The 134066-nt window shown below is 44.3% G+C and overlaps 3 protein-coding genes across 4 annotated transcripts; 1 reads left to right on the top strand and 2 right to left on the bottom strand.

The window, feature by feature from the left end:
* Positions 1-17289: 17289 nt before the first annotated feature.
* On the bottom strand, positions 17290-50351 carry LOC140206844 (NACHT, LRR and PYD domains-containing protein 3-like). 2 transcript variants are annotated; one of them, XM_072275093.1, is made up of 10 exons: positions 50201-50351; positions 46432-46598; positions 42238-42334; positions 39932-40291; positions 39196-39362; positions 36008-36179; positions 35843-35908; positions 18443-20180; positions 17765-17851; positions 17290-17609 (listed from the first exon to the last, which is right to left on the bottom strand). In XM_072275093.1, exons 3-10 carry the CDS (start codon positions 42245-42247, stop codon positions 17390-17392), a joined length of 2820 nt encoding a protein of 939 aa, XP_072131194.1. In that variant the 5' UTR covers positions 42248-42334; positions 46432-46598; positions 50201-50351; the 3' UTR covers positions 17290-17389. The 2 variants fall into 2 exon arrangements, with proteins under 2 accessions (XP_072131194.1, XP_072131195.1); XM_072275094.1 differs by having other exon boundaries at positions 46432-46594.
* Positions 50352-57226: 6875 nt separating this feature from the next.
* LOC140206847 (uncharacterized) lies at positions 57227-126308 on the bottom strand. The gene is made up of 5 exons (XM_072275096.1): positions 126226-126308; positions 119465-119629; positions 112368-112570; positions 110122-111194; positions 57227-59660 (listed from the first exon to the last, which is right to left on the bottom strand). Exons 4-5 carry the CDS (start codon positions 110784-110786, stop codon positions 57836-57838), a joined length of 2490 nt encoding a protein of 829 aa, XP_072131197.1. The 5' UTR covers positions 110787-111194; positions 112368-112570; positions 119465-119629; positions 126226-126308; the 3' UTR covers positions 57227-57835.
* LOC140206848 (uncharacterized) lies at positions 64323-91784 on the top strand. Its single transcript, XM_072275097.1, is given in 3 exon segments — positions 64323-64446; positions 72027-73540; positions 90073-91784. Coding segments are annotated over 2 exon segments (2148 nt in total). The 5' UTR covers positions 64323-64446; positions 72027-72433; the 3' UTR covers positions 91114-91784.
* Positions 126309-134066: the final 7758 nt, after the last annotated feature.

The following is a 134066-nucleotide window of genomic DNA, read 5'->3' as shown; positions in this document are numbered from 1 at the left end:
GTACCAGGTTGTGATGCAAAAGGTCAGCACACTCTCAACCACGCCTCTGTAGAATGTAGTTAAGATGTTAGTGGGGAGTGATGCTTGTTTAAGCTTCCTCAGAAACTGCAATCTCTGCTGGGCCCGTTTCACAATCCCAGTGGTGTTTCTGGACCAGGTGAGATTGTCCGAGATCTGCACCCCAAGGAACTTGATGTTTTCCAGTCTCTCCACTGTAGAGCCGCTGATGCTGAGGGGTGTGTGCTCAGACTGAGACCGTCTGAAATCGACGATTATCTCCTTGGTTTTGGTGACATTAAGCATCAAGTTGTTATCCCTACACCAGCTCTCTAGGTGTTTGACCTCCTCCGTGTACATAGATTCATCATTTTTTCTGATGAACCTCACCACTGTGGTATTATCTGCAAATTTAATGATCAGGTTCTCCTTGTATCTGACTGCACAGTCATGTGTTAGCAGTGTAAATAGCAATGGGCTAAGCACACAGCCTTGTGGGGATCCAGTGCTCAGTGTCATGGAGTCAGAGATGTTCCTGCCAACACGGACTGACTGTGGTCTTCCTGTCAAGAAATCGAGAATCCAGCGACACATGGCAGTGCATTTCAAAAGGACAAGAATATAAAAATAGTGATGTGGTGCTGAGGTTTTATTGCCTTATCTTGAGTATTGTGAGCAGTTTCGGGATCCTTATCTAAGAAAATGCGCGATGGCATTGTAGTAGGTTCAGCGGAGGTTAACCAGGCTGAATCCAGGAATAAAATGGATATCATACGAACAATGTTTAATAGCTCTGCGTTTGTACTCGCTCGCATTAAGAAAGATGAGGGGGTATCTCACTGAAGCCTTTTCGATGTTGAAAGGCCTAGACAGAGTAGATGGAACCTAAGGCAAGACGGCAGAACCTCAGGATAGAGGACCGTCCAGTTAAAGCCGAGATGCAGATACGTTTCTGCTGAACTTGTGGAATTTGTTATCACGGGCAGGTGTAGAGGCCAGGTCGTTGGGTGCATTTAAGGCAGAGCTTGTTAGGTTCTTGATTGGACACGATATCAAAGGATATGGGGAGAAGCCGAGGAGTGGGGCTGAGTTGGGAAAGAAAGGATAATCCTTGAGTGAATGACCGAGCAGACTCGAAGGGCCAATGGGCCTAACTCTGCTCCACTCCTATGTCTTATGGTTATGGTCTCTGAATCAGATACAGTATGTCTAACATTGAGGAACACGTGTGGAGGCAGATTAAGGGAAGGTGTACAATTACAGGGTTGTCATCAGAGTCCTTAACTTACTTCATATGAAGGGAAACCTCCTTAGTGCAAGTAGTTTATTTCAGGCAGAATTTGTTACGGCAGAATATGACTATATAGAGGAGGAGTTGGACTCCACTGGTGCAGGTGACTGAATATTCAATGAGTGAACAGTTAGGGAAGAGTGAACTCAACTCCTTCAGTATAACGTTAGATACGGATAAGGATGGACATTGCAGGGGAGCTTAAAGAGGAACAGGGCAAATTACCAGAAGCAGGCAGCAGTAACTCGGGAGAATCAACTGTGGAGGGTGTGAAAGGACCAACAGCGCAGCCTACAGCACAGTTATGTTCCAGTCTGATGGAAGGACAAGAATAACAAGAGAACCGCGAAAATCAAAAAGTCATGAATCCAGTGAAAGAGTAAAAGAAAAATATATGTAAAGTTTAGGAAGGTAGATTCAGACGGAGCTCTGGATGAGTAAAAAGAAGCCAAAGAAGAACTTAAAAAGGGAATTAGGAAAGTCAGGAATGTCTATGAAAAGTCCCTGGCCAGTAGAATTAAAGAGAATTCCAAGGCCTTCTGTAAATAAACAGGATCAAGAAAATAACTAGGTAGAGTGTGGGATACTCAAGGATAAAGGGCCGAACATTTGTTTGGATGCAAAGGATACCGGTGAGGTCCTGAGTGACTACCGTACATCAGCATTTGCCAAGGGGAAGGACGTGGAGAATGGGGAGATGAGTGCCGAATGTGTTAATTTACAAGGGCATTTCTAAGTAAAGGAAGAGGTAATGGTGGGTCTCTTAAAGGTTATTGAGGTGGATAGGCCCACAGAGCCTGATGTGGTATATTCTGCGTTACTGAGAGAGGCAAGGGAAGAGATGGCTGGGACTTTGACCAATAATCTTGCGTCCTCCCTATCCACAGGTAAGGTCATGGGGGACTGGTGAGCAGCCAATGTTGATCCGTTATCCAAGAAGAAAACCAGGGGTAATCTTGGAGACTATTAATTGATGACTCTCATATCAGTGACAGGGAAGTTCAACAGAGAAACATAGAAAACCTACAGCACAATACAGGCCTTTCGGCCCACAGTGTTATGCCGAACATGTCCTTACTTTAGAAATCACTGCCATTACCCAAAACCCTCTATTGTTCTAAGCTCCATGTACCTATCCAGGAGTCTCTTAAAAACCCTATCGTATCCGCCTCCACCACCATTGGCGGCAGCCCATTCCATGCACTCACCGCTCTTTGCCTAAGAAAAAAGAATTACACCAAGTCATCTCCTCTGTACCTATGTCCAAGCTCCTTAAAACTATGCCCTCTCGAGCTAGCCATTTCAACCCTGGGAGAAAGCCTCTGGCTATCCACACGATCAAGGCCTCTCATCATCTTGTACACCTGTATCAGCTTATCTCTCATCCTCCATCGCTCCAAGGAGAAAAAGTCAAGTTCTCTCCATCTATTCTCATATTCCCCAACCTAGGCAAAGTTCTTGTAAATCTCCTCTACAGCCTTTCTCTAGTTTCCACGTCTTTCTTGCAGTAGGGTGACCACAACTGATCACAGTAAATGGGCTTGAGCAGGGTCCTATATAGCTGTAACATTAAATCCCTGCTCCTGAACGCAATCCCACTGTTGATGAAGGCCAAAGCACTGTATGCCTTCTTAACCACATAGTCATTCTGTGCAGCAGCTTTGAGTGTCCTATGGACTCGGACCCCAAGATCCCTCTGATCCTCCACACTACCAAGAGTCTTACCATTAATACTATATTCCGTCGTCATATTTGATCTACCAAATTGAATCACCTCTCACTTATTTGGGTTGAACTCCATCTGCCACTTCTCAGCCCAGTCTTGCATCCTATCTATGTCCCGTTGTAACTTCTGACAGTCCTCTCCACTATCCTCAACACACCCAACCTTTGTGTCATCAGCAAACTTACTAAACCATACTTCTACTTCCTCATCCAGGTCGTTTATAAAAATCACGAAGAGTAAGAGTCCCAGAACAGATCCCAGATGCATACCACTGGTCAACGAACTCCATGCAGAATATGACCTGTCGAGAACCACTCCTTGCCTTCTGTGGGCAAGCCAATCCTGGATCCACAAAGCAAGGTCCCCTTGGATCGCTATAAGCCTTGCATCGTGTACCTTATCAAATGCCTTGCAGAAATCCATATACACTACATCTACTGCTCTACCTTCATCAATGTGTCTGTGTGTTTAGTTTCATCCTCAAAAAATTCAGTCGGGCTCATAAGGCTCGACCTTCCTTTGACAAAGCCATGCTGACTGTTTCTAATCGTATTATGCATCTCCAAATGTTCATAAACCCTGCCTCTCAGGATTTTCTCCATCAACTTACGAACCACTGAAGTAAGACTCGCTGATATATAATTTCCAGGGCTATCTCTACTCCTTTTCTTGCATAAGGAAACAACATCTGGTACCCTCCAATCATCCGGAACCTCTCCCATCCCCATTGATGATGCAAATATCATTCCAGAGGCTCAGAAATCTCCTCCGTTGCCTCCCATAGTAACCTGGGGTGTATCCCGTCCGTCCACGTGACTTATCTATCTTGATGTTTTCCAAAAGCTCCAGCACATCCTCTTTCTTAATGTCTATATGCTCAAGCTTTTCAGTCCGCTGTAAGTCACTCAAACAATTGCTAAGGTCCTTTTCCGAAGTGAATACTGAAGCAAAGGATTCATTAAGTGAACACACACAGATCCGTAAAACAGCACAATCTCAAAGACAATATTGAACTGGTAGAAACTCTGGAAATACTGCTGTGACAAGTGTACGTATGCAAACACCATAGCGCTCCCAGGTTCTGTCCTTAATTCATGATGAGCTCCCGATTCTGTTCCTAGCGAATCGGAGCGCCTGAATTTTTTGGGTCCAAACGGATCATTGCACCCTGAGCAAAGTGCAGTTGATAACCCGCTCGTAAACCTGGACTTCGCCTTAATCAGCAGGCAACTCCACACCCTGCTCCCCGGCGCTTGCATTGAACCACACAAATACCAATTCAATCAAATAGTGCCTAAAGCCTTGCTGATCTTTATTGTTCAGTGTGTCCTACCTGTTAGAGCGGCTACGGATTCTGTTACCACCCCGAACAATGTGACACTGCTCCATGGGCTTTGCAGGCAAGTAAACACTCTCTCTGGTTAAAAATCAGCTCTTGGTGACAATCATTAACTAAATACACAGATTTATCAGCGCGTCTCTCCGTGGTAAGCCACACGTGTCGTGCTTTGTAAACAGAACAGTTGGGACAGGTTACCTCTGTTCATTCTGTGCCAGTGTAAACGAAAATTCTACCATTAACCCTGGGAGCTGCACTTCAGAACAATCACTGTGATTTACCGCTAGTTGCATGATCAAGACGTCGGTTCAGTTACACGTGCCATTACACTTGTCAGAATAGACAATGTTGGTCTGCCCGGTGATTGATTGGGAATCTGCCCAGCAATAGACTGGCTGTCTATGCAGTGATCGACAGACAGTCCGCTCAATGTCTGTCAGAGGTACTTCCTATGAATGACAGATAATCCGCACGGTGATTGACAGGCTGCCCGCCCAGTGATTGACAGGGAATCTGCCCAGTGATTGACAGGGAATGTGAACAACGATTCACAGAGATTCCGCTCAATGATAGACACGATGGCTGCACAGTCATTAAATGAAGACTTGCATAGTGACTGCTAGCAAGTAACACACACAATGCAAACGGACCCCCCCCCCCCCCCCGCGGATCAGGAAATATCTTTACAGGCTGACAAAAGTGATATGTTGGCGATAGTTTTTCAGGGACTTCATCAAGCCTGCCAAGGTAACCTCACCACAGTGACAGGGACGGCATCAATCTGGTTAGCAGCTCCGGTGCCTGCCTAACGCTCACCCGAATTCGACTGTATACCAGTACTAGCCTGATAGAGGGAAACTCCCTAGACTGATAAAACTCACTGCATTTCACCACTGGATGCTCTGCGTCAGGTGAACAGGACAGAGACACCACCGATACGTCTGTGCACAACAGTCATAAGGGTATTCCACCGCCTTTGTCTTTAAAAGACTAAACTGCCCTGTCTTTGCAGATTAAGGTCTAGCCATCAAGCTGTAGTGCTGCGTCCAAAATAGCGGAGGTGAGCCAAGTTATCATGAAGTACACAGCGGTCTCTGATGTCCGTCCAAAACGACCATCTTGTTCTATAGTCTTCAGATATATTTTCTAGAGACCGTACACCCGAAAGCAGAAGATTGAGAGTGGGTCCAGGCCTCTGAGCTTCAATCATATCCGCAGACCAGGTCCGCACCCGCGCTTCCAGTTGTTTACAGCGAATCTGCAGTCGCAACAATGTCTGCAGTGTGGGATTCGCCGATATCGCTATGTTTTATTATCGATAGATTATTTTAAAGTTATACAATGATGTCCTTGCAGCACCTGATTACCTTGTGATCTCTGTCTCGGAACTAAACGTCAGAACATCTTCAAGAGGGTCAGACCCTGATGGCTTACCTGTTTGGGTATTTGAAAGCAGTGCCAACCAACGGGCGGAAGTGCTCAGGGACATTTTCCATCTCTCACTGCTGTAGTCGGAGGCTCTCAGCTGCTTCAATCGAGCGACATCATGCCAATGTCCAAGAAGAGCATGGTGAGCTGCCTTAACAACTGTCATTCAGTTCAACTCAGATACTATGATGGAATGCTTTGAGAAGTCGGTCATGGCGAAAATCAACTCCTGCCTGAGCAAGGACATGGTCCCGCTGTGATCTGCCTACTGCCCTGACAGGTCGGCAGAGGATGCAGTCTTAATGGCTATTCTCTCTCCCTAGAATCACATGGACAAGATCAATACCTACATCATGTTGTTTTTTTATTAATTTCTTTTTATGAACGTTGGATATAATCATACCATCGAGTCAAATAACAAAGTCCAAAACCTGGCTTTCTGTACCTCGCTCAGCAAATGAATCCTTGAGTTACTCACCGGGAGACCACAGACAGTCCGGATCGGAAATAACAAATTCTTTTCGCTGACGATCAACACTGGTGCAGCTCAGGGATGCATCCATAGTCCACGGATCTACTCTCTCTACACCCATGAGCACCAAATATACATTTGCCGATGACACAAATATACTTGACAGATTTTCAGGTGGTGACGAGCAGGTCAGCGAGATAGGTTTAGCTGGCTGAATGATATCGTGACCTTGCGGGCAACGTCAGTAAGACCCAGGGATTCGTAGTGGACTTCACGAAGAAGAAGTCGAGGAAACGTACATCAGTACTTATCTAGGGGTCAGCAATGGAATGGGTGAGCAGTTTCAAGTTCCCGGGTATCAACACCTCTGAAGATCTCTCCTGGCCCCAACATATTCGTGCAATTACAAAGAAGTTTGTGGAAACTTGGTAAGTCACTAAAGACACTCGCTGTTTTCTACAGATGTCCGGTGGAGAGCAATCTAACTGGTTGCATCCACATCTGCTACGGAGGCGAAACTCTACAGGATCGGAACGGTTGCAGACACAGCCACATCGATCATGGGCACTGGCCTTCCCGGCATCGATGGCACTTTCAGAAGGCGATGTCTCCAAAAGCAGATGTCGAGCATTAAGGAACCCTACCTTTCACTCATTGCTCCCATTAGAAGGAGGGACAGGAGGCTGAAGACAAACACACAACTTTTCAGGAACATATTCTTCCCCTCCTCCATCAAATTTCCGAATGAACATTGAACCTACGAATACTATCTTTTTTTTTTGTTTTCTTTTTGCTTTCTTTTTGTACGATGTAGTTAGTTTTATATACATTTCCTACTGTAAGTTATGGTTTATTTTTCAATACTATGCATTGCAATGTACTGCTGCCGCAAGGTCACACATTTAACGACATACGCCAGTGATATTGAACTGGATTCTGATTCTGTCAGGCACGTTCGTGTCTATCACCCTGTGACCGCACCACCGCCAACCCCCATACAGTTCAGCAAGTGCGTCTCCCCCACCACAACTCCACAGAGGTTCGGTTCCCACGCCTGATTGAGAAATATTTCACACCATATGGAAATATCAATATTTTTCCAATAATGTAGCATTATTCATTTTCTGCTCAATTATTTAAAACTTCATTATAAACAAATGTGAAGGCAAATAATAACTAAATTCAATTGTCAGTACCAATGGAAATCCTTAGAGCACAGAAAAGTACACCACACGAAAATACCTTTCGTCCTACCCTGTCTGTGCTGAACGATGCCAATCCAAGTATTTCATGTGAACATACGAATATAGATATAGGAACACGCAGCAGCATCTATTCAATCAGGACATGGTTGATTTGACCATTACCTCCATTCCCCATTCCCCCACCTCACCATCACCGGCGCCATAGCTCTTCACTCCATATCAAATCAAGAATTCGCAAGCTCCGACATAGCCAGAACTCCACTGGCCTTTGAGGAAGAGAGTTCCAGTTCGAGTTCCGTCTATTGTCATTCAACTGTTCTCATGTATACTAGCAACGGAATCAACACTCCTCCAGAGCAATACAGTCCCAAAAACTCACACACATATCCCATCAAGTAATATTACAACAGATAAGTTAACAGATATTAATATATGCAATGCAAGTTAAAAAGAGAAAAGTATAACACTACTGGCGATTCATATGTGACGAGAACTGCGTGGTGATAGGTGTTTCAATAATTCTACTGTCTGGGGAAGAAGCTGTTGCCTATCCTAACAATCTTGCCTTAATGACACAGTTTCTCCTTCCTGATGGTAGGAGGCCAAGGAATTTGTGGGATAGATGGGAAGGATCATTGTGAATGCTGATGGACCCGCGGACGCAGCGCTCCTGATAAATATCTCTGATGGGTAGAAGAGAGAATCCGATGATTCTCCCAGCAGTCAGCACGATCTTTTGCAGGGACTTGTGGCCAGAAGCCTTTCAATTCCCGTACCAGAAGGCGACGCAGCTGGTCAGGGCGCTCTCGATGTTGCTGTTTTGAACCCTCTACAGTTTCAGCACATCTTTTCTAAGATGAGGGGCCCAACATCGCTCACAACCCTCCAAGTGAGGCCTCGGCAGTGCTTTATAAAGTTTTAACAGAGCATCCTTGTTTTTCTTTTTATTCTACTCATCTAACATTGCACTTGCTTCCTCACCACACACTCAACCTGCAAATCAACATGTAAGAAATTCTGCACAAAGACTCCCAAGGTCCTTTGCACCTCAGATTTTTACCATTCTTCTAATCTGTCTATGTCCCTCTGTAGCCTCTCCTTTCCACCTATGTTCATATTGTCTGCAAAATTAGTTACAAAGCCATCCAAATCATTGACAAAACTCTAAAAGGAATCAGCATCAACACAGACCCTTGTGGAACACCACTAGTCGCCGGCAACCAACCAGAAAAGGCTCCTTTTATTCCCACTCTCATGCCAATGCATGCTAGAATGTTTCCTATAATGCTCGGAGCTTGTTAAGCAGCCTCTGTGGCCTTCTGAAAATCCAAGTACATAACATCATCCGATTCTCCTTTGTCTCTCCTGCCGACTATGTATTTAAAGAATTCCAACAGATTTGTCAGGTAAGATTTTCCTTTGAGGAAACCATGCTGAATACGGCCTATTTTATCACGTGTCTTAAGTACCCTGAGAACTCATTCTTGATAATCGACTCCGACATCTTCCCGACCACTGAGGTCAAATTAACTGGACGGTAGTTTTCTTTCTTCTACCTCTCTCCCTTGTTGAAGAGTAGAGTGACATTTGCAGTTTCCCAGTCTTCTGAAACCATTCCAGAATCTAGTGATCCTTCAAAGATTATTACGAATGCCTCATGATCTCTTCAGCCAACCTTTTTAGAACGCTGGGTTGTCCACGTTACTAACCTACCTTCAGACCTTTCTGTTTCCCAAGAAATGTCATTTCACATTTCATGGCCCCAGAAACTTGGAACTTCCACAATACTGCCAGTGGCTTCCACAGTGAAGACTGATTGAAAATACTTAATGAGTTTGTCCGCTATTTGGATGATGTCCACTTTCGCCTCTCTTTTACGCTTTCTGCATTTGAAGAAACTTTTGGTATCATCTTTAATATTATTGTCTAGGCTTAGTTACTTATTCCATCTTCACCTTCTTAATGACTTTATTGACATGAACAGACTGTGGCCTTTGCATTATGAAGCCCGGGGTATAGTTACGGTGAATGAACGAGAACAGTTTACCCACCAGCTTCTGTGAGATAAAAGCCAAGGTGGAGATGATGAGCAGTGTCCTGGCGTATGTGTTACTAATTCCTGGTGGGACGTGAAGGAGTGGAGGTGCAGAAGCATCAACACCATCGATTTGAGTGATAGGTGACCTAGAAATGTTTCAATAAAGATCGGATTGAATGCCATCCATAATGGGCAGCTAAAAGCAATTCATTTCTTTTTTTCAGAGGTCAGCATCTCTGGACTGCAGTCATTGAGACGTCTTTCCATCGACCTTTTTGGAACCGCAATGATGGTGGCCGCCTAGAAGCCCGAGGGGACAGTGAACTGTTCCAGAGAGATGATGAAGATAGCTCTTAGAACCTGCCAACCGGGCTGCACAGTCCCACAGAATCCTTCCACGTAAGTTATCAGGATCCGCAGCTATACATGGGTTGACCTTGGCTTGGGGGTCTTCCTCACATCAGCTGCGGCCAGACAGAGTGTCTGTTCCTTGTGGGTTTTGGGGTGGGGAGGGGTGAGTCATCGTTCCCGACATGTCGTTCCGTGTATCAAACTGAGCATAAAAGACCTGAGAACTGTCTTATTCCGCCAATATGACGGCAGAATCCCAATCTCTCACCGTCAGCCATGATTTGTCTTCACGTTGATATGTTTAATAACGGTGACTTCGTCAATGCCCTTCAGAGATCTGGCATATTCATCGATGTTAATGTGACGGTCGTAGGTAGCCGCCTCTCTGAACGTGATCCAGCCCGTGTTTTCAAAACAGCTCCACAATGCTGAGGTTTCTCCCTCTGGTCAGGTCTGTATCTCCCTCTGAACTCGTTTGACTAGTTTTGTCAGTGGCTGATATGCAGGAATCTCCACAACAGCTAAGATGTCAGAGAGGCAGACTCAGTGCAGAGACCCTCCTCATCTCCAACCTAAATCTTCTCCCCGAATCTTGAGGCAATGTCCCCTAGTTCAAGGGTCCCCACCCTTTTTCGCACTGCGGACCGGTTTCATATTGACAATATTCTTGTGGACCGGCCGACCGGTGGGGCGGGGGGGTCGGGGGTGGTAGGGTTGCCAACGGACTAGAGCAGCAGTGCAGTCAAATACGCTGGGTTTACCCCGAGAAAGACTACAATTACCATGAAGCCGTGCGTGGGCACCAGTGTGCATGCGTGTACGATTTCCACCCCCCCCCCATCGTTTTTGGCGATTTTCTTCGGAGGAGGGGGGTGGGGGGTGTTAATCACTACCAGAATATTGGTGATAAGTGGCTAATGCACTCAATTTCCTTTCTAAAAGGGTTTATCTAACGAATTTAATATTAAGCACACAGCGCTTATTTTCCTCGCATGAAAATAGTGATAAGTCAATTATCAGGGGAGCTTGAAGTAAGTGTTGAATGAACTTCCGGTAGAAGTGATAGAGGCAGGTTCGATACTATCATTTAAAGAAAAATTGGATAGGTATATGGACAGGAAAGGAATGGAGGGTTATGGGCTGAGTGCAGGTCGGTGGGACTAGGTGAGAGTAGCGTTTGGCACGGACTAGAAGGGGTGAGATCGCCTGTTTCCGTGCTGTAATTGTTATATGGTTATATAAGTCAATAGCATCATAACATTTTAAGTAACGTTTGGATATTAAACACACAGCACATATTTTCCCCGTATGAACATATAAAATCATTGCAACACACCAATATCACTGAATCAGTGGGAGCCCTGGGCTTGTTTTCCTGCAACAAGACGGTCCTATCGAGGGGTGACGGGAGACAGCGATACTCGAAGGAGGTTCCTTATGTCCAGTCTGTTCCGCAATTTAGTTTTTGTTGCATTCATTGCAGAGATTTGATGGAAATGGAAGCAACGTTTTCAGTGCTTCCGTGACTATCTCAGGATTTTTAGCCTTGACTTTGATCCAGAATGCCGGCAGAGATGTTATATCAAGCATACTTTTCAGCCCGTCGTCATTTGCAAGCTGGAGGAGTTGATCTCCTTCCCGCGCTGACATGGATGACGCGCTGTTAATGACCTCGCGTGCGTAATGGCTCCACAGTGGGCGTGACGGGGAATGAGGAAAGGTGCAGCTGACTCATATCGCCAAATCATATCGTTTCCTCGCGGCCCGATGGCTGGGGACGGCTGCCCCAGTTCTATCTCACCTACCAATGGAAACAAATTTCCTACTTCTATCTTATGTCAGAGAGACAGACTCAGTGCCAGAGACCCGGCCACTGTGACTTTTCTCTATTAGGTCACCGCCTCACAACAGTATCCAAAGTGGTGAGGAGGCTGGCCACAGGGATACTCTGCACTGGCTCCCGAAACCCCTTTTTCTCTTCCTGGTTGTCACCCAGTTTCCCGTGCCCTGTACCTTGGGTGTAACTACCTCTCTATTTGTCTAATCCGCCACCCCTCAGCGTCTCGAATGATCCGGAGTTCACCCAGTTCCAGCCCCAACTCGTTTAACACGGCTTGTAAGAAGCTGCAGCCTCTCGCAGTTGTAGTTGTCAGGGACACTGGAGGTCCCGCTGCCTATCCACATCCCTGAAGAGGAGCATTCAACGATCCTGCCTGGAATCTCTGCTGTCCTAACTGAGCAGATGTAGTTTACCAGGAGATGTTACTTTATTTCTTTTTCTTTCTCTGACTGAAGTCTCTCTTGCTGAAGCCTCGAAGAGCCTCAAGATCACCACTCTCACTCCGTCCACTTAGACTATGGCCACTGCGACAATACACAGTTACTGAATTGATTGTACACACTACTATAGAGTTTTATCAGGTAGCAACGTAGCTTCCTGGCTTTTTCACTCAGTGCCTTGACTAATAAAGGCAACCATGCCATTTGCCTTCTTAAACACCCTTTCAATCTCTGCAGCCACAGTCAGGGAGCTGTGGACTTGGATTCCAATATCCCTCTGTTCATCAACACCATTCAGGGTCTTGCATTTAACAGTGTACTGCCTTTTTACATTTGACCCAGTGAGGTGCCAAGGAGAGGGTCTGATTCCAGGAATGAAAGGGTTATCATACGATGAACGTTTGATGGTTTTGGGTTTGTACTCGCTGCAATTCAGAAGGCTGAGGAGGATCTCACTAAAACCATTCAAATGCTGAAAGGCCTGGACAGAGTAGATGTGGAAAGGACGTTTCCCATGGTGGGAGAGACTAGGATAAAAGTGCACAGACTCAGGATAGAGGGCTGCCCTTTCAAAACAGGGATGCGGATAAATTTCTTCAGCCAAAGGGTGGTGCATTTGTGGAATTTCTTCCACGTGCAGCTGTGGAGGCCATGTCACTGGTGTATTTAAGGCAGAGATTGATAGGTTCTTGCTTGGACATGACAACAAACGTTATGGGGAAAATGCTGGGAACTGGGGGTGAGGAGGAGATAAAAAGGGTTAGCCATAATTGAACGGTGGAGCAGACTCAACCGGCCTCGTGGCCTAATTCTGCTCCGAAGTCTTATAGTCATATGGTCTTATGATCATCACTGCTCAAATCTCATTGTTTTCTCTCAGGTCCTGTTGAATTTATTGCCAAGTGCACAAATATGGGAAGGTACAGGTACAGAGAAACACTGACTTGTAGAAGCGTTATTGGCAAGTACATTCAGATAACACACGGAAAATCAATTATACAAAACTCTGCCAGTAACAATACAGAAATATACATTTTGTGTCATTATCAAGGTATAAATTTTGTGTCACGATCAATATATAACTGTACATTTTGTGTCATTAACAAGGTATAAATATAAATTTTGTGTCATGACCAATATATAATTATACATTTTATATTATTGAGAACATATAAATATTCATTTTGAATCAATAACAGACTCGGAAATGTTGAATTTGGTCCCTCAACCAAATTGTTGACACAGTTTGGGAACAACTGGGCTCCAACAACTGGTCCCTACAACACCGACTGGATCAGCCTGCAGGCCCAACAAGGGTCTGATTATTCCATTTCTTTAAACACACAGACAACAGGAACAGGAGCAGGCCACAGGAGATGGGATGGTGTGGTGGGAGGTTATCTCAATGACTGACCCTGTGTGTGTGTGTGATGTGACGCTGTGGAGGGATCTTCACTATGCCTGACACAAGAAATTTGTAATCGGATAGCCCAAAGTGAGACTTTCTCAAGGTCTGACCATGGAGATGTATCGTGGGATGGTGTGGAGGGAATTCACTGTCTCTCACCCTGTGACTATGTGATGTAACGGTGTGGAGGGAGCATCACTCTGTGTCTGACACAGGACTTTTGTCATGGTATGGCCCGGTGTAAGCTTTTCCCAATGTCTGACCCTGGGAGTGTATCATGGAATGACGTGGAGGGAATTCTCTGTGTCTGATCCTGTAAGTGTGATGATACTATGTGGAAGGAGATTCATTTTGTGCCTAATCCAGGGATTCTGAGCTGGGATGGTGTGGAGGGAGCATCACTCTGTGTCTGATCCAGGGAGTGTTAACTAATATGTTGTGGTGGGAGATTCACTCAATGTCTGAGCATGTGAGTGGTGATGTAACAATGTGGAGGGAGCTTCACTCTGCGTCTGACACAGGGATATTGTAATTCAACGTCCTGGAGTGAGACTGATGGGACGATACAGACGGAGCTTCACTCTGTCCGACACCCCATGCTGTTTGCTTCTGTTCCATTCTCTTGTTCGCGACCTTTGTGGACGCAGGTCAGATATGACACAGTATATGACCTTCCTATCTCTTTTGTCGTTTTTGTCTGTGAGAGTAAGAGAGCATGGGGGTCAGAATAGTGCTCATATCTGGGGGTGCGAGGAAGCGGTAATCAGCCTGGATGGGGATGAGGAGTGAAGAGATCCTGGGGACCAGACACTATCAGACTGACATCCCTCAGCCTGGAGCTGAGAAGCTGCTGTACCAGTGTGAGGAGCTCAGACCCATTATTGCAGTTCACTGGGTGTGTGGGGGCAGCAGTATCCTCAGGTCACTGTTTCTCCTCGAATGAGACTCGAGTCTGACTCCAAGACAGGAAGTTACAGCGGTTTATTGATTTCATCAGGACAAATGTAAATTAAACAATGTGTGAGCTGCTGACGTGCAGGAATAAATAAGCTGTTCCCGACTCACTGACAGTCACACTGACCCGGGTGACAGATTGAATAATCAGCTACGTTTCTCACTGTCACTCTGCATCGGGGAACTGATGATTATAAAATCACACTTCAGGGCCGTGTCCGGGATCGCTGCAGATCCAGGGTCACTGCCGAGGTATTGGTCAATTTAACATCATTATATTGGCCAGACTGCCGAATGCACCGTCCTCAGCAAAGGGAGCAAAAGGATTCTGTCAAACATGAGGAAATCTGCAGATGCTGGAATTTCAAGCAACACACATCAAAGTTGCTGCTGAACGCAGCAGGCCAGGCAGCATCTCTAGGAAGAGGTACAGTCGACGTTTCAGGCCGAGACCCTTCGTCAGGACTAACTGAAGGAAGAGTGAGTAAGAGATTTGAAAGTTGGAGGGGGAGGGGGAGATCCGAAATGATAGGAGAAGACAGGAGGAGCAGGGATGGAGCCAAGAGCTGGACAGGTGATTGGCAAAGGGGATATGAGAGGATCATGGGACAGGAGGTCCGGGAAGAAAGAAAAGGGGGGAAGGGAACCTAGAGGATGGGCAAGGGGTATAGTCAGAAGGACAGAGAGAGAAAAAGGAGAGAGAGAAAAAGAATGTATGTATATAAATAAATAAATAAATAAATAAATAACTAGATAAATAACAGATGGGGTACGAGGGGGAGGTGGGGCCTTAGCAGAAGTTAGAGAAGTCGATGTTCATGCCATCAGGTTGGAGGCTACCCAGACGGAATATAAGGTGTTGTTCCTCCAACCTGAGTGTGGTTTCTCTTTACAGTAGAGGAGGCCGTGGATTGACATATCAGAATGGGAATGGGATGTGGAATTAAAATGTGTGGCCACTGGGAGATCCTGCTTTCTCTGGCGGACAGAGCGTAGGTGTTCAGCAAAACGATCTCCCAGTCTGCGTCGGGTGTCGCCAATATATAGAAGGCCACATCCGGAGCACCGGACGCAGTATATCACCCCAGCCGACTCACAGGTGAAGAAGTGTTGCCTCACCTGGAAGGACTGTCTGGGGCCCTGAATGGTGGTAAGGGAGGAAGTGTAAGGGCATGTGTAGCACTTGTTCCGCTTACAAGGATAAGTGCCGAGGGGGATTGGTGGGGACGAATGGACAAGGGAGTCGCATAGGGAGCGATCCCTGCGGAAAGCTGGGGGCAGGGAAAGGTGTGCTTAGTGGTGGGATCTCATTGGAGGTTTTGGAAGTTATGGAGAGTTATAAGTTGGACCCGGAGGCTGGTGGGGTGGTAGGTGAGGGCCAGGTTAACTCTAACTGGTGGGGTGGTGGGAGGATGGAGTGAGAGCAGATGTACGTGAAATGGGGGAGATGTGTTTGAGAGCAGAGTTGATAGTGGAGGAAGGGAAGCCTTTTCCTTTAAAAAAGGAGGACATCTCCCTCCTCCTGGAATGAAAAGCCTCATCCTGAGAGCAGATGTGGCGGAGACGGAGGAATTGCGAGAAGGGGATGGCATTTTTGCAAGAGATGGTGAGAAGAGGAATAGTCCAGATAGCTGTGAGAGTCAGTAGGCTTATAGTAGACATCAGTGGACAAGCTGGCTCCAGAGACAGAGACAGAAAGATCTAGAAAGGAGAGGGATGTGTCGGAAATGGACCAGGTAAACTTGAGGGCAGGATGAAAGTTGGAGGCAAAGTTAATAAAGTCAACGAGTTCTGCATGCGTGCAGGAAGCAGCGCCAATGCAGTCATCAATGTAGCGAAGGAAAAGTGGGGGACAGATACCAGAATAGGTTTGAAACATAAATTGTTCCACAAAGCCAACAAAAAGGCAGGCATAGCTAGGACCCATACGGGTGCCGATAGCTACACCTCTAGTTTGGAGGAAGTGGGAGGTGCCAAAGGAGAAATTATTAAGAGTAAGGACTAATTCTGCTAGATGGAGCAATGTGGTGGTAGAGGGGAACTGGTTAGGTCTGTCCCGGGATAATCCCACCCCGGGACACTGGTGTCCCAGACTGAAACCCGCCATCCTCAGGATCTTCCTGTCTGAGTTATTCCCCGGGGTTTCACGTGGGGGAATCTCGAACCTGCACATCTGGCGGAAGCTGCATCAGCGGACAACAGGTGGAAATAAGACACTGCAGGATCGCTTCCGGTGTCACAGAGCACGAGGCTGGTGTCAGTTCCATTAGACCCGTTGGGAATTACATCAGGCGCGTGGCCATTAAAGGGGAGGGCAGGGAATCGGCCAAAATATCCCCATCCCGCGGGCGGGGAGGTTCACACATTCAGATGTTCACAGGATCACTGTCAGTCCGGGTCTGGGTTCTTGCAGAGATCTCAGCTCCTTCTTCCCGGTCTCACTGAACTGATTCTTCACAAGCCTGAAACAGATCGAAGAATAAAGATGAAATAAACAGATTACACAACAGTGTCAGAAACAGGGGACTGGGGTTAATGTTTCAACAACAATCACAGACAAATATCACTAGAAAACCCGAGGATCCGCTGATATTTTATCACATTGAACATTAACACAAACACTCACTGAATCCGCTTCAGACTCGGTTGGTTCAGTATGAGGCAGCGGAGATCGGGGACAGATCGGTCTGTCAGCAAGTTCCATCCCAGCCTCAACTCCGTCAGCGACAGGTTTGTTCTGAGAGTAGAGACGAGATCCTCAGCACCAGAATCTGTGAGACTGACACTGTCCAACCTGGAGATAAGAGAGAGTGAGGGCGAAGGACACAGAGAGACAGGAGACGGTACAAATCCCCAGTGTTTATCAGTAACACACTTACTGATCACATTTATGTTCAATGTCAGACACCCAGTGACTGTAAACACAAACTCCCACAGTCTGGTACTTGCCACAGTTTCTGTATTTTACACTCCGAGTTCCTCAGAGCCGCAGACAAAAGTTTCACTCCTGAATCTCCCAGTTCATTATCACTCAGGTTCAGCTCCGTCAGTGATGGGTTTGTACTGATAGAGAAGACGAGATCCTCGGCACCAGAATCTGTGAGACCGACTCTCTCCAGCCTGGAAATGAGAGAGAGTGAGGGTGAAGGACACAGAGAGACAGGATTCAGTACAAATCCCCAGTGTTTGTCAGTAACACAATTACTGATCATATTAACGTTCAGTGTCAGACACCCAGTGACTGTAAACACAATCTCCCACAGTCTGGTACTTACCGCAGTTTCTCTATTTTACACACCGGGTTCCTCAGAGCCGCAGAGACCAGTTTCACTCCTGAATCTCTCAGGTCATTCTCCCCAAGTCTAAACACAAACAGACAAATTGATGAACAAAGTAATTCAACCAGAGAGTCTGAGGGAATTTCTCTCACATGGATATTTCAGGAAACATTAAGCTCTTCAGTAAGTCACTGATCGGAGTTCCCATCAGTGTCAATGTCCCTCACTGCCCAGCTCCAGGATGTTCACTGAATGTCAGTAATTTAGTCTGTTGGTGTGACCCTGTAAACTCCACATATTCTGTCTCATTCCCTGATGGTTAGAAAAGTGTTCCTGACTTGAGAGCATCGGAAGGGGCAGGGCCACAGTGAGGAAGATTTATTTATGGGAGATAGTGGACAAGACCCCACCTGAGGAAAGGGATAGGAAGAATGGGGAAGAGAGATCACACAGGAGGACGGGGGATGAGGGAGAGGTCCCAAAGGAGGATACCAATGGGAAAAGATAATCCAATAAGATGAACCCTCCCGTCCTTGGGAATTACTGACCGATCCTCTGGTCATTTGTCCCAATTCTTCACAATCTGATTTACTACAGTTTCACCCAAATTCTTTTACGTTGAAACAACACAATGGAACGGTTTCAGAGTTCAGAGTGAGAGATAAATAAAGTTACCTCAACTCCTGGCACTTGTGCAGCCCAGGTCCCAGCCGCTGAATTCCTTCACATTGAATGTGGCAGTTGTTCAGTTCAAGTTGTTTTATTGTGTCACAGAGTCCGATGGCATGAGACAGAACCGCGCAGTCAATCGGGGTCAGTGTCATTCCATCGAATGAAAGTGTTTCCACAGATCCCAGTGCGGCCTGAGCCAGCCCACGATTCTGAGACTCAAACAGGTAGTGCAATGTGTTCAGGAGGCTCCTTTTACCGGCTTCACTCCACGTGTTTCCACTCTGGCGTTTAACCTCCTCCTTCACCCAGTCAATCACCCGGCAGGTTGTTTGATGAGGAAATGGACCCAGAAACTCCACAAGGCCCCGAGCTGTCATTGGGGAGGAGAGGCCAGCAACAAAACGGAGAAATATCTCAAATCGCCCATCTGTCGTGTTGTGGGCTTTAGTGAGGAATTTGAGGATATTCCCAGGATGTGGATTCAGGAATTGTGCGACTGCAGCTACAAACTCTTGGATGGTGAGGTGTGGGAATGTGTACACCACACACCGGGCAGAATCCTCTCTCTCCAAAAGCTCCATCAGGAACCCGGACAGGAACTGGGAAGGCTGCAGACTGTAGTTGATCAAATCGCCATCTGTAAACACAACCTTCCTCTCGGACACTCCTCTGTAGGCCATCTCACCAACCCTGAGTAACACATCACGGGGGTTCTCAATCTCACGGCCATGGTTTTTCAGGATGTTGTAAATATAGTAGGAATAGAGTTGGGTTATGGTCTTGGGAACTCGCTGCGGGTCCCTGACTCTTTGTGTGAAGAAGGGGCCCAGTGCCAGAGCGAGGATCCAGCAGTAGGAGGGGTTGTAGCTCATGGTGTACAGGATCTCGTTCTCCTCCACGTGTTTGAAAACAGCTACTGCCACCGTCTGATCTTCAAAATGCCTGATGAAATATTCCTTCCGTTCCTCACCAACAAATCCCAGGATTTCAGCCCAGACACTGATCTCAGCCTTTTCCAGTAAATGTAACGCAGTGGGGCGGGTGGTCACCAGCACCGAACACCCTGGGAGCAGCTTGTGCTGGATTAAACTGTACACAATGTCGGACACCTTGCACTTGAATTCAGGATCTGAGCACTGGTGCTTGGGTTCTGTATCTCTCCGACCGTCAGCAAAATTGATTCTGTGCTTGAATTCATCCAAACCATCGAATATAAACAGCAATCCCTCTGGGTTCTTCCAGACCTCTCTCAGGAAATTCCCAAAGTAAGGATATTCATCCACAATCAGTTTCCTCAGATTTATTCTACAATTAATGGTGTTTAAATCTCGGAATTTGAAACTGAAGACAAACTGGAATTGTTGGTATATTGTCCCTGTGGCCCAGTCATAAACAATCTTTTGTACCATTGTTGTTTTCCCGATCCCCGCGACTCCGGCCACTGCCGCCGAACTCCCAGATTTGGATTTACTCCGGGAAAAGCTGCTCTGGAATAACTGATCAGTCCGGATTTTTTCCAGCTCTCCGCGGAGATGTTTCTCTCTCCACTCCTCGTGGTCTCTGCCTCTTGCCAGCAGCTCATGTTCCACCAGTGTCCGATCTCGAACAGTAGAAATGACCGTGAGCTCAGCGTATCGATCAACCAGCTGGAAAACCTTCACCTTCTCCGTCATCAGGATAGTGTTCACTCTCAGTGTCTCAGTTTGTGCCCGCAGAGTCTCCTTGTGTTTCTGTTGAACATCTTCCATGGGAACAAAGAACATTGTCAAAGTGTTAAATGGCTCATCTGACAAAGAATTTTATAAATTCAACATTCAGTGCTTGAGATTACATGAAGTAATTGAATGCTTCCATGGATATTGGGATAGAAAGTAAAACTCTGTTCACGGACACTGGAACTTACAGCGATGGATATCCCAGAAAATGCCCAACCCTCATATTCTGGTACTACTGACTTGTGAAGCTGAGCATCCCCCTGATATCCTATTGCACTTCTATTACAACAACATTTCACTACATTTAAAGCGTTGTTTGTAACATTAACAGACGATGTTAATGTTGATCTGGTGTGGAAATATGGAGAGCAGGACACTGTGCGTTTTGGCAAATCTGTACACTGGGGAGTCACAGGTGTCCACTGCTCTTGTATCTAAACAGGAGCAGAATATGCGGGAAATACTCAAGTCGGGCAGCATCTGTGGAGAGAATGACAGTGAGGTTTCGGATCGACAGCTCATCGGAAAGACAAGAAAGAAAATTGTTTGCTTTCGATTTCAAAGATGGAGGAGCGGTGGACAGATGGAGTCTCTGTGAATGGAAGAGACAACAAATGTGTCAGTGATGTACGTCGTGTTTCTGGGAGAGGGCGGTGAAGTCTTGGCAACTGCTACTGATCAGTCTGGCAGTGGGGTGTGTGGAACTGTCTTATGAGGTCTCCGCCTGTCAGGGTCGACCATGGATGTTACCTCCCAGCTGACTCGATACGGGAGCCAGGACACTGCGATATGGAGAGCCAGCTGTTGCCCATGTAGCGTTCTCCCCTCTTCCATGCATCTGATGAAGACAAAGGAACGGCAGAGACTGATACAGCTTGGGACCAGAAGCATCGCAGGAGTAGCCAGTTTGCGCTGATCACAACATAAGTCTGCCTTAGGAGCTCCAGCTCTAGGTTTTTGCCTGTGGGTTTACTCCCATGAGGGATAGAGTTGCAAGGCAGTGGAGGATTGAGATCAGAGTTTTCCTTCCCCTGGATGAGATGCCAATCGTGTCTGACGAAACCCAGCTGCCCGAAGCGACTAGTTGTAAGGCCCAGTAACCCGCCTTTGCCCTGTCTGCTCTCGGATGAAATGCTTCCACCGGGCTTAGTAGCTAAGCCACACATGAAGGCCAGGAGCTGGACTTGGTTGACAGAGGGTATTTGATTCGGACGCTATTGGGAGAATTTAATAGGTCATGGGGGCTTATCCCCATCACCACCCCACGGTATAACAATCTGAAGCAATCAAGGGTCACTGCATAATTGACAACAATAAATCGGTAAATTGATTTATTATTGTCAAATGTACCAAGGTACAATGGTAACTTTTCTGCATGCGATCCAAATAGATCATTTCATCACATCAGTGCATAGAGGTTGCACAAGGCAAAACAGAACAGGATAGTTCAGGGAAACAGTATTGCAGTTGCCGAGGAAATGCAGTGCAGGCAGACAATAAGGCCAAAGGATCTTCAGGGAAGGGTTCAAGAGCCTAATCCGGAAGTGTATCGAGGGTGTTGTTCCCCAGATATCAGTCACGGTCCACCCAAACCAGAAACCCTGGATTAACAGTTCCGTGCGAACAGCACTTAACACGCGGCAGACAGCTTACATTGCCGGTAATTAGAAGGAGCTCAAGAAATGCAGCAAAATCATCAAAATGCAGCAGGGAGCCCTTGGAGTGAGCTGTACTTTGGCATTGCTCCATACCCTTTACTTTTTTACATGTAACCACTTCAACTATTCCCACACTAGACGATTTATGTCACATTTATGTCATTGAACTGTGACTTTCACTTACTGAAAATGAATACCAGAGCACGAGAAGTTAAAGAAGGGAAAGGTCCCGGCAGGAACGGGAAGAAAAATGGTGATCCTGGAACATCGAAGGAAGTTCCGATAACTACGGAAGTAATGAAGAAACTTCCAGATGAAACAGCTAATCAAAGACTCACCGTAATTGAAGGAGTGTTGAAGTTGATGCAGGAAGATTCCAGATTACTCAGACGTGAAATCGATCAACAACAAGTTAGAATCTCGGAACTAGATGAAGATGGCTGCAAAAGGGATCGAAAAATTGAAGCTCTTGAAAAATGGTTAACTTCGGTAACTCAGCAGCTGGAACGTTATCAAGCTAAGACTATTGATCTTGAAAATTGCTCCCGACGACAGAGTTTGCGAATAATCGGTTTTCCTGAAGATTTTGAGTCGGGAGATCCTACCAAAGATTTTTCTAAGTTGCTAATGGAAGTGTTCGGTTCCGATATATTGGAGGAGCCCCCACTACTAGATCGCGTGCATCGTACTTTTCATTTTAATCCGGAGAATTTGGCCAGACCGAGACCAATCATCATTCGGTTTCAATATGTTCATGACAAGGAATGAATTATTCGAGCTGCTCGAAAGAAAGGTATGATCCAATTTCAAGAATTCAAGTTCAGGATTGTCGATTACAGCCAAGATGTACTGAAAAAACGGATGGCTTTTAAACCACAGATGGCAGAACTTTATCGTCGGGTCTATAAAATAGCGCTACTGTTTCCAGCCCGTTTGAGAGTGGTTATGCTAGAGAACTCGCACCGCCTGTTTAAAAATCCGATGGAAGCCCAAAGTTTTCTCAACAATCTGCCGCCCTCTGCGGAGGATTAATTAATGTATCATTTTTTTTCTCTCTCGTCTTTGATTTGTATAGTTCGAGGGTTTTCCCCCTTGATCTTGCAGTGTAGGTACACTTTATACTGTTAAATGATATTATGCTTTTCTGTTAGTAATCTTGTATATCTTACTCTATAATTTTTTGAAAGTTATTTAATTACAATTTTAATGCTTGTTTTCTTTCTGAAATGTTACTGGAGTATTATATTTTAAGATGGTGGATTGTTTTCTTCTTCTTCCCAGAATTCTTTCTGTTTCTAACGTCACTTCCAATCATTTATATATGAAAAATTAATATAGTAATATGATCTGACATTTGATGTTCTTTGAAATATGGGTAAGAAGGAACTATTCGATGCTTCTAATCGCTGTAAGCTTTTTCTTACCGTTATGGCTATTTTTTTTTAACTTTTTTTGAATATGGGTGGTATTTCTTTTGATAAACATATTTCTCTTGGGTTGCCTTCTGGAAAGATGGGGTTAGGATTAGCTTTAGATTTAGCACTGGCCACTGTCTGGCTTTTTTCTGAGTTTTTGTGGGAGGAGGGTGGTATTCCTGTTTTTATTTTTAATTCATTTTTGCTTTTTAAACAGGCTGACCTGAAACTACTAAAATGTCCAAAACGCCGTAACTTCCGGTTCCTCTTTGGACCTTTTTCCCTCTTCCGGGGTCATGAGTCTGTACTCTGGTCAACCCTTTACATACCTTGTGCTCGAGCTCGTTACGATGGATAAGATTATTAATTTGGTTTCTTGGAACACAAGTGGTTTAAACCACCCGATTAAACGGAAGAAAATGTTTTAAGTATTCCATAGGATGAATGCTCATATTATTTTTGTACAAGAAACTCATGTCCGGAAAGAGGATAATCAGCGTTTTTTCAGATTCTGGAAGGACCAACAGTATTAATCGAATTCACAGGCTAAAGTAAAAGGCATTTCTATTTTTATAGATCCGTCAATTTCATTTCTGCACTATGAGACGATTTCAGATCCGAATGGCAGATTTTTGTTAATTACTGGTTTGTTATTTAACAAAACAGTTGTTATGCTTAATGTTTATGCCCCAAATGTTGACTTTCCTGATTTTTTAAGAATCTCTTCACATCTCTTCCTAATTTAAATGACAATATGCTGATTATGGGTGGAGATTTCAATTGTTGTTTAAATCCTTTGATGGATAGATCCAAGTCCAATCAAGTACTTCCGAACAAATCGGCTACCCTTATTAACTCTTTTATGACCGACTCTGGTATCTCAGAAATTTGGAGATTCTTACATCCAAATGAGAAAGAGTTCTCATATTTTTTCACATGTATATCAGCATTATTCAAGAATTGACTATTTTTTTTAAAATCGACTCTCGACTAATTCCTCGTTACTGGTTGCGAATATGATTCTATTGCTGTTTCTGACCATGCACCGTTGAAATTATTTATTAACTTAAGGGATACATTTACTAATTCTAGATAATTGCGATTTAATACCACTTTACTTCAAGACTCGGATTTTGTCAAGTTTATTGAGGAACAGATTATTTTTTTCTTTACAATGAATTCTACGGAGGATATTTCCAGTGGGACATTATGGGATACTTTTAAAGCATATATTTGTGGACAAATCATTTCATATACTGCTGGATTAAAAAGGTGAACTAATAATGAAATACTTAAACTGGTTGACAAGATTAAAGAAATTGACAAGAAATATTCTATAGCCCCTAATCAGGAACTTTATAAACAGAGAGCTGAACTTCAAATGGAACATAATCTCTTATCATCATCTTTAATTAAAAGTCAATTAATCAAAACTAAGAGTCAATTCTATATACATGGTGATAAAACTGGGAAACTATTGGCTAATCAATTGAAATCAGTCTCGGTTAAATGACAGATTCTTAAGATTTATAAACAAGATGGCACTTTGACAATTGACCATGACTAGATTAATAAATCCTTTCAAGAATTTTATACCTCCTTATATCAATCAGAATTTCCTGATGACTCTACTATAATGCATGGATTTTTTAAGAAATTGAATATTCCAAAATTATCATCTAATGAACGGTCAAAACTAGATGTACCTATTACAGTAGAGGAAATAAAGAACACTATTTTTTTGATGAACTCAGGTAAAGCACCTGACCCAGATGGATATACAGTAGAATTTTAAAAAAATTTCTCTACTATACTGACTCCTTGTCTATGTAGAGTTTTTAGGGATGCATTATCTATAGGTAAATTACCACAATCTTTTTATCGAGCTTCTATTTCCCTAATTCTTAAAAAAGATAAGGATCCTACTGAATGTGCATCTTATAGGCCTATATCCTTGCTGAATGTGGATTCTAAGATTTTTTCCTAAAATATTGGCAATGAGATTGGAGAATGTATTACCTCAAATTATTTCTGCTGATCAGACTGCATTTATTTAAAATCCTTACTCTTCTTTTAATATTAGGAGATTAATGAATATTGTTTATACGCCTTCACCCAGAATTCCAGAATGTGTTATCTGATTGGATGCTGAGAAAGCTTTTGACAGAGTTGAATGGAGATATTTATTTAACACCCTTGAGAATTTTAATATTAGTTCTATATTTATATCTTGAATTAAACTGATATATTTCACCCCTTTGGCTTCAGTATTTACTAATAATCAAAGATTCACTCTTTTTCATCTATTCCATGGTACTAGGCAGGGTTGCCCTCTTAGTCCACTACTATTTGATATCGCTTTGGAACCGCTAGCTATTGCTATTCGTGACTCCCCTAATATATTTGGCATTACCCGTGGAAATGAGACTCATAAATTATCACTATATGCAGATGATCTACCGTAATATATTTCTAACCCAGGAAAATCTATTCCGGCAGTATTAACTTTACTTGCTCAGTTTAGTAGTTTTTCTGGTTAGAAACTGAACCTGGGTGAGAGTGAACTTTTCCATTAAACATGCAGGTTCCCATTTACAGAAATTCTCCATTTAGAGTGACTACTGACTATTTTACTTATCCAGGAGTTAAAATTACTAAGAGACATAAGGATCTATTCCATTTCAACCTTTCACCGTTAATTAATCAGGTTAAACAACTGATCACTAAGTGGTCCCCATTGTCTCTATCATTGATTGGCTGAATCAATGCTATTAAAATGATTATTTTACCTAAGTTTTTATATTTATTTCAAACGATACCAATTTTTATTCCTAAATCCTTTTTTGATACTATTGATTCTAAAATTTCCTCTTACATATGGCAAAACAAAAGTCCCAGATTACGTAAAAAATACTTCCAGAAATCCAAGAAAGAGGGTGGTTTGGCATTGTCCAACCTAAGATTTTATTATTGGGCAATTAATATTCGATATTTAATATTTTGGACGCAAGATTGGAATACAACTCCAAGCCCACATTGGGTAAACCTTGAAGGCCACTCTGTACAAGGGTTCTCTTTAGCTTCCATTTTAGGAACTTCACTTCCTTTTCTACCATCTAAATTGAATAAACAAATGTTTAACCCTATAATTAAACATACATTGAGAATATGGTTTCAATTTCATAAATTTTTTGGCCTGAATGAATTTATGTTATCAAGTCCTATTGTATCTAATTTCTTTTTTCAACCCTCAGTTTTGGACCAAGCCTTTTTGATATGGAAAACGAAAGGTATAATATGCTTTTGTGACTTATTTCTGGATAGCTGTTTTATATCTTTTGAGCAGTTATCTAAGAAATTTGATTTGCTTAGATTCCATTTTCTTAGATACTTACAAATAAGAAATGTTTTAAATACTACGTTGCCTACCTTTCCGACTTCAAATCCTACTGATATTATTGATAAAATTTTAGGTTTAAATCCTTTTCAGAAGGGATTAGTAGCTATTATCTATGATATAGTTATGAAATTACAGCCAGGTATATCTGATAAAATTAAAAATGAATGGGAAAGAGAACTTCAACTTTGTCTACCTATAGAGAAAAGGGATAAAATTTTTCAATTAGTTAGCACTTCTTCTATACATAATACATAAACATACATTAACACAATTTAAAGTAGTACATAGAGCCCATATGTCCAAAGATAAATTAGCCCATTTTCATTCCCATATAAACCCTACTTGTGATAGATGTCACTCTGAGATGGCTTCTTTAATTCATATGTTTTGGTCCTGTCGTCTTTTGGAAAAATATTGGAAAGATATTTTTGATATTATTTCTACAGTTCTATGTTTTGATTTAAAACCCCACCCTATTACGGCAATTTTTGGATTGCCAATGTTAGAACATAGATGTTTGTCTTCTTCAGCCTGTCGGGTGATAGCATTTGTTACGTTAATGGCCAGATGGTCTATTTTGTTGAACTGGAAGGAAACCAATGCTCCTACTACATTCCAATGGTTCACTCAAACTATATTAAGTTTAAATTTAGAAAAAATTAGAAGTGATATTTTTGATCCTTCGGTTAAATTTGAAGAAACTTGGAAACCTTATATGCAACATTTTCATATGATGTAATTTGACCTTTCCGAATTTTTTTTTATTAACTTAAATTATATGAATAGAGGAGCGGAGTTGATGATATTACTGAACGTGTCTGATTTAAGATACAGGTGTCCCCCGCTTTTCGAACGTCCGCTTTACGAAACCTCACTGTTACGAAAGACCTACATTAGTACCCTATTTTTGCTTTCAGAAGGTGTTTTCACTGTTACGAAAAAAAATTCAGCGCGCCAAAAAAATCAGTGCGCGATAAAAGGCAGCGCGCCCCGAGCAGCTGCTCTCCCCTGGATTCTCGCCGGCATTGCTTAAACACGAGCCTGTGAGCAGCTGTTTGCAAGATGAGTTCTATGGTATCGGAAAAGCCTGAAAGAACTCGTAAGGGTGTTACACTTACGGTAAAACTAGACATAATTAAGCGTTTTGATCGTGGTGAATGAAATAAGGACAACGTGAGTTTGGCTTGTGGAAGTTGACAAAGATGATGTTGAAGACGTTTTGGCATCCCATCACCAAGAACTGACAAATGAAGAGCTGATACAATTGGAAGAAAAAAGGATAACAGTTGAAACCGAATGAGTAATGATAAAGTACGACTTTAATTTTGAAAGGGTACGTCGGTTTAGGGGATATTTGCAGGATGGTTTGAGTCCTTATTAAAGAACTGTGTGATAGAAAAATACGCAAGGCTCAGCAGTCAAGCAAGCCTCCACATCAGCCACAGCAGACGACGAACCTTGATCTTCGACATCGAGGCAGGCAGTCATAGGAGAAGATGTGCTGCCTGCTCTAATGGAAACAGGCAACGAGATGACACCCCAGTGTCCCACCACCCCAACCCCCAGGCCACCGACAGATACCGACTCATGGAAAATGCAACGGTAGCCGGGAGGCACACAGCACATCTTTAAGAAAAAAGCCGAAATAAACATGCTAATTAATTAGGTGCCAACGACACGTAATTGTCGGCCCAGATCAGAGACGACGCAATCGGAAATCGGCACTGATCTGGGCCGACAATTACGGATGGCACCTAATTAATTAGCAAGTTTGTTTTGGCTTTTTTCTTAAAGATATGCTGTGTACCTCCTGGCTACCGCTGGACCCCTGCGTTCTTCGCGGCAATGTATCGCTCAGCGGCCTGGAGGGTGGGGGGGGGGGGCCACTGCACCACCCAAACTCCAACGACTCAGTCTAACACCATCATCAGTCTGCTCGGCGCTGAACCAATTCTGGTAAGTGATACTACACTGTACATACATTATTTCTACTTTATATAGGCTGTGTATTTATCATATCATTCCTGCTTTTACTATATGTTACTATTATTTTAGGTTTTATGTGTTATATGGCATGATTTGGTAGGTTATTTTTGGGTCTGCGAACGCTCACAAAATTTTCCCATATAAATAAACGGTAATTGCTTCTTCGCTTTACAACATTTCGGCTTGTGAACCATTTCATAGGAACGCTCTACCTTCGGATGGTGGGGCAAACCTGTACTGGTCTAGCTCTGTTCCTTTTTGTTTTTTTTCTTTTCCTTTTGGGTTTTTTTTCTTTGTTTTTTTTCTTTTTTTTCTTTATGACTAATTTCATTATGAGTTTGGAAGTCTATTATACCTATGTTACTTAAATCCTTTTTGTATATGCTTATTAAGATTATTCCAATCTCTTTGTATCAACTTTGTTGCTGTGTTTATAATTTTGAAAATTAATAAAAAGATTTAAAAAGAAAAGAAAATCATCGAGGCAGCGAAACGACAATACAGGCACAACTCTCCAGCAAGAACACACGCCGGAAGGTCTGTACACCACTGCAGACTTAAAAGCTAAGCGCAGTGGTGTTGCCAACATTGCTGCATCTCTCCCAGAGCAGCTAAATCTTTTTTACGCTCGGTTTGATATCGCCAACACTGAACCTCCGAGGAGAGCCTCCAAAGCGACCTGCACCTTGGTTATCTCTGAGGCTGAAGTTCACAGGTGTTTCCAATGAGTGGACAGTTGCAAGACTGCGGGACCAGACGGCATCCCGGGGCAGGTACTCAGGATGTGCACGGCAGAACTGGCAGGTGTGTTTACAGATATTTTTTATCTCTCCCTCTCCCAGTGTAGAATGTCCTCCTGCTTCAAATCATCCCCCATTGTCCCTACCTAAAAGACCAAGGTAACATGTCTACTGACGTCCGGTGGCACTCACCTCAATAATAAGCAAATGCTTTGAGAGCCCGGTCAAGGACTACATCTGAAGCTTGCTACTACCCACACTGGACCCTCCACAATTCATCTACCGACACAACCGATCAAAAGATGATGCAATAACCACAGCTCTACACACCGTCCTTACACATCTGGAGAAGAATGATGCTTATGTCCTTGAACCTCAGTTCAGCATTCAACACCATCATTCCCTCCAGGCTTGACAAGAAGCTCAGAGTCCTTACCTTGTGCAGCTGGATCGTGAACTTCCCGTCAGATTGCCGGCAGGTGGTAAGAGTGGGCTCCCTCACCTCTGCTGCTCTGACCCTAAACACAGATGCCCCTCAGGGCTGTGTCCTAATCCCCCTCCTTTACTGTCTGTATACCCATGACTGTGCTGCCACCCACAGCTGCAATCTTTTGGTGACACTACATTGATTAGTCTAAACTCAAATAATAAAAAGGCAGCCTATAGAGAAGTCATCACCCTGACCTGGTTGTGGACGACAGGAGGAATGGAGACAGGCTGACTCTTATTGACATCAATGGATCTGGGGTTGAGAGAGTGAACAGATTTAAGTTCCTCAGCGTACACATCACCGAGAATCTCACGTGGTCTGTACTTACCGGCTGTGTGGTGAAAAAGGCACAACAGAACCCCTTTCACCTCAGATGATTGAGGAAGTTCGGGAGGGGTCTCCAAATCCTAAGGACTTTCTGCAGGGGCACAATTGAGAGTATTCTGACTGTCTGCATCACTGCCTGGTATGGGAACTGTACTTCCCTCAATTGTAGGACCCTGCAGAGAGTGGTGTGGACCGCCCAGTGGATTTGAAGTTGTGAACTTCCCAGTATTCAGGTCATTTACAGAGACAGGAGTGTAAAAAGGGCCCAAAGGATCATTGGGGACACAAGTCACTCCAACCACAAACTGTTCCAGGTGCAACCATCCGGGAAGCGGTACCGCAGCATAAAAGTCAGGACCAACAGGCTCCGTGACAGCTTCTTCCACCAGGCCATCAGACTGATTAATTCTCTTTCTACAATTGTATACATATATACACGCTCACCACACACACCATACTGTAATTGTGCAGACAATTTTCCCAATATTTGTCAGTGATATTAAAACCTGATTCTGAGAACTTTTATCTGACTGTTCTGTAATTTTTTTTTAGATCTCTTATTCTTCTTCCTCATAGTGTCCTAGTTTGGGTTAATCTAAGTGCACTCGAGTGCACATGGTATTTTCTAAAAATTGCTATTTAAGTTCTTATTTTTTTTTCCCCATATTTTCCAGATCTGTTTCAGACCAGGATATTATACCAAAAGACTTATCAATATGGGCATAGGGAGTGTTTAGTACCTTTGTTATAGTTTTACTGTTCAGCTCTGTTTGGCAGATTTTCTTGAGCCTTGAAGTAAATTGTGTTGAAAGATTTTCTTTTATCACACGATGATCTCTTTTCTTTGCTTGTAGATATCCTAAATATATGTTTCACATTCATCCTTCGGTTGTATTGCATCCTGATGCTCTGTTTTATATTCTACTGGTTCTATTGCATATTCCTTTATGTTATTTTTCTGTACTTTTCAAGTCTACAGTTCATGTTTTTTTCTTGGGAAGTTAGTGCCATTATTTGAATTGATTGTTTTAGCTTTACTGATGCAAGAGTAACTAATTTCAAATCATTCCTGTATAGCTGTGACAAGGTACAATTAGTTTTTTTTGTTCTGATTTGATACCCGATTGTTGTCCACTTCACTAAATTACAGTGGGTTTAAAGCCAGACTCTGGAAAATGGCTCCATTTATTTTGATAATGGTGTTTGCTCCTTTGTGGTTGTTAATGGGGAGATTATTGTACGTCACTGTCTCATTAGATGTTGCAGAGATTGCATGCATCTTGTATGTATTAGGAACTTCTCTTAACCTTGCAAGAGATAGAATGAAATGGTTTTTGATAGGCAATATAACATTGAAAGAATTCTGCTTTCCCCAGGGCTTGCTATAGAATTACGTAATCTATTATCAGTTGTTCCTTAAATCCGTTCATACCCTAACGGTATCTTTCCACTCTTCTGTCAGCATATTGTGGTTATCTAAGTGAGTGGTCATTAGCTATGAGATGCACGATGCTACAATTTTATATATAAGGTTGCAGAGTGGTGGTGGGGGAAGGGGAGACGGGAGTCGACTCCAGCCCTGAACTCCAGGCCAGGTCTTTATGTGCTGCTGTTGTGACTCCCGTCTCCCCTTCTCCCACCACCACTCCGCAGCCCCGTCTTCCTCAGATCCCACCGTCAACTCCTGGGCCCTCGGAGGCTCCATCTTCCTCTCACCCCAACCCTCCCCTCTCCATTGACACCCCCAGCCTCCCCCCTCCCCCCTCTGATCCCAGCTCTCATCCGTGCCGGGTCTTTACCATCCCCTCCGACCTTCAACTGTCGGAGGCAGAACGCTCTGTTCTCAGTAAGGGCCTCACCTTTGTCCCCCTTCGCCCACACCTCAGCGAGTTCCGTGTTCGCCACGATGCGGAACTTTTCTTCCGCCGTCTCCATCTCCGAGCCTACTTCTTCGGCAACGACTCTTCCACCCCCACCGATGACCTTTCTCCCGTCTTCAACCCTCCTCTTCTTCATGGACACCCCGCTCTGGTCTTCTGCCTGCTCTGGATCTCTTTATTGCTAACTGCCGATGGGACATCAACCATCTCGACTTCACCGCACCTTGTCCCCATTCCAACCTCACTCCTTCCGAACGCTCTGCTGTCCACTCCCTCCGCACTAATCCTAACCTTATTATTAAACCCGCCGATAAGGGGGGTGCTGTTGTAGTCTGGCGTACTGACCTCTACCTTGCCGAGGCACAGCGACAACTCGCAGATACCTCCTCTTATTTACCCCTCAATCATGACCCCACTAAGGAGCACCAGGCCATTGTCTCCCATACCATCACCGACTTTATCCGCTCAGGGGATCTCCCATCCACTGCTCCCAACCTTATAGTTCCCACACCCCGCACTTCCCGTTTCTACCTCCTACCCAAGATCCACAAACCTGCCTGTCCTGGCCGACCTATTGTCTCAGCTTGCTCCTGCCCCACCGAACTCATTTCTGCATACCTCGACACTGTTTTATCACCCCTTGTTCAATCCCTTCCTACCTATGTTCGTGACACTTCTCACGCTCTTAAACTTTTCGATGATTTTAAGTTCCCTGGCCCCCACCACTTCATTTTCACCATGGATGTCCAGTCTCTATATACTTCCATCCCCCATCAGGCAGGTCTCAATGCTCTCCGCTTCTTCTTGGATTCCAGACCTAATCAGTTCCCCTCTACCACCACTCTGCTCCGTCTAGCGGAATTAGTCCTTACTCTTAATAATTTCTCCTTTGGCTCCTCCCACTTCCTCCAAACTAAAGGTGTAGCTATGGGCACTCGTATGGGTCCTAGCTATGCCTGCCTTTTTGTTGGGTTTGTGGAACAATCTATGTTCCGTGACTATTCTGGTATCTGTCCTCCACTTTTCCTTCGCTACATCGACGACTGCATTGGCGCTGCTTCCTGCACGCATGCTGAGCTCGTTGACTTCATTAACTTTGCCTCCAACTTTCACCCTGCCCTCAAGTTTACCTGGTCCATTTCCGACACCTCCCTCCCCTTTCTAGATCTCTCTGTCTCTACCTCTGGAGACAGCTTATCCACTGATGTCTGCTATAAGCCTACTGACTCTCACAGCTATCTGGACTATTCCTCTTCTCACCCTGTCTCTTGCAAAAATGCCATCCCCTTTTCGCAATTCCTCCGTCTCCGCTGCATCTCCTGTCAGGATGAGGCTTTTCATTCTGAGACGAGGGAGATGTCCTCCTTTTTTAAAGAAAGGGGCTTCCCTTCCTCCACCATCAACTCTGCTCTCAAACGCATCTCCCCTATTTCACGCACATCTGCTCTCACTCCATCCTTCTGCCACCCCACTAGGAATAGGGTTCCCCTGGTCCTCACCTACCACCCCACCAGCCTCTGGGCCCAACATATTATTCTCCGTAACTTCCGCCACCTCCAACGGGATCCCACCACTAAGCACATCTTTCCCTCCCCGCCCTCTCTGCTTTCCGCAGGGATCACTCCCTACGCAACTCCCTTGTCCATTCGTCCCCCCCATCCCTCCCCACTGATCTCCCTACTGGCACTTATCCTTCTAAGTGGAACAAGTGCTACACATGCCCTTACACTTCCTCCCTCTCTACCATTCAGGGCCCCAGACAGTCCTTCCAGGTGAGGCGACACTTCACCTGTGAGTCGGCTGGGGTGATATACTGCGTCCGGTGCTCCCGATGTGGCCTTCTATATATTGGCGAGACCCGACACAGACTAGGAGACCGCTTTGCTGAACACCTACGCTCTGTTCGCCAGAGAAAGCAGGATCTCCCAGTGGCCACACATTTTAATTCTACATCCCATTCCCATTCTGACATGTCTATCCACGGCCTCCTCTACTGTAAAGATGAAGCCACACTCAGGTTGGAGGAACAACACCTTATATTCCGTCTGGGTAGCCTCCAACCTGATGGCATGAACATTGATTTCTCAAACTTCTGCTAATGCCCCACCTCCCCCTCGTACCCCATCCATTATTTATTTATATACACACATTCTTTCTCTCACTCTCCTTTTTCTCCCTCTGTCCCTCTGAATATACCCCTTGCCCATCCTCTGGGTTTTCCCCCCTCCCCCTTTTCCTTCTCCCTGGGCCTCCTGTCCCATGATTCTCTCATATCCCTTTTGCCAATCACCTGTCCAGCTCTTCGCTCCATCCCTCCCGCTCCTGTCTTCTCCTATCATTTTGGATCTCCCCCTGCCCCTCCCACTTCCAAATCTCTTACTAACTTTTCCTTCAGTTCATCCTGACGAAGGGTCTCGGCTCGAAACATCGACTGTACCTCTTCCTAGAGATGCTGCCTGGCCTGCTGCGTTCGCCAGCAACTTTGATGTGTGTTTCTTGCTAACTTGATTGAGTTCTTCCAGGTGTGATAGATGAAATTACACATTGATATTGTCTACTTGGATATTAGTCAGGTGTTGACAACGTCCCACATGGGAGGCTTATACAGAAAATTAACATGCTTGGGAACTGTGGTGAATTGTCCTGGCTGGCGGGGACTCACACTGGGAGAAATTTCTTCCACTGGCGGGTGGTGAATCTGTGAAATTATTGTCATAGACAGCTGATGAAGACAAGTCATTGGGTATATTTAAAATGTTCCTGATTAGGAAAATGGTCAACGTTTACTGGGAGAAGGCTGCATAATGGGGTTGAGAGGAATTGTGGAGCAAATTCACTGAGTCGAATGGTTTAATTCTGTTCCTAAGTCTTAGGGTGCATCAGGAGTATTGTATTCACTTCTGATTGTCCAGCTCTAGCAATGATTGGAGAGGGTGCAGAACAGTTTCATCAAGACGTTGCCTGGATTCGGTGGCATGTGAGACAAGTGAAGTTTGATAGACTTAGTTTCTTTACTCTGGGGTTAGAATAGAGATCTGACAGAGGTGTACAAGTTTGAGAGATAAGAGTTTGGGTAGATGGCCTGTATTTTGTTTTTTTTCCCACATATGACTGGTGTCTAATACCAGAGGGCATTTGGTTAAGGTGAGATGGGGTAAATTTACAGCACTTGTGGGTAGCTTTTCACAGAGTGGTGCGTGCCTGGAATTCACTGCCTGGGTCGTGTCGGAGGCAACTATGATATATATTGTCCTGGATATAAATGAATGTCCAAGAAATGGAAGGATATGGTCAATAATACAGGAGAGGATAACAATTTTTTTTTTCCCCAGATATATAAAGAGTAAGGAAAATGGAAAGTGTTGATATCGGACCACTGAAAAATGATGTCTATGCAGTAATGGGTGAAACGGAAATGCCAGGCAATCTCTATGGAAGTCACTAGCGGAATTACAAAATGAAAAGAGCATCCGTGAACAGAATTGAATGGACTGCAAGTACGAAGGAGGTGCTTCAGGATCTGAAAGGTCTGAAGATAGAAAAGTCACCTGGACTGAATGATACAGTGTATCAGGAGCCTGCCTGGGGTGTGTGGGGATTCCCAGAGCAGCAGGGCCTGGAGTGAAGGCTTCAGCAAAATCAACAGCTGGATTAGTGGGAAAAATTTATTCTCTGAATTGTAACCTAAATCCATAGACCAGCAAGTGATTTATGGTAAATGTTCATTACCAGGTTCTGCCAAGTCAGTGTAACATTTGAGATGTGGTTTGAACTTAGCATTTCATCACTCACCTATCAGATGAGTGGGTAACTCAGATAAGCCTTGGGCGATGTTCATGTATTCCCATGGACCAGGACCTGTTTAAATCAAAAATACGTCAATGAAAACAGAGCTAAAGTAATTTAAACTGTTTATTTCAATATGGCTTTGTGTTCACTGCGTGTTTTTTAACGTACCGAGCTCCTGTATTTCCTTCAATATTCTGTCCAACTTTGGTAACTCAGTCCTCCACGTCACAAAGGATTCCCACATCGCCCTCCGGGCCCTGGAGCCTTTGCCCATCACCAAACGGAGGAAGAGTGTGGAACTCTCTGTCCGGTTTCCCTTCTCTGTCAGTTCAGTGACTTTCTATAAAAGGAAACAATGAATTTATTGTGGAGCAGACAGACAGACATGGAGAATGTGGAGGAAAATATCTGTTCATGGCCCCAGTAGCTTCAGAACTGATGCAGTCACTGGGCTGCTGCCTCATCCTCCCTGTGTTCAGTCATTAACAGAGAAACAGTAACTGAAGGAAATTTTAAATGAATAGTGTGAAAGAATAAAGATTTACTGACACCCTGCAGTCGATGCAACGTGCTTAATTTCCTCAATCCGTCAATGTGCAACATTACATCAAAAAGATGTAACAAAAAGAATGGAAAGATTGAGATTGAGAGAGTGAAAAATGGATGGTGGGCATCACTGAATCGTGACTGAAAGAAGATCCTAGTTGGGTGTTTACATCCAAGGATAAATATTTAATCGAAAGGATAGGCAGGTAGGTGAAGGATTGCATTGACTCTGTTGTCATAAAAGGAAAAGTACTTAGAAAGAGGTAATATCGGATTGGATGATGTAGATGTTAAGAAAACGCATAGGTAAAATGAACCTGATGGAAATTATGTACAGGCCTCTTAACAGTAGCTAGGATGTGGGCTACTAATTCCAATGGGAGAGAGAAGAGGCATGTAAAAAGGTCAATGTTAAAACAGTCATGGGGAATCTCAATATGCAGGTAGATTTTGGAAAATCAGGTCAGTGCTGAATCCCAAGTGAAGGAATGTATAGAATGCCTATGAGATGGCTTTTTGAGAGAAGGTTATGGTTGAGCCCACTATAGGAAAGGTGGATCTGGATTCTGTGTTGTGTATTAAACCAGATTTGATTAGGGAACTTAAGATAAATAAACCCTTAAGAGGCAGTGATCATAAAATAATAGAACTCACGCTACGGTTTGAAAGGGAGAAGGGAAAGTTAGATGTGTCAATGTTACAATGGAATAAAGGAATTACAGAGGCATGAGAGATGAGCTGGGCAAAAATAAACTTGAAAATGGCACTAGCAAGGACAATGGCAGAGTAGGAATGGCTGCAGTTTCTGGAGAAATTTGGAAGGCACCGGATAGATAATCCCAAAGATGAAAAATTATTCCAAAGGATGGTGGACAGTGTCTGACGAGGAAGTCATTGCAGCACAAAAGCAAAGGAGAGGGCATAGAGTATAGCAAAATATCATGGAAAGCTGGAGGACTGGGAAGCTTTTACTAACCAACAGAAGGCAACTAAAAAAACCACAAGTAGAGAAGATATGAAATATGAAGGTAATCTAGCTAATAATGTAAAAGAGCTCACCAAAAGGTTCGCCTGATATATATGCTCTTTTAGGACAACCTATTGATTTTTGGGGTCATGAGATAACAGCTTTGTGCGTGGTAGTTCATGTCTAACCAATCTTAAAGCTTTTCCAGGAAGATACCAGGGAACTTGATGAATGGATGGAAGTGGGTGTTGTCTACATGAACCTCAGCACGGCATTTGACAAGGCACCACAAAGGAGGCTGGGCAAGAAAGTTCAGCTGCTCAGCAGTCAAGGTAAACTGGTAAATTGGAAAATTGGATTGGACAATGGCTTTCTGGAAGACGACAGAGAGTGGTTATAGACCATTACATCTCTGACTGGGAGTTTATAACTCGTGCGGTGCCACAGGGATCGGTGCTGGGTCCATTGTTGATTGTCATCTATATCGATGATCTGGATGAAAATGTGGTTATCTCGATCAGCAAATTTGCGGATGACGTCAAGAGTGAGGACGTGTAGCGGACAGTGAGGAAGACTACCAAAGCTTGCAGTGGTGTCTAAAGCAGCTGAGAAATGCGCTGAAAAATGGCAGATGCAATTTAATGCAGGCAAGTGCAACGTGTTGCACTTTGGAAGGGTCAATCTTATACAGTGACCGATAGGGCACTGAGGAGTGTGGTAGAACAAAGTGATCTGGGAATACAGATCCATAATCCATTAAAAGTGGCAGCAAAGGTAGACAGATCAGAAAGAAAGTATTTGTCACACAAGCCATAAATGAAAATATTGAGTACAGGAGGTGAGTTATGATGTTGAACGTGTATAAGACGTTGGTGAGGCTTAATTTTGAGTACTGTGTGCAGTTCCAGTCACCTACTAATAGTACAGATGTAAAGAAGGTTGAAAAAATACAGAGAAAATTTACAAGGATTTTTCCAGCACTGGAAGATCTGAGTTAGAAGAAAGAATTGAACAGGTTAGGTCTTCATGCCTTCAAACAGGGAAGACTGAGGGGATTTGATAGAGATATACAAATTACGAGAGGGAAAGATAGGGTAAATGCAGGCAGGCATTTTGCACTGAGGTTCAGGGGTACAACAACAAGAGGTCAGTAAAGGATGCAAGGTGAAAAGTTCAAGGGGCACGTGAGGGGAAACTTCACTCAGAGGGTGGTGAGTGTGTGGAACAAGCAAGTGGTACAAGCGGTTAACAGAAGTCTGGATAGATACATGAATGATAAGGGTATAGAGCACCATGACCCAGTGCAGGTCAATGGGAATAGACGTTTTAAATAATCCGGCATGGAATAGATGGGCCAGAGGGCCTGTTTCTGTGCTGTACTTTTCTATGACTCTGACAAGTCAGCTACTCATTGTTCAGGAACTCAGATGGAGACCAGACCAGCTGTGGTTGGCAGGTTTCCCTCCTGCAAGTACCGCAGTGAAGCCAGATGGCCCAATTTTAATATTCATCCTGGATTAGTGAGCTGAGGTGAATTTGACCGACGATCCCGATAAGATGTGAAATTAGTTTTAGACTGAATGTCTGTTCAACGGTCCAGATATGCAGCCACTGCTCGTATATCACACTGATAAATACAGCAGGCGTGAGAGGAAAAGGTGACACTGAACCTGTCGTTCCCAGTGCTCCCCACCTTAACAGCTGAAACCAGATCTGCGAGAGACAAGCTTGAGCTAAAAGTCTCCACTGTCATGTACAACTCCTAGAACGTGCAGCAGATTAATATTGATCACTATTCCCTCTGATACCAGCAGTTTGGTGACAATACACTAAATACACTCACCTCATTTTCTTCTCTACTGAAGTGTCCCTCCTTTGTCAACATCCAACCGAGTCTTTCAACCTTTTCTTCAATCGCTTGTTCCAGTCTGTCCCTGTAGAACTTTGTCAGCTGGTACAGTCGATATTCACCCCCCTGCGCCAGGAGGTCAGAGATCGTAAACGCTGGCGCTGTGAATATAAAAAGAGAATGTAGACACAAACTCAAATATCGCTTGTCTCCACCGCTCTCACCCAACTTAAACCAATCATGTCTTGAACCTCAGTATTCACCTGCCTTCAGCTGGAAACAGAGATTTTATCCTAATCTCTGACACTGGCCTTGAAACCGACCCAACACCGCTCTGGGCATTATGTTACCAGAAGGACCACATTTACGAGAAACCTGTCTCTCCCACCATCCCACCCACTCACCTATTTCAGTTTAAGATGGGCAATAAATGTTCGGACTGTCAATAATTGTCACTTCCCAGAGATACTCCCTACATCCTGGTGAATACATTTCCCGTCATTCACCTCCTGGAAATATTCCCTTATCTGGAACACTGCATTTCCTCCAATACACAGCCTGGAAAACAGAGCAGGTAGTACATGCCTAGTAGTGGGTTAACAGGTGCCTCAGTAAGCCAGTTGTACCACACCCATACATTTCCCCTCTCTAGTAACCCTCCAACAAGGCCTCACATTTACCCTCCTCCCTGCCGCATTCTGTGAACACATCATGCTCATATTTCACTCACCTGCTCCTGGTTGGGGACTTGACAATTCCGTGTTTAATGAGTCTCCGAGCTGACAGACAGTCGCCTCACTTGTACCGGTTCCAGGGTCCCGATCAGTGTTCCTGACGTCACTGTCTCTGGGCTGATAGACAGTCGCCTCACTTGTACCGGTTCCAGGGTCCGGATCGGTGTCTCTGACGTCACTGTCTCTGGGCTGACTTTGCTCTCCCTCCTCTGCGGCCGGACCACATTCTATTGGGACATTGCTCTCAATCTGACCCTGCTTTGGTACCTTGCTCCCCGTGTCCCGATCATCTTTCCTTGGTGAGCTGCCTGGTAAAAACCTCTTGAGTACTTTCCGTACATGATTTAATTTCCCACCTGAAATATGTGATGAATTGCAGGTTATACTAGAGTGATTTAGAACTGAGAAGAACTGATTGACAATGGGTGTCTGCAATGGAGCCGAGACTCTGGCTGACCTGATTTGGACTGGGACTGTGCTGGTGAATGTGAACCACACTTCTTGCTAGCTGACCCTCCCGATAAGCTGCTGACCAGACACATCCACTCCCAGAAAACAAACGGGGTAGACACAGTAATACTGATCTCCAATACACAGTAGTTGAACGCACTGATGACCAGGACATCTTAGTGGAACCAGGAGATATCACTGCAATTATCTTCCACAAGCTAAAATCTCCTAGGGCCACTTACTGTCCAGACATCTGTGTCACACACAGACCAGCAACGGGATTACACATGGTCCGATCTGCTGGATCACACTTTCTCCAATCGCCTTGTCACATGATGTCCAGTCCCCTTGGTCACTGACTGACCATTGGCTTAAGATGCACATTGTCAGGTCTCCTGGGTCACAGACTGACCATTACCTTGAGATCTATGCTGTCCAATGCCCTGGTTCCCTTTCTATCCTCTGCAGGATGATCGTCATGTAACAATTTTGCAGGTCATTGGCAAAGTCTCCCTTAGAGAGCTCTGTGTGTAGTATCAGTTGCTAATCTATAGGATGGAAATGATTATGCTGGAAAGAGTGTAGTGGAGAATGACCAGTATGGTACTGGACTAGGGTGTTGGGTTTTCTGTTATGTGGATCGGCTGGGACAGTTTGCCCTGGAGCACAGGAGCTTGAAGGGTGACTTCACTCAATTACATAAAATAATCAAGGGTGCAGATACAGTTGATGGTCACAGTCTATTTCCCAGGGTAGGGGAGTCTCGGACTCGAGGGAAGAGATTTGAAAGGGACCAAAGGGGCATTTCTGTATGTGCAGGGTGATGGGTATAAACTACGTGCAGCCAGATGAGCCTGCTAACACTAATAAAATTACATTTTTAAGAAGATGTTGCTGGAAAAAGGATAGAAGTCAACTCCGAGGATAATTTGAGGAAAAACTGCATGAAATGGGGCAAGCTCGAACATTTAGATCAGCATGAATTAGTTGGGCCAAAGGACCCGTTTCCAGGCTATAATCTCTGTTTTATTCCAGCTGGAATCACAGAGTTGAGCACAATCACAATGCCTACGGGAGACAAAGACAGTTGGTTATTGGTTATACTGGGTTTCCCATCAGAGATCCTGGGAATTTAAATCCAGGTAGCAGATCATCTCCATAGGGAAATATTCAGAAATCATGTTCGCTATTTGTCCACAGCCCAGGCATTCATTGGGGTATTAAAAATCTGAAGCAGACCACATGTTTATCGACAGTGAGCTGAGCATCTGAAGCTCAGCTTTTCCCAACACCGACAATGTTCTCGGCTCAGCTACAGAAAACAGATTTTGGAAACTCCCCTCCTCACCATTGCGCAGCAGACAAGGAAACCAGGGGATTGATACCTGTTCTTCCAAAATCTGAAATGTTGTGTTATCACACAATCTCTCATATCCTGGAAATGCTCCAATCATCAGGCATTGAGCTTTTAGAATAAAAGCTGGAGATGTCTTACACATCAGGGCCTGTCTGGATGTGAAACAGACCCTGATCCTGGACATTTACATAACCCACAAGACTGCTGTGACATTCCTGTCTGTGTTTCACTCACAACCAGCTGATTCAGGACCTCCTGGTCCTTTCACTTAACTTAAGCTTTGCAAGGTGAGTGGAGTGATTTGACCATTATCGGTGTCAGGTCCCTGCACTGGAACTGTTAGATTATCAATTACTCAAGGCCGCTTTACCAGTGGGATCAATGACCCTGACGAAACTTCTCTGTGCCCTGTTAGCACCTGTGTAAGTTTCTTCATCTGATCTACTGTGGACAAACACAACAGAAGTTTAATTATAAATATCCCAGTGAACATACCTGTAGCCATTCTGATTCTGACTAACAATTGTTGATTGTCGTCTTCTTGCTTACATTTTGGTCCCGGTGCAGAAAAGCTCCGCCTGCTGGTGATGCCCTGAATTACACACAACAAGCAGACAGTGAGTCAGGGAGAGTAAAATTACCTTGCAAATGTGACAGTATCGCCATCTGCTGTATCAGAGCAACATTCCAAACATTCCTCGTTGCCATCAACTTAAACACTATGTCTGTATGTCTATCCAGTGATACCTAACACATCCTACTGATAGAGACACAGAGCAATACAGCAGATACAGACGCTCAGTCCGACAAGAAAATGCTGACGATATTGCCCACAGAGATGGTCCTAATTTCCTGTGTTCCATTTCCTTCTTGGCATTTTCATTCCATCTACACATCACAACTGCTTCTGGAATTATACAATTGTGCCTGCCTCGTCCACTTCCTCTGGCAGTTGTATCAACATCATCACCAACCTCTGCATGAAACCATTGCTGATTGTGTCGGTTTTGCAATCTATTTACTACTCCTCTGCACATTTAGATCCCCTATAAGCTATGATAATCTTCATCATTAGCACCATCTACTAATTTTGTGTCATCTGCAAGCTTACTAGTCAAGTCTTGTGCATTCGCATCCAGATCATTGCTATCAAATAGGAAGAAACCTTCAGCCACCACTCTTCGCTTGCTGCTTTCAAGGTAATGTTTGAATCCATCTAACTTTCTCTCTCTGTACCGCATGGGGCCTTATCTTCCAGACCAAGCTGTCATGTGGCATCTTGTCAAAGGCTTTACTGTAGTCCAATGTACAACATCCACTCACCCACCCTCATTGACAACCATCTTCAAACATCTTAAAAATGTATTGTTGAACACAACTTTCCATGCACAATGCCATGGTCACTCCTGATCAGACTCAGCAGATCCAAATGTTGGTAGATATTCTGTGTGTGACTGGTCCACATTGTGGAAAATTTTCTCTGTCATCTCCCCTTCCATTCTCTCTACTCATCAACAAATAGCCAAAGTGGCAACCTATAGTAAGATATTGTTTCTCCAAATGCTCAAAATTTCCTTTCCAAGCGTTTTCCGATGACTGATGTAACACTCACTGGATTTTCCCTTTTCCCTTTATAGAATGATGGAACAAAAGATGCCATCCTCCAATCCTGTGTTACTGCTTCTCTGGCCGGAGAGGACACAAAGATCATTGTCAATACCTCTGAAAACTCCTTACTTCCTGTCGTAATGTGCTGTACATTGGGAGCTTCATCAACACCTCTTTCTTAACATTGCTGTGCTCCTATGCTAACGTCACAATCACAGTCTATCTCATTGGTAACTTTGAAGCAAAGCATTCATTAAGCACCTCACCTATCACCTCATTCCATCTTTGCTCATGAGCAGTCCTACCCTCAATCCTTCTGTACTTCACCCATGTGGTGAAACGCCATGGGGCCTTCCTTAATCCTACTCACCAAGAATGTCAAGTCCCCTTTGAACTCTCAATCCCTTCTTAATCTCCTTGCTGGCTACATTATAATTCTCCAGAGCCTTGCTTGAATGTTGCTTCCTAAAACTGAATAATACTTCATTTTTCCTAAAGGTCCGCATCTCTTGTGAACCATGGTTCGTTTATATGAACATTCTTTCCCTGTCTGTGGGACGAATCTATCCAGAACCCCATATCAGTGTTCCAGAAACAACTTCCCAGTTCCATTGTGCAATGCCCTGACAAAATGTTTTTTCCAGTTTATCCTCCCAAGTTGCTATGACTACCATTGTAATTATCCATCATTAAATACTGTCCCATATCATCTGCTACCATCCTTGTCCATGATCATTATAAAAGTTGGGGTGTTGTGGTCACCCATCTGACCAGCATCATTGCCTAGTACTAAACACAGTATGGCATCTTCTCCAGTTGGCCCATCCACAGACTATGACAGGAATCATTCCTGGACACACAACACAATCTGCCCCATTGACACACTTTGAAATGACAATTCTGTTGGAATACTTTATCCTGCTTGGTTATTTCTTCAAAGGAGAATTGGTTGATATTGTGCACCCGGATTTTCAGAAGGTGTTTGACAAGGTGCCACACATGAGGCTCCTTAACAAGCTATGAGCCCATGGTGTTGCAGGAAAGATCCAAATATGGATAAGGCAGTGGCTGATTGGCAGGAGGAAAAAAAGGAGATACGGGCAGCCTTCACTGACTGACCCCCGGTTGCTAGTGGTGCTGGGACCGATTTGTATATGCCAATGATTTGGATGATGGAAATGAAGGCTTTGAATGAAGAAAGGCCTTGATCGAGTGGATGTGGAAAGGATGTTTCCTATATTGGATGAGTTTATAGACTGGCCTCAGAAGAGGGGCATCCTCTTAGAAAGGAGATGAGGGGTTTTTTTTTGGCCGGAGAGTGGTGAATCTGAGGAATTCTTTGCCACAGGCAGCCGTGGATATTTAAGGCAGAGGTTGCTAGATCCTTGACTGGTCAGGGCATGAAGGGATACAGGGAGAAGGAAGGAGACTGGGACTGAGAAAATTGGAACAGCCATGATAAAATTGAAGAGCAGATGTGTTGGGCCCAATGCTGCTCCAATAACTTATGGATTTAGGTGGGGCGCCAGAGTGATGTCACATGTGGGTGAGAGCTGTTTAATGGATGTTTTAAATTTCAGCAGGACAACGAAGGAAACAACGGGTTTCATCACTGAATCCAATGTTTTGTGATTTAAAGTCCCCTGCCAGGTGCCCTGCTCTACCATGTTGTCCGTAGAGTGGGCAGTGTGACCTATCTCTCGAGCTGGGTCACAAAGCCCCAATGTTTCTGAGGAGGACTTTCCAGAGTGATCTGGTCTGGGGTGGTTCAGTCAGTGCAGTGTCTCGTTGTTTAGTATTTTCAGAAACAACAGTTTTACTAATATACACCGGAATTGCCAGCAGGGTAAAGACATGTTCATATCAGTTAACTGAAGACCTCTCGTCCCTGTGGTCCTTGTCTCCCGGCAATCTAAACACCCCAACAGTGTAGGTACCCCTTCATCTAAAAATGAGTGAATCATTCAGTTAGCTGATCCCTGAGAGGAATTATATTTGTTGGTGGTTAAAGTTGGTCCAGATTTGGCTGGATGGAGTTAATGCAGAGTTCGGGGGTGTCACAGTGAAAGAACCGAACAGCCAGATCCTCTACGTTGTCCCTCCAACCTCCGGCCACTGGTGGCGCCGTGGGGACCTCCTGCAAATCACAGCACAGGGCCAACCCCAGCTGTTGCTGGCGGATCTCCTGGTTGGGCAGCGATGAGGAAGGGAATGATCTCGGGTTTGTGTAAATCGAGGGGCGGATGCAGTGGGAAAGGGCCAGGACGGAGCCAGCCAGCTGGACAGTCTGGGCCGGGGATGTAGGATCAGTTCGTTCTGGCTCCCCAAGCTGTAAGAGTGGATTTGTTTATGTGTATGGGTGTGGGATAAATGGTGGGAAAGTTGTGGGGCTACTGGCAAGGTGGAGGGAGGTTGGGGATGTGGGTTATCGGACACAGTGTGACCCGGGAGGATGGGTCCTTGGCCAGATTAAGTTGTAAACAAGGGAGGATCTGGTCCATTGTGTCAGGCAGCTTTCTGGAAGCAACAAATCTCCCTTTATATCACTGTCTAATCTTGCTGCTAACATTGTGTTTGTCACAGAGCCCAGAGTCTGGGAACAGCAAGATGGTAGGAAGCAGATGGTGATGATGGGAGGCTGTTTATTGGAGTCAAGGCCCGTGCCTCGTGGAGTTCCCCAGGGTTACACCCATTGCTACTTGTCATCTATGTCAATAATCTGGTTGATAATGTACAGGGTATGGATCGTGAGTGTGCAACAAGTAATTTCAAACAATTACTTCTTTTTGAAAGATGGTAAATATAAACAGCCCTCTTTCCCTCTCCACACTCAGAACCGACCAAAAGCTACTTCAGAAGATGCAAGTTCTTCAAATGAGCAAACACTGAGGGAACGTGTGTGAGTTTAAAGAGCTGGGATACTGACAGTACATTACCAGACCTGGAGTGATTGCAACTGGGTCTGACAGATGCATAACTTGTATTTCTGGGCACATTCAGTCTCACCACAACTATTCCCTGCCTTACTCTGTACAGTTATGTAATGTCTAAAGGACCAGTGTTTGAGTAAATGAGACTCACCAAACTTTCTCCTGATGAATCACTGGATTCTCCGAGTCAGATGGGTTCTCTCCAGTTGATGCTCTCAATCCTCAGGCTGGTTCACTTGTTGCTGTTCCCTCGTCTTCAGTCGTGGTTTGCTTCCAGTTGGGGTTTTTCTTCCAATAAATCTCTCAACGCAGGTCTAACTTTAACATGAAAGATAATGAAGTACGTTAACAATACAAAGGAGAACAAATATTTCTGCTCACTGAAATCTAAACATTGAAGACAAATATAATGATCTCAGTGAACAAATCTGTAATTGTCCCTGACACCTCACAAAACCTGATAAGGAATAGGAAGGAGTCATCATTCAGTCATGGTAAGACATGAGATGTAGGAACAGAATAAGGTGATTCGATCCATCGAGTCTGCTCCACCACTCAACCATGGCGGAGATTTATTCCAACACCGTATTCTTGCCTTCCTCCTGTAACCCTGAAGCTACTTAGCAATCACAAATATATTAATCTCTGTCATAAATATACCCAACTAACAGTCTCAACCAACCTCTGTGGCAACAAATTCCACAGATCAGCCATCTTTTGGCTGAAGAAATTTTTCTCATCTCAGTTTTAAAGGGAAGCATCTTTATTCTGAGTGTGTTGTCAGATCACAGACTCTCCGTCGAATGGAAACATCTTCTCCATGTCCACTGTATCCAGGCTTTTCAGCATTCAGTAGGTTTACTTAACCACCTCCCCTTTCACCACCCCGCCTGACCTCCATTGAGCACAGCCCCATAACCATCAAATGCTCCTCATTCATAAAGCCGATCATTCCTGAGATTATTCATGTGAATCTTGTTAGCAACAACTACACTGAACACATTCCCAAGTATAACAGACAATCAGGAAATGTAAACCATTCCAGTGTGAATGTAATAAAAATAAACTGGAATCACCAGAATCACTCAACAGGTAAGGAACTGCTGTGGGCAGAGCATCAAATTTAACGATTCAGGTTCACAATCTTTTGTCAGAATGGGTTCACAATTTCCCATTTTTAGTGCAGATCTCCAGCAACTTGAATTTCTGTTTGATTTCCACTGCCTGACAGACAGGTAACAGCAAGGAGGAATTTCCAAACACAGTTCAAACACTGAACCCCCAGGTCTATTTTGACTGGTGCTGTGACGCCAAACCAAGTTATCAGATGATTGAAGCTAATGAGAGAGATAAGGGAGACAATGGAGAAACGTTCAAAATGTTAATGAGAGAGGAGAGAGACATTAACAGAAAAGAGACACAATTCAGAATATTGACAGACCGGTTGCTATGAACCTGAACTGTTTGAAGTTTGATGGACAGGCGATACCTCTGCAGGGGTATAAAAAGAACAGGTTCGCTAAGGCACAGGACACACCACGAGATCATGAGATAACGAGACCCTGGAAGAGCGGTGTGCCCCCATAAGTTGGTGGGAGATTTGGAGGTCGGTTCGCGGGAACCGACCATAGACTCACAGGGTGTAAATGTACGATCGGTGGGAGCCTGGTGTGAATGTCCGCACTTGCCTGGGTGCCGGGATCACCACGGAAGAACGGTCGTATCCGGAACGGAGCGGTCACAGTCGGTGACCACAGCGGGATAGAAGACATAAAAGGGTCTGCTCGAAACCAACTGCGAAGAACATCAAAGGTCTGCCTGAATCAAATTTGCATCCCCCCCCTTCTCTCTCTCTCTCCAACGGCACAACAGCGATTACTGCGAACTGCACTAAGCTCAACTGAACTCTGCGTCACTTAAGACTGATCATTTTACCCCTAGACTGCGATAGAGCTTGGTTTGATTCCTATTACCCTAATTCTGTGTACATGTGTGTATTATCATTGCTAACCTGTTGCATTTATGTCCTTACGATTAGAGTACTGTGTTACTTATTTCTTTAAAACTTTATTAGTTCCTAGTAACCCAGACTCCAATGAGTGGTCCAATTCTGCTGGTTTGGCAACCCAGTTACAGGGTACGTAACGGTACAAACACAGAACAGCCCATTTAATCACAGCCTCTCCTCGTGAGGGATGGAATACAAACTCATTCTCTCCTCAGATTAACAGCCATTGCTTCCAAAGGAACTCCAGAGACAAACATCTGATCCCAGGCCAGGAATATTCACTCAACACCTCATAAACCCTGGCAGCTTGATCCCCAGGTCCATTTTACTTTGATCTAAAACTGTGATATCCCAGGACCCAACCTCACAGAGTCACACAGCTGAATCTGCCACTTACCCACCCTGAGAGTCTCACACATCGTTCCCGCATCTCACACTGGGTGGTGCAATCCGGGATTTCCCCACAACCAATATCCAGCTGCTCGAAATTTCTGCTTCATTGCAGCAGGATGAACATCCAGCCCCACCTGTAGAAGCACTAACCAAAGTCAAAGCCAAAACACCAACAGTTCCATATCACAGGATTATTGTCCAAGCACCAACTCTCCCAGTGCTGTTTGCTGCCAGTAAAAATGCTGCAGTGTGTCAGCCAGTCACAATTCAATAACTAGCATCTCCACACCAATACACAACAGAACTGGTACCTGATGACCCTCTGGCATTCCAGCTAACAAAAACTGATTCTGGAAATAACTCAGCGAGGCCAAAGGTGTAAATGAACACTTCACAATGAAGACAAGGTTAGAAGAAAGATTGCTGATATATAATACTGAGGTGGTAGGATACAGGGTGGACTGAGGTTAACCCAGATGGCTGATGTATATTGCTGAACCAGGGGAGGTGGGGTTAGGAGACTGGACAGAGGTTGAACAAGATGGGCAGGGATGAGCAGATGGAATCAGGTGGGAGAAGGGATCAAGGACAATCACTGATGGTCCTCCAGCAATACACAGATACTGAATGAATAGTACACACTACTGTATAAAAGATAGCAAAATAACAAAGTTAGAACAAACAACAAGAACTTAGTCATATATACTTTGACCCTCACCAAATTTTTATCAACACACCATAGAAAATTTCCCATCCGGACACTTATCATTTTTGCATGGTAACTACTCTGCCCGTGTCTGCGAGGAACTGCAGAGACCTTTGGATACAGATCTTGTCTTGTGCATACTGCACCAACCACCGTCGCTGGGCTCCTAACGTGCAGGAGCAATGTGTGGTTAAGTGCCTTGCTCACGGACACAACACTCTGCTTGGACTGAGGCTCGAACTCACGACCTTCAGATTGCTAGTTCAACAGGTTAACCACTTGGCCGTGTGCACATCACAGAAACCATTCTCCCCTCTAGAGTTCCCAGTCTGTCAGTGAAATCAAAGATCCCCACAATTTGGGATGTTCTCCTTTTTCACCCACCCCAAACAGGTAGAAGACACGACAGCCATGAAGCTCAATGACAAATGCGAGGAGCCTCAGGAAGCGAGGCGAGTTGGGGGAAGTTAATGGGACTCAGTGGCCAACATCAGATTTTACAACACAACATGGAGAAATATCATCACCCATCCGGGGATTCGGAGCACACACCACGTGATCTTGCGTCACAAAGCGGAAGGCGGGCAGAACTGCGGCACACAGCCTCACGTGACCTGTTGGCGGGAATTCCATTCAATTCTGCGGAAATAGACAGCCTGGGATCCTGGTTTGGATCGTTCAATGCAGATTAAGTGAAGTCTGCACATTTCTGACGAGCCCATCTAACTGGAAAATAAATGAGTAATTGGCCCTCAGTTTGGGACTCATGGCCAACATCGGATCTCCCCGCTCGGGATCGGTCTCAATACTCACCGTTGGGAAAGTGATATCTTCGGCCCGCAGACAGTGATCCCGACCCAAGAGGCGAGGAGCCTTTGCCGATCGCGTAGACGATTCGTTTCAGCACTGAGCAGAAAAAAAAACCGACCACCCGGACACAGTGAGCATGCGCGAAGTGATTGTTGCATCATCCAGAGGGCGGGGCCTCGGCTGCCCATCTGCGGTTAAACAGGTGGGACAAACGGGATCACGTGACTGGTGGGTGTCTCCCACCCCAGGCAGAGACTCCAGCTACCCACCACTCCGTAGAAAGAAACAAACTTGCCGCTCACATCTCCTCTCACCTTAAATGTATTAGACATTTCAACCCCCAGGAAAAATATATCTTCTGTCCACTCTGTCTCTACCTCTCATCATCTTACAAACGTCTATCCAGTCTCACACCAGCCTGCGCCACTCTGGAGAAAATAACCCCCGGTTTGTGAAACCTCTCGTTATAACTCATGCCCTCTAAAACAGGCAGTATCCTGGTAAACTCTTCTGCGCCCTCTCCAAAGCCCCGACATCCTTCCGAGAATGGGGACGACAAGAACTGTATGAGACACTCCAGATGTGGTCTAACTAGTTTTATAAAGCTGTGTTACGAACTGTAACGTTTTAGAAACGATCCAGCAGCAACAGAGTTCACACTGGAATCTGGTTTTGATGTTAAAACCACTATCTTTATTAGTATCTACTAAAAATATAGTAACAACGAAATAAAGAAAAGTTAACAGTATTGTGTAAATATTGCTCCCAAACTATCGAGCCCGAGGGAGCAAAGTTTAGAGTCTTGAGAAGGTAAAGTAGGAAAATTCAGTAATCCATGGAATAAATGATGGGAGAGAGATATTTGTAATCCAGGGTGAAACGTAGAGAAAAGGCCGTTACATCAAAATAACCGTCGTCGAAGTTCTTATCCGTTGAATCCGTCCACATACGAGTTATCAGCGAAAGTGACCTGTCACAGGAATACCGTCTTCCAGGGGTTACCACACAAGCGGTCCCCCAAGATATTCCAAAATCCACTCCTATGGATTATACGAAGTGATAGCCACACACATTCGTTGTGGTTCCCTGTACCGATGATCAAGAGCATAGGAGATTTCCGAGCCTCAGCTGCGACAAACTGAAGCTATCAGCTTTTCCAGTCTCTCTCTCTCTCTCTCTCTTTAGACTGGCCGACTGCCTGTCTGCAGATCGCTCTCTCTCTCTTATGGTTAAATCCACAGTTAGCGCCGTCAGCCTGTGACTGACGTCATAGCCCCGCCTCCTCACTCCGGCGCTCTTAAAGACACAGTCACAGTCCGACCGCAGGCTCGCAACAGCCGCAACACAACTTCCCGACTTTTCAACTCAGTGCTTCAACTAATAAAGACAACCACGCCATTTGCCTTCTTAACCACCGGATCAATCTGTGCAGTCTCTTTCAGGGAGCGATGAACTTGGAGTCTAAGATCCCTCTGTTCAGGGTTTTGCATTTAACAGTGTACCGTCTCATACATTCGACCAACCGAGCTGCCAAGATGATCATCACTAATCAAATCTCACTGAGATATCTCAGGTCCCATTGAATTTATTGCCAAGTGTACAAGTACGGGAAGGTACAGGTACAGAGAAACACTGACTTGTGGCAGCATCACAGGCGAGTACATTCAGATAACACACGGAACACAAATTATACGATCTCTGTCAGTAACAATCTATAAATATGTTTTATGTCATTAACAATGTATAAAATACATTGTGTCGTGATCAATATTAAAATGTGCATTTCGTGTCAATAACAGACTTGGAAATGTTGAATTTTGGTCCCTGTCTCCATTCCTCCTGCAGTCCACAACCAGCTCCTTTGTTTTTGTCACCATGAGGGAGAAGTTGTTTTCTTAACGCCACTGTGTCGGGGTGATGACTTCTTCTCTGTAGGCTGCCTCGTTATTATTTGAGATTAGGCCAGTCAATGTAGTGTCGTCAGTGAATTTCTTTCGCAGATTGGCACTGTGGGTGGCAACAAAAGTCATGGGTGCACAGAGAGTAAAGTAGGGGGCCAAGGAGACAACCCTGTGGGGTATGTGTGCTGAGAGTCAGAGAGACAGAGGTGAGGGAGCCCACTCTTACCACCTGCCGGCGATCTGACATGAAGTCCAGGATCCAGCTACACAAGGCAGGGTGAAGGCCGAGGTCTCTGAGCTTCTTGTCGATACTTCACGCCTTCGTATGGCTACTGCTCTGCCCATGACTGCAAGGAACTGCAGAGAACTTTGGAGAGCAGAGAACATCAGAGAAACAAACCTCCCCTCCATGGACTCTTCCTGCACTTCCCCTGTCTCGGAAAAGCAGGCCATGTACTCAAAGATCCTCACAACCTGGACATTCTTGCTGCAAACCCACTCCCCTATCGGGGAAGAGATACAAAAGCCTTAAAGCGCGTACCACCAGGCTCAAGGACGGCTTCCTGTCTGCGGTTATAAGCCAAATGAATGATAAAATGGACTCGACCCTACAATGTAAATCAACGTGACCCTGTACCATATGTCTATCTGCACTGCACTTTCTCTGCAGTCATAATGCTTTGTTACAGTTATTGTTTTGTCGCTATTCAGGTCACTGTACTGTTGCAATGTATAGATCTGGTGACTGAAGGCAGATGCAGGTTCATGAGGGACTGTTACTGTCAGATTCTGCAGTTCTTGCAGTTGCTCATCGCACCCAGGACTGACCCCTGGTCACTGAGCATTGGAGGAGTCTGTTCTGCTGATGTTAGCCTTAAACTAGACTGGTGTTTAATATTGTGGATCTGTGAAAGATAAATCAGTTCTGTATCAAATCCCGTGTCTCAGGTACATACTGTCTTTACTACACTCACAATGTACACTAGAGAGGCCACTCGGCCCATCTGGTCCTCGCCCATATTTCCGTTCCATATCAGTATATCAAAATCTATCCCTGCTGCTCCGCTGTCACTGTCCCTGTGATGACAGGTTGCAACTCCGTGGGATAGGAGATTTCCCTTGAATTTCATAGAATCATAGAAATCTACAGCACATTACAGACCCTTTGGCCCACAATGTTGTGACAACCATGTAACTTACTCTTGAAACTGCCTAGAATTACCCTACCTATTTTCCTAATCTCCATGTATCTATCTAAGAGTCTCTTAAAAGACCCGATTGCATCCGCCTCTATCACCGTTGCTGGCAGTGCATTCCACACACACACCACTCTTTGTGTAAAAACTTAGCTCTGACATCTCCTCTGTACCGACTACCAAGGAGCTTCAATCTATGCACCCTCGTGTTAGGCATTTCAGCCCTGGGAAAAAGCCTCTCCACACGACCAATGCCTCTCATCATCCTGTACACCTGCATGAATTTCCTGCAGGCGAGGACCGCCCCGTCTGCAAATGAAGCAGCAGTAATTTTGTGCTGCTCTTAGTTTTCTTTCTCTTCGCCTAGTTTAAACTTTGAATTTAAAATTTTTATTTGCTGATTCTTGAGGGGGAAACAATATGTCTATGTCTACAAAAAGTGGGAAGAATTTACCTGAACCTAGTGATAAAGGTAATGGGAAAGGAAAGGTGCAAAAGCAAAGATCTGATGAAATGCCATCGTGGGCTGAAGATATCGTTCGGACACTGAATTCAATTAAGAATCAGAATGGATGATTTAAAGATCCACTGGAAAAGAATAGTAATGAAATGAAGTCATTTCTGGGAAAACATAAAGACCTGGAAACTCAAGTTATTACACATGAAGAGGAATTGAAGATAACTAAGCAGAAGTTGCCTGAAGCTACAACTCATTTGCAAAGATAACAAAATAAGATTATAGACCTGGAAACTAGGGCTCGCCGAAAGAATATACGAACTGTTGGGCTGCAGGAAGGAGCTGAAGATGGAGATTTAACTGCTTACTTTGGTAAGCTTTTCCACACTTTATTTCCTACCATTCTATCAAAGCCGCCTGCTATAGAAAGGGCACACAAGGCATTTACTTCGAAATTGAAGGATTCTCATAAACCAAGATCTGTTCTGGTTTGCTTTCATCACTTTAAAATTAAAGATCAAATAATGCGACAAGCAAGAAAACAGAGAGTTTTTAGATTTATGGAAACTGATCTCCGCTTTTACGAAGATTACCCAAGAGAGATAATGGAGCAAAGATCAAAATCTCACCTGGAAGGATGTTTGGACAACGGGGGGAGTTCGGCCGTCCGGCCCTTTCACTGTGACCCCCGAACTCCACATCAAATCCGTCCAAACGAATCTGGGTGAACTTTAATGACCAATAAATATAATTCCTCTCTTTGATCAGCTGTCAGAATGATTCCCTGACTCTGAGAGGAAGGGGTATCTATGATCCACATTGTCAGGGTGTTGAGTTTACCAGGAGACAAAGACTGCAGGGACGGGAGGTTTTCTGGTCACTAATACACTGTGTGTGGACCCCGCTGGCAATTCTGGTGTTGTGACCCGAATCGAGACAAACACCACGCTGCCCACTCCACCAACAACACGGCACAGCCGGACACATAACAGGGGACTTTACATCTCACAACACTGGATTCAGTGATGAAACCCGAGATTAATGTTGTTGTCCCACTGAAATCATAAGAAATGTCCATTGAGGTGTTTTTAAATACCAGCGCTCCACCACCCGCCTGACGTCACACATGGTTCCCCTCGCGCGTATCGACGTCACACATGAGCTGCTGCGCTCTCGCTGAGGCAGTTTAACGGCTGAGCTACCGACCACGAGACCCCTCCACCCCTCACCTCCGCTGCGCTGTAGTCATTGGCCCGAGGCGATGTCAATCACTGGTTACACCCAATAGCGGAGGCGGACCAGCCGAGAGGGCGTTACCCCGCTGGCATCTCTTCTCAAAGAGGAACAAACCCCAAAGTAAATGCCCGCTTTCTGATTTATTTCCATTTCCCTCCGAGGGAAGTTGGGGCGTTTGTGAAGCGTCTCCTGCGGCCGGAGTCTGATGTATCGCTGAGAGGTAGGAGGAGACCGCTCGGCCCGTCGGTTTGATGCCGGTTCCCCGGGGAGGGAGAGGATGAAGACGGTGAGAGAGGGGGCGGACAGGATGTTTGTCCCGGTGGGGACAGGAGGGGCTCATCTGTGGAAATGTCTGAGCCCACGGTGGTGGCGATTCACCACATTGGGGGGCAAACACCGGCAGACTGTTGCCCTGCAAGCGGGGACAGGACTGGAGTTGGGAGGGTGGGTGAGGAGAGGAGATTTCGGATAGTGGGGGTAAGATCTCGAAAGATGATTGCTAATGCCTCCACATCCCTTCAGCCACCTCTTTCAGATCTCTGCCGTGTTCACCATCTGGTCCAGGTGATCTATTTACCTTCAGACCATCTCTGTTTCCCAAGAAACTTCTCCCGAGTAACGTAACTTTACACATTCTGACCACTGACATCTGGGACTTTCATATTCCTGCCAGTGTCTCCGACAGATAAGAGTGATGTACAATACTTATTCAGTTCATCTGCCATCACCTTGCACCCCCACCCCATTACTACCTCTCCAGCATCATTTCCCAGTGGTTTCCACCTCTCTTTTACACCATATGTACCTGAAGAAAAATTTGGCATCCTCTTTAATATTACTGGCTCGCTCACCTATGTATTTCATCTTTTCCTTCTTAATTACTTCAGTTGCATTCTGTTGGTTTTTAAAAGCTTCCCAATCCTCTAACTTCCCAGTAATTTTTGCTCCATGCCCTCTCTTTGGTTTTTATGTTGTTTTTTGGTTTCTCATATCAGTCACAGTTTTGTTACCTTACCTTCAGAATATTACTTCCTCTCTGTGATTTGTATATCCTGTGCTTTCCGAATTGCTTCCAGAAATTCCAGCCATTGCTGCTCTGTTTCATCCCTGCCCGTATTCTTCTCAAACCAGTTTGACCAATTCTGCTGTCATGCCTCTCTAGTTCACTTTATTCCACACCTGACTTTACCTTCTCCTTCTCTAATGTCAGGGTGAATTTGATCATATTAAGATCACTTGCCCCTAAGGGTTCTTTGAACTTAAGAGACCTAATTAATTCCGCTTCATTACAACACCCAATCCAGAATAGCTGATCACCAAGTGGGCTCAACCATGAGCTGCTCTAAAAAAGCATCTTGCAGGCATTCTAGGAATTCCTCCTCTTGAGACCAACATCATCCTAATTTTCCTAATCACCCGCATGACAATCCGCCATGACTATTGTAACATTGCCCTTTTGGCACGCATTTTCTATCTCCCATTTTATTTTGTGGACCACATACTCACTGCTGTTTGTAGGTCTCTATACAATTCCCATCAGGGATTTTTTTTTTTTTTACATTTGCTACTCCTTAAATCTACCCACAGATTCTACACCTTCCGACCCTATGCCACTTCTTTCTAATGATTTTGTTTAATATTTTACCAACAGATCCACACAACCCCACTACCAGCTTGTTCTTTTAAGAAACATGTAAGTATCTGGGAAACAAGAGGACCTGCAGATGCTAGAAATCTAGTGAACTACACACAAAGTGCTGGAGGAGCTCAGCATGTCAGGCAGCATCTATGGATGGGAATCAACATTTCGGGCCAAGACCCTTCATTGGGACTCTTGACACCCACATATCTGGAATATCAACAAGCAAAGAAAATAGAAAGTAGTGCAAAATAGGGAAAACCTTTAACAAAATTTAGTTCAAAATTTTTTTAAAAACTGCCAAACAGAGCTCAATAGTTAACAAATTCAACAAAGGCAATAAACATCTTCATCAATTGACTTTTTTTTGAAATAAAAAAAATATCTTGGTCCCATTTCAATCAGTCAAATTTACAAAGATAAATAAGAACTTTAGAAAAGTTTAGAATAGACTATTTACACTCAAACCCACTTAGATTAACATTACCTTGGACAGGAGGAAGAGAAGTAACACACACGAAAAAAAAAAAAATCACACAACAGTCAGATAAAACTTCTAAGTATCTACTTTCATCAAAAATGAACAGGATTCAGCACTCCAGGTGTGTGTATGCCATCGTGATAAGAAATACAGACCAGAAAACTTAAATGAGAGGCCAACTCAGAAAAAGGAATCATCACAATGGAAAAAAACATTAACCAGTCGAATGAGTATGACCCTCCATGGGAGACATCCCAACGATCTGAGCAGACAAGATAGTGACAAGGAAATGTGGAGCACCTGACTGAGAGTTGGAGAACTCTTCCCAGTGTCACGTACACACAACCCAGTAAAAGTATCAGCAGCAGTAGAACACACGTTACGTGGTATCTTATGGTGTTGTTTCACTAAGTACCGGAGACAGAGTTTAAAACAGAACTGATTTATTTGTCACAGATCCAGAATATTAAACTCCAGTCCCATTAAAGGTGAATATGCAGTAGAAGAAACTTCTCCCATGCCCAGTGACCAGGGTGCAGAACTGGGTGTGGTGAGCAGCAGCAATAATTGCAGAATTCATAAACTTAAAACTTTTCTGACTACAGTAGTGTGTCATAAAGTTACATACATGACTGAACACCTTCCACAGTCACAGCAGGTGAACAGCATCTCCGCTGTGTGAACTTACTGGTGTCCCTTAGACCAAATAGATGGGTGAAACCCTTCCTTCAGTCTGAGCAGGTGAATGGCCTCTTTCCAATGTGTACTGCCTGGTGTGCCAATAGGTCGGATGACCGAGTGAATCCCTTCCCACACACTGAGCAGATGAATGGCCTCTCCCCAGTGTGAACTCGCTGATGCAGCTTCAGGTGGCATGATTGAGTGAATCCTTTCCCACAGTCTAAGCAGGTAAATGGCTTCTCCCCAGTGTGAACTGACTGGTGTGCTTGTAGGCTAGCTAACTGTGTGAATCCCTTCCCACACAACGAACAGGTGAATGGCCTCTCCCCAGTGTGAACTCTCTGATGTACCTTCAGTTGAAATGACCGGGTGAATCCCTTCCCACAGTCTGAGCATGTGAACGGCCATACTCCAGTGTGGACTGACTGGTGTCTCTGGAGGGTGGATGAGTGATTGAATCCTTTCCCGCAGTCTGGGCAGTTGAACAGCCATTTCCCTGTGTGGGATGCCAGGTGTGTCTGCAGGCTGGATAACTGAGTGAATCTCTTCCCACAATCTGAGCAGGTGAACAGCCTCTCCCCAGTGTGAACTGACTGATGTGTCAGCAGGTGAGATGACAAAGTGAATCCCTTCCCACAGTCTGAGCAGGTGAACAGCCTCTCCCCAGTGTGAACTTGCTGATGTGCCTTCAGTTGAGATGACTGAGTGAATCTCTTCCCACAATCCGAGCAGGTAAATGGCTTCTCCCCAGAGTGAACTGACTGATGTGCTTGTAGGCTAGCTAACTGTGTGAATCCCTTCCCACAGTCTGAGCAGGTGAATGGCCTCTCCCCAGTGTGAACTCTTCGATGAACCTTCAGTTGAAATCTCCCAATGAATCCCTTCCCACAGTCTGAGCAGGTGAATGGCCACTCCCCTGTGTGAACTGACTGGTGTCTCCGTAGGGTGGATGAGTGAGTGAATCCTCTTCCACAGTCTGAGCAGGTGAATGGCTTCTTTCCAGTGTGGGCTGTCTGGTGTGTCTGTAGGCTGGATAACTGAGTGAATGTCTTCCCACAATCCGAGCAGGTGAACGGCCTCTCCCCAGTGTGAACTGACTGGTGTCTCAGTAGGTTAGATGATGAAGTGAATCCCATCCCACAGTCTGAGCAGGTAAATGGCCTCTCCCTGGTGTGAACTGACTGGTGAGCCAGAAGGTTGGATGATTGAGAGAATCCCTTCCCACATTCTGAGCAGGTGAATGGCCACACTCCAGTGTGAACTGATTGGTGTGTCTTTAGGCCAGATGACCTAGTGAATCCTTTCCCACAGTCTGAGCAGGTGTACGGCCATTTCCCAGTGTGAACTGACTGGTGTGCCTGTAGGTGGGATGACTGAGTGAATCCTTTCCCACACTCTGAGCAGGTGAAAGGCTTCTCCCCAGTGTGAATGCGCTGATGTACCTTCAGTTGACATGACCGAGTGAATCCCTTCCCACAGTCTGAGCAGGTGAACAGTCTGTCCGCAGTGTGAATTTGCCGATGCACCTTCAGTTGAGATGACAGAATGAATCCCTTCCCACAGTCTGAGCAGGTGAATGGCCTCTCCCCAGTGTGAATTCGCTGATGTACCTTCAGTTGAGATGACAGAATAAATCCTTTCCCACAGTCTGAGCAGGTAAACGGCCTCTCCGCTGTGTGAACTGCCTGGTGTGCCTGCAGGTTGGATGAGCGAGCGAATCCCTTCCCACATTCTGAGCAGGTGAACGGCCTCTCCCCAGTGTGAACTGTTTGGTGAGCTAGTAGGTTTGATGAGCGAGTGAATCCCTTCCCACAGTCCGAGCAGGTGAATGGCCGTTCCCCGGTGTGAATTCGCTGATGAGCCATTAGGTCAGATGATCGAGTGAATCCTTCCCCACAAATTCAGCAGGTGGCCAGCCTCTGCCCAGTGTGAACTGACTGATGTGTCCGCAGGTGGGATGACTGACTAATTCCCTTCCCACATACAGAACAGTGAGTGGCCGTGTCCCAGTGTGGAATTGCTGATGGACTTTCAGTTCAGATGACTGAGTGAATCCCTCGATCCACTTCTTAATGGACAAGAAGGGCAACACTGGCGTGTTGTCTCTGAGATTCTGGGAGACAAATTCCTTGCCGTGCTTAACCTGTGAAAAGATTTACAAAATACATCAGTGGGTGAAGGCAACATTTCAGATGAGATCACTTTAGTCACCAAGATGTGATCTGACATCACACTGTGCTTGGGCCCTGACGATTTCTGCACTTGTCTTCCGCAGGGTCCCAGGGAACAACTTGTCAGGGCCTGGGGATTTATTCACGGTAATTTGCCTTAAGACAGGAAACACCTCCACCTGTGTAATCTGTACAGGGTCCATGAAGTTGATGCTGCTTTGCCTCACTTCTATAGACTCTGTGTCCAACTCCTGAAAAATAGAGATGCAAAAAAAAAATTTTAAATCTCCCCCATCTATTTTGTCTCCTCATATAGATTACCGTTCTGATCGTCCAGAGTGGGCATGGTTCTGTATTGACATTCTCCATGTTTCTGTGGCAGAGAAGCTGGCCAAACTTGTTTGGAAGGGATACGGTAGGAATGACAATGGAGCAGCAATGGCTGGAGTTTCTGCGAGCAATTCAGGAGCTGAGTGATTGATACATCCCAAAGAAGTGGAAGCATTGTAAAGGCAGGAGGACACAACGGAGGCTAAAGTGAGAAGCCTAAGCCAACATAAGAACCAAAGAGAGGCCAAACAAAAGAGCAAAAACTGCTAGGAAGCTTTTAGAAAGCAACAGAAGCTGACTAAAAAAAAATGTCAGATGATCTCAGGGCGTGGAATTATGATTATTGTAGTCATTAATGAGTCTTTGTAGCACCCAACAGTCTGAGGCATTTAGAGGAACAAAATATCTGGGGCCTCGATATCTCTTGAAAACCAAGGTTCCCTGCACCAGCTACCTTTCAACTTTTACTTTGACAGGCACATACAAACCCTAACCCTCAAAACTTCACTTCTGAAGGCCTCCCACTTACCAAGTACTCCTTTGTCAGAAAACAGCCTGTGCCAATCCACACTTGTCAGATCCTTTCTGATACCATCAAAATTGACCTTTCTCCAATTGAGAATTGAACCCATGGTTCAGTCCTCATTTTTTCTATATTAACTTGGAATCTCATGACATTATGATCACTACATACAAAGTGTTCCGATACACTAATTTCTGTTACTAGCCCTGGATTATTTTCTAATAGCTTATTGCACACTTCTATGTCGGGAGTTCTACGTGCTGACTTCAGGCACATTTGACAAACTCTACCTATCCAGTCCTTTTATATACGGGAGCCCCAGTAATCTTTGGGAATTTAAAATCGCTCACTATATGAAGCATTCTTTCTTGGCATAGTCTGTGATCTCTCCACAAATTTATTTCTCTGAATTCCTCAGATTGTTGGGTGCAAACAAGTCCCAGCAATAGCTACAATATCACATTCCATGCCCTGAGGTGTCTGGTGTCAAGAAAACAACCTCTCTCTCATTGTCACAAAAACAAAGGAGCTGATTGTGGACTACAGGAAGAATGGAGACAGGCTAACCCATATTTGCACCAATGGATCTGGGGTTGAGAGGGTGAACAGCTTTAAGTTCCTCGTCAGACACATCGCAGAGGATCTCATGTGGTCTGTACAACAGTGCCTCTTTCACCTCAGACGGTTGTAAGAAGTTTGAAATGCAGCCCACAATCTGAAGAACTTTCTGCAGGGACACAATTGAGAGCATCCTGACTGGCTGCATCACTGCCTGGCATGGGAACTGTACTTCCCTCAATCACAGACTTTGTAGAGTGGTGTGTACAGCCCAGCACATCTGCAGTTGTGAACTTCCCATGATTCAGGACATTTACAAAGACAGGAGTGTAAAAAGGGCCCGAAGGATCATTGGGGACCCGAGTCACCCCAACCACAAACTGTTCCAGCTGCTACCATTTGGGAAACAGTACCGCAGCATTAAAGCCAGAACCAACAGGATCCGGGACAGCTTCTTCCACCAGGCCATCAGACTGCTTAATTCATGCTGATACAATTGCATTTCTAAGTTATAGTGACTGTCGTGTTCTATTATAACTTACTAAAAATTGCACGTTGCACATTCAGACGGAGATGTGACATAAAGATTTTTACTCCTCATGTATGTGAAGGATGTAAGTAATAAAGTCAATTCAATTCAATTCACCCTCTCCACTATCTGTTCTGTCATTCTGGCTCCCATTCCCACTACAACTTCAGTTTAACCCAGCCTGTCTCCACCACACTAGCACCAGCAAGCCTTACCACTACGACATTAGTCCCCTTCTAGTTCTGGTACCCTAACTACTGAACCCACATCACCCCTTTGACTTTCCTCTGCCAGGTAACCCCCCCCCCCACCTCCAACAGTTTCTAAAGTGGTAGAATATATAGACCACAGAAAACCTACAGCACAATACAGGCCCCTCTGCCCACAAAGCTGTGCCGATCATGACCCTGGCTTAGGACTACCTGGGCTTACCCATAGCCCTCTATTTTTCTAAGCTCCATGTAGCCATCCAGGAGTCTCTTAAAAGACCCTATTGTTTCTGCCTCCACCACCACCGCCAGCAGCCCATCCCATGCACTCACCACTCTCTGCATAAAAAAAAACTTACCCCTGATGTCTCCTCTGTACCCACTTCCAAGCACCTTAGAACTATGCCCTCTCGTGCTTGCCATTTCAGCACTGGGAAAAAGCATCTGACTATCCACATGATCAATGCCTCTCATTATCTCGTACACCTCCATCAGGTCACCTCTCATCCTCCATCGCTCCAAGGATAAAAGGCTGAGATCACTCAACTTATTCTCATAAACCATGCTCCCTAATTGACACAAAGTCCTTGTAAATTTCCTCTGCACCCTTTCTATGGTCTACCTGTTGTTGTGGGGGATGGCCACAAGAGTACTGTACTCTGCGATGGCTACTTAACCTCATTCCCCTTCCTGACTCTCACCCAGTTTCATGTGTCCTACACCTTGGGTGTAACTCACCTCTGTTCAATGTCATATCAATCACCCCTCCGACTCCTGATTAATCCAGAATTCATTCATTCCCAGCTCCAACTCCAATATCACTGTCAATAATAATTTTTATCTGCTCTGGGTTTGATTGACTTCATCTGCACTCTCACACAACCTATGTAGCAGGCCTGTAGTGGATAATGAAGGATTTTCTCGACAGAGCATTTGAACACCGTCCATACGTGACTTGCTTGCTAACTGATGCTATGAAAAGTCATTTTTTCAAATATCGCTCCACTTCTTCCCACTTGCAAATTCTCCAGCAACTTTTGCGTCACCACAATACACACAGGTAACACCAGTTTCTGTTTTGTACATAAATATTTCCCCTGAACCCTCCCCCAGGTGACTGACAGTGGTAAACTCATTGATGGCAATGTCAATGAATATGAAAGGAAGGGCAGTAGTCTGTCCCATTGGAGTCTGGCACATTTGTGATGTGAAAGCTACTTGTTGCCCAGTGCAAAGGTGTTTGATATCATTATGTACCCAGACAGAGTGGGTCAAAACATGTTCTCACGGGTGGAAAAGTCCAGAACAAGAGGAGGTAGAACAAGCAAAACACACAAAATGCTGGAGGAACTCAGCAGGGCAGGCAGCATCTATGGAAAAGAGTACTAATGCTGAGTTCCTCCAACAATTTGTGTGCGTTGCTTGCATTTCCAGCATCTGCAGATTTTCTCTTGTTTGTGATTGGAAGTAGAACACACCTGGTGATGTAAAAGATTATGTTCCCTTTCCCAGAGTTCCCAATCCTTGCATTTAGATAGCTGGAGCTCAGCTCTGTCTGAGAGATCCAGCGGTTCCCATTCCCTCATCAGCCGGAAGCTCCCTGGGGCCCGTGTGCAGATCGTGGGGCTGAGAGAGAGGGTCGAGAGCAGGACTGTCCCGGGATTGCGGGTCACGGTATCCGCATCTCACATCAATTGTCCTGAAGTCGGTATTAAAATCCCGCCCGGAGATTCTCTCTTACCTCTTGCCGATCCTCCCGAGGCCTTTGTGTATTGCGCGCATGAGTGATATTCGGGAAAATGCGCAATCCTGACGGCTGCGAATGTGATCGGTGCTTCAGCGACGGCTAAATTTCCAACTCCCGGCTTTATGGGTAACCAGGGCACCATTAAAAGTTTCCGCAAGCACCGCTTCCATGTCCATACCTCAGTTTTTTTTGTGTGTATAGAAAACTCAGCAGCTATTTTAACACAGAAAGCGGCTCCCATAAACAACATACTCTATAGCAACTGGTATTCCGTGTATCTAATACCAAAGTACAACCCTCTTACAAAGGCAGAGGGGCGGGCAACTGGAGTCTCTCCCTGCGGTGGGAAACCCCACCAGTCACGTGATCTCATTTGCCCCTCCCATTTGACCGCGGATGGGCAGCATCTGCGCGTATGTTTCCGAGGCCCCGCCCGCTAGATGATGTAACACTGACGCCGCGCATGCTCACTGCATCCAGATGGGTGGTGTTTTCCTTTCCGCTCAGTGCTGAAGCCGATTCATTTGCGGCAGCAGGATCGGGAAAGGTCGGGATCACTGTCCGCGGGCCGAAGTTTTCACTTTCCCATCGGTGAGTATTGAGACCGATCCCGAGCGGGGAGATCTGATGTGGGCCGTAATCCCCGAACTGAGGGCCAGTTACTCATTCAGTACCCAGTTATCTGGGCTCGTCAGAAATGTGTTGACTTCACTGAATCTGCATTGAACGATCCAAACCAGGAGCCCAGGCTGTCTGTTTCCACAGAATTGAAATGGGAGTCCCGTCAGCCGGTCACGTGAGGCTGTTTACCGCCAATCTGCCCCGCCCTCCGCTTTGTGACGTAGGATCACGTGGTGTGCCAGCCGTGGGGCTGGTGTGTGAGTGGCAGATTCAGCTGTTGACTCTGTGAGGCTGGGTCCTGGTGTATCACAGTTTTTGATCCAAGTAAAATGGACCGGGGCTTCGAGCTGCCCGGGTTTATGAGGCGCTGAGTTCTCGGATCAGATCTTTGTTTCTGGAGTTCCTTTGGAAACAATGACTGCTGATCTGAGGAGAGACTCGAGGAAACCTGCAGATGCTGGAATTTCAAGCAACACACATAAAAGTTGCTGGTGAACACAGCAGGTCAGGCAGCATCTCTGGAAAGAGGTACAGTTAGGACAAGGGTCTCGGCCCGAAACGTCGACTGTACCTCTTCCTAGAGATGCTGCCTGACCTGTTGCGTTCACCAGCAACTTTTATGTGTGTTGCTTGTAACCTGAGGAGAGGATGCGTTCCCATTCCATCCTCACAGGTAGTGGCTGCTCTGTGTTTGCATCAGTAGAAATAAAATAGACCAGTGTTCAAACTGTGTTTGGAAATTCCCCCTCACTGTCACCTGTCTATCAGGCAGTGGAAATAAAACATAAACCCAAGATGCAGGAGATCGGCACTAAAAACTGAAAATATGTGAGGCCATTCTGATAAAACGTTATTAACCTGAATCGTTAAGTTTGTTCCTCTCCCCACAGCTGTTCCTTACCTGCTGAGTGTTTCTGGTAATTCCAGTTTTTTTTAATGTCACTCACCCTGGTCTGGTTTATATTTCCTGAAATGAACCTGTTTTAACCTGGGAATGCAATTGGCTCAGTCTGTGATAGTAGAACATGAAAGAAAGCACAACTTTTCCCTGGTACTGATATGTCTGTTATTCCTGGAAATGTGTTCTGTACATTGGTTGCTGACAAGGTTTACAAGAATAATCTCAGGAATGATCGGCTTTATGTATTGTCACGTACTCCGTGACGGGCTAAAGAACCAGCAGAATGGAAAACACTTTGAAGTCCAGTATTGTTATTAACTAATATTATTTATTAGTAACTATGCAATACAGTAATATAAATGCAGATATGTCAAACAGGTTAGCAATGAATATATATATATAGGAATATATAAAAACCAAGCTTCTTCAAGTCTAGGGGTAAATAGATCGTCTTACAATGATGAGTAAAGTTCAGTTCAGTTCGTGGTATTGAGTTGAGTAGTGATAGAGAGAGAGAGGGAGAGATTTGAGTCTTCAGGTGAGCTGATGCTGTCGATCTTCCTGTTGTCCTCTGAAATCCTTTTGAAGTCACTGACTGTGACCACAACAAAGGGGGCCGTTCTTCTGTGGTGGAATTATCAACCCACGCGAGGGTTGGACACACAAATAGCTCCCCACCGGTCACACCCTTTTCACACTGCAAGAGCCGCTGATCGATTCTCCAAAACCCACCTTTTCTATGGGCACAACAAAGCTCATTCAGTGTCCAAAACCATTGTGTCTGTAGGTCTATCATCTGACCTTCTATTTATCTCAGCGCACTGAATACCAACTGCCTATCAAGTAGCTCCTCCCTTCTCTCTGTAAGAATACAGAAGCTGAGAGTGTCCCTGCAAAAGTGTAAACATGCTGCTGAAAAACCATAACATCATCTCAAAGCAGTCTTCGTCTCTCTCTCCTTCTTTCTCTCTCTTTTAACAAGGTGTCTGGTGTTGAATACCCCTCTATCTCTCTTTTCAAAAGCACAGTTCATAGGGGTAATTCAGGACCCCCGTCACAGTATGAAGAGCATTTGATGGTTCTGGGCCTGTGCTCAATGGAGTTCAGAGGGACTGTGGGGGTGCTGGGGAGATGTACGGTTAAGTAAACCTACCGAATGCTGAAAAGCCTGGATACAGTGGACATGGAGAGGATGTTTCCATTAGATATTAATCTGACAGCACAGTCTCAGAATAAAGATGTTTCCCTTTAAAACTGAGGTGAGAGATTTTTTTTGGCAAAAAGCTGTCTGATGTGTGTGCGGGTTTCAGGTTACCAACCATTCCCTCCTTTCCCAGGTGTGTACAATTATGTTTCCATCATTAAAGGCTTGGTCTCCTGCGAAAGTGCTGTAGCAGGCCACAAATTGCTCCCAATAGTCTGGTCCCGATTCCCCAGGCTTAGGTTTTTATTAAAGTACCTTAGTGATATCTACAGGTTGGTGGAGAGCCCTTTCCAATGCTTGAATTATCTGGTCTGTCCGTTCATTCTCATTATGGTTTCCCGCTTGTAACTCCTGATAGGTTTGGTATCTCAATTCTGCCTTCTATTTCCGCCCCTCATCAGCTGAGAGAATCGTGCAGCAGAGACCGAATAAATCTTGCGGGGTCACTTTAAGCATTTGTAGAGTACTGCAGACATACTGAGCAAACTGTGCTGGTCTTTCTTTTCTATGTGGGGCCTGATTCATGATCATTATCATTTCTTAAGGCTTCCAGGGTGCATACACAGGAATCACTGAGGGCTGTCCCTCCTCCTGCTCGTGGACTGGGCATCATTCGGGTCGGCAATTATCTTTGTGGAGCCATTAACTCTGGGGTTTTATTGGATTCTTCCCTCCCTGTTTTGGAATAATCCTCGGTATTCCCTTTCTGGATCTCAGGGTATAGGGACCTCCCCTCCCCTGATGCTGCTGTTTTACCTGAGCCGCCACCGTATCTGAGTACTGGGAGAATTGGGGTTCGGGAGCACGGGTGCACGGGTCGGTATGCCAGACATGTGTTCGGGATCCCTTGTTTCCCTATCAGTTAGAACTTTAGACTGACGTTCCTGCCCTTCCCTCCTATGTAAGCCAGCCTTGGTTTGCTCACGTTGTTTTTCCTGCTCTCGTTTTCAGCGCCCATCCACCATTCACACTCCGGTTTTAGCGTCTTCCAACCTTTGGCATTCCTTTTGCAGTACATACCTCTGTCCCTTTGTCACATGCATTATTCCTCCAACTTGCTAATAATATACTGTTCCTCTTTACATCTGCCTTTTCCTTCCATTCCCTTTTCAACAACTTCCACTTCTTTCCACAGTTCTTTTTCCATATCAAATTTACTGCTTTTTCTCGTGAGGTAATATCCCACCACAGTCTGCTTGGCACTTCCAATATTGGGATCCTGTTTGTGACGCCGAATGTTGAAGTTAAATCTGAATAAAACTTGAGAGACCAGCTTCTTATCATCACCACAGTTTATTGCGTATTCTGCTGCAGGAGTTTGAGACCCAGTTGTCAAAGGGAAGGCATGTAAGCACTGCCACCAACTGACAAGTGGAATGAGTTAGTCAGGTTACAGCCGTATATTTATACATAGTAAGCCCCATACCTTACTGTTGGTAGATGTTATTTGAACTGGTACAGCCATCATGTCTGTTGGTGTAAAACTTAATTAATTAGATAAGAGAGCTCATAAGGATTTAGTTACAGAAGGATGTACCATCCAGTCCTTATCCATTGTTCCCTTTGTAAGGTCCTGACTTAATTACAGACAGATGTTCATTCCTGTCCTTATCAGTGAGTCCTCCTCTCTTTACTCAAACGAGGGTACAATGTATAATGTTATCAACTAACGAAGGTACAATGTACAATGTTATCAGCTCTCAGTCTGTCTCTCTGCAAGCTGCAGAGAACTGATAATGAGCCTGTCTCAGCTAACTGCTGATGACAGAGTTTACTTCAGTTCAACATTCCTGTTCAGTCCCAATTATTCTTTTAGCCAGAGGTTACATAGGTTCGAAATGATTTTTTAATATATCCTCAATTCCTCAGGAGGATTCAGGGAAAATATTTATGTCCAATACAGAAACTGGTGTTACCTGTGTGTATTGTGGTGATACAAAAGTTGCTGGAGAATTCGCAAGTGGAACGAAGTGGAGTGATATTTGGACACCTGACTTTTTAAAGTGTAATTTAGCAAGCAAACCACAGATGGACAATGTGCAAAAGCTCTGGTGAGAAAATACTTATTACCCGTTACAGGCCTGCTGCATAGTTTGTGTGAGAGTGCAGGTGAACTTGATCGAACACAGAGGAGATCAAAGTTCCTATCGACAGTGATTTGCTAGCTGTTAAAATGAATACCTCTCTCTATATAAAATTCACTGTGCACATGTTGTCACTGGGTAAAAAAATGCACGGTACAAGATTTATGTATACGCTGGTCATTACAAATTAGAGGGCACATTGGTGGGAAGGTGGGGAGATCTCCAGCGTCCCTGATGCCCTCAGCTACAAGATGTGCATCCAGCTGCAGCTTGTAACCCTGCACTTTAAGGAGCTGGAACTTGAAATGAGTGAATTCCAGGTCATCCAGGAGATGGAGGGAGTGATAGATATGACATGAGGAGAGGTGAGTTGCACCCAAGGTGCAGGACACAGGAAACTGGGTGAGAGTCAGGAAGGGGAATGAGGTTAAATATTCATTGCAGTGTACTCTTGTTGCTATCCCACACAACAACAGGTGGACCACTTTAGAAACTGTTGGGGAGATTACCTAGCAGAAAAAATTCAAAGGGATGACAGGGGATTCATTACTTAGGGGAATAGAATGAGAGGGAACTAATATCCTAGTGGTAAGGCTTGCTAGTGCTCATGTGGGGGAGGGGGTGATGTGGTTAAAATAGTTGTAGGGGGGAATGGGAGCCAGAATGACAGAACAGATAGTGGAGAGGGTGAATTCAATTGACTTTATTACATACATCCTTCATATACATGAGGAGTAGAAATCTTTACGTCTCCATCTAAATGTGTAACTTAGAGTCATTTATAATAAATAGTTTGTACATAAGACATAGAAGTCAATTGTATCAGCATGAATTAATCAGACTGATGGCCTGGTAGAAGATGATGTCCCAGAGCCTGTTGGTCCTTTTGCTGGGGTACCGTTTCCTGGATGGTAGCAGCAGGAACAGGTTGTAGTGGTGGTGAATTGGGTCCCCAATATCCTTTTTACACACCTGTCTCTGTAAATGTCCTGAATAGTGGAAAGTTCACACCTACAGATTCGCTGGGCTATCTGCACCACTCTCTGCAGGGTCCTACGATTTAGGGAAGTACAGTTCCCATACCAGGCAGTGATGCAGCCAGACAGGATACTCTCAGCTGTATCCCTTTGGAAGGTTCTTAGGATTTGGGGCCCCATCCCAGACTTCTTCAACCATCTGATGTGAAGGAGGTGCTGCTGTGCTCTTATCAAAACACAACCATGTGAGATCCTCGGTGATGTTTATGCCGAGGAACTTAAAGTTGTTCACCCTCTCAACCCCAGATCCATTGATGTCAATAGGGGTTAGCCTGTCTCCATTCCTCCTGTCGTCCACAATCACCTCCTTTGTTTTTGTGACAATCAGGGAGAGGTTGTTTTCTTGACATCTGTCAGAAGTTGTTCAGACCTCAGATAGAGCGAGCAATGAAATGGTTGAGCATGGTGTGATGAATGTGCTGAGCTGAGGATATCACAATGCAAGAAGCATCGTAGGAAAGCCAGATGAGCTCAGGACAGGGAATTATGATATTGTCGCCATTATTGGGATTTGGTTGCACCCAACAGTCTGAGGGATTGAGAGGAACAAATTTGTAGAGAGATCGCAGACCATGCCAAGAAACAAAGGTTGATTCAGTAACTGATTTTAACTTGCTATATTTTGACTGGGACTCCCATACTGTAAAAGGACTAGATGGGTTTGAGTTTGTCAAATGTGCCCTTAATCAGTACGTAGAATACCCGACATAGAAGTGTGTGATAAGCTGTTAGGAAATGATCCAGGGCTGGTGGCAGAAATCAGTGATCATAATGCCATGAAATTCAAAGCAAATATGGAAACAGATAGGTCTGGACCATGGGTTGAGATTCTAAATTGGAGAAAGGTCAATTTTGATGGTATCAAAGGATCTGACAAGTGTGGTTTGGGACAGGCTGTTTTTTGGCAAAGGAGTACTTGGTATGTGGGAGGCCTTCGAAGTGAAATTTTGAGGGTGTCTAATTTGTATGTGCCTGCCAAAATAAAAGTTGAAAGGTAACTGGTGCAGGGAACCTTGGTTTTCAAGAGATATTGAGGCCCCGGATATTTTGTTCCTCTAAATGCCTCAGACTGTTGGGAGCTACCAAGACTCATTAATGACTGCAATATCATAAATCAATACCCTGAGCTCATCTGACTTTTATTTTAGTTGTCTTCTGTTTTTTTTCTAAAAGCTTCCAAATAGTATTTGCTCTTTTTTTTGCCCTCTCTTTGGCTTTTATGTTGGCTTTGGCTTCTCATTTCAGCCACGGTTGTGTCCTCCTGCCTTTCCAATGCTTCTGCTTCGTTGGGATGTATCGATCACTCAGCTCCTGAATTGCTACCAGAAACTCCAGCCATTGCTGCTCCATTGTCACTCCTACCTTTTCCCTTCCAAACAAGTTTGGCCAGCTTCTCTGTCATAGAAACATGGAGAATTTCAGTATGGAAACAGGCCATTTGGCCCATCTAATCAATGCTGAAAAAACATTTAAGCTGTCTAATCCACCGGGACCATCGCCCTCCATACCCCTACCATCCAGGTACCTATCAAACTTCTTCGAAATGGTGAAACTGAGCTCATATTCACCACTTGTGCTGGCATCTCATTCCACACTCTCACAACCATTTCAATAAAGAGCTTTTCCACACGTTCCCATTAAATTTTCACCTTTCCCATTTACCCATGACTTCTGGTTGGCATCCCACCCAACCTCAATGGAAAAAGCCTGCTTGCATTTACCTTATCTATATTCTCATAATTTTGTATACTTCTAACAAATCCTCAAAGCAATGTATAATTTCCTTGTTTATGTTTACAGCCTTTTTCAGGTGTATAAGATGATGAGGGGCATTGATCGTGTGGCTAGTCAGAGGTTTTTTCCCAGGGCTGAGATGGCTAACACGAGGGGGCATAATTGTAAGCTGCTTGGAAATAGATACCGAGTGGATGTCAGGGGTAAGTTTTTTTACACAGAGAGTGGTGGGTGCGTGGGATGCACTGCCGGCTATTTGCGTGAGAATGTTTCAGTTACTGTGGGGCCAGGAACCCATGCAGCTCAGTGGGAACAGGGAATAATACCAATGGAGAGAGTCAAACTGAGCCAGGTCACAGATTGGAGATGACAGAAATGGCCCATTCTTATAGAGACAGAAAGAGCATCAGAGAGTTTGATTGTCATTCCAGATACCAGCACTGTGCCCAGTTAGAAGATGATTTCTCTCTCCAACTTGAGTTGAACTTCACTGTAACAGTGTGATGTCAGATCACACCTTGACAACTCAAGTGATCTCATCTGAAATCTTGTGCTTCACCCATTGATGGATTTTGTAAATCTTTTTACAGGTTAAGAATGACAAGGAATTTGTCTATGGGAATCTCGAACACAACACATCAGGTTTTCTGTCTCTGTCCAGATATTTAAGAAGTGGAGCAAGGGATTCACTCGATCATCCTTCCTGCTCAGATGTGGGGAGGGATTCACTCGATCATCTGACCGACTGACATGCCTGTCATTTTACACGGGGGGGAACCCGTTCATCTGCTCAGACAGTGGGAATGGATTCAGTCGGTCATTTCAACTGAAGGTACATCAGCAAGTTCACACTGGGACAAGGCCATTCACCTCTTCTGTGTGTGAGAACAGATTCAGTCGGTCTTCTCGCCTGTGGACACACCAGTCAGTTCACACTGGGCAGTGGCTGGTCATCTGCTGAATTTGTGGGGAAGAATTCACTCAGTCATCTGACCTAATGGCTCACCAGCGAGTTCACACCAGGGAGCGACCATTCACGTGCTCGGACTGTGGGAAAGGATTCACTCACTCATCTAGACTGAAATTACATCAGCAAGTTCACACTGGAGAGAGGCCGTTCACCTGCTCAGACTGCGGGAGGGGATTCACTCGGTCATCCGCCCTACTGGTACACAAGTCAGTTCACACTGGGGAGTGGCCATTCACCTGCTCAGACTGTGGGAAGGGATTCACTCGCTCATCTGAACTGAAGATACATCAGCGAGTTCACACTGGAGAGAGGCCATTCACCTGCTCAGACTGTGGGAAGAGATTCACTCAGTCATCTCAACTTAAGGTACATCAGCGAGTTCACACTGGGGAGAGGCCGTTCACCTGCTCAGACTGTGGGAAGAGATTCACTCATTCATCTCAACTTAAGGTACATCAGCGAGTTCACACTGGGGAGAGGCCGTTCACCTGCTCAGACTGTGGGAAGAGATTCACTCATTCATCCACCCTACAGAATCATCAGCGAGTTCACACTGGGGAGAAGCCGTTCACCTGCTTAGAATGTGGGAAGGGATTCACTCAGTCATCCCACCTGCTGGTACATCAGTCAATTCACACTGGGGAGAAGCCGTTCACCTGCTCAGTTTGTGGGAATAAATTCACTCTGTCATCCCACCTACAGAATCATCAGCGAGTTCACACTGAGGAGAAGCCGTTCACCTGCTCAGTCTGTGGGAAGAGATTCACTCATTCATCCAGCCTACGGAGTCACCAGCGAGTTCACACTGGGGAGAAGCCGTTCACCTGCTCAGAATGTGGGAAGAAATTCACTGATTCATCCACCCTACGGAGTCACCAGCGAGTTCACACTGGGGAGAAGCCGTTCACCTGCTCAGAATGTGGGAAAGGATTTACTCAGTCATCCCACCGACTGGCACACCAGTCAGTTCACACACAGGGGAAGCCGTTCACCTGCTCAGTTTGTGGGAAGGGATACACTCGGTCATCCTACCTACAGAGACATCAGCGAGTTCACACTGGGGAGAAGCCGTTCATCTGCTAAGAATGTGGGAAGGGATTCACTCAGTCATCTCAACTACGGGCACACCAGTCAGTTCACAGTGGGGAGTGGCCGTTGTTAATGAATCCCTTGGTTTCGTTTGCTGTGGACTGTCATTTTAAGAGAGAGAGAGAGAGAGAGAGATTAAGAAGGCTAATCAGTCTGATTTGCAGCTTGTTTATATCGCTCACAGCTTGTTCAGTTTTAACCAAGGGCACAAACACTAAGAGTCAAAGGAAGAAAAATGGAAGGATCAAAACCAGGGAACTAGTGGCAAGGGTCACTGTTTAGAACTATACTTTGCCCAGAAGGGTGGGTTAATTATCGAAACAGCGTACATTGCATGTGTGGTTGTCACCTCGTTTGATCCATTGGAGTGGATCGGATTTGGGGTATCCTGTGAAGACCACTTATGTCTTATGTGCCTGGGTGTGGTGTGGTAATTCACTTGAAGATGATACCCCTTGTGAAAAGTCACTTTCGGTGATAATTCGTATGTGGATTTGGAACGACGACGAATAAAATCTACAGTGACTATTCTCTTGTTTTACCAACATGGGACCTGTGGAACTCGACATAATTGCCTTCTCTTGACATTTACCCTGGATTACAAATATCTCTCTCTCATCACCTGTTCCATGGATGAACTGAACTTTCATACTTTACTCAAGACTCTAAGCCTGGTTTCCCCAGAGCTCAATATTTTGGGAGTTGTATTTAAACACATATATACACATAATACTGTTCACTTTTGTTTATCTTGCTTAAGTTACTATATTATAAGTAGATACTCGTAATGACAGTGGTTTTAACATCAAAACCAGACTCCAGGTGTAGTCTACTGCTGCTGGTTTGTTTCTAAAGCGCAACAAAATTGAGACCTGCGTTCGGGATATGAACAAATTCGGGGGCATATTTATTGATTAATTATCAATTTCATTGGGGAAATCCCTTTTGATTTATTTGCGTGTGAAAAATCAGCAGCAATGGATGTTGATAGATTTCTGGAAGCGCCAGTCTCTGAGGCATGAGAGGATGCCAGAAGGATTGGGTTGTTGAGTATTGCTAAAAGGTTAAAATTTGCTAAGGTGAAATTGACAATGAGGAGGGCACAGAGAAGCAGAAAAACAGAGAAGAGGCAGAAAAACAGAGGGAGGAAGCACAAAGACGGGCTGATTGAGCTGGAAAAGATGGAGAGATTGCAGCAAAGGCGTCTGGCATTAGACTCTGGTGATAAGTTTGAGGCCAGTCAGGAAGTTAAATTGGTACCTCCATTTGAAGAGGCGGATGTTGATAAATACTTCCAGCATTTTGAGAAGTTTGCTCAGAGTTTAAAGTGGCCAAAAGAGGGTTGGCCTATCCTCTTACAAAGTGTAATTAAGGGGAAGGCTCAGCAAGACTATTCTACTTTGACAGTTGATGAAGCAGCTGTTTTGGACATAGTGAAACAGGCTGTGCTCAAAGCTTACGGGTTGGTCCCAGAAGCAAAAGTTTAGAAATTTGAGGAAATCTGTTATATGGAATTTGCTTATGAGAAATTTGTGTGTTTTGACCGCTGGTACACATATAAAAATGTAAATGATGATTTTACCAGCTTGAAAGAGTTGGTTTTAATTGAAGAATTCAAAAGGTGCATCCCTGATGACATAAACATGTATTTAGATGAAAAGGATGCTGCCACTTTGCAGGTGTCTGCTAGATTAGCAGATGAGTTTGTTTTAACTCATAAGATTAAGTTTACGCCGAATAAGAGTTTCCAGAAGAGTAGCAGGGATAACCAGTGTAAACCAGAAATTAAAGCTGGGATTACTAACAAGTGCAAGGATGAAGGGCAGCAGTTGAAGGAGAAATATTCTTGTCTTACTTGTTACTATTGTAAGAAAGCTGGTCATATGATGGCTAATTGTTCCGTCCTGAAGAAGAAAAAGGAAAAGGAAGCAGTCCCAAATGCCTGTGAATCAGTATGTTGAAGCACCTATAAACCCACAGGGTTCTGAACATTCTGTTGAGGCTCAGTTAAGGACTGAGGGGTCTGACCGAGTTAAGAAGGTATTTGATTATTTTAAGCCAGATGGGTTTGTATTAGTAAAGGAAGGGTCAACCCCAGTACCAGTGACAATTCTTCGAGATACTGGGGATTCTCAGTCACTTATATTAGTGTTCTAAAGTTTGGTGATGAGATGGACATAGATGAGGTAAATCTTATTAAAGGCATTGGGGGTGGCATGGTTTCTGTGCCATTGCACAGGGTAACTTTATATTCGGTGTTGGTTTCGGGACCTGTTAAGATCAGATTATGCTCCGGTTTACAGGTGGAAGTTGTTACTTTGCTGTTAGGGAATGACCGGGCAGATGGTAAAGTTGTTCCTGCTGTGCAGTTGACAACTAAGCCAACCACTGACGACCCACAGATGGATTTTAACATTTATCCTTCCTGTGCAGTAACTCGAAGTATGGCTAAAAAGTCTGCCAATGCAGACGATTCTGGGCAGCATGATTCTGATAACCATGATAGCCAAAATCGGGATTCAGGTTATGATAACTTGTCAGGGACTTTTCTGCCTTCATTGTTTCAACAAGATTCAGGTAGTAAGTCTGATGGAATAGATTTATCCCTGCCTAGGAAGAAGTTTATAGCAGAACAGAACCGAGACCCTGAGATTGAAGCTTTAAAAGAAACAGCTCTCTCAGATAATGAGATTAAGAAAGTGCCAGTAGGGTATTATCTCAAGGATGGAGTGTTAATGAGGAAGTGGAGGCCATCTGCTATACCTGTGAGTGAGGAATGGGCAATTGTTCACCAAGTTGTAGTCCCTAAAGTTTATAGGACTAAAATTTTAGCTTTGGCCCACAGTATGCCCTGAGGTGGCCATTTCAGAGTGAATAAAACTGTAAACAGGATTATGAAACAATTTTACTGGCCTAATTTGAGGAAAGAGGTTGTGACCTTTTGCAGAACCTGTCACACTTATCAATTTGTGGGTAAACCTAATGAGGTCACCCCAGTGGCCCCACTCCGGCCTATACCTGTATTTGGTATACCCTTTTCTAAAGTTATAGTGGATTGTGTTGGCCCATTGCTAAAGACTGAATCCGGCCATCAGTATTTGCTAACTATTATGTGTACTGTATCCAGATTCCCAGAGGCAATACCTCTCAGAAATATTAAAGCTAAAACTGTAGCGAAGGCTCTTACCAAGTTTTTTACTTTATTTGGTTTACCTAAAGAAATCCAGTCTGATCAAGGAAGTAATTTTACATCTGGATTGTTCCAGCAGGTATTTTATGAACTGGGAGCTAAACAAATTACATTTTCTGAGTACCATCCGGAATCACAAGGGGCTTTAGAAAGATTTCCTTCTACCCTCTAAACAATGATTAAGACATACCGTGTTGAAAATGGAAAAGACTGGGATGAAGGAATACATTTGCTTTAGTTTGCAGTAAGAGAGTCAGCACAGGAGTTACAGGGCTTTAGTCCTTTTGAACTTGTATTTGGTCATAGAGTGAGGGGAACTTTGGCCTTGTTAAAGGAACAGTGGATTGATGGGGATGTACATGTTAACTTGTTAGACTATGTTTTGAAGTTCAAAAATAAACTACACCAAACTTGTAGTCTAGCAAGACAAAAATTAAAGATTTCTCAAAACAAAATGAAGTGTTGGTTTGATGAGTGGGCTTGTGAAAGAAAATACCAGGTGGAGGATAAGGTGCTTGCCTTATTTCGAAGGTTGACGAATCCACTTCAGGGGAAATTCAGTGGACCGTCTGAAATAGTCTCTCAAAGTAATGATGCGAATTATGTTACTAAAACACCCGACCGACGTCAACTAACACAGGTGGTACACATAAATATGATAAAGCCTTATTTTGACAAGCAGGCACCATCTGTGAGTGTTGTCAAAATATATGAATCTAGCAACCCTGAGAATGAAACAATTGACTCATCTAAGGCTACGTCCACACTAGACCGGATAAATCTGTAACCGAAGCTTTTGCTCTTCGTTTTGTCCTTCTGTCCACACTGAAATGGCGTTTTCCTCCCCCAAAAATGGAGATTTTGTTCAACATCCTCCAGAGTGTGTAAATTTGAAAACGCCGATTGTGCACAGCAGTGTGGACGGGGTAAACGGATATTTTTAAAAACGCTGTCATGACGTGCTGGTACAGATGGCGGCAGCGCGACATTTCATTGTTTTCTTGACGCAACCTCCCACACAACCTAACAATTTCAGAATAGACGGCAACAATACTGAAGCCTGAGGAGTTAAAAATGTACTTACCAAATACTTTGACCCATAGCTTACTGAATAAATAAGTATACTTACTTTGCCCTATTTTCTGTCCTTGCTTGTGTGAAGGTAGTTTACCTATTTATGCAAGTACTTCTTTCACAATAGATGTGTAACAGCCTAATGTAACATTGTATGGAAATACAAGCTAACACTGATGCAGACATGTTTTATACATTTAACAAGATGCTTTATTTGTCACGGACCCTTCTGGCAATCCCCCACCTTACTATTTACCTCAGGAATTGGGCTTCGATCCCCTCGTTTAATTTCCAATCATTCCCAGGTTCCACCAACTACACACACCTGCTTTCCATCAGAAAATGCAGGATAAAGACCCTGTGATCACAACAAGGAGCTGTCAGTTCATTGGTCAACTCGGGTGTGAGTAACCTTGTTTCATGGTTCTTAGGGACATTAGTTCCAAGTCTAGCATCGCTCCTGGAATCTCTCCAAACCCAAGGCTTCAGGTATATACCCTTCTGGAAACCGATTCCATGCTTGCTATGGTGATAACGCCTCCCGATTCTGTCCCCGCGCCCGTGTTCTGCACTTGCGTTGGTCCACCGCCACGCTTGTGCAAGTAATGTATTAATGTATTGCTTGTGCAAACATTCAATAGATGCAATTGTCACCTTTGCCCAGTAACTCATTTTATTGCACATGTTAAATACAGCAAAATAATACACAAAGACATGGCAAAAGTAAAGGTAAACAAATGAGGTAACAGCAAATTTCACTTTTGCCCAGTAATAAGCCTTATTGCATTTAGTTGTAGCTGTCGTCCCTTTCATCGATGAAGAGACTATGGCTGTAGAAAACATTTCTGGACAAACGCGCACCAAGTCTTTCATTTGACAATTTTCTTTTAAGTTTCTCTAGTCTAACTGGACAAACGCGCACCAAGTACACCGTTTCCTCTCCACTTGTTTTCCGTGTGTCTTGCGCATGCCCAGTAGGAGGAGATTCACCCAAATATCCATTCTAATGTGAACAGAGGTATTTTGAAAAACACCTGGTGTGAACGCCTATCGTTTTTAGGCCAAACCGGCATTTTCAAAATTATCCGGTCTAGTGTGGATGTAGCCTGAAACTTTTTACAAGCCAAACATGGTTCCAGTTAGGCTAATGAACTTGGTTGTTCTGGAAAACATTGATAACAAGTTGGCTCATCTGCAGCCAAAGCAACAACAACAGCTGAGGAATTAATTCTGAAGTTTAAAGATTTATTTCCCGAAGTTCCCAAGCAAACCACGGTCACAGTACATGACGTAGATATTGGTCAAGCCAAACCGATTAAACAGCAGTCATATCGCATGAATGTAGAAAAGCGTAAATTGGCTGAGCAAGAAATTGGGCTATTATTAGGCCTTCAAAATCAGATTGGAGCTCACCCTGTGTTATTGTGCCCAAATCTGATGGTAGTGTTAGACTTTCCACTGATTATAGGAAGGTAAATGCGGTAACATAAACAGATGCCTATTCTTTCTCTAGGGTGGATGATTGCATCGATAAGGTTGGAAAAGGTAAATTTCTTACAAAGATTGATCTGTTGAAAGGGTATTGGTATGTTCCATTGACGGACAGAGGTAGAGAAATTTCTGCATTTGTGACACCTACTGGGTTGTATGAATACAATGTTTTGCTGTTTGGAATGAAAAATGCTCCAGGAATATTCCAGAGAATGATTGATTCTGTAATTTGAGGGTTAGAACACACAGTTGCCTATATTGATGAGTTAGTCACAGGGAGTGACACTTGGGAAGAGCATATCTCTGCAGTAGAAAAGCTGTTTGACAGGCTTTCCCAGTCCAGCCTTACAGTTAAGAGTGAATTTGGCCGTCCCACTGTGACCTATCTTGGCTATGTAGTAGGTCAAGACAAGTTGGCTCCTGTTCAGGCAATTTCTGAAGTTCCTATTCCAACTGGTAAGAAGGCTCTTGAAAGGTTTCCAGAAATGGTTGGATATTATCGTAAGTTTTGGAAGAATGCTGATATCGCTCTTCCTCTGACTAATCTCCTGAAGAAGGGTGAAAAGTTTGTTTGGACCGAGCCTTGTTTGGAGGCATTTGATCGATTGAAAGTTATTATTTGAGATTAGGCCAATCAGTGTAGTGTCGTCAGCAAATTTAATTAGTAGATTGGAGCTGTGGGTGGCAACACAAGTCATGGGAATACAGAGAGTAAAGGAGGGGGCCAAGGAGACAACCCTGTGGGGTATGTGTGCTGAGGGTCAGAGAGACAGAGGTGAGGGAGCCCACTCTTACCACCTGCCGGCGATCTGACAGGAAGTTCAGGATCCAGCTACACAAGGCAGGGTGAAGGCCGTGGTCTCTGAGCTTCTTGTCGATACTTCACGCCTTCATATGGCTACCGCTCTGCCCATGACTGCAAGGAACTGCAGAGAACTTTGGAGAGTAGAGAACATCAGAGAAACAAGCCTCCCCTCCATGGACTCTTCCTACACTTCCCCTGTGTCGGAAAAGCAGGCCGTGTTCTCAAAGATCCTCACAACACACACATTCTTGCTGCAAACCCTCTCCCCCATCGGGGAAGGGATACAAAAGCCTTAAAGCATGTACCACCAGGCTTAAGGATGGTTTCCTGTCTGTGGCTATAAGCCAAATGAATGGTCTCCAGTATGATAAAATAGACTCGACCTCACAATGTAACTCGACAAGACCATGCACCATATGTCTATCTGCACTGCACTTTCTCTGCAGCCATAATGCTTTGTTACAGTTATTGTTTTGTCGTATATCAGCTTAATGTACTGTTGTAATGTATTGATCTGTGTGGCTGGTACGTCAGGCAAGATTTTCACTGTAGCTCGGTACGTGATAAAGATAAACAAATTCCCCATTTTAATGGTGTGGAAATATTAGACAGACTGAGATTCTGCTGTGTGACCTCAGAAGGAAACTTAACTGAACTGTTGTCATTTCTGAGGAATGCAGATAAATAGAAAAGGCTTCAATCTCGCATTATGATCTGCGGTATCTGGGATCAGGTGACCGGTTGTGGGTCTCCCATACCATTTATCAGAATCAGGTTTAATAGCACCAGCATATGTCATGAAATTTGTTGTTTCTGCGGCAGCAGTAGAACTTAATTCATAACAATAGATTTTAACTATGAATTATAATAATATTTATTAAATAGTTAAATTACTTCAGTGGTCCAAAACTAAAAATAAAAAAAAATGTAATAAACTCTTTTAATTGTGTGGAAATTCTGGAGCAAAGCTTAACTAAACTGTACAAGTTTATGAGAAGCTCAGAAAAATAGGAAAGGCTAAATTCTCACATGAATGCTCTGTGTTAAATGTTTAACCATCACGGTGACTGAAGGCAGCTGCAGGTTCATGAGGGACTGTTTTACTGTCAGATTCTGCAGTTCTTGTGGCTGCTCATCGCACCCAGGACTGAACCCTGGTCACTTGAGCATTGGAGGAGTCTGTTCGGCTGATGTTAGCCTTAAACTGGACTGGTGTTTAATATTGTGGATCTGTGAAAGATCAATCAGTTCTGTATCAAATCTCGTGTCTCAGGTACTTCCTGTCTCTACCACACTCACAATGTACACTAGAGAGGCCATTCGGCCCATCTGGTCCCTGCCCAGGTTTCTGTTCCATATCATTATATGAAAATCTATCCCTGCCGTTCCCCTCTCACTCTCCCTGTGATGACAAGTTGCAACTAGTCACCACTCCGTGGGATAGGAGATTTCCCTTGAATTTCAGAGAATCATAGAAATCTACAGCACATTACAGACCCTTTGGCCCACAATGTTATGACGACCATGTAACTTACTCTAGAAACTGCCTAGAATTACACTACCGCATAGGCCTCTATTTTCCTAATCTCCGTGTACCTATCTAAGAGTCTCTTAAAAGACCCTATTGTATCCGCTTCTACCACCGTTGCTGGCAGTGCATTCCACACACACACCACACTTTGTTCAAAAAACTTAGCTCTGACATCTCCTCTGTACCGACTACCAAGCAGCTTAAACCTATGCCCCCTCGTGTTAACCGTTTCAGCCCTGGGAAAAAGCCTCTGGCGATCCACACGACCAATGCCTCTCATCATCCTACACATCTGCATGAATTTCCTGCATGCTTCTCTCCAGGCTGAATAAGACGATGAGCACACTGTGGTTTTAATGTTCTTCAGGGCTCTGGTCTAAGGTGTTTAAGCTCCTTCTTCCCTGATCTTTTCAACGTTTTGTGTCACTCTCACTCATTTCAAAGGACTGTGCCTCTGACAGCTGGGTTGTTGCAATGCACCTCTAAAGTCTGACAGCAGACCAGCGAGTGAATGTTCGATGGAACAGAGTCAGAAACCAAATAATTACCAGCCTGAGTCAGGGCTTTTGGGCTCCGAGAAGAGATGGCCCATAGAGATTACAAGGAGGAGGAGAAAGAGAAATTAGACCAGCAGGATGTGGCTACAAGTGAAAGATCAGAAACATTTTGAAAATGTTTGATTGAAAAAAAAGGTGGTTAATTTCTGCAAATTACTGGAGGAAATCAACATATCAGGCAGCAAATGTGGAGAGGAATAAATGGAGAACGTTTAGGCCGAGTCCCTTCAGCATGCCTAGACTGTGTACTCCTCTGCTTAGTTGCTGCCAGCATTTTGTGTGTGGGCGTCTCTGTATTTCCAGCAACTTTTGTATTTCATATCTGCATTTGTAAGAGGATTATACCTTGGCATTAAATACATGGAATACCTGTTGATATTGAGTCCAGAACAAGGGGCCACAGTTTGAGGATAGAGGGGAAGCCTTTTAGGACAGAGATTAGGAAAAACTTCTTTACACAGAGAGTGGTGAATCTGTGGAATTCTCTGCCACAGGAAACAGTTGAGGCCAGTTCATTGACTATATTTAAGAGGGAGTTAGATATGGCCCTTGTGGCTATGGGGGTCAGGGGGTATGGAGGGAAGGCTGGGGCGGGGTTCTGAGTTGGATGATCAGCCATGATCATAATAAATGGTGGTGCAGGCTCGAAGGGCCGAACGGCCTACTCCTGCACCTATTTTCTATGTATGTTTCTATGTATATTGTTTGTGGGAGCCGCCAACACAAAAAAAAACTGAGCTGTGGATATCGAACTAGTGCTTGCAGAAACTTTTAATGGCATCGTGATTACGCATAAATCCTTGCGATAAAAATGTCGCCGTCGCCGAAGCACCGATCAAATGCGCAGGCGTCAGGGTTGTTAGCGAATATCACGCTTGCGCAAAGTATACAAAAGGCCTCTGATTATTCGGTGAAGGTTAGAGCGGGTTTGCGGGAGGGACAGTCGCTGTGACCCACAATCCTGGGACAGTCCAGCTCTCTCGTCCCTCTCTCTCTGCCCCACGATCCGTACACGGGTCCCGGGGAGCTTCCGGCTGATGAGGGAATGGGAACCGATGGATCTCTCAGACAGAGCTGAGCTCCAGCTATCTAAATGCAAGGATTAGGAACTCGGAGAAACGGAACAAAATCTTTTACATCACCGGTTGAGAAAATCACCTTTGTTCTACCTCCAATCACAAACCAGAGAAAAATTGTAGATGTTGGAAATCCATGCAACAGACACAAAACGCTGGAGGAATTCAACATTAGTACTCTTTTCCATAGATGCTGCCTGGCCTGCTGATTTCCTCCAGCATTTTTTGTGTGCTCCTTGTTCTACCTCCTCTGGTGAGAAAATCCTTCATTACCCATTACAGGCCTGCTACATAGGTTGTGTGAGAGTGCAGATGAACTCGATCAAACCCAGATGAGATCAAAGTTCTTATCGCCAGTGATTTGGTTGCTGTTGAAATGAATACCTCTGTATATAAAGTTCAGTTTTCACATGTTGTCACTGGGCAAGAATTGTACAGCACAAGATTTTTGCAGACACTGGTCATTACAAATTAGAGGGGACATTAGTGGGAAGGTGGGGAGACCTCCAGTGTCCCTGATACCCTCACATACCTGACTCCCTGTAACCCTGCACGTTAGGGAGTTGGAGCTGGAAATGGATGAATTCCGGATCATTCAGAAATCAGAGGGGATGATAGATATGATACGAAGAGAGGTGAGTTACACCCAAGGTGCAGGACACAGGAAACTGGATGAGAGTCAGGAAGGAGAATGAGGTTAAATAGCCATCACAGAGTACTCTTGTGGCCATCCCCCAGGACAACAGGTAGACCACATTAGAAACTGTTCGCAGGGAATTAGCTAGCACAGGAAAGTCAAAGGGGATTTGTTAGTTAGGGGAACAGAACTAGAAGGGGACTAATATCCTAGTGGTCATGCTTGCTAGTGCTAGTGGATGTTAAACTGAAGTTGCAGGGTGGATGGGAGCCTGAATACCAGAACAGATAGTGGAGTCATTGAAGTGAATTGACTTTATTACTTACATCCTTCATATACATGTGGAGTAGAAATCTTTATGTTCCGTCTCCATCTAAATGTGCAATTTGTAGTAATTTGTAATAAACAGTATGTACATCAGAATGGTCAATATAATATAGAAATACAATTGTATCAGCATAAATATATGAGTCTGATGACCTGGTGGAAGGAGCTGTCCCAGAGCCTGTTGGTTCTGGCTTTCATGCTGTGGTACCATTTCCCGGATGGTAGCAGCTGGAATAGTTTGTGGTTGGGGGTGAATCAGGTCTCCAGTGATCCATCAGGCCCTTTTTTACACATCTGTCAGTGTAAGTGTCATGAATAGTGGAAAGTTCACATCTACAAATGCACTGGGCTGTCCGCACCACTCTCTGCAGAGTCCAGCGATTGAGGGAGGTACAGATCCCATACCAGGCAGTAATGCAGCCAGCCAGGATGCTCTCTATTCTGCCCCTGTAGAAAGTTCTTTACATTTGGGGGCACATTCCAAACTTCTTCAGCTTCTGAGGTGAAACTGGCATGCTTGTGCCTTTTTCACCACACAGCCGGGATGTACAGACCACATGAGATCCTCGACGATGTTTGTGCCGAGGAACTTAAATCTGTTTACCCTCTCAACTCCAGATCCATTGATGTCAATACGGGTTAGCCTGTCTCCATTCCTTCTGTAATCCACAACCAGCGCCTTTGTTTCTGTGACATCGAGGAAGTGTTTGTTTTCTTGACACCAGTCAGATGTTGTTCAAACTTCAGACAAAGTCAGCAATCAAAAAGTTGAGCATGGTGCTTCGAATGTACTGAGCTGTGTAAATCAAATGCAAGAAACATCATGGAAAAGCCAGATGAGCTCAGTGCATTGAATTCTGATATTGTTACCATTACTGGGACTTGGTTGAAGCCAAAAGTCTGAGGGATTGAGAGGAACAAATTTACAGAGAGATCACAGACTATGCCAGAAACAAAGACTGATACAGTAAGTGATTTTAACTTTCCATATATTGACTGGGCGTCCCATACTGTAAAAGGACTAGATGGGGCAGAGTTTGTCAAATGTGCTCTCAACCAGTAGAATTCTCAAAGTAGAAGTGTGCAATAAGCTATTAGGAAATGATCCAGGGCTAGTGACAGAAATTAGTGTATGGGAAGACTTTGTACCTAGTGATCATAATACCATGAGATTCCAAGTAAATATGGAAAGAGAGAGGTCTAGACCACAGGTTGAGATTCTAACTTGGGAAAGGTCAATTTTGGTGGTATCAGAAAGGATCTGACAAGTGCGAATTGGGACAGGATGTTTCTGGCAAAGGAGCACTTGGTAAGTGGGAGTTCTTCAGAAGTGAAGTTTCGAGGGTTGTATGTGCCTGTCAAAATAAAAGTTTGGTAACTGGTGCAGGGAACCTTGGTCTTCCAGAGATATTGAGGCCCCAGATATTTTGTTTCTCTAAATGCCTCAGGCTGTTGGGTGCTACCAAGACTCATTAGTGACTACAATATTATAATTCCACGCCCTGAGCTCAGCTGACTTTTTTTGAAGTCATCTTCTGTTGGTTTCTAAAAGCTTCCCAATAGTTTTTGCTCTTTTGTTTGCCCTCTCTTTGTTTTTTACATTGGCTTTGGCTTCTCATTTCAGCCATGGTTCTGCCCTCCAGACTTTACGATGCTTCCAGTTCTTTGGGATGTATCTATCACTCACCTCCCGAATTGCTCCCAGAAACTCCAGCCATTGCTGCTCTGTTGTCAGTTTCTACCAGTTTCCCCTTCCAATCAAGTTTGGCCAGCTTCTCTGTCATAGAAACATGGAGAAGGTCAGTGCAGAAACGTGCCCACTCTGGACGATCACTGAATGGTAATCTATACTGTGAATGGTATCTATAATGTGAAAAAGACTAAGGAGCTGGTGGTAGACCTGAGGAGAGCTAAGGTACTGGTGACCCCTGTGTCCATCCAGGGGGTCAGTGTGGACATGTGGTGGCCAGTGCTATCATGTTTGCTGTTGTGTGCTGGGGCAGCAGGCTGAGGGTAGCAGACACCAACAGAATCAACAACTCATTCGTAAGGCCAGTGATGTTGTGGGGATGGAACTGGACTGTCTCACGGTGGTGTCTGAAAACAGGATGCTGCCTAAGTTGCATGCCATCTTGGTCAATGTCTCCCATCCTCTACATAATGTACTGGGTGGGCACAGGAGTACATTCAGCCAGAGACTCATTCCACCGAGATGCAGCACTGAGCGTCATAGGAAGTCATTCATTCCTGCCTGTGGCCATCAAACTTTACAACTCCTCCCTTGGAGGGTCAGACACTCTGAGCCAATAGGCTGGTCCTGGACTTATTTCATAATTTACTGGCATAATTTACATATTACTATTTAACTATTTATAGTTCTATTACTAGTAATTATTTATGGTGCAACTGTAACAAAAACCAATTTCCCCCAGGATCAATAAAGCATGACTATGACTATACGAGGAGGCAAAATAGATAGGGTAGATTTTACATAGCATTCTTGCATCGGTATTTACTCAGGAGACAGATACCCATTCAAACTTCTCATCAAATGGTGGAATCGAGCTCACATGCATCACTTGTGCTGGCATCTCATTCCACACTCTCAACCATTTCACTGAGAGGTTTTCCACATGTTCCCCTTAAATTTTCACCTTCCCCACTTACCCATGACCTCTGGTTGTCGTTCCACCCAAACTCAGTGGTAAAAGCCTGATTGCATTAACCCTCATAATTTTGTATACTTCTAACAAATCCTCAAATCATGTATAATTTCCTTGTTTATGTTTAAAGCCTTTTTTAGGGGTCTAAGATGATGAGGGGCATTGATCATGTGGATAGTCAGAGGCTTTTCCCAGGGCTGAAATGGCTAACATGAGGAGCCTGAATAACAGAACATATAGTGCAGAGTTGTGGAGACAGATGTTGTTCAGACTTCAGATAAAGTCAGGAATGAAAAGTTTCAGCAACTTTAGTTTAATCCCACACACACACACACACACACACACACACAAACCCACCTTCCACCATGCAGCTCTATCACCCCTTTGGCTTTCATCTCCCAGATCAATAAAAAGGAGGTACATACCAGTTACAAGTAAATAGGAACAAATGGGGTACTTATGAAGTACAGGATATTCAAGTGAACACTTACGAAAGAAATAAAAGAAGGCATGAGGTTGCCCAGCAGACAAGGTGAAGGAGAATGTTCAGGGACTCTGCAGATATGTTCAGAGTGAAAAGATTGCAAGGGAGAAAATTAATCCTCTGAAAGATCAGAATGGTAATCCATATGAGGAGACAAAATAGATGGGGGAGATTTTTTTGCCATCTGTATTTACTCAGGAGATGGTCACAGGGTCTATAGAAGTGAGGCAAAGCAGCATCAACTTCATGGACCCTGTACAGATTACAGAGGTGGAGGTGTTTGCTGTCTTAAGGCAGATTACCATGGAAAAATCACCAGGGCCTGACAAGTTGTTCCCTATGACCCTGTGGAAGACAAGTGCAGAAATTGGTGGGGCCCAAGCACAGGTATTTAAATCACAGGTGAGGTACTGGAGGTTTGGAGCCAATGTTATTCCGCTGTTCAAGAAAGGCTCCAAATATAAACTAGGAAATTATACGTTGGTGAGCTTGACATCAGTAGTGGAAAAGTTATTGGAACGTATGTGCAGGAACTGGATATATAATTATTTGGATAGATGTGGACTGATTAAGGATAGACAGCATTGCTTTGTGCACGGTAGGTCATGTCTAACCAATCTTATAGAGTCTCTCGAGGAAGTTATCAGGAAAGTGGATGAAGGCAAGGCAGTGGATGTTGTCTACATGGACTTTAGCAAGGCACTTGACAGAGTCTCATATGGGGGGTTGGTCAAGAAGGTTCAGTCACTCAGCATTCAAGATGAGATAGTAAATTGGATGAGACACTGTCTTTGGGAGAAGCCAGACTGTGGTAGCAGATGGTTGCCTCTCTGACTGGAGGCCTGAGACTAGTGGTGTGCCACAGGGATCAGTGCTGGATCTGTTGCTGTTTGTCATCTATGTCAGATATCTGGATGATAACATGGTTAGATGTATCAGCAAATTTGTGGCTGACACCAAGGCTGGGGGTGTAGTGGACAGTGAGGAAGACTATCATGGCTTGCAGAGCAATCTGGACACACTGGAAAAAATGCGTTGAGAAACAGAAAATGGAATTTAATGCAGACAGGTGTGAAGTGTTGCACGTTGGTAGGAACAAGGTCTTACACAGTGACTGGTAGGGCTCTGAGGAGTGATGCAGAAGGAAGGGATCTGGGAACGCAGGTCCATAGTTCACTAAAAGTGGTGCCCCAGTTAGGTAGGGACGGAAAGAAAGATTGTGGCACATTGGCCTTCATAAACCAAAGTACTGAGTACAGGAGATAGATGTTATGTTGACATTGTATAAGAAATTGGTGAAACCTAATTTGCACTGTTGTGTGCAGTTTTGGTCACCTACCTACAGGAAAGATGTTAAAGAGGTTGAAAGAGTTCAGAGAAAATTTGCAAGGATGTTGCCACGTCTGGAGAATTTGATTATAAGGAAAGATTGAACAGATCAGGCCTTTATTTGTTGGAACGTAGAAGATTGAGGGGAGATTTGATGGAGGAGTACCAAAATTATGAGGGGTATAGATAGGGTAAATGCAAGCTGGCTTTTACCACTGAGATTGGGTGGGAATACAACCAGAGGCCATGGGTTAAGAGTGAAAGGTGAAACGTTAAGGGGAAAATGAGGGGAAACTTCTTCACACAGATGGTCATTCGGGTGTGAAATGAGCAGTTAGCGCAAATGGTGAATGTGAGCTCAATCTCGACACTTAAGAGGTATGAGTAGGTACCTGGATGGTAGAGATATGGGAGTAGAAAGTTTAGTTCAGCACAAACTAGATAGGCCGAAGGGTCTGTTTCTGTGTTGTACTTTTCTATGACTGTGACAAGAACCTTAAATAATACTAATATTCACTTTAATTCCTTTTAACAGACCAACCATTCATCTCAGCAGCAAATTTTTATACGGTGTTTAAACTGTGGCACTTTAAATTAACAGTGCATAAAAGAAAATCCCAGCTGCAGGTCAACAAAGGCTATTTGTGTGAGAGTGTTTCAGTTACTGTGGAGCCAGAGACCTATGTAGCTCAGTGGGAACAGGGAATAATACCAGTGGAGAGAGTCAAACTGATCCAAGTCACAGATTTGAGACGGCAGAAATGCACCATTCGTATATAGACAGGAAGAGCATCAGACAGTTTAATTCCAGGTACCAGATACCATTTAATTCCATATACCAGCACTCTGCACAGTTAGAAGATGATTTCTCCTTCCAACTTGGGTTGACTGTCACTGTAACAGTGTGATGTCAGATCGCGCCTTAGTGACTAAAGTGATCTCATCTGAAATGTTGTCCTTCACCCATTGATGGATTTTGTAAATCTTTTTACAGGTTAAAAACTACAAGGAATTTGTCTATGGGAATCTTGAACACAACACACCAGTTTTGCTGTCTCTGTCCAGATATTTAAGAAGTGGAGCAAGGGAACCACTCGATCATCCTTCCTCCTCAGACTGTGGGGAGGGATTTACTCGATCATCTGACTGACTGGCACGCCCATCATTTTACACATGGGGAGAGGCCATTCACTTGCTCAGACTGTTGGAATGGATTCCCTCAGTCATCTCAGCTGAAGGTACATCAGTAAGTTCACACTGGTCAAGACCATTCACCTGTTCTGTGGGTGAGAAGGGATTCAGTCAGTCTTCCCACCTGTGGACACACCAGACAGTTCACACTGGGCAGAGGCTAGTCATCTGCTGAATTTGTGGGAAGGATTCTCTCGGTCATCTGACCTCATGGCTCACCAGCGAGTCCACACTGGGGAGAAGCCATTCACCTGCTCAGAATGTGGGAAGAGATTCACTCGTTCATCCACCCTACAGAGTCACCAGCGAGTTCACACAGGGGACAGGCCATTCACCTGCTCAGACTGTGGGAAGGGATTCACTTTGTCATCTCAGCTACTGAGCCACCAGTCAGTTCACACCGGGGAGTGGCCATTCAACTGTTCAGACTGTGGGAAGGGTTTCACTTGGTCACCCGACCTACTGGTGCACCAGCGAGTTCACACCGGAGAGAGGCCGTTTACCTGTTCAGTCTGTGGGAAGAGATTCACTCGGTCATCCGACCTACAGAGTCATCAGCGAGTTCACACTGGGGAGAAGCCGTTCACCTGCTCAGAATGTGGAAAGGGATTCACTCAGTCATCCAACCTACAGAGTCATAAGCGAGTTCACACTGGGGAGAAGCCCTTTACCTGCTCAGACTGTGGGAAGAGATTCTCTCATTCATTTCACGTACTGACCCACCAGCGAGTTCACACTGGGGAGAAGCCGTTCACCTGCTCAGAATGTGGGAAGGGATTCAATCAGTCATCCACCCTACTGAGTCACCAGCGACTTCACACTGGGGAGAGGCCGTTCACCTGCTCAGAATGTGGGAAGAGATTCACTCGATCATCCGACCTACTGAGTCACCAACGAGTTCACACTGGAGAGAAGCCTTTCACCTGTTCAGAATGTGCAAAGAGAGTCAGTCGATCATCTGACTTACAGAGTCATCAGCGAGTTCACACTGGAGAGAAGCCGTTTACCTGCTCAGAATGTGGGAAGAGATTCACTCGATCATCCACCCTACAGCGTCACCTGCGAGTTCACACTGGGGAGAAGCCGTTCATCTGCTCAGTCTGTGGGAAGAGATTCACTCGATCATCCACCCTACAGAGTCATCAGCGAGTTCACACTGGGGAGGGGCCGTTCACCTGCTCAGACTGTGGGAAAGGATTCACTCAGTCATCCCAACTACTGGCACACCAGTCAGTTCACATTGGGGAGCGGGCATTGATATGAATCTCGAGGTTTCATTTCCTGTGGACTGTCATTTTAGGGGAGAGAGAGAGAGAGAGATTGAGAAGGTGAATCAGTCTGACTTGTAGCTTGTTTACATCACTCGCAGCTTGTTTAGTTTTAACCGACAGACACTCAGAGTCAGACAGAGACAAAGGAGGTAAAATGGAAGGATCAAAAGAAGGGAACTAGTGGCCAAGGGTCACTGTTTAGAACTTTCCTATGCCCACAAGGGTGGGTTAATTATTGATTCAGTGAACATCGAATGTGTGGTTATCACCTCATTTGATCCATTGGAGTGGATCGGATTTGTGAAGACCACTTATGTCTTATGTGCCTGGGTATGGTCTGGTAATTCACTTGAAGATGATACCCCTTGTGACAAGTCCCTTTCGGTGATAATTCGTACGTGGATTTAGAACGACAACGGATAAAATCTACAGTGACTGTTCTCTTGTTTTACCACCGTGGAACCTGTGGAATTTGACATAATTGCCTTGTCTCGACATTTACCCTGGATTACAAATATCTCTCTCTCATCAACGATTCCATGGATGAACTGAACTTTCATACTTTACCATCTCAAGACTCTAAGCTCAATAGTTTGGGAGTTATATTTAAATATATACATATATATATATATATATATATATATATATACACACACACACACACATGTCACACTGTTCAATTTTGTTTACCTTGTTTTAGTTACTATCTTATAAGTAGATACTAATAAAGGTAGTGATTTTAACATCAAAACCAGACTCCAGGTGTAGTCTATTGCTACTGGTTCGTTTCTAAAGCATTACGGTTCGTAACAAAATTGGGGCCTGCGTCCGGGATATGAACAAATTTGGGGGCATATTGATTATCAGTTTCATTGGGGAAATCCCTTTTGATTTATTTGTGTGTGAAAAATCAGCAGCAATGGATGTTGATAGATTTCTGCAAGCGCCAACCTCTGAAGCATTAGAGGATGCCAGAAGGATTGAGTTGTTGAGTCTTGCTAAAAAGTTAAAACTTGGAAAGGTGAAATTGACAATGAGGAGGTCACAGATGCAGAGGATAATAACTGAGCATTGTTTATCCAAGGGTGTGTTTAAAGTGGAGGAGTTGGAGGTGTTTCCTGAAAGTAAACCCACTGAGTTTGCGCTCCTGTACAAGTTAGAAAAATTAAAGATGGAGGCTGCAGAATGGCAGAGGCAGCTTGAGGCTAGAGAGGCAGAAAAACAGAGGGAGGAAGCAAAACGACAGAGGCTGTATGAGCTGGAAAAGATAGATTGCTGCAAAGGGGTCTAATGTTACACTCTGGTGATAAGTTTGAGTCCAGTCAGGAAGTTAAATTAGTACCTCCATTTGATGAGGCAGAGGTTGATAAATACTTCCAGCATTTTGAGAAGTTTGCTCAGAGTTTAAAGTGACCAAAAGCGGGTTGGCCAATTCTCTGACAAAGTGTAATTAAGGGGAAGGTTCAGCGAGCCTATTCTGCCTTGACAGTTGATGAAGCAGCTGATTATGACATTGTGAAACAGGCTGTGCTGAAAGCTTACAAGTTGGTCCCAGAAGCATACAGGCAAAGGTTTAGAAATTTAAGAAAATTGTTGTATGAAATTTGCTTATGAGAAGTTTGTGTGTTTTGAATGCCGGCGCACATATGAAAATGTAAATGATGATTTTAACAGCTTGAAAGAGTTGGTTTTAATTGAAGAATTCAAAAGGTGCATCCCTGATGACATAAAGACATGCTTAGATGAAAAGGATGCTGCCACTTTGCAATAGTCTGCTAGATTAGCAGATGAGTTTGCTTTAACTCATAAGGTTCAGTTTACCCGGAATAAGAGCTTCCAAAAGAGTAGCAGGAATAACCAGGGTAAACCAGAAGTTAAAGCTGGGATTAGTAACAAGAGTAAGGATGAAGGGAAGCAGTTGAAGGAGAAATATTCTGATCTTTCTTGTTACTATTGTAAGAAAGCTGGTCATATGATAGCTAATTATTCTATCCCGAAGAAGAAAAAGGAAAAGGAGGCCGTCCGAAATGCCTGTGATCTGTATGTTGAAGCACCTATAAACCCACAGGGTTCTGAACATTCTGTTGAGGCTTAGTTAAGGACTGAGAGGTCTGACTGAGTTAAGAAGGGATTCGATCATTTTATGTCAGATGGGTTTGTATTAGTAAAGGAAGGGTCAACCCCGATACCAATGAAAATTCTTCGAGATACTGGGCTTCTCAGTCAGTTACGTTAGACAGTGTTCTAAAGTTTGGTGATGAGACTAACATTGGTGAGGTAAATCTTATTAAAGGCATTGGGGGTGGCATGGTTTCTGTGCCATTGCACAGGGTAACTTTATAGTCAGGGTTGGTTTTTGGACCTGTTAAAATCAGATTATGCTCCAGTTTACCGGTGGAAGATGTTACTTTGCTGTGAGGGAATGACCTGGCAGATGGTAAAGTTGTTCCTGCAGTGTAGTTGACAACTAAGCCAACCACTGACGACCCACAGATGGATTTTAATATTTATCCTTCCTGCGCAGTAACTCAAAGTATGGCTAAAAAGTCTGCCAATGGAGACGGTTCTGTGCAGCATGATTCTGGTACCTATGACAGCCAAAATCGGGATCAGGTTATGATGACTTGTAAGGGTCTTTTCTGCCTTCATTGTTTCAACAGGATTCAGGTACTAAGTCTGATGAGAAAGATTTATCCGTGTCTAGGAAGGAGTTTATAGCAGAACAGAATTGAGACCCTGAGACTGAACCTTTAAAAAAAAACAGCTGTCTCAGATGATGCGGATAAGAAAGTGCCAGTAGGGTATTATCTCAAGGATGGAGTGTTAATGAGGAAGTGGAGGCCACCTGCTATACCTGCGAGTGAGGAATGGGCAATTGTTCACCAAGTTGTAGTCCCTAAAGTTTATAGGACTGAAATTTTAACTTTCCCCCACAGTATGCCCTTAGGTGGCCATTGAGAACCTAGAACAGTTCAGGCCCTATGGCACACAATGTTGTGCCGACCCTTAAACCCTGCCTTCCATATAACCCCCCACCTTAAATTCCTCCATGTACCTGTCTAGTAGTCCCTTAAACATCACTAGTGTATCTGCCTCCACCACTGACTCAGGCAGTGCATTCCACACACCAACCACTCTCTGAGTAAAAAACCTTCCTCTAATATCCCCCTTGAACTTCCCACCCCTTACCTTAAAGCCATGCCCTCTTGTATTGAGCGGTGGTGCCCTGGGGAAGAGGCGCTGGCTATCCACTCTATCTACTCCTCTTAATATCTTGTATATTTTGGAGTGAATAAAACTGTAAGCAGGATTATGAAATAATTTTACTGGCCTAATTTGAGGAAAGATGTTGTGACCTATTGCAGAACCTGTCGCACTTGTCAAGCTGTGGGTAAACCCAATCAGTTCACCCCAGTGGCCCCACTCCGGCCTATACTTGCTTTCAGTGAACCCTTTTCCAAAGCTATAGTAGATTGTGTTGGCCCATTGCCAAAGACTAAAGCTGGCCATCAGTATTTGCTAACTATTATGTGCACTGCATCCAGAGTCTCAGAAGCAATACCTCTCAGAAATATTAAAGCTAAAACTGTGGGGAGGGCTCTTATCAGTTTTTTTTACTTTATTTGGTTTGCCTAGAGAAATCCAGTCTGATCAATGAAGTAATTTTACATCTGGATTGTTCCAGCAGGTAGTTTATGAACTGGGAACTAAAAAAATTACATCGTCTGCATACCATCCAGAATTACAAAGGGCTTTAGAAAGATTTCATTCTACCCTCAAAACAAAGATTAAGACATACTGTGTAGAAAATGGAAAAGACTTGGATGAAGGCAAACTGTCTTTTTTGCTTTTGTTCGCAGTAAGTGTCTCGGTACAGGAAAGACTGGGCTTTAGTCCATTTGAACTTATATTTGGTCATAGAGTGAGGGGAACTTTGACCTTGTTAAAGGAACAATGGACTGATGGGGATGTACATGTTAACCTGTTAGACTATGTTTTGAAGTTCAAAAATAAACTACACCAAGCCTGTAGTCCAGCGAGACAAAACTTAAAGATTTCTCAAAACAAAATGAAGTGTTAATTTGATGAGTGGGCTTGCAAAAGAAAATGTCAGGTGGGGGATAAGGTGCTTGCCTTATTTCCAATGTTGACGAATCCACTTCAGGCGAAATTCAATGGACCGTATGAAATAGTCTCTCCAAGTAATGATGTGAATTATGTTATTAAAACACCTGACCGACGTAAACTAACACAGGTGGTACACATAAATATGATAAAGCCTTATTTTGACAAGCAAACCACGTTCACAGTACATGACGTAGATATTGGTCAAGCCAAACCAATTAAGCAACAGCCGTATTGCATGAACGTAGAAAAGCATAAATTGGCTGAGCAAGAAATTGAATATATGCTGAAAATGGTATTATTAGGCCTTCAACATCAGATTGGAGCTCACCCTGCGTTATTGTGCCCAAACCTGATGGTAGTGTTAGATTTTCCACTGATTATAGGAAGGTAAATGCAGTAACATAAACAGATGCCTATTCTATCTCTAGGGTGGATGATTGCATGGATAAGGTTGGAAGAGGTAAATTTCTTACAAAGATTGATCTGTTGAAAGGGTATTGGTGTGTTCCATTGATGGACAGAGGTAGAGAAATTTCTGCGTTTGTGACACCTTCTGGGTGGTATGAATACAATGTTTTGCCATTTGGAATGAAAAATGCTCCAGGAACATTCCAGAGAATGATTGATTCTGTAATTTGAGGGTTAGAACACGCAGTTGCCTATATTGATGACTTAGTCACAGGGAGTGACACTTGGGAAGAGCATATCTCTGCAGTAGAAAAGCTGTTTGACAGGCTTTCCCAGGCCAACCTTACAGTTAACTTAGCTGAGAGTGAATTTGGCCATGCCACTGTGACCTATCTTGGCTATGTAGTAGGTCGAGGCAAGTTGTCACCTGTTCAGGCAATTTCTGAAGTTCCTATTCCAACTGGTAAGAAGCCTCTTAGAAGGTTTCTAGGAATGGTTGGATATTATCATAAGTTCTGTAAGAACTTTGCAGATATCGCTCTTCCTCTGACTAATCTCCTGAAGAAGGGTGAAAAGTTTGTTTGGACCGAGCCCTGTCAGGAGGCATTTGATCAATTGAAAGTTATTATTTGACATTAGGCCAATCAATGTAGTGTCATCAGCAAATGTATTTAGCAGATTGGAGCTGTGGGTGGCCACACAAGTCATGGGTGCACAGAGAGTAAAGGAGAGGGCCAAGGAGACAGCCCTGTGGGGTATGTATGCTGAGGGTCAGAGAGACAGAGGTGAGGGAGCCCACTCTTACCACCTGCCGGCGATCTGACAGGAAGTCCAGGATCCAGCTACACAAGGCAGGGTGAAGGCCGAGGTCTCTGAGCTTCTTGTCGATACTTCACGCCTTCGTATGGCTACTGCTCTGCCCATGACTGCAAGGAACTGCAGAGAACTTTGGAGAGCAGAGAACATCAGAGAAACAAGCCTCCCCTCCATGGACTCTTCCTACACTTCCCCTGCCTTGGAAAAGCAGACCATGTACTCAAAGATCCTCACAACCCGGACATTCTTGCTGCAAACCCGCTCCCCCATCGGGGAAGAGATACAAAAGCCTTAAAGCGCATACCACCAGGCTTAAGGACGGCTTCCTGACTGCGGTTATAAGCCAAATGAGTGGTCTCCAGTCCGATAAAATGGACTCGACCTCACAATGTAACTGGACGTGACCCTGCACCATATCTCTATCTGCACCGCACTTTCTCTGCAGCCATAATACTTGGTTACAGTTATTGTTTTGTCGTATATCAGCTCAATGTACTGTCGTAATGTATCGATCTGCGTGGATGGTATGTCAGGCAAGATTTACACTGCAGCTCAGTACGTGATGATAACAAACAAATTCCCCATTTTAATTGTGTGGAAATATTAGACAGACTGAGCTGCTTTGGAACCACAGAAGGAAATTTAATTGTTGTCATTTCTGAAGAATGCAAACAAATGGAAAAGGCTTCAATCTCGCATTACGATCTGCGGTAACTGGGATCAGGTGACCGGTGGGGGGTCTCCCATATCAATATCAGAATCAGGTTTAATAGCACCGGCATATGTCATGAAATTTGTTGTCTCTGCGGCAGTAATAGAACCGAATTTATAGCAATAGATTTTAACAATTGTGATTTAAAATAAATATATATTTATATAAAATATTTAAATTATGTAAGTAGTACAACATAAAAAAATGTAATAAACTATTTTAAATGTGTGGAGCTATTTGACTCCAGCATTGGAAATTCTGGAGTGAAGCTTAACTAAACTGTACACATTTATGAGAAGCTCAGATAAAAAGAAAAGGCTAAATTCTCACATAAATTGATCATACACCCAGAAACATTGGCTGCACTTCAGCAGGTATAAACAGTGGAATGAAACATGCTGAAAATATTGCAGATAAAAACATATTGTCCACCCACAACAAAAGGACGTGACAGATCCGGATCTCACTGCCTTGTCTGAACGGGCGAAAGCTGAAGCTACACGGACACGTAGAGCAGTGACCGGAAGATGCTGCAGATCTGCGGGAAAACGTGAACAGGAAACGGGATCAGGTGATGGGTGGATGGTCTCCCACCTGAACCGGTGACTCTGCTCCTCACCCCTCACACGCTGCCCGACCCGTCCGCTGCATTTCCCACATTATTTCATATTTACAACAAATACATAGTTACCTTTTCTCTCCATATCTTCTCTGTCCCTTTCCTTCCAGGTCACAGAGTCACGGGCTCGATTCCCATCCCAATCCAACACACAATTCAGACCTAAACAGGAAATGTGCAGGTTTCATTTAAATCAGTCTGTGTTTAAAAACACTCATTTCTATTCACATTCCTCTGGCCTCACTGGACAGCAACACTGAGAAACAGCAGGAGGTGGCCATTCAGTCCCTCGAACCATCAACAAGATGGCGGCTGCTCTCCCATCTCAGCCACATGTTTCTGTCTGATCCTCATTTCCTCGATCCCTTCGGTCTCCACTCATCTGCCGGCCTCTGTTTTATGTGAGGACAATCACTGAGTCTTCACCGCCCTCTGTGGTGGGGATTTACAGACATTCACCACCCTCGGAGTGGAGACACTTCCCCTCATCTCAGTCCCGGACAGTCCACCCCCTTTTTCAGAGACTGGGATCCCTGGTTCAACTGGTAATGATGTTGTGCATTTCAATGTGTTCACCCCTCGGTCCTCGATTCTCGAAATGAAAGGGTTATCACATTTGATCTTTCTTCATATGATGATTCCAACACCCCAGGGATCAGTCTGGCGAATCTTCATTGCACTCTCTATAACAAATACTCTCTAACCTCTTTGTTAATCCTCTATGGAATTAATTTCCATCTTCTGCAGCCCCGTGTTGCCCCAACCACTCACCTCCCACCCCTGTCACTATTTCCACCTTCCCACCTCCTCCTCACCTGGATCCACCTCTCACTCCCCAGCTCTTGCCCCATCCCCACCCCTCACCTCTTTTCTCTGACTATTTCCCGTCCACTCTCAGTCCAGAGGGAGGGTCTCGGCCCGAAATGTTGACGGTCCATTTCCCTCCACAGATGCTGCCCGACCCACTGAGTTCCTCCGGCAGTTTGTTCTTTGGTCTGTATAACCCATGTTAGTGTGGGGAGCGGGATTTTACACCATATTCCAGGTACAATCTCAACAAAACACAAATAATTGTCACTTTGCCCGGACCATTGGTCCCGCTTGCAGGACAACAGTCTGCCGGTGTTTGCCCCCCAATGTGGTGAATCCCTCTGCTCGCCACCACCGTGGGCTCAGACATTTCCACAGATGAGCCTCCCCTGTCCCCACTGGGACAAACATCCTGTCTGCCCCCTCTCTCACCATCTTCATCCTTTCAATAAAATCCCCCTCTCCCTCCCTGGGGAACCAGCATCAAACCGACGGGAGGAGTGGTCTCCTCCTACCTCTCAGCAATACATCAGACTCCGGCCGCAGGAGACACTTCACAAACGCCCCAACTTCCCTCGGAGGGAAATGGAAATAAATCAGAAAGCGGACATTTACTTTGGGGTTATGAGTGGGTGTGGGTGTGGGTCCCGGGACAAATTAACTTGTAAACACGGGACCATCTGGTGAATTGGATCAGACAGCTTCGCTCGCCTGTCCTTTCAGGAAACAACAATTCTCTCTTCATATTAATGACTGTCTAAACTTGCTGTGAACAAGATTATGTGTTACAAGATTGTGAGTTACAGAGTCTAGGACAGCTGTCACCGTCATGGGCTGCCAGTGCAGACAGGGATTGGGGTCACTGAGCTGTGCATCAGAGAAGGACACGAGTTTGTACAGCCTCCTGTGGGGTAGAAATGTCCACACGGTGAATTCGGATCTGCTGGTACATCGGGAGTCTGAAAGGGAAAGGGAATAGGGAAGGGGCTGAGCAGAGAGTTTTAACAGGGGAACCTGTTCAGGGGTGGAGGGGTACAGGAGCTGTCTGATAGATTGTTTTAATTGTTTTTTTATAATCTGACAGATGGTGACTGAGGAAGAAGCTTGTTGAGGGAGGATACCCGGAGGCAAGCAGCTCAGACACAGAATCAGGAATTGAATTGAATTGACTTTATTTCTTACATCCATGAGGAGTAAAAATCTTTACGTTACGTCTCCATCTAAATGTGCAATGTGCAATCATAGTAATTTATAATAATTTATAATAAATAAAAAAGACAATGTAATATAGAGTACACTCAGATCAGCGTGAGTTAATCAGTCTGACGGCCTGGTGGAAGAAGCTGTCCCGGAGCCTGTTGGTCCTGGCTTTTATGTTGCGGTACCGCTTCCCGGATGGTATCAGGAGAGTGACAGTGATGTGATTTCCTGTGTCACAGGTACAGACAGTCGTCTCAAGTGAGGAGTTTGTGTGGAGATGCAGCTTCCCTGGAGGTGGAGGAAAGAGGACACACCAACAGGTGGAACCAGCTGTGGGAAGACATGGTTTGTCAGGTCTGACGATGAGCTGAATGTACCATAACCTTCAGACTGAATCAGAAAACCATTCTGAGGGTATTTGAAATGTTAGAATCAGGGGAGATGTGACCACATGTGTAGAGGGCAGGGGTTGTGTCTCCATCAGACCCTCAGTGAGATGGTTCAAGTTACAATGTGCAGGGATGAAAGCAGAATGTTTGGGGCTGGATTTAATCACTGATTCTGACAGTGAGAGGGTTAGTTTTGCTGTAAGGAAGCAACATTAATGGAAGACGACACAGGAACTTCATCAATTGCCAGTTGTTTGGCAGAAGTGACCAATTTGTATGTTACCTCGACAGAAACAGATTTTCCCAGTGGTGACAAAGGGGTTCAGTCTCGTTTATTTCAAGTTGGAGAGGGGTGTGGAGTTTTGAAATCAATGCCTTGTGGTGCCACCATCATTAATTTGTCATGTCCGGAGTGGTGGATTACACAGCACGGAAACAGGTCTTTGGCTGGCCATACCTGTTCTGACCATCCACTCACTGTCTACACTGGTCCCATTTATCAGCACTCGGTTCATAGCTGATGGAGACACAACCCCTGCCCTCTACACATGTGGTCACATCTCCCCTGATTCTAACATTTCAAATATCTTGACAGTTTCAATGCTCACCCACTTCGTAAATGTTGTGAAGGGACCTGTCTCCACCACCACCTCGGGCAGCGTGTTCCAGATTTCAGCTACCCTCTGAGTGAAAAATCTCTTCCTCAGATCCCTCTAAACCTCTTCATCCTCTGTTTAAATCTGTGCCCTCTGATCAGTGACACCTCTGTCCCAGGATTGTGTGCGATATGGACTACAGTGAGGCCTTTGAGAAGGTTCAGCATGGTAAGTTGCTGTGGAAAGTTAGATCACATGGGATCCAGGGAGAGCTGGCTAACTGGATGCAGTTGTCTTGATGGTAGGAAGCAGAGAGTAATGGTGGGAGGCCGTTTATTGGACTCAAGGCCCGGCCTAGGTGGGTTCCCCAGCGTTACACCCCATTGCTATCATTATTCATTGATATGTAATTATATTTGCATTTACACAGTTTGATGAATTCTCTGCTCTACTTGATCTTTCATTGATCCTGTTTCTATTCTATAGATTTGCTAAGTGTTCCTGTAGGAAAAAGTATCTCAGGGTTGTATGTGGTGACATATGTACTCTGATAATAAAATTTACTTTGAGCTTTGAACATTGCTACTTGTCATCTCGATCAATAATTTGGTTGAGAATGTACAGGGTATGGATAGTAGGTTTGCAGCAAGTAAGTTTAAACAAGTACTTTTTCTGAAAGATATTAAGTATAAACTCTCCGCTCTGTTTCCCTCTCCACACTTGACCACCCCTCCCCTTACTGTCCTCCCTCTCACCTCCATATTGGACATAAGTTCAGGGTGAAAGTGAATACTTTTAGCGGAGTCTGAAGGGGAATTCTTCACTCAGAGGTTGGTGGGAGTGTGGAATGAGCTGCCAGTGGAAGAGGTGGATGTGGGTCTAATTGAGACACTAAAGAGAAATTTGAGTGATGACATGGATGGGAGGTGTATGGAGGCTATGGTGCAGGTAGTTGGAACTAGGCAGTAAAAACAAAAGGTCAGCATTGACTAGAAGGGCTGAAGGGCCTGTTTCAGTGCTGCTGGGCTCTGTGACTCTAATAATATTCTGATTTGTAATTTCCACAGTCAGTGCTTTGCTGCTAATGACTGAACCCAGAAATTTACCCAAGCAAGAATTGAAAGACTCTTAGCTGACTACAAACAGCATTTACAAGCTGTGATACTTGCCAAAGGGGGTGTTACTAAGTACTGACCATGCAGGGGGCCTTTTTCCTTTTTCATTATTTTGAAACTGTAAAAGATGGAAATAAAAATGTAACCTTGCTTAAAATATTAAAGAAATGTGCCATGTTTAACTTTATGCCTTTTGGAAATCAGGTCATCTTTTACTCACTTAGCTATTCACAGTAACAGAAATTTAACCAGGGGTGCCCACACATTTGCATGCCACTGTATATATCCTGTGCCTTCTAAATTGCTTCCAGAAATTCCTGCCATTGCTGCTCTGTTTTCATCCCTGCCCGTGTTCTTTTCAAATCAATTTTGACCAATTTTTCTCTCATACCGCTCTAATTCTCTTTATTCCACATCTGACTTTAGTTTCTCCTTCTGCAATGTCAGGGTGAATTTGATCATATTAATATCACTTGCCTCTAAGGGTTCTTTGAATTTAAGTGACACAATTAATTCTGGTTCATTACAAGACCCAAATAATTCTGGTTCATTACAACACCCAATCCGGAATAACTGATCCCCAAGTGGTCTCAACCCTGAACTGCTCTAAAAAAGCATCTTGTAGGCATTCTAGGAATTCCTCCTCTTGAGACCAACACCATCCTAATTTTCCTAATCACCCGCATGACAATCCCCCATGACTATTGTAACATTGCCCTTTCGGCACGCACTTTCTATCTCCCATTGTAATTTGTGGATCACATACTCACTACTGTTTGGAGGTCTCTATACAATTCCCATCAAGGATTTTTTTTTACATTTGCCATTCCTTAATTCTACCCACAGATTCTACAGTTTCCAACCCTATGCCACCTCTTTCTAATGATTTTATTTAATATTTTACCAACAGATCCACACAACCCCACTACCAGCTTGTTCTTTCAAGAAGCATGAAAGTATCTGATAAGCAGTCGTGATAAGAAAGTTAGGCCAGAAAACTTAAATGAGAGGCCAACTCAGAAAAATGAATCTTCACTATGGAAGAAAACATTAACCAGTGGAATGAGTACGACCCTCCATGGGAGACATCCCAATGATCTGAGCAGATGAGATGGTGACAAGGAAGCATCGAGCACCTGACTGAGTGTTGGAGACCTCTTCCCAGAAACAGAGGGTTTCCTAGCAGAAATATAGGTTTCCCCCGCCATCCGAAGGTACAGCGTTCCTATGAAATGGTTCGTAAGCCGAAAGTCGTAAAGCGAAGAAGCCATTACCATTTATTTATATGGGAAAATTTTGTGAGCGTTTGCAGACCCAAAAACAACCTACCAAATCATGCCAAATAACACATAAAACCTAAAATAACAGTAACATATAGTAAAAGCAGGAATGATATGATAAATACACAGCCTATATAAAGTAGAAATACTTTTCCACTATCATTGCCGGCACTGTTCTCCGTAGCGAAAATCTCACACAAGCGCTCTCGGCAGAAAATCTCATGCAAGCGCTGTTGGCAAGAACACTCTCTCTGGTAACCTGTAAGCTACGAAGCTGCCAAATCATACCAAATAACACGTAAAAATACACAGCCCATATAAAGTAGAAATAATGTCTGTACAGTTTGGTATCACTTACCAGAATCGGGACAGCGCCGAGCACACTGATGGTGTTGTGTTAGGCTGAGTCGTCGCAGGTTGGGATGGTGCAGTGGCCCCCACACTCTGGGCCGCCGACCGATATATTGCCGCGAAGAATGCAGCAGTAGCCGGGAGGCATCTAGCACATCTTTAAGAAAAAAAGCCGAAATAAACATGCAAATTAATTAGGTGCCGCCCGACACATAATTAATTAGCATGTTTATTTTGGCTTTTTTCTTAAAGGTGTGTTGTGTGCCTCCCGGCTACCGCTGCATTCTCCGCGAATCACTATCTATACGCGGTCTGGGGGTTGGGGTGATGGGACATTGGGGTGTCGTCTGTTTCCATCAGGCAGGCAGCTCATCTTCTCCTATGTCTGCCCGCCTCGATGTCGAAGGTCAAGGTTTGTCGTCTGCTGTGGCTGATGTGGAAGGCTTGCTTGGCTGCTGAGCCTCGCACCTTTTTAGATCATACAGTTCTTTGTAAGCACTCAAATCATCCTGCAAATATCCCCTGAACCAACGTACCCTTTCAAAATTAAAGTCCCTAGGGTTACAACCATTGCTCTCATTATTTATTGACATTTAATTATTTAGTGGTCTCAACCACGAGCTGCTCTAAAAAACCATCTTGTAGGCATTCTAGGAATTCCTCCTCTTGAGACCAACACCATCCTAATTTTCCTAATCACCTGCATGACAATCCCCCATGACTATTGTAACATTGCCCTTTTGTCACGCACTTTCTATCTCCCATTGTAATTTGTGGACCACATACTCACTACTGTTTGGGGGTCTCTATAGAAATCCCATCAGGGATTTTTTTTTTGACATTTGCTGTTCCTTAATTCTACCCACAGATTCTACACCTTCCAACCCTACGCCACTTCTTTATAATGATTTTATTTAATATTTTACTAATAGATCCACACAACCCCACTACCAGCTTGTTCTTTCAAGAAGCATATAAGTATCTGGGAAACAAGAGGACCTGCAGATGTTAGAAATCTATAGAACTACACACAAAGTGCTGGAGGAGTTCAGCATGTCAGGCAGCATCTATGGATGGGAATCAACATTTCAGGCCAAGACCCTTCATCGGGACTCTTGATATCCATGTATCTGGAATATCAACAAGCAAAGAAAATAGAAAGTAGTGCGAAATAGGGAAAACCTTTGACAAAATTTAGCTGAAGGCTTAAAAAAATCTGCCAAACAGCTCAATAGTTAACAAATACAACAAAGACAATAAACACTTTCATCAATACCAACACTGACTTTTTTTAATGAAAATATCTTGGTCCCATTTCAATCAGTAAAATTTAAAGATAAATAAGAACTGAAACGATATTTACGCTCAAACCCACTTAGATTAACACTACCTTGGACAGGAGCTAGAGAAGTAACACACATGAAAAAAAATCACACAAAGGTCAGATAAAACTTCTAAGTATATATTTTCATCAAAAATGAACAGAATTCAGCACTCCAGGTGTGTGTATGCAATCGTGATAAGAAATACAGACCAGAAAACTTCAATGAGAGGTCAACTCAGAGAAATGAATCATCACTATGGAAGAAAACATTAACCAGTGGAATGAGTACGACCCTCCATGGGAGACATCCCAATGATCTGAGCAGACGGGATGTTGACAAGGAAGCATCGAGCACCTGACTGAGAGTTGGAGACCTCTTCCCAGAAACAGAGGGGTTCTTTGCAGAAATATAGGACAAGCTGGTTAACAATATGAAAAAAAAATCGAAAATACATGAAATACACACAAACACGGTGGGAGGAGAAGATGGCGGCACGCCGGCGTGTGCACAGCCCTCCGGTGAAAAATGATATTGTATCTGTTAAATAGGGGCCGTGGACAACTCTGATTTGATGGAGAGGAACGTGAAAGCACAGAGGAACATCTGGAGAAATTTATGAAATGCCCATTTGCTGCTGTCATTACTGTGTGGTCGGGAATCTTTCGGAGGGTAGGCCTCAAAATCCCCGGCGTTGCCTGCTTTTGCCGACCGAGAAGGAGGTCGAATCGTTCGGACAGAGATGGCGCTCAGTACTCGGTGTCAGAGAGCTGATCAGAGCTCGAAGTTTTCGGTTGACTCAGAGTCAGATTGTGGTCGACATAGCAGGGAGAGTTTTTCTTCCTTCTCTCATCTGCGTGAGATGTGGGACATTTGAGAAACTTTGAACTTTACTGTGCTCACTGATTTCTTCATCAAGTTATGGTATTGTTACACTCTTTGTAACTATATGTTATAATTATGTGGTTTTGTCAGTTTTTTCAGTCTTGGTTTGTCCTGTGTTTTGTGATATCACACCGGAGGAAATAATGTATCATTTCTTAATGCATGCATTACTAAATGACAATAAAAGAGGACTTCGTGTCTTCATAATCATATAATAACAAGGCAGTAAGTGCAGAAAATGCCAAGAGAAACCAGACACAATCCAACACATTCCAGGAACCTGCAGCAGTTTAACTCAATCTGATTACTTGCAAAGGTACAATCAAATGGCAAATAATATTCACAAAAATCTTGCTTGAAAATACAAACTCATGAAGGCCCTCCATCACTTCATAAAGGCATCACATTTCAAGCCTGATCCAGTTCAGAGTCAAAATATTACAAATTATATGATAATCAATACATTATTTCAGATAGGACAATCCATAATAACCATCCGGATATAATATTACAGGATAAACAAGCAGGAACAACTCCCTCAACAGATAAAACCATTCTCCACACACACGTTCCTCAACCAGTGGAGCACCTCACCACAGGCATTGTTTGTGTGATCAGTCAGACAACTGAAAGATTTTCGCTCTCAGTCAGCTTCCAAATGTTGTTACTCTGTCATGCGTTGCCACGCCCCGCTGCTGATTCCCTTCTCCTCATCACACGTTCTTAACCCGACCGTCGTCAAGATCCCCAAACTCTGCCCTGTGCAGACCTGCCTCTGGTTTCTGACCCTGTTTCATTGAACATCCAACGGATGGTTTCCCATTCTGCTTTCAGTCTTTAGAGGACAGTGGTGTTTTCTAACAACCCTTTAGAAGCAGGAAAAATGACCCACAATGTGGAAATGAGTCGTCATTACGGAGGTTAACGACCAATGTCATTCTTCCTCAGCCCAGAGATTTCAGGGCGAAGAACATCTCAGACAGAACTGCAGTCAGCTCGGCTTCTTCAGTCTGCAGAAAATTCAAGGGAAACCTCTTCACCCACAGAGTGGTGACTGTTCGGAACCCATAAGCACAGGGAGAGCGAAAGATGAACAACAGGGCAGGATTTAAATTGACCGTCATGGAACTGAATCACTGGCAGGGTCCAGCTGGCCTGAGTTGATTCTCTACTGTACACTAGGTGTGTTATAAATTCACCAAGTACCAGAGACAGAGTTTAAAATAAACTGATTTATTTGTCTCAGATCCAGAATATTAAACTCCAGTTCCACTAAAGGTGAATATGCAGCAGAAGAAACTCCTCCCATGCCCAGTGACCAGGGTGCAGAACTGGGTGTGGTGAGCATCAGCAATAATTGCAGAGTTCAGCACCGACAGTCACTCTCGAAATTGCATTCAGCAACTGTGATGGACAAATATCCAGCATGCAGCTTATTGAAACTTTCTCCCCAGTGTGAACCCGGCAGTGTGTCACAAGTGTAACATACTGTAAGGTTCCACTGCTAATGTAATGGCCTCTGTGCAGTGTTTCACTGCTGAGGTAAAGGTTTCTCTGTAGCAGCAATGTTTAGGTTATGACTGGAGATAACAGGGTTTTGGAGTGCGGGGCTATCCAATGAGAGAAATGTTCTTTCTTGTGAGTCTGGAAGAGGGATTTTCGTGGTCTTTTGTTGTGGAGAGATGAGAAGATGCAAATGGAGAGAGTGGGCCCTTTTTTTTTGTTTACTTCACTAACCATATAGAACCATAAAACACTACCACACAGAATCAGGCCTTTTGGCCCTTCTTGGCTCTGCCGAACCATTTTTCTGCCTAGTCCCACTGACCTGCACCTGGACCAATTTACCACATTATCATCCAGATCATTGATATAGATGACAAATAACAATGGACCCAGCACTGATCCCTGTGGCACACCACAAGTCACAGGCCTCCACTCAGAGAAGCAATCCTCTCCTACCACTCTCTGGCTTCTTCCATTGAGCCAATGTCTAATCCAATTTACCACCTCTCCATGTATACCGAGCAACTGAATTTTCCTAACTAACCTCCCATGTGGGATCTTGTCAAAGGCCTTACTGGAGTCCATGTACACAATATCCACTGCCTTCCCTTCATCCACTTTCCTGGTAACCTCCTCGAAAAACTCTAACAGATTGGTTAAACATGACCTACCACGCACAAAGCCATGTTGACTCTCCCTAATAAGTCCCTGTCTATCCAAATACTTGTAGATCCTATCTTTTAGTACTCCTTCCAATAACTTACCTACTACCGTCGTCAAACTTACCGGCCTATAATTTTCCAGATTACTTTTAGATCCTTTTTTAAACAACGGAACAACATGAGCCATCCTCCAATCCTCCGGCACCTCACCCGTAGATGCCGACATTTTAAATACATCTGCCAGGGCCCCTGCAATTTCAACACCAGTCTCCTTCAAGATCAGAGGGAACACCCTGTCAGGTTCTGGGGATTTATCCACTCTAATTTGCCTCAAGATAGCAAGCACCTCCTCCTTTTCAATCTGTACAGTTTCCATGATCTCACTACTTGTTTCCCTTAATTCGATAGACTTCATGCCAGTTTTCTTAGTAAATACAGACGCAAAAAACCCATTTAAGATCTCCCCCATTTCTTTTGGCTTCACACATAGCCGACTACTCTGATCTTCAAGAGGACCAATTTTATCCCTTTCAATCCTTTCACTCTTAATATACCTGTAAAAGCTCTTTGGATTATCCTTCAGCTTGACTGCCAAGGCAACCTCATGTCTTCTTTTAGCCCTCCTGATTTCTTTCTTAGTTTTTTTTGCACTTTTTATACTCCTCTAGCACCTTATTTGCTCCCTGTTTCCTATATGTGTCATACAACTCTCTCTTCTTCTTTATCAGAGCTCCAATATCCCTTGAGAACCAAGGTTCCTTATTCCTATTCACTTTGCCTTTAATCCTGACAGGAACATATAAACTCTGCACTCTCAAAAATTTCTCCTTTGAAGGCTTCCCACTTACCAATCACATCCTTGCCAGAGAACAAACTGTCCCAATCCATGCTTTTTGGATCCTTTCTCATTTCTTCAAATTTCGCCTTTTTCCAGTTTAGAACCTCAAACCGAGTACCAGATCTATCTTTATCAATGATCAAGTTGAAACTACTGGCGTTATGATCACTGGAACCAAAGTGCTCCCCTACACACTTCCGTCGCCAGTCCTAACTCATTTCCGAATGGGAGATCTAATATTGCATCCTCTCTAGTTGGTACCTCCATATATTGATTTAGAAAACTTTCCAGAACACATATTACAAGCTCTAACCTGTCTAGACCTTTAACAGTATGGGAGACCCAATCAGTATGTGGAAAATTAAAATCCCCTACTATCACTAACTTTTGCTTCCTGCAGTTGTCTATCTCTCTGCAGATATGCTCCTCCAATTCTCGTTGACTACTGGGTGGTCTGTAATACAATCCCACTAATGTGGCCATACCTTTCCTGTTTTTCAGTTCCACCCATATGGACTCAGGAGACAAGCCCTCTAATCTGTCCTGTCTGAGCACTGCTGTAACATTTTCCTGACTAGCAATGCTACCACCTGCACCCCCCACCACCTTTCATTCCTCTGCCTCTATCATGTCTGAAACATCAGAACCCTGGAACATTAAGCTGCCAGTCCTATCCCTCCTGCAGCCAAGTTTCACTAATTGCTATAATGTCGTCATTCCATGTGTCAATCCATGCCCTCAGCTCGTCTGCCTTCCACACAATACTCCTTGCATTGAAATAGACACACCTCAGAAGATTGTTTCCACCATTCACAACCATTCTATTTGTGGCTTTGCATGAGCTTTTAACATCATTTATTTTCACCCCCGCTCCACTATCTGCTCTGGCACTCTGGTTCCCATCCCCCTGCAAACCTAGCTTAAACCCTCCCCAATAGCACTAACAAACCTCCCCGCAAGGATACCGGTCCCCTTGTAGTTCAGGTGTAACCCGTCTCTCTTGTACAGGTCCCACCTGCCCCAGAAGAGATCCCAATGATCCTGAAATCTGAAACCCTGCCCCCTACACCAGTTCCTCAGCCTCAGTCAAAGTAAGAATTATAAAGCTCAATCGTTTAATCAGATATTGTCTACTGTTTATTATTTCCGGGTACTGATTTGTAACAGGGGACACATCACGCAGCATCCACCCAAACGAGATTTCTTAAGTTTGGCCGGGCAGGGGGGCTATCACCCCCTATATTAATCTGCTAGCTGAAGCGAGAGTTACATAAGGTTAGATGACTGAGTGAATCGCTTCCCACATTCACAGCAGGGGAACGGCCTCTCCCCAGTGTGAACTCAGTGATGCACATTTGGTTGATTTGGTTGAGAGAATCTCTTCCCAATGTCTGAACAGGTGAATGGCCTCTCCCCAGTGTGAAGTCGCTGGTGTCTCAGTAGGTGGGATGACCGACTGAATCCCTTCCCACAGTCTGAGCAGGTGAATGGCCTCTCCTCAGTGTGAACTGACGTGTGTACCAGTAGGTCGGATGACCGAGTGAATCCCTTCCCACAGTCTGAGCATTTGAACGGCCTCTCCCCAGTATGAACTGACGTGTGTACCAGTAGGTCGGATGACCGAGTGAATCCCTTCCCACAGTCTGAGCAGGTGAACGGCTTCTCACCGGTGTGAAATCGCTGATGTCCCTTCAGTTCAGATGACGAAGTGAATCCCTTCCCACAGTCCGAGCAGGTGAACGGCCGCTCCCCAGTGTGAAATCGCTGATGTATCTTCAGTTGAGATGACGAACTGAATCCCTTCCCACAGTCTGAGCAAGTGAATGGCCTCTCTCCAGTGTGAACTCTCTGATGTAGCTTCAGTTTAGATGAGCAAGTAAATCCCTTCCCACAGTCCGGGCAGGTGAACGGCCGCTCCCCGGTGTGAACTGACTGGTGTCTCAGTAGGGCGGATGACCGAGTGAATCCCTTCCCACAGTCTGAGCAGGTGAACAGCTGCTCTCCAGTGTGAACTCGCTGGTGAGCCATTAGGTCAGATGACCTAGTGAATCCTTCCCCACAAATTCAGCAGATTACCAACATCTGCCCAGTGTGAACTGACTGGTGTGTCCACAGGTGGGAAGACCGACTGAATCCCTTCTCACACACAGAACAAGTGAAGGGCCTCGTCCCAGTGTGAACTTGCTAATGTACCTTCAGTTGAGATGACCGACTGAATCCATTCCCACAGTCTGAGCAGATGAATGGCCTCTCCCCTGTGTAAAATGACAGGCGTGCCAGTCAGTCAGATGATCGAGTGAATCCCTCCCCACAGTCTGAGCAGGAAGGATGATAGAGTGAATTCCTTGCTCCTCTTCTTAAGTATCTGGACAGAGACAGCAAAACTGGCGTGTTGTGCTCAAGATTGCTGCAGACAAATTCCTTGTCGTGTTTAACCTGTAAAAATATTTACAAAATCCATCAATGGGTGTACGACAACGTTTCAGAAGAGATGAATTGAGTTGTCAAGGTGTGATCTGGCATCACACTGTTACTGTGAAGTTCAACCCAAGCTGGAGAGAGAAATCATCTTCTCACTGGTCACAGTGCTGGTATCTGGAATGACCATCAAACTCTCTGATGCTCTTCCTGTCTCAATAAGAATGGGGAATTTCTGCCATCTCCAATCTGTGACCTGCTCAGTCTGACTCTCTCCATTGGTATTATTCCCTCTTCCCACTGAGCTGCATGGGTGCCTGGCCCCACAGTAACTGAAACACTCTCACACAAATAGCTGGCAGTGCATTCCACGCACCCACCACTCGCTGTGTAAAAAACTTACCCCTGACATCCCCTCGGTATCTATTTCCAATTACCTTAAAACTCTGCCCCCTTGTGTTAGCCATTTCAGCCCTGGCAGAAAACCTCTGGCTATCCACACAATCAATGCCCCTCATCATCCTATACCCCTAAAAAAGGCTCTAAACATAAACAAGGAAATTATATATTGAAGATTTGTTCGAAGTATACAAAATTATAAGGGTATAGATAGGGTAAATGCAAGCAGCTCTTTCCACTGAGGTTGGGTGGGATGACAACTGGAGGCCATGGGTGAAAATTTAACGGGAACATTTGGAAAATCTCTTTACTGAAATGGTCGTGAGCGTGTGGAATGAAATGCCAGCACAAGTGGTGAATATGAGCTCGGTTTCACCATTTCGAAGAGGTTTGGATGGAAGCCTGGATGGTAGGGGTACGGAGGGCAATGGTCCCAGAGCAGGTGGTTGCATTGGACAGCTTAAATGTTTTTTTGGCATTGAATAGATGGGCCAAATAGCCTGTTTCAGAACTGAACTTCTCCATGTTTCCATGACGGAGAAGCTGGCCAAACTTGTTTGGAAAGGAAAAGGTCGGAGTGACAACTGAGCAGCAATGGCTGGAGTTTCTGGGAGCAATTCAGGAGCTGAGTGATTGATACATCCCAAAGAAATGGAAGCATTGGAAAGGCAGGAGGACACAACCGTGTCTGAAATGAGAAGCCAAAGCCAACATAAAAGCCAAAGAGAGGGCAAACAAAAGAGCAAACACTAACAGGGAATGGAGTTGCACAGTGTGAACTTGCTGATGTACCTTCAGTTGAGATTACTGACTGAATCCATTCCCACTGTCTGAGCAGGTGAATGGGTTCACCCCTGTGTAAAATGACGAGCGTGCCAGTCAGTCAGATGATCGAGTGAATCCCTTGCTCCACTTCTTAAATATCTGGACAGAGACAGCAAAACTAGCGTGTTGTGTTCAAGATTCCCGTAGACAAATTCCCTGTCATTTTTAACCTGTAAAAAGATTTACAAAATCCATCAATGGGTGCAGGACAACATTTCAGATGAGATCACTTGAGCTGTCAAGGTGTGATCTGGCATCACGCTGTTACAGTGAAGTTCAACCCAAGTTAGAGCAAGAAATCATCTTCTAACTGCGCACAGTGATGGTATCTGGAATGACCATCAAATTCTCTGATGTTCTTCCTGTCTCTATGAGAATGGGTTCAGAGGAGATGTGAGGGGTAAGTTTTGTTACGCAGAGAGTGCTGAGTGTGTGGAATGGGCTGCTGGCAACGGTGGCAGAGGTGGATACAATAGGGCCTTTTAAGAGACCCCTGGACAGGTATATGGAGCTCAGAAAATTAGAGGTAATTTCTCAGGTATGGACATATTCGGCACAGCTTTGTGGGCCAGAGAGCCCGTGTTATGGGGTAGTTTTTTTTTCTATGTTTCTACCATCCCCAATCTGTGACCTGGCTCAGTTTGACTCTCTCCATTGGTATTATTCCCTGTTCCCACTGAGCTGCATGGGTGCCTGGCCCCACAGTAACTGAAACACTCTCACACAAATAGCCTTTGTTAAAGTGCAGCTGGAATTTTCTTTTATGTATTATTAACTTTTCTTTTATGTATTATTAACTGCCACAGTTTTAACACCATATAAACAATTCCTGCTGAGATGAATGGTTGGTCCGCACAGCTAGTAAAAGGACTTAAAGTGAGTTTTTGTATTATTTCAGGTTCTTGTCACAGTCATAGAATAATACAATACAGAAACAGGCCCTTTGGCCCACCTGGTTGGTGCCGAGCTACTTAAACTTTCTACTGCCATACCCCTACCATCCAGGTACCTGTACAAACCTCTGAAATGTTCAACTTGAGCTTGCAGGCACCAGGTGTGCTGGCTGCTCATTCCACACCTGGATGACAGTCAGTGTGAAGACGTTTCCCCTCATGTTCCCCTACCCTTTCACCTTTCACCCTTGACCCATGGCCTCTGGTTGTAGCCCACCCAATCCCAGTGGAGAAAGCCAGCTTGCATTTACCCTATCTATGCACCTCTGTCACAATCAAATCTCCCCTCAATCTTCCACATTCCAAGCAATAAAGTCCTGATCTGTTCAATCTTTCCCAATAATCCAAGTCCTCCAGACCTGGCAACATCCTTGTGAATTTTTTCTGAACTCTTTCAACCTCTTTTACATCTTTCCTGTAGGTAGGTGACCACAACTGCAAACAAGACTCCAAATTAGGCCTCACCAATGTCTTCTACAAGTCAACATAACATCCATAAGACCGGAAGAAGCTGCAGAAGATCGTGAACACGGCGCAGCGCATCACACAAACCAATCTTCCGTCCTTGGACTCACTTTACACCGCACACTGTCGGAGCAGTGCTGCCAGGATAATCAAGGACACGACCCACCCAGCCAACACACTTTTCGTCCCTCTTCCCTCCAGGAGAAGGTTCAGGAGCTTGAAGACTCGTACGGCCAGATTTGGGAACAGTTTCTTTCCAACTGTGTTTAACCAACACCCCCGACTCCCCACACTCGCACAAGCCAAACTTACCACTAGAATATTAGACCTCTGCTAGTTTAAATTCCTGAACTAACAAATCCCTTGTCACCGCTTTGACTTTCCTCTGCCAGGTAATTTCCCGACCCCGAGCAGTTTCTAAAGTGGCCCACCTGTTGTTATGCAGGATAGCATCAAGAGTACTCTGCGATGGCTATTTAACCTCATTCCCCTTCCTGACTCTCACCCAGTTTCCTGTGTCCTGCACCTTGGGTGTAACTCACCTCTCTTCATGTTATATCTATCAACCCCTCCAACTCCTGGATGATCCGGAATTCATCCATCTCAAGTTCCAACTCCTTAAAGTGCAGGGTTACAAGCTGCAGCTGGATGCACATCTTGTAGGTCAGTGGTCCCCAGCCACCGGGCCATGGACCGGTACCGGGCCGCGAGGCAACAATATGATTTGGCAATATGAGTCAGCTGCACCCTTCCTCATTCTCTATCATGCCCACTGCTCTGCTGAACTTGAACGCATGAGAGGTCAAACCGCACACGTCATCCATGTCAGCACGGGAAGAAGATCGACTCCTCGAGCTTGCAAATGATGGTGGGCTGAAAAGTACGTTTGACATAACATCTCTGCCGGCATTCCGGATCAAAGTCAAGGCTGAATATCTTGGGATAGCCACGAAAGCACGAAAAACGTTGATTCCATTTCCAACATATCTCTGCAAAGCGGGGTTTTCTGCAATGAAAACTAAATTGTGGAATAGACTGGACATAAGGAACTCCCTTCGAGTATCACTGTCTCCCATCACCCCTCAATGGCACCGTCTTGTTGCAGGGAAACAAGCCCAGGGCTCCCATTGATTCAGCGATATTGGTGTGTTGCAATGATTTTATATGTTCATACGGGGAAAATATGTGCTGTGTGTTTAATATCCAAACGTTACTTAAAATGTTATGATGACTTACAAGTGACTTATAATTGACTTATCACTATATAACAGTAATATAAAGTAAAAGCTGGAATGATACGATAAATACCCAGCCTATGTAAAGTAGAAATAATGTATGTACAGCGTAGTTTCACTGAACAGAATCGCCAAAAACGATTTGTAGAAAAAAAATCGGTACGTACACGCATGCACACACAAGTGCCCGTGCAAGGCTTCATGGTCATTGTAGTCTTTCTCAGAGTAAACACAACTTATTTGACTGCTATCCTTGTCCCTTTGTAACTCTACCCCGCCCCACCCCAGTCGGCCGGTCCACAAGAGTATTGTCAATAATAAACCAGTCTGCGGTGCAAAAAAGGTTGGGAACCCCTGTTGCAGGTGAGGGCATCAGGGACACTGGAGGTCTCCCCACCTTCCCACCAATGTCCCTTCTAATTGGTAATGACCAGTGTGCACAAAAATCTTGTACTGTGCATTTTTTCCACCCAGTGACAAAATGTGCACAGTGAATTTTATATAGAGAGGTATTCATTCTTACAGCTAGCAAATCACTGGCACTAAGAACTTTGATCTCCTTTGGGTTCGATTGGGTTCATCTGCACTCTCACACAACCTATCTCGTAGGCCTGTTAACGGGTAATGAAGGATTTTCTCACAAGAGCCTTTGCACACTGTCCAAGTGCACCCAGTGCTCCTGAACCCCAATCCTCCCAGTGCTCAGATACGGCGGCTGCTCGGGTAAAAGAGATCCACACAGGGAATACTGAGGATTATTCCGAGACAGGGAGGGAAGAATCCAATAAAACCCCAGAGTTAATGGCTCCACAAAGACAATTGCCCACCCAAATGCTGCCCAATCCACAAGCAGGACTGCCCTCAGTGATTCCTCTGTATGCACCCTGGAAGCCTTAAGAAATGATAATGATCATGAATCAGGCCCCAGATAGAAAAGAAAAACCAGTGCAGTTTGCTCAGTATGTCTGCAGTACTCTACAAATGCTTAAAGTGACCCCGCAAGATTTATTCTGTCTCTGCTGCACGATTCTCTGAGCTGAGGAGGGGGAAATGAAAGGCAGAATTGAGATACCAAACCTATCAGGAGTTACCAGTGGGAAACCATAATGAGAATGAACAGACAGACCGGATTATTCAAGCCTTGGAAAGGGCTCTCCGGCAACCTGTAAACATCACTAAAGTACTTGAATGCAAACCTAAGCCTGGGGAATCGGGACCAGACTATTGGGAGCGATTTGTGGCCTGCTACGGCACTTTCACAGGAGACCAAGCCTTTAATGATGGGAATCCGTCTGCCCAGTTTGATGTCTTACTGTTCCAATGCTTACCAACTAAGTTAGCCAACATGATTAAAACAAATAATATGGATTGGCCTGACAGTGAACAAAATCGAATGCGACGAGCTTTGACATACTATTGCGAGCCGACTTTCGAATCCTGATCAACCCCGAAGGGCACTAATATTAAAGGTGAATATGTTCAGCAGGGTGAAGGACGCGAGCAAGCTATATCTGGGGATCAGAAATGGGAACAAAAACCTACCAAGGGACAGGTGGGGACAACAATCCATAAAATTGACAAGCAAGGATGCTTCCTACCATGAGTACCACTCCTCGGGAAAAGCCCAATGTAATATTGCAAGTTGCTGGAATTCCAATTCTGTTTATGATTGATATGGGGACAACCACAACCACTCTCAACCAGGTATCGGAAAATAGTACTGGAAAAGGGATTCCAGCTATCAGATTCTACAATCACTCTGTCTGGGTTTGAAGGCACAGAACGTACGTATTCACGTACCCAGCCACTGAAGGTGGAATTCCAGGGGGACCCAGTGTGTGGTTTCATTTACAGTCACCACCAGTCTGAGGTGTAATCTAGCAGGGAGAGACTTGCTCTAACCATTGTAAGTCAAGATTCTCTGCACAGACAGGATAGCACTCTGGGACCTCTCCGAGGGAAGAAACTGGAGTTCCTTGCCTACACCCTGACGAAACAAGTCCCCAGCACCAAGGGAGACTGGCAAGACTCTGCCGCGGGCCAACTCCGATACTGGAAGGAGTCTGAGGTGAAGACGGGACATCTGGTAAGGCACACTTTTAATATTGACTGAACCCAAGATGTTATACCCCATCTCTGGGCAATTTCAGGCCATGAAGTCGGCCACACCAACTGCTCCCTATCCGGATCACCGTGAGAGAAGGACAGACTCTCCCACCCATTTCGCAACATCCCCTCAATCCCGAGGCAATATTTTATGAGGATGGAAGCTCTTTGTGAATCCAGCACGATATTCTGGCTATGCGATAGTGACGGACAGTGAAATAGTTGAGCAAGCCTCTTTTGAGGCAGCTGCCTCCACCCAGAAGGCTGAGCTGCTTGCTCCGACTCATGCCTGTATCCTTGCAACAGACAAAAGTGCGAACGTTTACACAGATTCCCGTTATGCATTTGGAGTTGTACATAAATAATCTTCCGGAAATTGTACATGACTACGGGCCAACTAACCAAAATTCTCCAAGCATTACATTCGCAGGTATGGCAGGCTTACAAGGAAGAGAACTACCCCACAGAGAGGAGTGACTATCCCACCACAGAACTTGGGAATTTTGTCCTGATCAAGAACTGGGATCGAGGGAAACTCGGACCTCGGTGGAGAGGACCACATCAGGAGTTACTGACCACTCCCACAGCTGTGAAACTGAAGGGGCAATCTCGGTGGATACATCGAACAGACAACAAACGTGTTACTGAAGGAACTGAGTAGAAGGACTCTCTTGGACTAAAGGAAAATGTATTGGTTGATAGTGGTGTTCGTGTTTACATCTTTGAGAGGGCTCACCCCAGAATCCGGGGGCCCCCATGTTAACACCTTTCTGTCACACCTATGCCAAACAGGTAGAAGTAGGGGCCTGCTGGGTTTGTGGTGAAATTCCCCAGCATGGTAAAACTATGATTCCAATGTCAGTAATCCCGCTCAACCAGACTGAGGAACTCTCAGACTGGGCTTTCTCAAATATCACCCGGGGAAGTGAGGTGAGGAACTGTGGTTCAGTCAGAGATGACTGTGGCTGTCAGTGTCTTGAGGGATGGTATCTCGGGCCCCCACCAAACAGAACTTCCTATACTGGGAAACATGCATCCTGGCCATACTTGCAGGTGCCCAACAGCGGAGAGGAATAACTGAGACTGAGCGATTTTGGATGATCGCTTTTCTCTCCTATGGAGTAGCCAGGAATTCATGAGAGAGAATCAATTTGGCTACAGCACTTGAGGAGCTGGCCACAATACTGCAGGGGCCCTGACAGAAACACAGGCCCAAGTAACAGAAATATCCACTGAAATGACTGCAATCTGGCAAACAGTCCTACAGAATCGTATGGCTTTAGGTTTTATCCTGGCTGAGAAAGGGGGAACCTGTGCTATTATTTACACAGAATGCTGCACCTATATCCCTCATGAATCTACTAACATTACATCCCTCTCCGAGCACACTGCCAAGGAGATTGACAGCATCAAGGAAGTAGGGCAGGATTTACACGGGTTCACCGAAGGGTCGAAATGGTGGTCTTCGAAGGTCTGTTCGGTAATATGTGGGGCGAGATATTGCATTATGGCCGAATAGTTGTACATATGATTGTTATCATTACTGATGTCTGCTGTTTTTACCCACTGATAAGTCAATGCTGTACTCGGTTACTTTCTCTGTAAAAAAAATACTGCTTTGTTGATGATGTAATGATGAAAAGGAGGGAATGATAAAGTATGTAAAAGGGTTAACACTTCGTTAAACAATAGCAGCTTGTTTTCTGAAAGAAACTGCTGATGATCAACAGATGTGCTGAGCCATGCTGAGCCATATTTCTTCTTGAGGGTAGCTAGCTGGGGTTTCAGGATGCTTATCTCCCTGTGCACTCATGTGTAGATATAGGACAGCTTCAGTCTGTTCTGTGTGTGTAAGCCATTATGACTATTTTGTAATTTGTCTTTAGGGGCTGTCATGTAGTAAATAACTTTGGCTCCAGCCTATCTTGTGTGGGGGGTATCTGGACAGATATACCTGTGGTGTAAGGGGAATTGTTAGTCAGTTACTGGATAGGGCAGGTACAGTCATAGACTGTTCCTGTTTGAGCGACGAACTGAGTAAGCCCCAGGTGCTTGGAAAAATGAGTTTGTACTTATACAGTCTCTGAGTGACTTTATCCGGATTCAACTTCCACAGAATGTGAGTGGTTTTAAAGGGCTGGGCTGCTGGAAACACATTACCAGACCTGGAGTGATTGTAACTGGGTCTGACAGAGGCATAACTGGTACTTCTGGGCACATTCAGTCTCACTCCAACTATTTCCTACCTTCCTTTGTACAGGTATGTAATGCCTAAAGGACCAGTGTTTGAGTAAATGAGACTCACCAAACTTTCTCCTGATGAATCACTGGATCCTCCAAATCAGATGGGTTCTCTCCAGTTAATGCTCAAAATCCTCGGGCTGGTTCAGATGTTGTTGTTCCCTCATTTGAGTCGTGGTTTGCTTCCAGTTGGGGTTTTCTTCCAATGAATCTCTCACCGCAGGTCTAACTGTAACACGAAAGGTAATGAAGCACATTAACAATAAAAAGGAGAACCAAACATTTCTGCTTAATGTTACTAAGAACAAAACTCAGAAAGCTAAACATTGAAGGCAGCTATAATGATCTCAGTGAACAATCTTTTATTGTCCCTCACACGTCACAAAACGATATGGCATAAGACATGGTGAGACATAAGAGACAGGAACAGAATTAGGTGATTCAATCCATCTTGTCTGCCCCACCACTCAACCATGGCTGAGTTTTATTCCAACCCCATATTCCTGCCTTCCTCCTGTAACCCTGAAGCTACTTAGCAATCATGAATATATTAATCTCTGTTATAAAATTACTCAAATGGCAGCCTCAACCAACCTCTGCGGCAACAAATTCCACAGATCAGATATCTTTAGGCCAAAAAATTTTCCTCATCTCAGTTTTAAAGGGAAACATTTTTATTCTGAGACTGTGCTGTCAGATCAGACTCTCTGTCTAATGGGGACATCCTCTCCATATCCACTGTGTCCAGGCTTTTCAGCATTCGGTAGGTTTACTTAACCATACATCCCTCCTCCAGCTGCTCGAAATTTCTGCTTCATTGCAGAAGCACGACCATCCATCCCCATCTGTAGAAGCACTAACCAAAGTCAAAGCCAAAACACCAACAGTTCCATATGCCTGGAATGTAGATCACAGGATTATAGCCGAAGCACCAACTCTCCCAGTACTCTTTGCTGCCAGTAAAATGCTGCAGTGTGTCAGCCAGTCACAGTTCAATAACTAGCATCTCCACACCAATGCACAACAGAACTGGTACCTGATGACCCTCTGGCATTCCAGCTAACAAAACCGATTCTGGAAATAACTCAGCAAGGCCAAATGTGCAAAAGAACACTTCACAATGAAGACAAAGGGTAAAAGAAAGATTGCTGATATATAACATTGAGGTGGTGGGATACAGGGTGGACCGAGGTTGACCCAGATGGTTGATGCATACCACTGAAGCGGGCGGCAGGAGACTAAACAGAGGTTGAACAAGATGGGCAGGGATGAGCACAAGGAACCAGGTGGGAGAAGGGATCAAGGACGATCACTGATACACAGATACTGAATTAATCGCACATAATAAAAGCTCATAAAATGACATAGTTAGAACAAACAATAAGAATTTTGGCATATGCCCTTTGACCCTCACCAAATTTTTATCAACACACCATAGAAAGTTTCCCACCCGGACTCTTCACACCTTGTATGGTAACTACTCTGCCTGTGACTGCGAGGAACAGCAGAGAACTTTGGATACAGATCAGCACATCACAGAAACCATTCTCTCCCCCTAGACTTCCCAGTCCCTCGGTAAAGTAGGCAGTGAAATCAAAGATCCCCAAAACCTGGGACGTTCTCCTTTCTCACCCACTCCAGTCGGGGAGAAGACACAAGATCCATAAAGCTTCAGGACAAATGCGAGGAGCCTCAGGAAATGAGGCGAGTTGGGGGAAGTTAACAGGACTCGGTGGCCAACATCAGATTTCCCCAACGCAACATGGAGGAAGCATCACCACCCATCCGGTGACTGAAGGACACACCATATGAATTTGCGTCACAAAGCGGAGGGTGGGGCAGATCTGCGGCACACAGCCTCACTGAAGCTGTTGGCAGGAATTCTGCGGAAATAGGCAGCCTGGGCTCCTGGTTTGGATCGTTCAATGCAGATTAAGTGAAGTCGACACATTTTTTGAAGAGCCCAGATAACTGGGTACTAAATGAGTAATTGGCTTTCGGTTCAGGGCTCACGGCCAACATCAGATCTCCCCGCTCGGGATCGGTCTCAATACACACCGATGGGAAAGTGATATCTTTGGCCCACAGACAGTGATCCCAACCCCTGGCACCCCGACCCAGGAGGCAAAGACACTTTCCCAATCCTGCAGATGATCCAGTCCAGTCCAGCACTGAGCGGAAAGGAAAACACGGCTCACCCGGAGACTGTGAGCATGCACAACGGGCTTGTTACATCTGTGGTTAAATGCGACGGGCAAATGGGATCACGTGACTGGTGGGGGTCTCCCATCAACCCAAGCAGAGCATTCCAGCTACTCACTACTCTGTGGAAAGAAACAAACTTGCCGCTCACATCCCCTCTCACCTTAAATGTGTTAGACATTTCAACCTCCAGGAAAAATATATTGTCTGTCCACTCTATCTATTCCTCTCGTAATCTTATAAACGTTCATCCAGTCTCAGCCCAGCCTGCGCCGCTCTGGAGAAAACAACACAAGTTTGTCCAACCTCTCGTTATAGCTGATGCCCTCTAATCTAGACAATATCCTGGTAAACCTCTTTTACACCCTCTACTATTATTCTGATATTTCACATTCTTAAAATAAAGTACTGATCCTAACTGACCGAAGACAGGGAATGTTTTCTTGGATTAAATGTCAGGAATTGTGTAAAACTGAGTATTTGGCTATGGTGTATGTAAACTTCTGACGTCAACAGCAGCCATTAATATAAAAAAGAAAATTTGCTAGCATATCAAACAGAAAAAATGGCAAATTTTCTGTTCTCATTGATGAATCAAAAAGCCTCAGCATTAAGACCGCACAAATAGTTAATTTGAAACGTGATAAGGAAGGGGATCCCCATTTTATGTTTTTAGATCTAATTGAACTGCCTGATCAGAAAGCTGCAACTATTGTTAAGCATCTTCTGAATTGTCTCAAGAACCATGGGTTTGATGACTCTTACTTGAAACAGAACCTTGTAGCATTTGCTAGTGATCAGGTGAACATAATGCCTGCTGTCAAATCTGGTGTTGCTACAATTCTCAAGGAACATAACCCTGATGTGACAAATTGGCGTAGTCTTAATAACATATTAGAACTTGCAGTAGGTGATTCAGTGAGAGAAGTTCATAGAATAAATCATTTTCAATCATTTATCAACAAATTCTACTCTGTTTACAGTAGATCACCTCTAAATCAAAAGGAACTGTCTGAATGTGCCTCTCAACTAGAACAACAAATTTGCGAAATAGGCCGTGTTCTGGGCACCAGGTGCGTGGCTAGCTCATTTCGAACAGTTTCAGCAGTGTGACAAAATTATGAAGCACTGTGTTTTCATTTTGAAAAAGCAATGAAGAATGAAACAGGATCTGGGAGTGAGAGAAAAACCTATGAAGGTCTGTTGAAAAGATTCTTCAGGACAGTTTCTATTGGACTGAGCTCTAACGTATGACACGTTGCATGAACTTGGTTTACTGTCAGAGTGTTTACAGAAACACACTACTACGACTGTTTATGCAGACAAACTGACCCAATGGATCAGAAGATCACTGCATGGACTGAAAGACCAACCTGGTACAAAAACTCTAGAAGCTCAAGAGGCAGTTGAAAAGGGGAAGTTTGGAGAAATTACCTTAACAAGCAACAACAAAATTGTCTCCATTAATTATCGACAGTTTCTTACTCGTCTTATAAACGACTTGCAGCATCTTATGTTCACAGCAACATCCTTGAAAGGTTCTCAAACTTCTAAAGCTCAAAGTATGTATTAATTCCCTGTTAAATGAAATGTGTGTCCTTGATAAAAGATAACTGGCCAGCTGAAATACCGCTTAATTTTTTTTTCAAGCTAAGTTGTATTTTATCATCATTTCGACCATAAACTGCTGGTACAGTACACAGTAAAAACGAGACAATGTTTCTCCAGGACCCTGGTGCTACATAAAACAACACAAAACTACACTAGACTATGTGAGACTGCACAAGGCTACCCTAGACTACATAAAAACAACATTAAAAAACTGCACTAGACTACAGCCCTGCACAGGACAACATAAAGTGTGCAAAAACAGTGCAGGGCAGTACAATAATTTATAAACAAGACAATAGGCACAGTAGCGGACAAATAACAATATAATAATAAATGATGTGAATGTCAGTCTAGACTCTGGGTATTGAGGAGTCTGATGGCTTGGGGGAAGAAGCTGTTACGCAGTCTTGTCGTGTGAGCCCGGATGCTTCGGTACCTTCTGCCTGATGGAGAATGATGGAGAAGCTGCAATATCATCTCTCTGTAAGAGGTTTAAGCTTTCTTCTTCCTCTGTAATAAATGCCTTCAGAGATTATGTGGAGGATCGTGGACGCCGCATCCCCCAAGATTTACGCCCATTACTGAGCTGTTCACAAGTTATTCCTATTAGTACTGCTGAGTATGAGAGAGGATTCAGTCACATCAACTTGAAAATAACAACAACACACTCAAGGACTCTCATAGATCATGTATCAGCACTTATGTTTGTTAAACGACACAGACCTCCTCTAGTTCAGTGGAATCTGAGCCGTATGTCACAACATGGCTGCAGTACCACAGATCAGCAGATGATACCAGGACAAGAGTTGCTTCAGACCCCCGAATACATATTACGCCTGACCCTTTAAGGAAATTATTTTGAAACTTCTCATTGGTGGCATTTGGTAAGTAGGTAATTACTTTTAAATTGGTAAAACACATGATTGGTGTCTTTTTCTTCACTTGCTTGATAATTATATTTTATGATAATTAGTGAGTGCAACTGAGTAATACTTTGTCATATTATTAAGTATTATATGTTTTATTGTACCAGTTATACACTGAAATGTACTGATAGGCTATACTATTGTTAATGTTTTAACTATCACTATATTTCTGTGGAGCTCTAGAATTGATATATTTCTTTCATCTCGGTTTACCATTATACCAGCGCCAAAGAAGAAGAATGTGGGCTGCCTTGAGGACTATTGCCCGGTAGCACTTACATCGACAGTGATGAAATGCTTTGGGAGGTTGGTTATGACTGAAATAAACTCCCGCCTCAGCAAGGACCTGAACCCACTGCAATTTGCCTGTCATCACAATAGGTCAACGGCAGATGCAATCCCCACGGCTCTTCACACGGTTTTAGACCACCTGGACAACACAAGCATCTACGTCAGGCTGCTGTTCATCGACTACAGCTCTGCATTTAATACCATCATTCCCACAATCCTAATTGAGAAGTTGCAGAACCTGGGCCTCTGTAATTGTATTCTCATCTTCCTAACCAGAAGAACACAGTCTGTGCAGATTGGTAATAACATATCCTCTTCGCTGACGATCAACACTGGCGCACCTCAGGGGTGTGTGCTTAGCCCACTGCTCTACTCCCTGTATGCACATGACTGTGTGGCTAGACACAGCTCAAATACCATTGAGAAATTTACTGACAATACAACCATTGTTGGTCGATTCTCAGGTGGTGATGAGGGGGCGTACAGGAGTGAGATATGCCAGCTAGTGGAATGGTGCCACAGCAACAACCTGGCACTCAATGTCAGTAAGACGAAAGCGCTGATTGTGGACTTCAGGAAGAGTAAGACGAGGGAACACGTACCAATCATCATAAGAGTGATCATAAGTGGAGAGAGTGAGTAGCTTTAAATTACTGGGCATCAAGATCCCTGAGGATCTAGCCTGGTCCCAGCATATTGACGTAGTCATAAAGAAGGTAAGACAGCAGCTATACTTTATTAGGAGTTTGAAGCGATTTGACATGACAGCAAACAAGCTCAAAATCCTCTATAGCTGCACTGTGGGGAGCATTTGGACAGGCTGCATCACTGTCTGGTATGGAGGGGCTACTGCACAGGACCGTGAGAAGCTGCAGAAGGTTGTAAATCTAGTCAGCTCCATCTTGGGTACTAACCTACAAAGTGTCCAGGGCATCTTTAGGAAACAGTGTCTCATAAAGGCAGCATCCATTATAAAGGACCTTCAGCACCCAGGGTATGCCCTTTTCTCACTGTTACCATCAGGTAGGAGACACAGAAGCCTGAAGGCACACACTCAGCGATTCAGGAACAGCTTCTTCCCCTCTGCCATCCGACTCCTGAATGGACTTTGAAAGCTTTGGACACTACCTCACTTTTTAATATACATCATTTCTGTTTTTACACATTTTTAACAATCTATTCATTATGCATAATGATTTACTTTTTTATTTCTTATGTTTTAATTTATTTATTATCTATGCCAGAATATGTATTTATGTATTGCATTGAACTGCTGTTGCTGAGTCAAACAAATTTCATGTCAATTGCCTGTGATAATAAACCTGATTTTGACATAACAATATAGAGAGAGAGAGAGAGAGAGAGAGAGAGATAGATAGATAGATAGATAGATAGATAGATAGAGAGATAGAGATTGATTGATTGATTGAGATTGATTGATTTTGTCAGCTCCGGCACCTAAAACAATTAGCACTGCACCCCTGCTGAAAGGACATCCCACTTTCTAACAACCGCCCCCTTTCAGGCCTAGGGTCCCACATCTTTCCGACCACTCACCCCACACCCACAGTCCACCCGTAACCTCTACCCACACACAGACAGATCCCCTTCACCCCAAACCCCTTCCCAGCCTGGGAACCACAACTGACTGATCCCACAGCCCGGGCTCGGACGCAAAGCTAAAACCGGGGCTGCGGGACCGGAGAGCCCGGAGCCTGCAGCCGTCCGGCAGAACTCGGTCCCGGCCCTTTCCAACTGCAGCAAATCCCCAATTTACACAAACTCCATTACTCACCTCCCCGATAGCAGAACCGCCGGCGACAACTGTGCTGGGCACCGGGCCGACGTTCAGCAGGATATTCGCCGCAGCACCACCCGTGGACGGAGGTCCGTGCAGCGCCGCCGGTGGCCGGAGGTCAATGCAGCGCCACCAGTGGCCGGAGGTCCGTGCAGCGCCACCAGTGGCCGGAGGTCCGTGCAGCGCCACCAGTAGCCGGAGGTCCATGCAGCGCCGCCGGCGGCCGGAGGTTCATGCAGCGCCACCAATAGCCGGAGGTCCATGCAGCGCCGCCGGCGGCCGGAGGTCCATGCAGCTCCGCCGGTGGCCGGAGGTCCGTGCAGCGCCGCCGGTGGCCGGAGGTCCATGCAGCGCCACCAGTAGCCGGAGGTTCATGCAGCGCCGCCGGTGGCCGGAGGTCCGTGCAGCGCCGCCGGTGGCCGGAGGTCCATGCAGCGCCACCAGTAGCCGGAGGTTCATGCAGCGCCGCCGGTGGCCGGAGGTCCATGCAGCGCCGCCGGTGGCCGGAGGCGGGAGTGACAGCGGAGAGGTAGATCACAAACACGACAAACTGCAGATGCTGGAAATCCAGAGCAACACAAACAAAATGCTGGCGGAACTCAGCAGTCCGGACAGCATCAATGAACATTCGACGTTTCCAGTTGAACCCTCCTTCAGGACTGAGATGGAATAGGGGAAATATCTGAATAAAATCGGGGCGGGCGAGGAAATGCCGAGCTGGAGGGTGATAGGTGAAGCCAGGTAGGTGGGAAAGCTCAAGAGCAGAAGAAAATAGAATCTAATAGGAGAGGAGAGTGGAGAATAGGAGAAAGGGATGGAGCAGTGGATCCAGAGAGAAGTATTCAGCAGGTGAGAGGACGTGAAAAGTCAGAGAGGAAGAGAGGCAGTGGGAGGGAGGGGTGAGGGGGAGATTTGTTCATCGGAAGGAGAAATCAATATTCATACCATCAGTTTGGAGGGTAACCAGACGGAATATAATGTGCTGATCCTGGACCCTGAGGGTGGCCACATCTTGGCACAAGAGGAGGCGATGGGTTGACACGTCGCAACCGGAATGGGAATCGGAGTGAAAATGTTTATACACCGGGAAATCCCGCTCGGAGCGGATAGTTCAAAGGTTAATTTATTATCAAAGCAGGTATCCATATACAACTCTGAGTTTTTGTTCTTCTCCTGAGGCCACGAAACAAAGGAAGAACATGAACCCCGTTCAGAGAGAAACATCAAGCTTCCCCAGCATGAAAAAGAACGGCATCCCGATGGTCCACCTTAAAAAATACCCGTCTCTCCGCACAAAACGCAACAATAACATCGACACACCCCCCAAATAAAAACAACCCTACCCCGCACAACTGCGGAGGAGCTAAATATAATTCCTCTCTTTGATCACTGTCTGAATGATTCCCTGACTCTGAGAGGAAGGGGTATCTATGATCCACATTGTCAGGGTGTTGAGTTTTCCAGGAGACAAAGACTGCAGGGACGGGAGGTTTTCTGGTCACTAATACACTGTGTGTGGACCCCGCTGGCAATTCTGGTGTTGTGACCCGAATCGAGACAAACACCACGCTGCCCACTCCACCAACAACACGGCACAGCCGGACACATAACAGGGGACTTTACATCTCACAACACTGGATTCAGTGATGAAACCCGTGATTAATGTTGTTGTCCAGCTGAAATGTTAAGAAACGTCCATTAAGGTGTTTTTAAATAGAAGCGCTCGCCCACAGGTGACGTCACACAGGCGCGCCCACGCGCCTGACGTCACACATGCCCCCCCCACACCGGAACTGCCCTCACTTGCGCGGTGTCTTACGTCACCCACGCGCTGGTGAGCTCGAGCTTTACCGGTTTAACGGCTGGGCTACTAATCACGTGACCAGTCCCTCCCCCACCGCTGTCAACAGAGGATTCAGGAGCTGCGCTATTCCCATTGGTGCGAAGCGATGTCAATCACCGGTTACAGCCAGTCGCGAAGGCGGACCAGCCGAGAGGGCGTTACCCTCGCTGACTCCGTCGTCCCCACCGTCAACTCCTCATCAGAGCGGAACAAAATCCCAAAGTAAATGTCCGCTTTCTGATTTATTTCCATTTCCCTCCGAGGGAAGTTGGGGCGTTTGTGAAGCGTCTCCTGCGGCCGGAGTCTGATGTATCGCTGAGAGGTAGGAGGAGACCGCTCGGCCCGTCGGTTTGATGCCGGTTCCCCGGGGAGGGAGAGGATGAAGACGGTGAGAGAGGGGGCGGACAGGATGTTTGTCCCGGTGGGGACAGGAGGGGCTCATCTGTGGAAATGTCTGAGCCCACGGTGGTGGCGATTCACCACATTGGGGGGCAAACACCGGCAGACTGTTGCCCTGCGAGCGGGGCCGATGGTCCGGGCAAAGTGACAATTATTTGTGTTTTGTTGAGATTGTACCGGGAATATGGTGTAAAATCCCGCTCCCCACACTAACACGGGTCACACAGACCAAAGAACAAACTGCCGGAGGAACTCAGTGGGTCGGGCAGCATCTGTGGAGGGAAATGGACCGTCAACATTTCGGGCCGAGACCCTCCCTCTGGACTGAGAGTGGACGGGAAATAGTCCGAGAAAAGAGGTGAGGGGTGGGGATGGGGCAAGAGCTGGGGAGTGAGAGGTGGGTCCAGGTGAGGGGGAGGTGGGAAGGTGGAAATAGATCCTTTGTTACTGAATTAACTATGTCACTCTCCATCTTAATGAAGAATTCCACCATATTATGGTCACTCTTACCCAAGGGGCCTCTCACGACAAGATTGCTAATTAACCCTTCCTCATTGCTCAAAACCCAGTCCAGAATAGCCTGCTCTCTAGTCGGTTCCTCGACATGTTGGTTCAAAAAACCATCCCGCATGCATTCCAAGAAATCCTCTTCCTCAGCACCCTTACCGATTTGGTTCACCGAATCTATATGTAGATTGAAGTCACCCATTATAACTGCTGTTCCTTTATTGCACACATTTCTAATTTCCTGTTTAATGCCATCTCCGACCTCACTACTACTGTTAGGTGGCCTGTACACAACTCCCACTCGCGTCTTCTGCTCCTTAGTGTTACGCAGCTCTACCCATATCGATTCCACATCTTTCCGGCTTATGTCCTTCCTTTCTATTGTGTTAATCTCTTCTTGAACCAGCAACGCCACCCCACCTCCCCTTCCTTCATGTCTATCCCTCCTGAATATCGAATATCCCTGAACATTGAGCTCCCATCCCTGGTCACCCTGGAGCCATGTCTCTGTGATCCCAACTATATCACAATCATTAATAACAATCTGCACTTTCAATTCATCCACCATATTACGAATGCTCCTTGCATTGACACACAAAGCCTTCAGGCGCTCTTTTATAACTCTCTTAGCCCTTATACAATTATGCTGAAAAGTGGCCCTTTTTAATGCTTGCCTTGGATTTGTCGGCCTGCCACTCTTACTTTTCTCCATAGTACTTTTTGTTTCTACCCTCACTTTACACCCCTCTGCCTCTCTGCACTGGTTCCCATCCCCCTGTAGTGAACTAACCTCCTCACGCCTAGCCTCTTTAATTTGATTCCCACCCCCCAACCATTCTAGTTTAAGGTCACCTCAGTAGCCCCCGCTAATCTCCCTGCCAGGATATTGGTCCCCCGAGGATTCAAGTGCAACCCGTCCTTTTTGTACAGGTCACGCCTGCGCCAAAAGAGGTCCCAATGATCCAAAAACTTGAATCCCTGCCCCCTGCTCCAATCCCTCAGCCACGCATTTATCCTCCACCTCATCGCATTCCTACTCTCACTGTCGTGTGACATAGGCAGTAATCCCGAGATTACTGGAGGATTGGAGGACAGCCAATGTTGTTCCGCTGTTCAAGAAAGGCTCTGAAAGTAAACTAAGAAATTGTACGTTGGCAAGCTTGACATCAGTCGGGGAAAAGTTATTGGAAGTTTATGGGCAGGAACCGGATATGTAAGTATTTGGATAGATGTTGACAGATGCAGGATAGGCAACATGGCTTTGTGCATGGTAGTTCATGTCTAACAAATGTCTAACCAATCTTATAGAGTCTCTCGTTGAAGTTATAAGGGAAGTGGATGAAGGCAAGGCAGTGGATGTTGTCTACATGGATTTTAACAAGGCACTTGACAGAGTCTCATATGGGAGGTTGGTCAAGAAGGTTCAGTCATTCAGCATTCAAGATGAGATAGTAAATTATAATTATATTTAGTAATTATGATTATATTTCACTGAAAGTGGTGTCACAGTTCGGTAGGGATGGAAAGAAAGAATTTAGCACATTGGTCTTCATAAACCGAAGTACTGAGTACAGGAGGTGGATGTTATGTCGACTTTGTAGAAGGTATTGGTGAGACCTAATTTGGTCACCAACATACAGGAAAATGTAGAAGAAAGTTTAACCGAAGGATCAGAGGTGCCACTTCTGATTTGCTCTAAATTTAAGCAAGATATAGTTTGAGAAAACCATTGAAATGTAGTGGGAGGATTGACCTCTTTCCAATTCAGTAAGATATATCTTCTAGCCATTAATGTGAGGAATGCAATCATCTGGCAGGCTGAAGGGGATAAGTAACACAAAAATTGCAGTAATGGGGTGAGGTTGTAAATCAATACACAAAACTGTAGAAATAATATCAAAGATATCTTTCCAATATTTATCCAAAAAAGGGCAAGACCAGAACATATGAGTCCAGGAAGCAACTTCAGAATGACATGTATCACAAATAAGGCTTATATGAGAATAAAAACGAGCTAATTTATCTTTAGACACATGAGCCCTATGTACCACTTTAAAATGTATAAATGTATGTTTAGCACATAAAGAGGACAGGTTAACTAATTGAAATTTTTTCCCATTTTTCTGTACGTAAATCAAGTTGAAGTTCCCTGTCCCATTCAGTCTTAATTTTATCAGATATACCTGAATTTATTTTCATAATCAAATCATAAATGCTTGCTATTAAAGCCTTCTGATAAGGATATAAATCCATTTTTTCCGTGATATCAAATAGATATGAAATTGGAAATGTAGGTAGCTTGGTATTTTAAAAGTTTCTAATTTGTAAATATCTGAAAAAAAATGAGATCTAGGCAAATTATATTTATTGGTTAACTGTTCAAAAGACATGAAACAGCAATCCAAAAATAAATCACAAAAGCTTAATATACCCTTCATTTTCCATACCAAAAAAGCTTGATCAACAGATGGTTGAAAGAAAAATTTAGATGTAATAGGGTTTGATAAAATTAATGGTTCAAACCAAAAAAATTACAAAATTGAAACCATATTCGTAACGTATGCTTAATTATTGGATGAACCATTTGTTTATTTAATTTAGAAAGAACAAATGGAAGAAAACTCCCTAAAATGGAAGTCAGAGAAAACCCTTGTACGAATTTACATTCCAGGTTTACCCATTGTGGGGTCAAAGTTATATCCAAATCTTGTGTCCAAAATAAATATTAATTGCCCAATAGTAAAATCTAAACTTCGGCAATGATAAACCACCATCCTTTTTAGACTTCTGTAAATATTTTTTTACTTAATCTAGAATTTTTATTTTGCCATATATATGAAGAAATTTTAGAATCTAAAACATCAAAAAAAGGATTTAGACATGAAAATTGGTAATGCTTGAAACAAGTATAAAAATTTAGGTAGGACAATCATCTTAATAGCATTAATTCAACCAAGCATTCATAGAGACAATGGGGATCATTTAATAAAGAATTGTTTAACCTGTTGGATTAAAGATAAAAAAAAATGCTTAAATAAATCGTTATGTTTCTTAGTAATTTTAACATCCAGATGGGTAAAGTAATCAGTAGCCAATCTAAATGGTGAACATCTATAAATTGGAACCTGCATATTTAAAGGGAAGAGTTCACTCTTATTCAGGTTCAGTTTGTAGCCAGAAAAATTACTAAATGATCAAGCAAGGATATTACTGCCGGAATAGAATTTTCGAAGTTAGAGATATATAGTAATAAATCATCAGCATATGTATAATAATATGTATAAATAAAATATGTATTTCATTCCCCCGAGTGATACCAAATACATTAGATGATTCACGAACAGCAGTGGCCAAAGTTTCCAAAACAATATCAAGTAACAGTGGACTAAGAGGACAGCCTTGCCTGGTGCCGCGAAACAACTGAAAAAAGGGAGATCGTTGATTATTGGTAAATACGGACGCCGAAGGGGTAAGACATATTAATTTAATCCAAGATATAAATATCGGACTAAAATTAAATTTCTCAAGCGTAGTAAATCAATATGTCCATTCAACTCTGTCAAACGCTTTCTCAGCATCTAGTGAAATGGCACATTCTGGATTTCTAGATGAAGGAGTATAAGCAATATTCATTAGTCTCCTAATATTAAAAAATGAATAACGATTTTTAATGAATCCAGTCTGATCAACAGAAATAATTTGAGGCAATACCTTCTCTAATCTAGCTGCTAACATTTTAGAAAAAAATCTTGGAATCCACATTCAACAGGGATATAGGCCTATATGATGCAAATTTAGTAGGATCTTTATCTTTTTTAAGAATTAAAGAAATAGTAGCGCCGTAAAAGGATTGTTGTAATTTACCTTTAGATAATGCATCCTTAAAAGTTCTATATAGCCAAGGTGAGAGAATATTAGTAAAGGATTTAAAATTTTCTATGGTATAACCATCCGAACCAGGTTCTTTAGCTGAATTCATCGAAGAAATAGCATTTCTAATTTCATCTTTAGTAATGGGAGCTTCTAATACTAAACGTTCATTGAATGATAATTTCGGGAAATTCAGTTTCCTTAAAAATTCGTGCATTTTAGTAGAATCATCAGGAAATTCTGATTGGTATAGTGAAGTGTAAAATTCTTGAAAGGATTTATTTATCTTATCATGGTCAACGGTCAAGGTACGATCTCTTTTACAAATCTCAAGAACCTGACGTTTGACCAAAGCAGTTTCCAATTGATTGGCCAGTAATTTAGCAGATTTATCACCATGTATATAGAACTGACTCCTAGTTTTAATTAATTGATTTTTGATTGAGGATGTTAGTAATAAACTATTATTACTAAATTGACTTCGGTTAAATTTGAAGAAACTTGGAGATCATTTATTCAACATTTTATATGATGTAGTTTGAACTTTTTCGAATCCCTTTTTTAACTAAAAATATACAGATATAAGAGTGGAGTTAACAACATTACTGATTGTACCTAATGTAATATGTTAGCCGGACTTTGTTTTAGCTTTGTTTGGTTTGGTCTAGATATGCTTAGCTTAATTTAGTGTGTTTTTTTTTGTTTTCCAGTTTGTTTTTTTTTTAGTTTTTTTTTCTATCAATCTTTTACCATGTTCAATTATATTTAGAGTTGGGGAGATCTAACATACTTGTACTATCAGCAATTTTATATTTGCAAATGTTAGCTATCAATAAGGTCATCCCATTCTTTGTTTATCAATATTATTTTTATGTTTAAACTTTTGAAAATTAATAAAAAGACTGGAAAGGAAAGTTGAAAGAGTCCAGAGAAAATTCGCAAGGATGTTGCCAGGTCTGGAGGACTTGGGTTATAAGGAGAGATTGAACAGGTCTGGGCTTCATTCCTTGGAATGTAGAAGATTGAGGGGTACCAAAATTATGAGGGTTATACGTAGATGGGGTAAATGCAGGCTGGCTTTTTCCATTGAGATTTGGTAGGAATACAACCAGAGTTCCTGGATTAAGGGTGAAAGGTGAAACATTAAGGGGAACATGAGGGGAAACTTCTTCACACAAACGGTCATCCAGGTGTGGAATGAGCAGAGAGCCCAACTAGT

Source organism: Mobula birostris, chromosome 13 (genome assembly GCF_030028105.1).
Source record: "Mobula birostris isolate sMobBir1 chromosome 13, sMobBir1.hap1, whole genome shotgun sequence".
Taxonomy (NCBI): domain Eukaryota; kingdom Metazoa; phylum Chordata; class Chondrichthyes; order Myliobatiformes; family Myliobatidae; genus Mobula; species Mobula birostris.
Note: the sequence above shows the minus strand (reverse complement) of the source record. Positions and strands in the feature narration are given on the sequence as shown.

What these genes read in the sequence shown, in the direction of transcription:
- LOC140206844 (XM_072275093.1), bottom strand. An exon ending in TCAGTAGAGAAGAAAATGAG is followed by an intron (nt 36,180 to 39,195) that starts GTGAGTGTATTT and finishes TTCCTTTTATAG; the next exon opens with AAAGTCACTGAACTGACAGA. An exon ending in CACAAGTGCCAGGAGTTGAG is followed by an intron (nt 17,852 to 18,442) that starts GTAACTTTATTT and finishes GTTTGTGTTTAG; the next exon opens with ACTTGGGGAGAATGACCTGA.
- LOC140206847 (XM_072275096.1), bottom strand. Translation starts at nt 110,786, where the DNA reads ATGGCTCACCAGCGAGTTCACACTGGAGAGCAGCTGTTCACCTGCTCA. An exon ending in AAGAGATTCTCTCAACCAAA is followed by an intron (nt 59,661 to 110,121) that starts TCAACCAAATGT and finishes CACTCGATCATC; the next exon opens with TGACCTAATGGCTCATCAGC.